The sequence below is a fragment of the Numida meleagris genome, chromosome 4 (assembly GCF_002078875.1).
Source record: "Numida meleagris isolate 19003 breed g44 Domestic line chromosome 4, NumMel1.0, whole genome shotgun sequence".
Taxonomy (NCBI): Eukaryota; Metazoa; Chordata; class Aves; order Galliformes; family Numididae; genus Numida; species Numida meleagris.
The window spans coordinates 95,674,503-95,796,482 of record NC_034412.1 but is presented as its reverse complement, the minus strand read 5'-3'; the positions used below and the strand labels follow the sequence as shown (position 1 = coordinate 95,796,482).

The 121,980-nt window shown below is 44.4% G+C and overlaps 1 protein-coding gene, 1 long non-coding RNA gene and 1 other non-coding gene across 3 annotated transcripts; 2 read left to right on the top strand and 1 right to left on the bottom strand.

Annotated features, from left to right (window-relative positions):
- C4H20orf194 (chromosome 4 C20orf194 homolog) lies at positions 909-67,431 on the top strand. Its single transcript, XM_021394094.1, has 37 exons — positions 909-1,065; positions 7,639-7,718; positions 11,578-11,697; positions 12,497-12,621; positions 16,311-16,407; positions 18,586-18,692; positions 20,172-20,249; positions 21,363-21,461; positions 22,047-22,102; positions 23,124-23,259; positions 24,871-24,952; positions 25,712-25,748; positions 28,571-28,658; positions 29,055-29,131; positions 29,379-29,423; positions 29,902-29,947; positions 30,297-30,408; positions 31,397-31,467; positions 32,223-32,273; positions 33,119-33,206; positions 36,074-36,177; positions 39,997-40,143; positions 43,999-44,087; positions 44,313-44,411; positions 44,677-44,794; positions 46,575-46,663; positions 47,940-48,098; positions 49,669-49,794; positions 51,479-51,516; positions 56,821-56,956; positions 57,304-57,390; positions 58,621-58,727; positions 59,407-59,481; positions 59,621-59,823; positions 61,190-61,255; positions 61,871-61,964; positions 63,332-67,431. Exons 1-37 carry the CDS (start codon positions 980-982, stop codon positions 63,442-63,444), a joined length of 3,531 nt encoding a protein of 1,176 aa, XP_021249769.1. The 5' UTR covers positions 909-979; the 3' UTR covers positions 63,445-67,431.
- Positions 35,456-35,538, bottom strand: TRNAL-CAG. The gene has a single exon. It is a non-coding gene; the product is annotated as a tRNA-Leu (tRNA).
- LOC110397263 lies at positions 85,560-101,144 on the top strand. Its single transcript, XR_002437656.1, has 3 exons — positions 85,560-88,526; positions 89,676-89,901; positions 98,499-101,144. It is a non-coding gene; the product is annotated as an uncharacterized LOC110397263 (long non-coding RNA).

Sequence of the window (121,980 nt, the reverse complement as noted above, 5' to 3'; positions counted from 1 at the left end):
GGGCTGTGCCCACTGCCCTGGGCAACCCGTTCCATGCCCACCGCCCTCTGGGGCAGAGCCTTTTCCTCACAACCAGCCTGATCTTCCCCTGACATGGCTGAGGGCATCTCAGTGACACAGCCATGGACATCTCTGTGCTACAGCCGAGGACATCGCAGTGACACGGCTGAAGATATCTAACTGAGATGGCCGAGGACATCTCACTGACGTGGTTGAAGACATCTCACTGACGGGGCTGAGGACATCCCCCTGACACGGCTGAGGAGATGCTGAGGACATCTCACCCGCCCCATGTCTGCCCCGCACCCATTGGCAGCAGATTTAGGGATTTACGCTGCTAATAAGCTAATAAAATCAAAGAGAAGAATCAAAACACAGCGGAAAGAGGCGGACTCGTCTCGCTCTCTGCTCAGGACGAACAACTCCGCTGCTGGAGGAAGGGGAGGACGCGCTCCCCGCGGTCCAGGGACGCACGGCGAAGGGTTCCAAGCACGCCACTGTTTGTTTTTTTTCAAAAAAACCCGTGCTCAAGGGGACGGAAAAACCGCAACCGCAGCCAATCGGGGCCGAGACAACCCGGCAGCCCGCAGGGGGCTCGAGAGGCGGGGGTACGTGTGGCGGGGGCCGAACGCGCCCCTGAGAGGCGGAACGGGCGCTGCGCCGAGGGCAGGCGTTGGATGAGTCCATTCTCCTCGTAGGGAGGGGGGGGGGAGGAAGAAGTCATATTTCCCGCAGTGTTTGTGCCTAGCCGGAGAAATCTTCCGGAGCTGAAGCTGTGCTGAGCACTACAAAGGGAGCGAGGCTGGTGCTGCGCGGCGAGGCGCGGATTACCTGCTTCCCCGCTCTCGCTGTGATTCCCCCCCCTCCTCCCCCCCCCCACACGGCCTGAGGTGGTACGTGCTGGCCGGGGCGGGGCGCAGTGGCCGCAGTGGCCGCAGTGCTGCCGGCTGAGCCGCCCGAGCGCTGCATCGCCGTCGCCATGGCGCTGTGCGGCCGCTCGGCGCTCCTCAGACCGTCCCCGCGTCCCGCAGCGCGCCGTCCCGGGGCCGCCGGGGCCTTCGTCAGGTAGCGGGGCACCCCGCGGGGCTGACACGGGCTGTGACGGGGCGATGGGGAGGGGTTGGGCGGTTGGAGGACTGTGGGAGATGGGGACGGTGGTGTAGAGACCAGAAGCAGAACCAGAACCAGGTGGGACGTGGCGGCAGGAAGGCAGGAATATTCGCTCTTTTAGCTTTATCCTCCCTTTTCTGAACGGGAGAAGGGATGCAGGGCTGTGTTAGGCGCTGGTGTTGGGTTGCCTGGAGTTCAGGTGTCAGCTATCAGTAGGTTACTGGAGCGATGTTTCTTTTTAAAGACTCAAGGTGTGTGTGTGTGTGTGTGTGTTAAGCTATAGTGCATTACCTGACGTGTTTCAGTATCACAAAGAGCAACCTAGGGCAATGACGACTGCAAGCAGCAAGGATTTGTAGTACGCTCTGTGGAAGCGCCCACCGGTGTAAAATCAGATGATAAACTGGGGTGTTGCTTGTAAATTGCACATTGCCACCAAGCAAACAGTTGGCCTTGCTACCTGGCGTTAAAATGGCTGTGTAGTAGCTCTAGGCTTTGAGTTTTGCTCAGGAAGGGAATAAAAGCTCTTTTGCTTTTCAGACAGCGTGCTCGTGAAGTGAGAAATTCGGTGCTAAGAGAAATGGAGGTCATTCTGTTTGCCTGAAATACGTGAATATGGCTGCTGGGTGATGGCTGTGTTCCTTCTCAGCCTGTAGTTAGAAGGTGAATTGATCACGGGAGGGAAGGAAAAACGGGGAGAACCGACCATTTTCAAATAGATATATTGTAATGAATAAGTTCATTGTGTGCTTGTTTAGAAAGAGCGTGGAATTTGTTTCTAGCCGGAGAGCGTCTCACAATTCACGATCAGTAGCAGAACACCCCAACAGGCAGACAAAAAAAAGAAACCAACCTGGAAGAGAAAATGGTTTCCACTCATGCCCCTTCCTTTTCTGAGCGATTTCTGTAATTTGAGATCCTGTTTCAGAGTTGTCATGAGAACGTTCCGTGAACATCTGCAAGCTTTCGAGCTCCGCTGGGAGATCCAGACAGCATCTGCAATTTGGCGTGTTTGGAGGAGGCATGTCATCTGTTCTGTTTTTTTTTTTTTATTTTTTTTCCTTCCTCCCCTCTCCAGCGTTGCTTCATGTGCAGTCTTTTTGCAGCCCAGATGGAGGCAGGGAGGTCGGCGTTTGCAATAAATTTCCCGAGCACTCAGCAGATACCAGGCAGTTAATAAAAATAACTTAAAACAAAACAATCCGTTACCCTCCCTTCCTCCCCACCCCCCCCAAGTCCCAAACTGGAATGGAAAAATTCTTAAGACTATATAAAGAATAGAGAAACGGACGGAGATAATTCTTGGAGTTCTTCCATGTGCTTCAGAGTTTTGGTGTGCTTTATGATACGTTGGGAGCTGGTGTTGAGCACGGGGACCCTAAGCATTGTAACAACAAAAGGAAGAACGAAAGTTTTGCAAAAAAAAAAGAAAAAAAAAAAAGAGGAAAAAAACCCTTAACTAAAAGATGAGTAATGCCCAAAGAAGGATATGCCTTTTTAGAAGATGATGTCATGCTTCGTGTGTCTGTGTTTTGCAGAGGATGGGAGTTTTAATTGAGAATACATGCGTTTCTGAACTAAACTTCCATTCAATGCGCTGGTTAAATATCGCCATCGAAAATCGATGCGAGCTTGTTAAATTGGTGTTACTTTTGTGTAAAACAGAGTGGGCAGATCCCCATCGTTAGTTACCCACGTTTGTAACAGATGCACAGCAAGAGCTGATCTGCATTATGTGTGGGGAAGTGCAAAATGAGTACTTGGGTTCATTTTACATTGTCTCTGCCTATACACCTAATGGTATTGTCCTCCAAGCATTCTGGTTTTAATCACCGAGTGGTGAAGTGTGTGGGTTTTTTCCTGCAGCTTTAGAGGAGCAGTCAGTGGAGTGTTTGGGAGCCTGGTGCTGCAGGAGTGGAAGAGCTGTTGTGGTTTCCCAACCAATTTTAGCTGAGGACATCTCCGTGTTGAAAGATTAACAGTTTGTATCCATGTGTTCCTCGCGTGATTATGCCGGGGTTCAGGATTTGTAATAGCTTGTTTCACCCAATTATTTTTAATCATAGAATGGCTTGGGTTGGAAGGGACCCCAAGGATCATCAAGTTCCAATCCCTCACCACAGGCAGGGCCTCCAAGAGAGGGTTTTTGTTTTTAAGGAGCTCTCTGTGTTTTAGCTATGCAAAGAAGGACCTCAAGTTTGAGGGATGAAGGAGAGGATGAAGAGAAGTTCCCAAATTTCACAGAATTTACGTAGCTTCCTACCATACTGGAGAAGTAAGGCGTCTTAGGGTCTGACTGCCAGGCTGGGACCAAAGTTGGAAGGGATGTGGAGCTATATGGTTGATAGAAGTGGAAGGATAGGGTAAGAAGAAAGAGTTGCCAAGGAGAGGGGCAAAGCTATGATGTGAACTCAGCTGTATGTGGTGCTCCAGCCCTTGGAGGTCATTGAGCTCGAGCTGACGGACCATTGTGGTTTGCTGTTGTGTGGCCACATGGCTCCAGTGATGGGCTCTGGAAGTGAATTCAGTCTTAGGGAAGTAAATTTAGTTTTGTGGCACTTGTGCTTTCTGCTGAAGGGCATGCGGCTCGCCCCGTCTACCTGAGCAAAGGTTGGCTAAGGGCAGAGCAACCAGACTTGAGCTGCTTCGCTTCCTCAGATATTGTCACTTTCTTAGGCGATACATTTCTGGGAGGGAATAGCTGGCATTCCCAGGGGCACGCTGCAATTTAAGAATGTGGAAATACAGAGTTGGCCTTCACAAATGAGGCTGCGAAGCGAGGCATCGTGGCCGCAGGTCTAGCTGGCACCTACACAGGAGTAGATGATGGGCAGCTATTTGATTGTGCCCATGGAAGAAGTTCACTTGGCTTCCAGCCCGTTAGCTGCTGCTGGGGCTTCCAGTTGCATTGTGGCCACGCTGGCATGTTTCTGCTTGGCACTTGCATTGAGTTGAAGTCTCTTCCTCCACATCCAATTTAAATACTAATTAATTTACATTGTTGAGCGTACTAAGTGTTTCCAAAGGTGCCGGGTCTCCTATTTGCAATGAAATTGCCTGTGTTCCTTGTAGAGAAGCTCTGGGAATAGATGGGAAGTCATCACGTGTTTAAGGTGAGCGGACTCCATTGTCTTTTGTGCAGTAAAACAGAATTAATTGAGCGAATTAAGAAGAGAGGGGGGGGAAAAAAAGGTCATATTGAAGCAGGCTATTAAATTTCAAATAAACTGCTTGTGAAAATGATGAATTTCTGAGAGCCTTTAGCTCGGCCTCGCTTCTGATTTCTCTTTTCGTTACATATCTTAAGGTGATGATTGTGTCAGACTGTGGGAAATCCAGTGCCCCGCTCGGAAAATAACAGTGTTTCTGGTTGACATCAGGAGGTCAGCAAAAAGCCTTGCGAAGAACAAACTTGATTTATTTTATTTCTGGCGAGTAGAGTGGAAACAGATGGTGGTAGCAGCCAGCTCACTATAGGAGTGAGAGCCGGGAGAAAGGAGGAGCCATTCTTTCTTTCCTTTGTATTTCCATTGAGTTAAAACCGTATCTTTCTTAGGTAGCCAGCCTGCATCTATTCAAGTCATCCTCTGGAGGTGAACCTTGCTAACGTGAAGGTTTGCACGGTCTCCCCAGGGGTGTCTCAGTGTCCCCCCCGTGTTGCCTGCTCTCTGTGGAGGCTTTATCACGTGTGGGTTTTTAGCCTTTGTGGGGGAGGAGTGTAACATCTGCCAATCTGGAGCAAAACACGCTCAGCTCGACGCTGCCCTGAAATCACATCCATCACCCCAACGGCGCAGCAACCACAGCTGTGCCATCCCAGACACTGACAGGGATCAACCCGGAATCAATAGGGGATCGATGCTGATAGAGCTGCATTCGTGCCACTGGGTTACAAGAAGAGAAGAAGCTTGTGCACAGAACGAATTCAGCTGGCAGCAAGGAGTGCGGAAAAGCGCCGTGGAGGCGTTAATTAAACGGATGTTGAATACTGCGTGGTGTCATTTTGAAAACCTATTTGCTTTTTTTTCTGATTGAGGAAGGCACAGTTATTAATTCTGTTCATTTGCCGGCGTGCACAGCTTGTGTCTGTTACCAGGTTGTGAGAGGCTGTGCTGTTACAAAGCGAGGGATTTTGCATAATCGGTACGAAGACGTGTGAACAGATGAGCATTTCTAATTCTTAGAAGTTAATGATTGTCAGTTTTCTTCCCTTTTATTTATTTATTTATTTATTTATTTATTGGCATCTACTCCAAGATCAGTGGAAGATCAAGCCAGCACAGTAACAAACCATTTCTTAATTGGCCTAAGCACACGGTATCGCCAGATGCTGCCCCACACTGTGGCTTGCCTTCTGACCCCCCTTCATCAGCAGTCAGGTCAGCTTGCTGATGGCTGAAAGCATTATATATATATTTTTTTTTAAATCCTGGTCTAACGTTTGTTTGGATCCATAAGCTCATCTGACTTGACACGTGGCTTCAAGATACAAAGGCAACGAGAAGGGCGAGACAGAACGAGGGCTCTCATTCTGGTGTAAAGCAAGGTAGAAATTGCATTTTCTGTTTAAAAACTGTGTAGTGGAAAAATTCTCTCTTCACCTACATCAGCTCCTTACCCATTTTGGAAGCCCGGCTGTCTGTGCTTGCCTTCTGGGCATGTTTGCAGTAGGCATAGTTAAATAACTTGCAGCTCAGGTCTTGTCCGAAGCTTGCTGAAGCCCAAGAATGAGGGATTGCCTTAGAAGGGCTCGGTAAGTTGTGCTTTCAAATGTGTCTAATGCTCATCTTCAGCATCGAGCTGCTGTAACATGAAGCTGTGGTTGCTTATCAATAAAAGTCTTTTACAGTGAGGGTGGTGAGGCACTGGAACAGGCTGCCCAGAGATGTGGTTGATGCCCCGTCCCTGGAGACTTTCAAGGCTAGGTTGGATCAGGCCCTGGGCATCCTGACCTGGCTGTGGTGTCCCTGTTCACTGAAGGGGAGTCGGTCTAGATGGCTTTCAGAGGTCCAATCCAACCCTAAGGATTCTATATGGAGATCAGAGCCCTGTGTTCCAAGATTGCATCCCAAAACCCAAAGGCTCGTGCTGCTCAACAAAGGTCCTTCTTCATTGCTTCTGTTTGAAATCATGTTTCTGGGGCAAAATGGAAGACTCAGTACTCAATATACAGCACCCACTTTGGAGGTGGGAAAAGTCAGGGCTTTTTGTTCCCAGGACCGCTGCTTTGTTTTTGTCAGATGACTGCTTAATGTGCAATGCAAGAAACTGCCATTTTTTTCTCTGACTTCATGCACGGTCCAGCCCGTATTGTTTAAAAGTGTGCAGTGAGAGTTCTAACGATTCCCTTCAGTATTTCTGAATAACGTCTTTCTTCGGACACAGAAGTTGCCTGTTTTTAATGTCAGCCTCTCAATGTAATGATTGATACACACTTGAAATGATGCTGAAAATATCTCTGAAGGAGCTTTTTCAAAGATTCCTTTCATGGAAACCACCTCTTTAACCGAGGCAAGGGAAAGTGTCCTGCTGAAGGCTGTTGAATATTAGAGGTTGAAATAAATGTCTACGGTCTTCCATTTTGTTATGAAATAACATATAATCTGAGCTGTATGTTTCCCTTTCGTGCTCTTTGCTGCTCGTTGCATGGGCTCGTAATGCTCCTTTTTCTCGACAGATGAGAAACCTGTTTTATCAGGTCTTCCTTTTGTCAGGCTTGAGTGTGTCAATCAATCAAGGCAAATCTGTCTTTGGCTGAAGGTCTGATGACCCTTGCCTTGAGAGCTGAACTCAGGTAGCACAGGGGCTTTTGAGTTTGCCCTCTGAGAGGAGTTTGTTGAACATCTACTGCTTGTGCCTTCAGTTCCAAAGCACTCACTTTTTATTTTTTGGAAGTATCTGAGGGTGGTCTGTCCTTTGCTGTTAGTGTGGGTGTTGGAAATGGCAACTTAGATGAGGTATAACGTACATCTTTCAGCTCTTTTCTGTCTTTCAGAGAAAGCAGAGTGTGGTAATTGTAGTCTCACTGAAAGGATCTGTTTGCTTTTTACTGAAGTAACTATGAAAATAAGAATACTTGATGGTGCTTGATGCTTATTTGGGCGTATCATAAATTTAGCTCAATTTAAGAGCTGAAGGGAACCTGGGAAAGGTTATGGAAACGTTCCAGATATCTCATTGGGTATAGAGGGGAAGAAGTTCTTGCTAATTTGCATTATGCACTCTGTAGTGTGGTTTATATCGACTGGAAACCCGGTAATGTAAATGAAGTTTGTTACTATGTCTTGCAGAAACAAATCTGTGGTAAAAAAAGTTTGGTTCTTTTTGAGATGAGCTTTTGTTGTGGGAGCATTGGCTTCCAGTTTTCCCAGCGTGGACTAAGTAAATCTTAGTGACAGTTACTACACTTAGTAGATAAACAGGGTGGGAGTGGTCTGATGGTGCTGGGGGTGTTGGAGTTCTCCTCCAGCTTCTGCAAACTACAGGTTCTAGTTTTCTCTTTAAGGACCAATTCTCTTTCTTTTGCAGCTGCAGCCGCCTGCGAAACATCCAGAGCATCCTGACGCAAAGCAGCAAGTCTCAACCTGATGGAATCCTTTGCATTTTAGGTTTGTGTTACTTCCCCTCCCACCCCCCTTCTCCTCATTGTATTGATAAAGATGCCGTGAGTTTCAGAAACAGTAACATAATCTCCTTTTCCTGCCCTTTGTTCTTCAGCAAAAGGGCATCTATCTGATAATTAAACTCCCTCCTCCCTAAAACAGTTCTTAGGCCTAGTAACTAATTTCAGGCGTGCTCGCTGCAGTAATAATAATAATAATATCAATGCTCTTTTCCAAGCCTTGAGAAAATTCAGTGGCTGAAGGGAAGAGAGAATCTTTCTCCATGTCCAGACTGAAAGGAAGATGGGAGAACTTAAACCTTTTGGGGACAGAAAGTCAGCTATCCAGGCGGTGTTTTGGTTCCATCTGGTGCTTGGTGTAAAAGGTGAAGGCTGCTGTGTTGCAGCTGGTTCCTTCATGAATGCAGGGAAGTGGAAGGGACTGGAGAGGACCCTGTGAGTGCCAGAGTTAGTAATGATGATGTGCAGGGTTATGGAGAATGGTGGTTGAGGACAAGCTTGGCACTTCTCCCTGCTTGGCTTACAGGGGGGAAAGAAAAATTGCGAAGTCGACAGTTGTTAAAAGCTGATTTTAGGAGGAGTAGTGGTTCAGAATGCATCTAAAGAGTTGCTTGAGAAACCTGGGAAGGAGTTACAAGGTAAGTGGTGACGTATCAACAGCGTGTGGTTCTGGGGGCAGGGGAGATGGGCCATACAGAACAAAGCTGCAAGAAAAGTAACGTTTTTAGACCTATAAAGGTGGCTGTGTCAATGAAAATTATACGAGATAAAGAGCTTGGTTTTGCTTTTGATGCCAGCCTAATTTCCTAAGTACTTCAAGTTGTGCCATCTCTTCCATTGGCTCCGCATTACTCTCTGACTATGGGTAATGCTGAAGCTGCAATAAGTCCCAAACAAAAGCTTGACCTGTTCTAGGAAAAACATCACAGTTAAAAGGAATCTCTGTGTAAGCCACAGAGCAATGTGGAATGTTTAAGACCATGCATAAGGCCATACCCCTTAATAAGCATTTCTGTTATAGAAGTATAGGAAGTGTTTTGTTGTTAGACTTGTGCTCTGCATTAATCTCTTTCTGCACCCACAATGAGACCGTTGTCTGATCTGACCTGTCTAATGCAGTCTGCAGAATTTCTCACATAACTTCTGGTTAAGCAAGAATGTCTCTCTTACAAATGCTTTAAATCAGCCTTCAAATTCACACTTGGCCTGACAAAAATGTCTTGATTCCTCTTGACGTGCGTGCAAAGCGGATAATCTTACACTTTTTCTTTTTAAACAGTCAGCACACGTTATATTTCACCTGGCTATATTTAATGACCTGGGCTTAATGGACTCTCCCCTCCCCCCCCAGCTTTAGTTTGGCTAATTGCAAATAATCCTGGGGCTGATATTCTGAAGTACTGAATGGTGGCATTCCTGCACTCTTTGCTGGGGACAGAAGACATTGCAAGTGACGGGGAAAAAGGAATGTGGAGGTCAGGAGAGAAGAGATCTGTGTCAGATGTGTCTTTAAAAAGCTCAGTGGGGCTGTGTTGCTGTTCAAGTCGTTAAGAAAACAGCGTATAGGGCTGCCTAAATTGCGCTGTCATCTTCTTTTTAGTGCTGGTGTTTCTCACAATTTACCTTTCAGCAGATTTGCAGCTCTCCATGAAGTTGATCTGGTTCCCAAGGATGCGTGTTTGATTCCAGTAGGTTGTGTCTGTAAATCTGCCTGTCGGTCGTAGCTCTTCCGATGGATCTGTAGTTTGACCTACAGTGTAGAGAAGTCCAATTTTCTGGGCCTCAACGTCTACTTTTCATGTCCTCTTCAGGGACAGTAAATTCTTGCGTGGCAGTTCCACAGCTGGGTGATGGTTTTGAGTGGCTGGCAGGAGGTGACCTGTCCGTTCTTTCCAGCCTCATCTTCCTGTACCCCTGCGGGTGTTCAGCGTGTTGCAGAACAACTCTTGGTTGTGTTGCAGAAGGGCATGCCACAAATGCTTGGCAGGGACGCACTTCTTCTCCCTCTGGGTTGTTTTTGTCAGCTTAGCAACTGGGAAATGGCATAGATGGGAGATGGCAGAGCTGAATAACCTTTTGTTGCAGAAAAGGGAGACTCAATCTGTCCCTAGTCTGCTCCCCTTATTTATTGATGGATTGATTGATTTTTGGCGTCAGTTCTGGTGCTTTTCTCATGTCTTGCACCCAGTACATCTTGCCGAGCCGACATGCTTTCCGTACCTGCCTGGGCATCAGACTTTGGTGAACTGAATCAGCTCGGAGAGGCCAGATAAGGACTGGCTGCAGCACTGGCTCCTGGGGCAGCAGCGGGCTGCTGGCCTGAGTCACTGTCTAGCAACGCCCTTGTGATGAGTTGGGAGCAGGGATTGCTAAATTTGCAGCTCAGCTGGAGCCAGGCGTGGGGGTTTCCTAGTTACTGGCCTTCCCCATTGTTCTCTTGAGGGCTCCTGATAGACTTTTTGGATGCATCTTATCTTTGTCATTGTTTCGTTTCCTGTTTGTTTCCCACCGGCTGTATCTGTTCCTTTAACTCCATCTGCCTCTGCAGAATTGTGCTAAAGCCACAGAATGAAAAATCCTGGCTCAGTAAGAGCTGGTGCATGCGGATGCTTCTCTCAAACTCTTCTAGTGATGACTCCATCTTTTTAATAAGGACATTTCTCGTTTTTCTTCTGATATTTTGTTTTTTCAGACTTCTTATTCCTCCTTTTTCCCTACTAACTCTGCTGCTCTCTTCGCCTGATGCTCAGCACCTTGGCTCCTCAGGCCTTGGAGACTGTAGTTGTGAGCCTGGCTGGCTGGAAGTGGCCGTGACGTTTGCCCCTTTTCCTTTGTTCAGCCCATAGTTGGGGATATCTTGTCAGATTAACGTTGGGTATGGTAAGGGATGTTTGCTTGTGAAACATTAGTAATGCCCCTTGCAGAACAACTGATCTCCCAGCTTGCTGCCTCTGAAGGGGACCATCCCAACTCCCACTTTGTTCCCAGTTGATGGCTCATCCGATGGCCTTCAAAAGATGCTTCAGTTAGGCAAGTCAGCAGTAAACCAGATTATCTTCAGGGCATTGTGCGTGCTAGCTTTCAAATGCTATCGCAGATTTCAAGGTGACTGATTACATTTAAATAGTTCTCAAGAGCAATGGGCCGGTTGCTTCCTGGGAGGAAGCACAGAGGACTGGCTCTGAGGATTGTTCAGCTGGGTCGTATTTGTGCCGTGACCTGAGTTCCAGATGGGCTGCCAGGGCTCCCTTTTGTCAGGGGACACCTCCTAAGGTGCAGAATTGCAGCAGCATGGAATGGTTTCAGTTGGGTCATGTAATTCCACTTTGTGTACCGTATATTTTGTCAGGATACCTTTTCGTTATTTGTTAGGAGTTTGCAGTGGCTTTCTGGTGACTCAGGGATTATACTGTAATACTTGCAAGATAATGTTTAATCATGTATTCCAAAGCAGGAGATTTAGGTCACAGGATTAGTTTGTTAGGAAGCTTCAATCAAGAACATATTTGTTAGAAGGAGCACTGCACACAGACAGATGTCAAGTTTGTGTCACTAAAGTTGAAATCCTGTTGCTTCAGAGCACTGCAGACAGACAGACTTTTTTTAAAGCAAGGCCTGTAGATTTAGGTCAAGGGAGGAGTGTGGATATGTAGCAACAAACTTGCAAAAAATCCTTTTTCCTTCCCCTGCTTTTTCCACTATGTTAAACCAGAATGCCCCCTGACTGTGAGAAGGTGTTGGGATAAAACTCCTGTTTAAACAGTTTTCTTCTTTGGGAAGAACACAACCTTCTCAGGTGTGCTGTGTTAAGACAGAGCATCTCACGTGTGCTTTTCCTCTTGCAGGAATAGATAGTCGATACAACGAAGGATGCAGGGAGCTGGCCAACTATCTGCTTTTTGGCTTGTACAATCAGAGTAACAATGACTTTGAAAGAACTGGTTTTCCTGAAGAAGTTCTTGATGGTAAGTAGTGTGTTTGGCATTTTCACCACTTCTTTCCTCTTTCTGGAGACAGGGTGGGTTGGGAAAAGGGACGTAACCTCACTCTAATAGTATGGAAACTTGTTCAGAAACGCTGCCAAAGAGCTCTTGTTTTCAAACGTGCCCCACTCAGATGTTACAAACGTGGAGAAATGCACCCATTATGAGAAGTCCTAGTTCAGTCGTGCTGTGTTTGTACGTTTGTTATCAATTAGTGTGTGATAAACCAGTGGAGCTTTAAAATGCTCTTGTTTTTTTTCTTTTTTTTTTTTTTTACTTGAACATATTTACTCATTTTTGTAATAGTTGAAAGGCGGCCAGTCACTGTGACCCTGGATTATTCCCTTATTTCCACCAAACTTTAAACATCCATCCTGTGTGCTGCGAGGCTAGTTTTCAGTTGGAGAGATCTCCTGATGTAATATCAGGCAAGAGCAGCTGTAGTTTACAATTCTGAGAGCTCTGGGAGTGCTCATCTCTGACACTTTTGGCTTGTCAAAGGACTGGCTGATGCAAGTTCTTTGCAAGAGTTTCAGAAAGAAACCACAATTGTTCTAAACAGTAAAAAAGTACTGTTGTAGTTGGAGCAGTGTATGGCTGCCAACTGTTCCTTTTCAAAAATGAAAAGTGGGGAATGATGGTTTATTTCAATAGTTAAACAGCTTCTTTTAATGAGGTGCAGTATAGGGAAAGTGCTTTCTGTTCAGTTCTTCTGTTCTTTTTGTGGTCGTGCAATGTCGGAGTCCTGATGCTGGAATAATACTTGTTCTGGTTGTTGCAGATATAATCATATTAATAAAACCTGATAGCGTCCATCTGTACTGTAACCCTGTGAACTATAATCATCTTTTGCCATATGTGGCTTACTGGAGGAACTTGCATTTTCACTGCCTAACTGAAAATGAGGTAAGTGGGAAAGGAGTGCAGATAAGAATTGCATTTCAGTAATGCCTTTCTAATGAACTCATTCAGAATGGAACTTTTATTTACATTCCTTCTGGAATTCTTTTTTTCTAGTTCATATTCAATAGGGAATGATCTACACTTATGTATGGATCTTAATTTTTTTTTTTGCCAGTGTTTGCAGGAAAAATATGTTTCAAATACTCTGCATTTGCTGGCACATGAGAAGAAATTGCTCCCCCCACTAATTTACTCTTGTTTTGATATGACTCAATGATCTTTCAATGAGGAAAAACGTGGGCTGTAAGAAATGCAGGATCTGAATCACATACAACAGTCAGCACCATGGTTTCCAGTGATAGCTGTGTTTGCTATCAAAGCAGTGTTTTAATGCATTGTATGCCAGTAGTTTTGGAATATTAGGAAAGGCTGGCTTAGTTAGGCATTTAAAATGAGTAAACTCTATTATCTGTCTTGGTTTTAACTTTCAGCTATTCCTTTCAAGTGGCATTAGTCTCAGCAATGAGAAAGGCTGGGTTATGTCACTGCCTTCAATCAGAATCTGGCTACTGGGTAAAAGTTTGATCTTACACTTAAAAGCCAAGGTATTCTCAGAAAAGCTATGTGTATTGTAGTTCTTGTAGTAATGACAGAGGAGTAAAAAATGGAAATAGTTGCCCTTTCTTATTTTCTGTGGTGAATGACACGAGTGAAGGTGCTTGTAGACAATGAGTTGCTTAGCTGCCAAGGGCTGTGTCACTTCTGTATGGCTGCAGTATTACAAAGCAGCATGCTATTGCCACTGTGTGCTGCTCTGCAGGTAGTTCTGGTGCAGGGTATGAACCTTTTTATTCCAACTGAGACTGGAAGTAGTGTCTATTTAGTCCTACTAAGGCGAGCTTCTTTTTCCCCATTAAATTCTGTTTAGTTGCTTTCCTAAATTAGAGTGATGCTGAAATCTGAGGAGAGCATCTTAGAAGCCTTGATGTAAATGGGTGAAGCTAGTGGAAGAATAAATGGGGAGGTCAGGAGGACAATCATTTTGTTCCTTTGAGCTTCCAGCTTGAAAGTGATGGGGATTGCTATTAATAGTGTTTTTGTGGGGCTGCTTTATAGTGAGATTATATCCCAGATTCGTGGAATAATTTAGGTTAGAAAGGACCTTCAGAAATGATCTTGTCTAACCTCTTGCTTAAGGCAGGGTCAACAATGAGATCAGATCAAGTTTTTATAGCTGAGTGTTGAAAACCTCCAAGGATGACGACAGCAGAACTTCTCTTGGCTGCCTAACTTAGTTGGCTGTCCTAATGGTGGAAAATGGTTCCTTTAGGCCAACCTGAATGTCTTTTGTTTCAAATCTTGCTCTTTGTCATACAGCCTGCAGTGAGAGGAAGCTGTGAGGTGCAACCACAGCCTCGTCTAGATTGAGCAGTAGCAGAATCTCAGCCTCTTCCCCTAGGATGAGTTCTCCATCCCCTTGTTGTGCCTGGTGGCCCTCCACTGAACTTGTTCCGCTTTGTCAGTGTCTTATATACCAGTCCCAAATGGGATTCTGAATAGGGTCCCATGAGTGCTGCGTGGATAATTCCTTGCTGTGAAGATGGAAGCAGCTGAACTGCAGGTTAAAACACGCCACAGCAAAATCTGAAGCCTTGACCTCATAAGGTTTTCCTGTTGTGAAAAACACTGCTGAAAGGATGGAACTTGCAGCACGCCTGAAGGCGGTCAACCATATGTTTTGGAATGAAGAATGGAGGCATTCTTAACACACTGCTGCTAGCATAACTGCAGTCTAAGCTATTTAAAAATAAGCTGCATCTGCTTATGGGCTTTTGTATGATTTGTCGTGGTAAGTAGTCACCTTAGTCACACAGTGCTAGCTTGAAATAATGATACAACTGGAAAGGGAAACTGTACAGAAACAAATGGAGGACTTTGAGATTTCTGACGCTGAAAATACTGGGTTTATTTCACTGCATCACACAGCTCATTCATGCAGCAGCACTTCCTGTCATTTCTTATGTGTAAGAATTGCCAGTTTCCTAGATTACTTCTGAATTACAAAGAACACCCACACAATTAAAAGAACGTTGCTGTGTCGATCTTTAGATACATCCTGTTTACACAAAGATTGCTTGGAGTGGCTTTTAAGCAGCCTTCTTTTTCTTTTTTTTGTCAGTGATAGAAATAACTTTTGCTTGCTTTTCTAAAAGTGGAACATTGCTCTGGAAATAAAGCAAGCAATGCCATACCTGGCTCCGTAGCTCTTGATACATCTAGCAAAACCTTTGCTTCTCCTTCCTTTCTTCTTTCCTGTTTGCCTGTAACTGGGCCATGGGAATTTCAAGCAGTTCAGTAAATCCAAGTCTTGCACCTGGGTCGTGACAATCCCTGCTATCAGCACAAGCTGGGGGATGTAAGGACAGAGCACAGCCCTGCTGAAAAGGACCTGGGGGTACGATGGATGGGAAGCTGGACATAAGCTAGCAATGTACCTTCGCAGCCCGGGAAGCCAACTGTATTCTGGGCTGCATCCAAAGAAGTGTGGCCAGGGTTCTGAGCTGTGGGTGTCCCTGTTCATTGCAGGGGAGTTGGACTAGATGGCCTTTAAGAGTCCCCTCCAGCTCAAACCATCCAACGATTCTAATTAAAGTGGATGTCCTGTCTTAGTGAAAGGAAAAACGTACAGTTGAGGAATGCTCATTTTCAAAATGGCCAAGTAAGGTAGGAGTTGTATAAGCTTTCTGAGTGTCAGGACTGTACTGGTTATAGAACCAGTGCAGTATATATATCTGCAATAATAGATAGCAAGCCTTTAGCATCCTGCCAAAAAAAACAGTTCCTGTTCTGATGGCATTTTATGTTTGGAGAAACTGGCAATTGTTTAGTGCTTGGCTTTGACCTGAAACTTTGATCTGGTTTTTTGAGACTGAGTAAAGAACACATCGTGGAGGAGCTTGGGCTGCATCTTAAGTTCAGGCTTGTCTGAAATGAGCTTATTCTTAAAATAAATGACTTGGGCGTACCCTGAAGCTCTCAAGAGCTGCATACAGAAAGTTCTTAATCACGTAATTTACCTTGGGCAATGTGAAATAAAATAAGATAAAAGGTAAGCAAAGCACCTCTGCCTTCTGATTGTGCTCTGAAAAGCAAGTGTCTAATGAGATGAGGCTGGCTGTGTCTTCTTTCCTCCTGCTTTTCCTCCATCTGCTTCACTTTCAGTCAGGATTTAGTTCTCATTGCGTGCTTGTGACCTGAGGCATAACTAGTCAGTCTGCTGTCCTGGTTTAATGCTGTTAGTCTACTAGGACTTTTCTTCCCCTCAGTTTTCTTTGTGGCACACCAAGTGCTGTTCTCAACATATTTTTCATTGTTGAAAAATTGTCTGGCATCAAACAGTTGATGTTTGAAAGATTTCACCAAAAACTGGAAAAATGCATTTATGCCTTCGTATAACCTTATTAAAATCCTTGATTTTTTTTTTAAAAAAAAGTCTCCATTGGCTTGAATATACCCATGCCATGATGTTGTTTCCAAAATAGGTTAAAGAGATTCTTTCAGGTTTTGGAAGCTGTGGGTAATATTTGGGTGGATTACATGAAGTGACGCTTGCCATGAGGTTGAAACTGTACAATATATGTCCTCTTTACAGTAAAACTAACAGTCCAACTGTTTTGAATGTCTTCTTTCAGTATGAAGACGAAGAAGCTGCAGAGGAATTCAAGATTTCCAGCTTCGTAGACATGGTCCGAGATTGCAGTCGCATTGGTATTCCATACAGCTGCCAAGGTAGGTTAGCTCCCTTTATGCTTAGCATAAATATTCTTCAGCATACAAGTCATGCAGTTCAGGGATTGAAGATTTCCTTGCCTTTGGTAAGAAATAAGGATTAATCTGGCCTTTTTTTTTTTTTTTCCTATTTAAGAGTTGGGTTTCTTTCTGAAAAATGTTAGCCCTTAGACTTCGTCTGAAGAGTGAATGCTCTCAGTGTGAGACAGAGAAGTGATTTGCATTCAGAGGAGTGTGTTCTGCTACTACAGAAGTTCTCTGTTCAGATGGGAGCTTGATAAATGCTCCTTTATGTAAAGAAAGAATAAACATTTCGTTATGCGAGTTTCCTTTTTTAGCACTGAAAAAACTGGGCTGTGTGGCTTCCTGTTATGATCTGTAGCCAGCCTTGCACTCTGAACAATTTAATCTTATATTGTTTAGTAAAGTGTATTTTTCTGTATCCCCAACAGTGAATAATGCTGAAGCAAAGCAATACATGTGCTTACTGACTGTGGGGTTTTTCATCTGTAGTACAGTAGGTGAAAGGCAAGTGGTTTTCTTGGTTTGGGTTTTTTTTCTCTTGAGAAGGAATTGGTTGGTTTTTTCTTTTTTTTTTTTTTTTTTTTTTCAGCTGTTCAGATTCAAACCAGACTACTTTTGTTAGCTTTGTTTCCTCAGTAGCAGTAGTACATTCGCCCTCTGCATGTGTTCTCAAAGTTTAAACAGTAGCTTCTGGAAACCTTGTAGGTGTTCAAGACAAGGTTGGATGGGGCCCTGGGCAGCCTGGTCTAGAGCCAGATCTGGAGGTTGGTGGCCCTGCCTGTGGCTGGGGGGTTGGAACTTGATGATCCTTGATGTCCCTTCCAACCCAAGCCATTCTGTGATTCTATGATTCTTTGCTTCCCCTAAGGAAAAGGTGATCTCACTGCCTGTGAAATCCTTAATGAGTTGGGACAGGGGGAAGGATGGAGGCCCATTGTTAGGAAATCCCTATGGAAGTTGTGTGTCTTAAAGATAGTGATTATGCTTCAATTTAGATGACTTACAGCTGCACTGATGAGTTTTGTTGTGCCTGACTGAAGAGTTTCCCATTCCCCAACCTAAAATTCTGGCTAAAATGGGGGCAAAGATGATTGTATTTAACTTGTGGACAAGTAATAGAAGATTTTGGAGTAAGCACTGCTTCTTGCTCGTTATCTGGAATTTGAATGGGTACAGTTTTGCTAATGCTCCTGGAAACAAATTTTCAGGGAGAAGTAATAGAATCATAGAATCATAGAATTAGCTAGGTTGGAAAAGGACCTACAAGATCATCCATTCCAACCATCCATCTACCACCAATAACCCCACTAAACCATGTCTCTCAACACTATATCTAAATGTTTCTTGAACACCTCCAGGGACGGTGACTCCACCACCTCCCTGGGCAGCCCATTCCAGCTCCTGACCACTCTTTCAGAAAAGTAGTGTTTCCTAATGTCCAGCCTGAATCTCCCCTGGTGCAACTTGAGGCCATTCCCCCCTCGTCCTGTCACTAGTTACAAGAGAGAAGAGGCTGACCCTCAGCTCACTACAACCTCCCTTCAGGTAGTTATAGAGAGCAATGAGGTCTCCCCTGAGCCTCCTCTTCTCCAGACTGAACAATCCCAGCTCCCTCAGCCGCTCCTCATAAGCCCTGTGCTCCAGACCCCTCACCAGCTTCGTCGCCCTCCTCTGAACACGCTCCAGGGCCTCAATGTCTTTGTTGCAGTGAGGTGCCCAAAACTGGACACAGTACTCAAGGTGGGGCCTCACCAGGGCTGAGTACAGAGGGACAATGACTTCCCTACTCCTACTGGCAACACTGTTCCTGATACAAGCCAGGATGCCATTGACCTTCTTGGCCACCTGGGCACACTGCTGGCTCATGCTCAGCCGAGCATCGACCAATACCCCCAGGTCCGTTTCCTCCACACAACCTTCCAGCCATCTTTAGTTGGGCTGATAACTGGAAAAAGGGGACAACATTTGAGGTGTAGAGAAAGAAGAGTCTTCAAGAGCTGCTTTCCTCACCAGAGCACACTTCTAATCACGTATTTGAAGTTGTACAAACAAGATAATCAAGAGCCTTTATTAGAATCTCAGAACACTCTAACGTCACACAATGAACTGACAATATTTGTGGGAGAATGTTTATGTGAGTCTTCTTTTTTGCAGGTCATCTGCAGATCTTTGATATGTTCATTGTTGAGAAGTGGCCAATAGTGCAGGCTTTTGCACTGGAGGGAATTGGTGGTGATGGCTTCTTTACCATGAAGTATGAAGTGAGTGCTTAAGTTTTTCATTTTTCTACGTCATCACTGAAACAGAAATAGGTTCATGGAATCATTTTAAGCCAAAAAGTACTTGATGAAGTCATCTACTTGCTGCTCGCAGTAGGCTCAACTGTTCAGTTGGGTGAAGTTTTTCAGGATCTTACCAAGCTTTGTCCAGGGGTGGATACTCAAGTCTCACCAAAAGACTGTCATGAGCTGCCCAATGCTCTGTCCTGGCTGAATGGTTGTTATTCCACCTGGAGCCTTCTGCTGTTACTTAAAATTTTATTCTTTATGTTCTTGTGTGTCCTAATAGCAGACACACAACTCCTTTAGCTCTGCCACTTGGGAGCAGATCTTCGTGAGTGCTATATGAGAAGCTGCTAGTAATGAATGCTGTAAAATGAGCTGAGAAAATGACTGTTGCTGAGAAAATCAGAGGGGCGAGCATGTTACCTCGCCTTTGAGCCATGTTCCAGCATGAGTTCTTGCTTCCTTCCTCCTTCAAGTCATAAGGGGATTTCAAGTGGGAAGTGGCATTCTTAACCTTTTACATAACTGTTTTTGCGTGGTTGTCTGTTAAGCAGCTGCTGTGTGTCACAGGCAGGGAGAGGAGAAATCATCTAAAGAGGGAAGTGTGTTTGGGATTGCTGTAAATGATCTATAATTTAATACTTCTTTCCATTATTAAAAACTGTTTTTCTCGATCCATTTGTAGCTCCTCAAACTTACCTTCCCTCTGCTGTGCATTCAGTACTGCTAAATTTGAAAGTCAGCAAGTTCTCACTGGATTTCCAATCTTTTCTCAGTGTTTTTAGGGTACTTGCTCTCGTACGCAACAACACTGTAGTCACTAAGAAATATTTCAGGTGTTTTGTGGTAAAATAAACGTCATACAATTTGTTTGAGATACTTTAATCCCGTTATGGTCAGGAAATGGTGAGCGAAGCAGAGAAACAGTGAGGCTGGCAGGGGAAACAGAGTACATGCAGAAATAATTCAGATGCAATTGTCCTTCAGGAGTATGTTTTTGAAGAGTGTCTTTGTGCACGTTCCAACGCTTGGAAGAAGGTAGTGCTAACTGCCGGGCTAAATTACCTTTGTCTAAATTTCAATTTTGCATGTAATACGAATCGACTATTGTATAGCGCTTGGGATCTGCAGAAAACTGACCTTTCCCTTCTGGTTGCACCAGCTGTCATTATTCTTAACTGTTTAATTGAGTTTTCAGAAGAGTTTTATGAAATTTGTTTGAAAGACGCAAGCAAAACTTTGCTCATACTCCAAGCTGATGAGCGTCCAGAGTATTTGCATCCTTTCCAGTCCATTCATTTGTAACTAATAGTGGAAAAATACTTGTAAATGCAGAGTTAAGGAGGCCTGTGGCTGGGCACTGTGCTGCAGGTCTGTTTTCAATGCAGCTCAGATGTGTATCTGGGACATTCCTCATGGCCTTTTTCACAAAAGTGTGTTTCAAATATTTTTCAGTTAATGGATGTCAGTGTTGATTTGTGGAAAACGTACAGCAAGATGGATCCTATCTCCTTGGAGGACTTGCTCTATGAGGTAATACAGGTGTGATGTTCTGAACCTGCATGCTTCACACGCTGCTGGCAGGGTCTGCTTCCTTTCCTCACACAGCTGCAGAGTCTACAGAACTTGAAAACAGCGAGACACGGATTCCTTATGACTCTTAAAATGCCTGAAAGTCCCATAAAAGAGTCCCTAAATGGTGTTATTCAGGACATATTCAGTGTACAAAGGGCAGGAGGTTGTCGTACATACAGCCCTTCTTCCAGAAAAGAACACTTCCACGATGGCTTTGTAATGGATTTAAGAGGACAACAGTGACACACAGTGGCTGCCCTGGAGCTCTGTGAAATACGAACACACACTGTAAAGTGATTTCTCCGTGTAAAGACGTGGGCAGATCTCAGTGCTAGGAAACGGAGCCATGAATGTTGTTTGCCTTTACATGAGTTCTCACAGTGGAATTTCTGCATTCTCTGACTTATCTCCTGTACGTGTTCAGGTGTTCAAAATAGGATGTTATTTCAGTCAGGACTGGTTGCACACCAACTTCTGCATCGATGGCAATCCCATCTCTAAATGTAGTTCAGGTTTTCAGTAGTTAAGGCTGCTAATTTATTCTTCAGTTTCTGGCTTGGCTGCAAAGTAAGCTTTTAATATGTGGCAACTAAGGCAGAAAGTATCTTTTAATAAGTATCAGTAATTTTCACCTATTTGGAAGTGAGATAAACGTCTGGGACCATGTTCTTAGACATAAGTCTATGCTGAAGCAGAGTTTCCCTCTTGTTTTCTTTTAAGTCTAGAGCCTGAAAATTGTTAAATTGACTTGAAACTTTCTCTAAAGCATTGAAATTAATGAACGAACTTTTCATACAATTCTGATTTCATAGAACATGTTGATTTTAAAAAAGCCTGGCTTTCTTAGTAAGGTTGAAGTTGAGTGAACCTAGAGCATTTCATAAATATTTTTCCTTTTTTAGTTAACAGCTAGAAAATATTTACTTTTTTTTGTTCTTACTGTGTCACTGAACAGACTGTATTCTGTACTGCATAGAGAAATGTAATTTGAGTTCATTGAGTAACTTCAGTGACTCTTACTCTGGTGTAGCACTCACCTTAACAATGAACACTGAATATTTTTTCTTCCAGGACTTAATGACTTTTGAACACCAGTGGACCAACTTTTTTGCTAATTTTGACACTGAAATTCCCTTCATTCTGGAACTATCAGAATCTCAGGCAGGGGAGGTATGGCTACTTCAATTATTCTTTGAGATACTGGTGTCATCTATGGAGAAGTAATAATAAGCATTCCAAGTTGTTGCTATATTTTTCCTGCCTACCCCATCTCACATTTATGTTTGAGGAATCAAAACCTATAGTTTAAGTTCACCACCCTTCTTATCTATCCATGGCACAGGACTGTTTAATGTAATTGAGAGTTGAGTGCTCACTGATAATTCAACTTAATTGCCTTAGGTCTGCTCAGCACATCTCTGTTTGTAGGTGGATCAAATATGATTTCAGTGGTGGCTCCTGTATGTGCACTGACATTCTTCACATCTTGAATCTCAGACATAACTGGCTGTAACATACAGGATGGATAAAAACAGTGCAGTGCACTTGCTTCTTGCTTTTTGGTAGTGGCTGCTTTCTTTTTAAGCTTATATCAAACTTAATGGTGTCTAGGTTTGTTGATGGAGAAGGGAAGTAGTTTTGAAGTTTTTGAATCCTTTCTGAGAAGAAAATTCAGGTTTGCTCTTAATGATAATGAGGATGAATCACATTCCATTCATTGCCTTGTTAATCAGAGTGTTTTTTTCTTTTTCACAGCCTTTCAGAAGTTATTTCAGTCATGGAATGATCTCAAGCCATATAACAGATAACAGGTATTAGTCATTGTTCTTTGTGAAATTGTGGCGTCGTGAGTTTCTTGATGGGTTATTTCCATATCTCTGATGCCATAGGAATGCTTTTAATTCCTTTTAGGACTGTTCTGATATTACATCTTGTCTTTGCATACATGCAGAGGCACTTTTACAAGGGATGCCCCGAATTTTCATGGGTTTTAATTCTAAACATATTACATGGAGAATGTCACTATAAGATCAATTCTTCTTTCTAATACAATTGATTTCTTTGTGGTCAGATATCAAAATAAACTCAAGAACTTACTGCTCAGGGTAGTTGTGTTTGAAAATGTGGATCTTCCACTTAGGACATAAACAGCTAAAATACGAAGGTTGAAGAACTCAGCATACTATTGTTATGTCACAACATGCAAAACCAATGTTTAAAACGAGGCAGTTAAAAAACCCCAATCTTGGCCTACATAAATTGTGGAATTTAGGTCAACTTGTCTTTGTTTCAGCCCAGAATCCTCACAAGAGAGGGGAGGGCTGTTTGTCATGGGTTGCAAAACCAAGCCTTCTGCTGTTTTGAGCTAAATAAAGGTTGCTTAGCTCCTCAGCGTCTGTACGGATTCTTCTTTATTTGAAATTCCATGACATTGCACTAACTCCACTGTTGATTGCTTTCAGAATTGTATGTTATTTTGCATTTAAATAATGAAAAGCCTTCATCTCACCAACTGAGCTGTGGGCCCCAAGCCAGAACTAAAACCAAACTGAGTTTGTTGAATCCTACTGTACTTATTTCAGGGTTTTGAGGTATGCTATTGTGTATGAAATAAATGAGTCTTGTTAATTCAAGTCCTTTTTTCTTTGGAATTGGTCTTTTCAGTGGGAAGACTTGTGACTTTCAACTGTGTAGCTGTATTAATTTTTTTTTATCCTGCTCTAAGCATGAGAAACCGAACAGTTTGTCCATCGTGCTTGAAAGCTTCGATTTCATTTGTTGCTTCTAATTTTCTTGCAGTGTCTGGGTAGTAATAGCTTCCTTTTTCCTCAGCCCCAGCCGGCAGCCTTTCGTTCTGTTTGGTAGCCACTCAACGAAAGAGAACTTGAACTCTGGTAACTTCAATTTCCCATCAGAAGGACACCTGGTTCGAAACACTGGCCTTGGTGGGAGCACCGCTAAACACATGGTGAGGTTTTTCACTAATTAGCCAGCCCTTCAAAGCGGTGTGTATTTTTGCTTCCTTTGCGTGTTTTCGTGCCCTTAAAACACTTCTTTTTCCATTAGTGAAAGACCCAGTGATTAATGTATAAGAACATACGTTACCTTAATGATCAGACACTTTTTTTTTTTCTCTCTTTCCACGTCAAAATATACTGGCTGTTTAATTATGGACTCTTGAAAGCAGTCCTTTAAAGTCTACTTTTTTTGTTGTTTTAAACGTAGGGTGGTCTAAATGTGTGGGTGAGAGAGAGGAAATTATAGTTGTGACACTCATCCTAGATGTAAAATCTTTGTAATGGTAGCATACGCTGTAGTTAACTCTGACACACAGATTTTAATTCAATCACAATTATTTAGCTGTTTCTTAAAAGAATCAGCGAGATGTTTTGGGGTTTTCTTTCCTAATGGCTTTGTAAGTACGCAAGAATACACCTGTATATCCAAATTTCAGCGTACGCTTCAGGAGCCAAACAATTCATAACCTTGAAAATCTTTCTGGTGTTCAACGACTGTTAAGATGAAGCTGTAAGATTAACTTGTTTCCGTTTTCAAGTAAAAGCTTAGTTGTAAAACATATCGTGAGGTCGATGGCTTGTTGCACTACTGCGCAGGGGACGTAACTGGGGAAGCGACCCCAGGGAATTCACATCCTCTGCCTGGCTGGGCTGGGTGCATCAAGAAGGGAACTCACAGCGAAGGAGGAGAGGTAGCGTGCAGCTTGCGTTGTGTAGTTCTCCCTGCTGGCTCTTCTCCGTGCCTCTGGGAGTGTCCGTCAGTCGTGCGAGTCCAGAGTTTGTGCTGTTGAGGAGATGGATGTGGTTGAGTACAGGTCACGTGGAGTGAACGTATGATTGAGGGATTGATTTTTATTTTTTTTTAATGATCTTGTCATGACATTTCACACATAGCTGCCTGATGGATGGGTGAATACGGGTGCTCCTGACACTGTGTGTGTCAGAGGCCTGAGAAAGAGTTGTGTTAGCGTCCCAGTGAAATCTCATTCACCATTTGCTGCCGTGACTTTATTTCTTTGAAGACACCTCCAATTTTGTTTTTTCTCCCCATGTTAACGTTCCAGTTGAGTCCATGTGTTATCTCTCATAAAGCAAGTACGGTTTTTTTTTATGATGCAGTACCTGCTCCATCTCTTGTCTTGCAATTCTGACGTTGTTCTTAAAAAGATGGTTTATTTACAGGTACAGGTGATACTGTTTTAATAGGGTATCATGAAAATAGTAAATAAGGCCAAGTAGAAGCATAGTTATCGGAACCTGACACGCTTCCCTTTTCATGAGAAGAGCAGTTGGCATAGGAAGTTGAAAACGCATTCTTAACACTTACGGAAGTCAGAGCTCATCTCCTTTCCAAAGCCTTTGAATCGTTCAGGTCAAGTCAAAAATGAAATATACCTTTGAAAACGTAAGTAGTCCTTTTTAAACCAGCGAAGTCTGTGTTGTACACTTCCTGTAGTATATCAGTTGTTAGAATACTTAAGGGGAGCTTAGTTTACTGTTAAGTATTGCACCAATTTCTTTTCACTAAGGTCTTTCTATGTCTCATTAATACTGACCACTAGGTAGTGCAGTGCGTATCTCCAAAGGGACCTCTGGCTTGTTCAAGGACCTATTTTTTTGGAACCACTCACATTCCTTTCCTGGGTAAGTATGTTAAGCATACCAACCAGTATTCTAAGGTAGTGCTTCTCTTTGATTATTTAAGATTTACAGTTATTAAAAGTTGGTTTTGATTCCTTTATGAGTGTTAGGCCATGTGGTCTTTGTTCAGTTGTTGGTTCTCATTGGGTTTTTCATGGAGGGCGAAAGTGGATGGACAAACCAAGGATTTTTGAAAGAACAGAGAAAATTCTTTGAGTCATTTTCAGTCATCTTTCTGGGGTTGAATACAGTGTCATGATATTAATCTTTCCTAATAAAATCAAGCCAAATGAAAAATTTTAAATTGGCTTAGAGTCTGTGGAGGGATCTGTAGATAAATTCAGTCTCCTTAGGTTTTGTGTACATCTTCAAATTGTATCCAGCTCAGAAAGTGTTGGAAGAGAAGGTGGTCAGAGACACTAAAGACCAAAAGAATTGTAGCAGGTGCCTGAGCTAGTCATGCTTTATTCTGGGTGTCCAGAAATAGCACCTTTGAGAGACAGGACACAGCATGAGAGTCATCTTTCTTTCGACCCAGTGGAGCTGTGCTTAGGGGGTCTTAATTTTGGCCATTGTATGTACTGGCTGTACTGACATGAGTTCATCTGTGCTTTGGTCTGTCTTTAAATCTACAAACAAGTTGAAATTGTATAAAGTATTGGATAATTACACAAAATATAAAGCAGAACTGTGATATCCAAGATGTTCTGTGTAAACACCTTCCAAAAGTGCTCAAAATAAACCTTTTTTTTTTCTTTACAGGAAACGACAGCGAGGTACACAAGAAACCTGAACATGTGTAAGCTGCCAACTTTATTCCTTAACTCTTCTTCACTCTTTCAACATAGTTGCTATAGGTCCAACCCCTTTTAGCTAGCAGGGGCTATTGGCATTCTCAGAGCTTCATTTTTATTTAGAATAACATGAATGTGAGAAGATTGCACATTGTTACGTGGTGTGGAGTCAGCTCTACGGTGAAGCGTGAAAGACAGTATTAACAAACCTCACTTAACTCAAATTACTTCAAAATGCACCTTAAACTGAGGGTGAAAGTATCTATAACAGGGAGTAGGTTTCATAGAAGTAAAAGCAATTCTTAAACTAGTTTCAAGCTAAGGTTTGTATTTCTGAGTGAAAATTCCGGTATGAAGTACCTCTAGATGGCAACTGTCCCCTCACCAGAGCTGTGTAAATGGGAAGGATTCCCTCCCTTGACTTTGCCTAATGCTGTGGGATGCTGTTAGCATTTTTAGTAGCAAGGGCACACTGCTGGCTCGTCTTCAACTTGGTGCCCCCCAGAGCCCCCAGGTCCTTTTCTGCTGGGCTGCTTCCCAGCTGGGTGCCTCCAGCACATCCTGGTGCCTGGAGCTGTTCCTCCCCAGGGGCAGGGCTCTGCATTTCTCCCTCTTGAACTTCCTTGAGGTTCCTGTCAGCCCGTTCCTACAGCCTGTCGAGGTCCCTCTGGATGGCAGCATCACCCCTTGGTGTATCGGCCTCTCCTTCCTGTTCTGTGTCATTTACAAACATGTTGAGTGGAAAGTGAAGTAAACATCTGTTTTTATGCTTTGTTTTTTTTAGTAAGCTACAAAGCTTTCAGAGACTTTGACCTCTAGAAAATAACGTGTGATTTATCCACATTGCTTCCTGCTTTTTTTTCCGTGGAAGACAGTCGATAATCTGCTTTGGGACTGCTGTCAATCCTAACAAACCAAGCCTTTCTATAGAAACTTTCTTCTCCTTACTAGTTAGGATGTTTTCAGGAACCTGGTTTTAGCAAGAAAGTAAAGATGTGTCAGAGGGAGCCAGCAGTGGTGACCTTTCATGCTAAGTACATTTAAATTCTGATAACTGTGATATGGTTTTCAAGTGAGGTTACTAGTCTGAGGAGCAGCATTTTCTTTTTTTAATGGTAAAGCTCACTTGAGTATGTAATCTTGCTCATATAGATATAAAGGTTCTAGTTGAGTCCAAACACTTGCTATATTTCTTTTTTTTTTGTCTGTGACTTCTAATTTAAAAAAAAGTGAACAGATATTTCGGAAGCACTGCCCAGTCCAAATCTGGTTATATTTAGGAACTGGAATTACAGCCTAGGGTACAGACTGGCTAGAGTGCATAAACTGACTGTGTTTTTAAGTATCCCCAGGGTAAACTTCATTTATTTAAAAACAAATACCCTTTTTTGCCTTCAGTGTTACAATTTTAAAATGGGCAGAAGGTGAGATCTACAGCATGTTAGTTTAAATTGCAGCCCCTTGTGAGGTGTTTTCTTGGAAGTATATATATCACTAACTGTTCTGAGGGATGGAGTTAATGGAACAGTACCTCCATAGGGATTGTTTGAATTGGTTGGTGTCTGTCTGGGCAAGCTTTGTTGCATTTTGACATTTCTTCATATTGGGCTATGCTTGGGAGCTTCAGATGCTTTCTTCCCATCCTTCAGAAATGCTTTGCATAGGCTTAAATGCTGTATTGTTTCCTTTCTTTCCCTCTCCAACCCTCCCTCACCATCTAGCAGTTGCAGAAGAGTACAAGCTTGGGGAAGTAGGGATGTGCTGTTGACCTCTTCATCTTTCTTCTCCAACTTGGTTACAAGACAAAAGGCTGATGCTTTTCCAGCTTAGTGGCAAGACAAGAGGCTGATGCTTCTTAGTTGGGCACAGATTTTTGTTTTCATGGGCTCTGTAGCTACGAACATGTCAGGAGCTGTAAATCACTTCTGGCTTCACATAATCTTTGTTTACTTCAGTACTATTCTTTCAGTTCCCTGTCCGAAGAGAATTGGCCTAAGCCTGATGTAGATGTTCTCTAAAAGTGGTGACTGGCTCATTGTGGATTTATCCTTTGCTTGACATTCTACAGAAGGAGACAGTCTCCAAAGTTGGTTCCATGTGCTTAGCACTCTGTTTTTTGCAGAACGTGGGGCTTCCGCTCTATTTTGTTTGAATATTTATGGTGTGATCTTCAACACAATTCCAGTGGAAGTCAACAATAAGACGTCTTTTTGCCTTGACTGATGAGAGCAGGGCTACTTTTCTGCCAAGAGCTTTTTGTCAAGATAGTCTATAGTTTGAGCAATACCAGTTTATTTGTTCGATTTATTTCTTTCTAACTGAGATAACTAAGCACAAAGCTACATCTGTGGTCGTTTGGACAAGAGCTGTTTCTCTGTGAGGGATTTCTGCGTTAGGAGGAATCAGAGAAGCGTGGAATTGTGTGAGTTGGAAGGGATCTCTAAAAGTCAGCTGGGCCCATTCCCTGCAGTGAACAGGGACACCCACAGCTCCATCAGGTTCTCACAGCCCTGTCCTACCTGACCTTGGGTGTCTGTAGGGATGGGACATCTACCACCTTTCTAGACAAGCCGTGCCAGTGCCTCACTGCCCTTTTTGGAAGGAACTTTTTCTTTATATCCACTCTAAATCTCCCCTTTTGTGCTTGAAACCATTTTCCCTTTTCCTATCACAACAGGTGCTGCTAAAGAGTCTGCCCCCTTCTTTCTTACAGCCCCCCCTGTAGATACTGAAAGGCCTTTATAATATATAAAAATGTTCCTTTTGAACAGTGGAAGAAACCAAATTCTATCCATCCAGTAAACGTTGTGTTTGTATTTCTCTTCAGTATGCTGCTGTCGCAAATATATACTGCTGTTGTAGAGGCTGTGCTTGCTGGCATTGAGTGCTATGCTAAAACTTCCACTGAATCCAAGGTAAATGAAGCACTGATTCTGTACGTTGTCACTGTTGATTTGGGTTACTTGCAATGTAAGATTACGTGCAAACGCTCCCCATGTCACCACCCAGAACCCAGAATATTTCACAAAACATTTCAGTCAACTGTGTGACATAAATAAGGTTCATACTGTGGCTTCCAACCAGGCTTTCTGAATTCTGTTTGAGAAATCTCAGAGTATCTTACTATTTTAAGGTTGTTTTTCATCTCTCATGAGTTTTTCTTTATAGTAAGAAAGATTAGAGATGTGAACAGATTTTCCCATGTGCCTTGGTGTGTTGTTGCTTGGTCTCTGTGTATATTATAGGTGCTCTTGCAATTGTTGGAATGTTGAGGTACAAGAGAAGTTTTATTCCTAATTTCCTTTTTTCAGGCCAAGGAGGCAGCAGAACAGATGCTGATGTCTGTGTTAGACACCCTGAATTTAACCCAAATGAAAACTGTGCTACGGTGAGTAGTTTCAAATACCTGCTGGTCTATGTATCCTGTCAGTGCGTTAGCTTCTTTTTGGGGAAAAAAAAATAAATAGGCAACATGTTAATTGAAATTTAATTTGTGTGATTGGTAAATTTCAGGGCTTCATGAGTTCAAAACCTTTTGCAGTCATAAGTACTTCTTTTTTTCCTGTTCATTTAATAACAGCAATGATTACTTTGCTTTAAATCTGTTACTGCTTTGTTTTTGTTTTGTTCTACAGCTCCAAAGTTGCTTTTCAAATTCAAGCTGTGAATAATCATGGCAGGTTTGTATCGCTCCTTGTTATTAATTAGTTCTGTAATAGATTAAGTTCATTCTTTTGGTTTAATCCAGTGAGTTTGTTTTTCTTTTCTGGAGGCTGAAAACCCACTGCAGTTGATTATTTTGTACCAGATGCCCTAAGTGCTTTTGTGTTGGAATCAGTTTAATGCGTTTATATCTGCAATCCTGCTGAATCTTAGAAACATTAAAAAAAAAAAATAGAGCAAGTGAGCAGAATCTTTTTATTAACTCTGTTAATCAGTTGAAGCAGCATGAGCCATCATGAGTTCCCATTTAAAACAGTGCTTTTAACTTGTTTAACACTACAGGGTGGTGCTTCTTTGCTCCCCTGTGCTGTCTAATTGACTGAACTGGCCCACACAAATAAGAACATATTTTAAGGTGAAACAGCTTTGCTGACTGCTCTAAAGTCACTTAAATATTTAAAGACTGGATCATTTTAATTATCCTTTTTGTTCTAGGGTTACTCCGTTAAATAACGAGGATAGCCTGAGTTTGATTAAAACAGTAAGTAAGCTGTTCAGTATTTTCCTTAGACATTTCTATTAGAAAATAGAGCTCGGGTGGCTCTACCTGGGGCACGCTGAGCATTTGTATCTGGGTGGAAATTAAGGGGAGAGGTTATTTCAGGTGCTGAACCTGAGATAAGATGGAGTTTGAGCATGAAATTGGGCAGTGGAACTGGGAGTAAAACCTTAACGTACAGTTAAGATCTCAGGTTTTCCACTTGAAAATAGAAGCATTCTGTTGAAGGAAGTAAAAAAAAAAAAAAAATACACAGGACTTGCTGCTTCCCTTGAAATATTTCACATTCTGCTTTCTCTTCCTTTCCTGTCCAACTGTTTGATTGCTGCAGGCGTCTATGATGGTATTTGACATTCCAGACTTGCTCACAGGAAGAGGGTGCTTGGGATCTGTTGTCTTTTCAGAGTCATTCCTAACATCACAGATCCATGTCAAAGAAAAAGGTAACTCGTTTGAATTCTAACGCTGGCCTTGTCATACTCTGAACTTGTTATGGGATGGCAAAAGGGCTTCTGGAGGATGTTGATACCATTATGTTTTTAAGCCTTTTGGTTAATTCAAAGATCTAGGTGTTTTAGCTTGTAGCAGTGATTCTCTTTTGTCAAGACAGCTTCTCTGAGCTCACTGAAAGGGCTGTATAGCTGCCTTGTCATATGATGGGGCTGGGGTGTCAAAATCCAGGTGTAGTGGTAGCCTTCCCAAATTTCCTTCAGTCTTAGTGAACGTTTTCTATTGTAGCTCACTTTCATCTCTCTTTTCATACAATGTGCTTTAATTTCAGTTGCTTTTTGCTTGAAAGCTAAAATGAAACGGTACCCTATTTAGAAAGCTTGGTTTTGGAATAGTCTTAGACTTAAAATACAGAGTACTGAGTAATAGCTTTGAACAAGTGCATGTTTTTCAGATTGTTTGCGTGTGACGGAGAAGCGTAGTTATTAAGATTGTCTGGATAATATCTATGAATTCTTGTATCCAGACATGCTGTGAGGTTTTTAACTGTGTGAGCTGGGATGCTTTTGGTAGAGGAGAGAGCAGAGGAGGAAGCATATTGTATTCAGAAACTGCTATTATGTATATATTGGTTAAAACTTTTGTAGTCCATCTCCAAATAGGATTCTTTGACTGCAGTTTGGGCTAGGTCACAGGCAGGAATTGGGAAGGGAAGCCTGTAGCTTAGGCCATACTGTGAGGCAGAAAGGGGTAGCAAATAGCCAAAAAGCCAGTTATGGTGAGAGGTGCACCATCATACAGTGGTTCTGCTTGCATTACAACACAGGAAGACTGGGAGCTACCCCTCTGGGAGCGCTTCACTTACCAAATGAGTCATTAAAATAATGAGGAAACTTGTATTTTACAGAGAAATTTCCACTAAACAGTCTGAAGTATATGGATGGTATTCTACTACTTTGCTTTCCATTTACTTCCCTGCAGATGGCAGTATTAATTCAGAAACCAGCCACATAATACTGACTGCAGCTATCCCAAGATACGCATCTTGGCTGGTTAGTACACAAAACCTTGTTCCAATTTTTTTCTTTTTCTTCCTGTAAAGACAAATTGACAACTGAACACTTGTTATAAATGTATGGAGAAAAAGTATAGAACCCAGGCACGGGAACAGAATTCTGTAATGCTATGATTTTTAAGTTTGGACAAGGAGTGTGTAAGTTCTAAGTGGAACCAGGCTGCTGTTTCCATTCATTACGAGTTGTAAATCCTTTCCTTTTCACCACTGCTTCAGTTTTGAGCTGTGTGAAGGCAAGAAGGTGTAACTTCTGAAAACTCTGTTTATTGGGAGGGCACTTCAGATCAGTTCAGTGTCTGCCTCGACAGAAAGCAAGGTCTGCTTCTCGACCTCTAATGTAGTAACTGTTAGAGGTATATTTCCTCTGACATAAATGAACATTCAGAAGATGGGTAACACGATACCAGTTGGCAACCCATACTTCTGAACCACTTCAATAATAGTGTGTTTTAAAAAAGACTGAGTAGAATGCACTCCTTTGTGCCTGTACAACACAATTTTAGCCTACGAACGAGAACTGAATGGGGAATATCCCCTTGAATATATTTCAAACAACTATTTCAGTCCTATGGTAACACAGTGTTGAAAAGCACAAGGCTGTCTTTGAAGCAGTCTGGTCTCTGCACTTCAACTGTGATTCCTGTTTTCCCTGAACCTTCTTTAATGCTCTTCCCTTCAATTAGCCTTGCTTTATCTACTAACTGTGCAAATGGAAACTTTTTCTGGCTGCAGGTTGAAGATAGCGATGTGAAACTGTCTGAAAAGGCGCAGCTAATATTGAAGGTAAAATTAAACATTTTTGTTAAATTAATGAGATTATTTTTCCTCAAGATCTCATGTTCTAGACATTTTGCCTGCTAGTAAAATTGACATTGAGCACTTTTTCCTCCTCTTCTGTGGAAGAGTTGTCTGTTCTATCTTGTCTCTTTCAAACCTTGACCTATAACAAATATAAATGCGTTGTATGTAGAAGTTGAAGGTTTTATTTCATTCAAGGATTGACAAAACCCAAGAGCAAAACGTGTGAATAAGGCTAAGATTGCATGGAAGTCTCACTAAGTATTACCCATGGGCTTCATGTGTTCCAAAAAAAAACTGACAACAAAACCAAACCTCAGTGCCACTCTACATGCAACTTTCTTGTAACTTAATTAGGATGCTAAAATGTCTAAAGGAAAACACTTCAAGCAGTATGAAAAATAAAAGAGTTTGGGATCTGGGAACATCTTAAACCACATGAGTTTCACATTTTAATTTGTGGTTACTAGGAATCTTCATTACAAATAGATTTATTTTCCTGCAGTGTATACTTTTAGTTCAGTTGATTGACAATCTAAAAACAAAAAGCTATGCCTTGTGGTTGTGGCAATAACTTGCAGCTTAATAGCTGTTGGCAAAACCAAATGCCCCCCGGGGAAGTGCTTTTAGAAATTATGCTCTTGACATGCTGCATCTTTCACTACTTCTTCTGGATGAATGCAGTTTCAAACTCTTGAAAAGTTCTGACAGATGCTGTGTGAATTTTTTTTTTTTTTTATTCCTTGAAGTAAAACCATAAGAAAATATTTCTATCTGAATTACACTCCACGATGCAGTCTGTGATCCTGCTGTTTGTTTCTCCTGTTTAGGAAGACAAATCTTTTCTGGGCACTTTCCTTACTGGAGATGATGGAGCTTATATTTATTCCAGCAACCCACAGGCCATGCCTGCAGAAGGTGAGTGTGTTTTTAGTTGCCTGCAGCATCAGCCCACTTTTCGGTGTGTTTTTAAGTATGAGAGATGCGCAGGTGTTGGGATGCACAAATCTGGTGTCTGTTTGTACCATAGAATCATAGAATGGCTTGGGTTGGAAGGGACCCCAAGGATCATCAAGTTCCAACCCCCTTGCCACAGGCAGGGCCACCAACCTCCAGATCTGGCACTAGACCAGGCTGCCCAGGGCCCCATCCAACCCGGGCTTGAACACGATGTGCCTTTTCCTTTAAGAACTCAGCACAAATACCCCAATAATTCAACCAAAGGCAACTCTGAAGAACTGTTAGCTGGATGTGCCCTTACTTCACATGCATTGCATTAACATCCCTCGCTTTGCTCTCAGAAAACTCAGAGGAGAATAAATGTTTTGATTTGCTGCTTACTTATTAGGGCATAGTACTTCTATGTTCCTCTGTCCAGAGAAAGTACTGCTGTCACGGTGTGGTTGTACAGCATTGTACAATGACTACAACTTGACGTCTGAGTGCTTAGTATAAGCTGAGAATCCTCGGGAGAAAACCCTCAGATTTCCTTAATTTCATTTTTGTAGGTATACAAAGAGAGTACTGAGGATAAATGACACGCCAAGCAATGCAGCAGCAGCTTTCACGTGGTGGAATGTATTTTCCCCCTAAAGATTGGAAGGGAAAGGTTAATGCAGGATAACACAACTTAGCTGCTTTGCTGTGCGCTGCAGGCTGTGCAGGCTCACTCAGCACACCCAGCAGCCAGAATGGTGAATTATTCCTTCTAGCTTTGTGAAAACTGCCCGTCTGCACCACTCTTTATCAACGCTGTATACTTTTTTTTTTTCCCTTTTTTGGTAGATTTAACTTAAGATGTTTCCATAACCCTTGGGGGTGGAGGGTTCTAAGTAGGTGATGTAAGGACCGTCGGGTAACACTTCAACGAGCCAGATATTTCCTTAGGTGTCAAGTGAAAATGAACCTGATGCTGTTCCCTTTCGTGTGCACTGCAGCACACTTTGCTGTGCTCCACTTGGAGCCCCGCTGGGGTGGCAGCCATGGAGATAGGCAAGGTTAGGTGGAAAAAAGGCGCTGGCACACGGGTACCCATCCCTATCATTTGTGCCTTGCTATAATAAGCTTTCCATCGTGACAAAATGCAGGCTGTTAACCCTTTTCTTTGATATGTTAATACAGCCGTGCTGCGTTTTTGTAGGGCGCACTTAGCTGAGTCAATCACTCTCACCAATTAAGCTGTCGCTTCTATGATTAATGACTCATGAAAAAAAATACATAAATAGCGTATCGAGTCGTTCTTTTGACCGCCTTGGGTGTTAGGAGAGGCCACTTTCTTTTGCCATTAATTACTGTTCTTTTGGGGCTTCGTTTTTTTAGAAAGGAAAATTCCTTTGTAAAAGAACCAAATCTGATTTCTCTGCCTTTCTTCCTCACCGACGCGTTCTGTGATGCTCTGAGATCTGACAGAAACCCATTCCAAGTGCTGGATTTCGCCATTTTTCCTCCTCTTCCCCATCTGTTTAATTAGGTGTAGCCTTCTGGTGCCTTGAGCCACACGGTGGATTTGTTGACACCGAAGCTTTTTCTCTGTTTTACTTGCTCTGAATTTGGATCTTGACTTTGTGTTGATAGTAGTGCCCTGCTTAGAATAGTGGTGCGTGATGTAATAGCCATCTTTCCAGTGCAGCTTTAGTGTTAACTGGAAGCTTCACTCTGAAAGTGTGTTCACTCTTAGCAGCATTACTCAGAGCTACATTCTATATCAAGTAAGATAACCTTTCTTTTTGACTGTATCTTGTGCTTCCCTTTGTGGGATGTGATCCTGCTTGCCGTGCATAGTATAGCACTGGTAGCAGAGGTCCAACAATCAGCCCCAGCTTCCTCTTCCCTCACAGCTTTCCTATGCCAGCCAGAAATTAGCTTTTTGCTGGTGTCCGTTTCTAGGGCTTTGATGGAGCTGATTTTTTTTTATCCGTGACACTGCTGAGCCTTGCTGCCCCTTGCCTTTCCAGCTGCTTCCCCCTGCTAACGTCAAGAAAAAAGGAGATAAATGAATTCTGTGTGTGCTCGGGGCTATAGCTCCATCAGTTGCACGCAGGGAAATTGCTGGTGCAGGAAGCTGTCTGGTAGAACCCCAGAAAAAATGGTGCTGGGAAGGAGTCCTCTGCTCCAACAGAGCCACCCAGGGCGGGGTGTGCCGGGGCCCATTGAGGAAAATGACAACTTGTCAGAAGTGGGATTCGAACCCACGCCTCCAGGGGAGACTGCGACCTGAACGCAGCGCCTTAGACCGCTCGGCCATCCTGACAGTGCTGTGGTGCATTTGTGGCCATGGGAAAGCGTTTATGGCCGTGTGTGCACAGCACGGGGTGGGTGTGCAATGGGTATTTTGGTGTCTGCAAAAAAAAAAAAGGCAAATCTGCAGATAGAGGACTTCTCTCAGTGAGAAAGTGAAGGGAAGCTGCCACCTCAAACTTGTATTTCTTTTAATGTCGGCGTGATGGTTACTATTGTTTTGTCACTTTGCTGAGTGCCTGCAAACCTTTCTGATTCTGTGGTGTTTGTGATCAGTGAGCTTCAAGGGGTAAAACTAAAGCAAGTGCAGACACAGACGTAGCCAGGATTGCTTCTCTCATTAGTGTGAGCCAGTAAGCAAAAGATGACTGTGCTCTGAGTGCTGCCTAAAAGCTGCTGCAAACTTCTACTGAATTGTATTCCTCATTAAGCATGATAAAATCCTGTGAGAGCAGAGAGTGTTCCTCAGAAAGAAGAGGCATTCTTCACACAGTGCTGAGATATTGATATATCTCGAAATCCTTCTTTTTTTTCCTTTCAAACTGCAGGCAAATTGTACTTCTTCTCAGATGGTGTTCTCTTTTGTGATCCCCACCATGGCAGCATTTCCATTTCAAAGGACCATATCAATTCCATTTCTCTGTACGATGGGGTGAGTGGTTTTGTTTGTTCCTTCTATCATTTTAAATCAAATGTTAGTATTACTTCTAGGGTACTGATGCCAAGTGTTCAATGTCAGTTGTGTTTGTATAAGTGTGTATAAAACTAGTAACTGATGCAAATATATATAGTTTTAGCATGGGTTAGCTAAACCAATTATTGGTCCGCGAAACATAGAATCATAGAATTGCTCAGGTTCGAAAAGACCTTCAAGATCATCCAGTCCTACTGCAACCTAACCATGCTATCTAACAACCCACTGCTAAATCATGTCCCTGAGCATCACATCCAGTCGGTTTTTAAACACATTCAGGGATGGTGACTCAACCACCTCCCTGGGGAGCCTGTTCCAGTGCTTAACAGCCCTTTCTGTTTTTCCTGATCTCCAACCTAAACCTCCCCTGGCGCAACTTGAGGCCATGTCCCCTTGTCCTGTCACCTGTCACCAGTGAGAAGAGACCAGCCCCGCTCTCACTGCAATCACCTTTCAGGTATTTGAAGAGAGCAGTGATGTCTCCCCTCAGCCTCCTCTTCCCCAGACTAAACAGCCCCAGTTCCTTCAGTCTCTCCTCATAGGGCATATTCTCCAAGCCCTTCATGAGCCTTGTTGCCCTTCTTTGGACCTGCTCCAGCACCTCCATGTCCTTTCTGTACTGAGGCGGCCAAAACTGAACACAGTACTCGAGGTGAGGCCTCACCAATGCTGAGTGCAGGGGCAGGATGACTTCCCTAGTCCTGCTCACCACCCCATTCCTGATCCAAGACAGGATGCCATTGGCCTTCTTGGCCACCTGGGCACACTGCTGGCTCATGTTCAGCCGACTGTCCATCAGCACACCAAGGTCCCTTTCCGTCAGGCAGCTTTCCAGGCACTCCTCCCCAGGCCTGTAGGGTTGCCTGGGGTTGCTGTGACCAAAGTGCAGGACCTGACATAGATATTTAACCTTCAGCCAAACGTTTGTGGCAGTGTACTCCTTATCTCTGGGGGTCACGAGCAGCGTCTGTCTCATGTCGTAGGGCGTTGTGTAACTGACAGGGTGCAGGGAGGGACTGCTCTGTGTTTTCCAGGCTGGGAGATGAGGCAGAAAGGGCACACTGCTTTGTAATTGTGCACGTGCCAAAGAACAGTGCTAAAAGGCACGCCGTGAGGCACATACTTCTGCCATTCCTATGATCAAGTTCTATCTCTTCGCTTAGTTTGCTCGCTTGCAGCGCTCACAGTTTGCCTTTCTGGCTTAGTGGGAATTAAGAGTTGGGTTAATGGCTGCAACTCAGCATTTTCCACATTCCTAACTATGTCTTAACTATCGCTTTTTGAGGACGGAAAAGAGATGATTTGGGTTGGTTATTGTTTCCTTAGCACTCCAAAAAACTGTCTTCGTTTCCTTTAAATTCTGTTTTCTTCAGGTGCAGCATTACACTTGTGTTTAGTGATCCCCAGGAAGCGTTGTGCAGCCATTATTTTATCATAGAACGGAGGAAAGCAGTAAAATACAATAAAAGTGTGTTATTCAAAACGGTGAAGAGACTCTTACCTCAGCTGCCTTGTCTTGTACATCGTATTGCTTACCCCGTGGTAGTTTGAGAAGCTATTTTAACACTGACCTTCCTTCTATTGTTTGACTCAAGACACTCACTTTCATAAAACGTGCTATTTATGGGACCTGGCTATCATTCTTGAGCTGGTGCCAGATTTTTGTGTAAAGCTGAACCTTGACAGGGAGCATTTTATTGTTCAACTGACTTGGCGTAATGCAAGGGTGGAGAGCTTAAATGTTCAGAAGTGACAGGAGAAGAAGGGTAATTGTTAGCATGCTTTTTCTTAAAGTTATTGTGACAACAATATTGATGCAAAGTAGAGGGTAATTAAATGCTGGGATTAAAATAAAAGATACAAAGAATTTAAATGATGCAAAGTACAGTTTCTTCACAGCTGTCTCACGATGCCTGCTAGATGCCTCTCTCCCTGACTTGGAAAAGTTTGCATTTCTGCCTCCAACATGTTGTAAGCTTCTTTATTCTGGGTGTCTGAGCACCTAGCTGCCAGCTATGCTCCTGAAGTATGTGGGGTTCATAGGCATCCAGCACTGGAGGACAGGGCAGGTTGCTCACAAAACTCTACTGTGAAGGTTGAAAGTAGAAACCCTCTTGTTCCAATCTTGCGAGAGCCAAACACAATCTCTATAGTTTCCTGGGATGTAAAGCAGCACTCTGGTCTGTTCTAGCATAATACCAGCCATCCTAGGGGGTAAAAGAATAAAATAAAAAATCCAACAGGCTGCTCTGCCCCCTGGTCTCCAAACTTCCAGGTTTAGTTCTTTTTCTTCTGTAGATGGTCAGTGTCTCAATAAATTTTAGCAAGTCATCTTAATGGTATAAAGCTTAGAGACTAAATGCTTAGTTCATTCAACACCAAGTATTGACACTTGTGAGTACTTGAATCCAGTGTTCATTTTGGTCATTAACCAGCAAGTGAATAAATACTATGGTGTAACACTTAGATTTCACAATGGTATTAGCATCTTGTGGTGTGAATTCTTTTAACCATACGTCTGTGGGGTTTATTGCTGTTCAGCCCTTTTCAGTTAGTGAACCCCAAATGTTTTCCAAGGGGTTGGGTGCATCCTGCTGGGCATTTCACGTGCAGATTGCAGCGTGTGAGTTTGCCTTTTAGTTGTTGTTCATGAAATCTTCATTGCCCTGTAGAATCCAGATCTAAGTCTGTGGGCCCAAAAGCTAAAAGCATTTTCTCTTAAGAGAAATTTTTTTCTTAGAATGCTTTTTTATTGTTGTTCAATAACCTCAATGACTTCAGGAGATGACTTTTGTAATTAATCCCTGAGTCAGCAAAGGGTGTAACTAATCCCTGAGTCAGCAAAGGGTAGAGGTCCTGTTTGCAAATGTCACTGAACTGATACCAATTCTTCTGTAAATGTTCCCCAATTTGAGCCTTCCTCTGACATCAGTAAGTTCTTTACCCGCTTCTCCTGAAACGGAGGTGGATGTTACTCAGATTCGGAACATGATGAAGACGATTGAGTTGAAATAGCAACAAGCTTAGAGGAGTTTGTGGAGTTTCCCAGTGTGCCAATGGGTCACGTTTCCAGTTGCTGGCCCAACAGATGTATCTCATGGCAGCATGGCTTCTTTCAGCTCAGAGCCTGAAGAGCGACGTCAAAGTTTGCAATAGCACCATGCCATCCTCTTGCTGTCAGATTTACTTCGCTCTTGCAGTGTCAGTGTCAAAGGAGATGGGTGGGTATAGATACAGAGATAGATGTATAGATACAGAGGTGTTCAAGAAACGTTTAGGTGTTGAACTGAGGGACGTGGTTTAGTGGGAAATACTGCTGATAGATGGACAGTTGGACTGGTTGATCTTAGAGGTCTTTTCCAACCTTGGTGATTCTACAAGGTAAGGGTGGCTCTGCTGTGATGCTTCAGCAGTTAGCGCAGGGAAGGCCTAAAATTCTAGTTTTTAGGGGAAGGAATAGATATTAAAGTGTGGGTTGTTTTTTTTTTTGTCGATATTTTTAAGGATTCAAGGCTTATCGGAACAATCTCAGATGCTTTCTTTTAAAGTATTTGATATTGCTAATAGCTGCAAAGTAGAAACGGAGAAGTAGTGAAAGTGACTGCAGGTAATTCGTGTGCTCCACACCACTCCTCTGGAAGCTAAGACATTCACATCTTTATGTGTGCCAGCTATGACTTTAACTTTTCTTTCCTGATATGTACTGTTCCAAGTTTTAAGCTTTTCTCTCACTTAGTTAATGTTATTTACAAATTGTCTTGTTTCTTCCTTTTCTAGGATTCGACTGGCGTTGTTGCTGCTCTCTTTGTAGACTTCAAAAGCTCCTTGCTTGCTCATCTACCAATTGAATTCCATACCCGAGACAACTTTTTGATGATTGCACTTTTTCCCAAAACCAAGATTTATAAAGCTTTTTATTCACAGGTAAGGTAAATAAAGGTTGGAAATATGTGGTTTTCCCCCCCACTCTAAGCCATTATCCTTCATGTTTGAGAGGCAAGGGCTGAATCTCTTAACATCTGTCTTAAGTAATTATGTTTGCTAAGAAAAAGGGATTTGTTTGTCATGTTAGAAGAGCTGCTAAAGCTTCTCATCTGGTAAATAGATGCAGGAAAGTTTAAGGTATGTGATCATTCTTGAACTGGTTTTCACAAGCAAAACCTTTTCTTGCATCTCCACGCTCGTTCACAGTTTGGAAAGGAGAAGAGGTGGTTAATACTGAGGGAGCAGCGGGTTAGAAAACAGATTGAAAACTTCTGTGAAGGTGGATGGGATTGGTGGAGGGTATTGAAAGGGGGATGGGATTTTGGAGGCTGCTTGTCTTTCATATAAAACCAAGGTATAGCAGCCTACAACTCTAGGAAGGGCTTTTGCAGAGATCTTGTTCATTAATGGCAGGTAGCAAGGGTAGGTAACCACAGATTGCAGCTTTAAAGCTGCAAACTGAATATTAGGAGGGTGGTCTTCAGCAGAGATAGCTGCAGCAATGGAATAGGCCACCCACAAAGCAAATCTCCACTTTTGAAGGTTTTGAAAATTTGGCTGGGCAAGTCAGTGGCTAAGCTGGTCTGTCCTGCTTTCATCGGAAGGTTGGTCTGGAGGCTTCCAGAGGCTCGCTTCCAACCAGAAACTTGGGTTTTCTGCAAGAGCTGTGGCAACTCCTTTGCAGACTTGAGGTGGTTTCAGGTTGCCCTGCCCTGTAGCCCTTCCCAAGAGCTGATTGCTCCTGGTCTTAGGAACTTGCACCTGCAAGAAACTTCAACATATGTATGCATTTCTAGTGATTTCGTCACTGGAGGTGTTCAAGAAACGTTTAGATATAGCGTTGGGAGACATAGTTTAGTGGGGTTGTTGGTGGTAGGTGGATGGTTGGACTAGAAGATCTTGTAGGTCTTTTCCAACCTAGCTAATTCTATGATTCTATGATTGTGCTGCTTGTTAGGTTTAATGGTCACCATTCTGAAGTCAGTGATTGCTCTAAAGCTTGTTTTCTAGGAGTTGCATTGTAAATGTAGCACTGGTGTATAATTGGCTACAACAATTGCATGTAGTGGCTGAGGTTCTATTGTGTTTTTTGTGGTTAGACGCCTTTGGATCATGATCCTTAGGGAAGTTTTGTTAAAGTCTTTAAGTATCCCATATGGCATTGTACTATTTTCTGAGTAAATTGGCTTCATGCATTCTAATGCAGAGGCTTTTAATAAACAGAACTTTATAACAATAGCACTTTTGAGGAAGTGAGTCTGGAGATTTTAGGACTTCACAAGGGTTTTAGTATGGAAAAGACCACCTAGCTCAATATGTACAGTCCCCACTGGTAGCATTAATGACTCCATAAAATTTCTCCTCCTTTTATCTTAAGTGCTTAGATTTCTCCCACTGTTCCACTCTGAGTGGTTGGGAATGTTTTGTTCGGTTTTGAATTTCTAACTGATTTTATTAGGTCTACTTTTAAACCTGTTTTTGTTTAGTTTTCCCAGTGGGAATGCTTGAGCTATTCAGAGATGTCAGACCTATTCTTTCTGGCTTTTTTGGCCTGATAAAATAAAACCAGATCCTTTTTTAGTCTGCCATTATAAAAATGTTCTCTTTTCCTCTAGTCATTGTGGTAGTTCTCTTTTGATTTGTTTGCTTGGCTGTAGACATCCAAACCATGTGCAGTATTGTAGAGAAGGGTATTTCTTGTACAGACACAATAACGGTGCTCTTCAGTAGTTCAGAGTTGCCTATAGTTTGACTTTCCACTACTACCTGGAGTTAACAGATAGCAGTCCTTTTTTTTTCTGAGGAACAACTTGAGGTCCCCCTCTACTGGAACATGGTTAGTGGGCATGATGGTCGTGGGTTGATGGTTGGACTTGATGATGTCAGTGGTCTTTTCCAACCGTAATGATTCCATTATTCTGCTGATAACCACTGATACTCCAGCTGATTCTAGAAGTGCTTGTGTGTTCATTCTTGCCTTCTTACTTACCCACCTTGTATTTTTTGTCTTGTTTCTTCCATTGTTATTTGTTAGATACTTTTTGTTCTATAAAGCATTGCACCATCCATGGTGGTCTCCCAACTTAGTTTCCCCACAGTCCTATCGATTCACTTTAGTTCATGTCCAGTTCATTGAGGATGGTCATCATGGAACATTCCCTAAGCAACTGAGTCACAGTTTTTGGGATTTAACTGTTTCTCATCTGGCATCAAACTTTGCTCAAGTTCAAGTGGATGGCACATGTCTTATGTCTATGAGGTGGTATCTCATGAATGAAGATTATTCGTGAGACCAAGTGTTCCTCAGTATGTAAGCCACGTGAATCAGGTGTTATATTTTGTTAGTGTCTGCCTTCAACTGTTCATGGTTTTTCTCCAAGATCTATTCTAAAACCACGTAAAACTGCCACATTTGCTGGCTCTACAGACCAGTAGCTGCAAGGATTCACTGAACTGCAGTTCGTGGTTTTACTCTTCTCCAGTCATATGACATGATGCCTTGTTTAACAGACTTACTGTAAATATGATCTAATTACTTCAAGCCTCCCTTGAAATAGGAAACAGCAGTTACCCATCCCTCCAGATCTCAGTGCTTTAAATTCCTTGTAACTGCACTGTTGGTTGCAAGACTATAAGCATGCAGCGATGGAATCTGGCTGGAGCATCCTTCAAAGACAGAGCAGCTCCTTTCAAATCTCCACTGTAACTGATAGTTGAGGTGGCTTTGCTTAGGCTTTGGGACTCGTGGATTTCTCTGGTTTTCCTTGCATTTTTCTAATACCGTAGCAACTTTTTCCCCCTTTTTTTAAGTTACGCAAAAGGGATGCTTTTTGCAAACCAGTTTTCTCGGTTTCTTTTTACAAGTTCTCACCCAGTCTGGCCTGCATTTTCACTTTATCCCCTGCCCTTTGACTTCTGAAAAGACTTTCTTCTGTTTACCAGCCCTTCTTCCCATCCCTTGTAGGCATTTTCCTTGGTCTATTACACAGGTTTTTTGAAGCGATTGTTGGTTTGGCTGCATGGCTCGTTCTACAGGAGCAATACTGTCATTAGTTAGTATCAAAACTTGATTTTATTTTGATGCTTCTTGTCTCAGTGTTCAGCGTGCTTAGGATAACGATTTGTTAATGGAAAGCAGTCTTCCCCCTCACGCTCCGCCCAAATTGTTTTGTCTTGCCGAAAATTGCTGTGAAAAATGACAATGGCTGTTGCCTTTACTTAGGAAAAGAAGGGAAATACTGAACGCTTAAATGACTGCATGATTCATCTGAATCTGATTTCTGGTTTCAGAATGCCATTCATATTAATGTGACTTGGCTAGTGCAATAGGATGTCAGCCAAAATCGCGTTCCCTAGAGAAACGACGACTTAGTAGGTTGTGAAGAAACAGTTTTTCTTAAATTTCTAGAAATAAGATTGCTGCAGTCTTACCTAATGACAATTACAACAGTGATTAAAGGAGATGTATATGAGTTCAGTTCGTGGTGTGCTGCAGTTGGACTATAAATGCTTCACATTTCTAGTAGTTAGGCATGCCAAGACTGGGAGATGCATGTGAAACTGGACTGCTTCAATAAAGTTATTTCTTAAAGTAGTTCCAGTCTAGCTGAAGCTTTCAGATCTGATCGGTGGAGACTTATTCCATGTTTTGATTACTTTCAGCAAAACTGGTATTGTGAAAGACTATCTTAATGGCTAGATAAGATGGAATGTGTCTTACAGGTGAATGAAAGCAGTTCTTAAATCAAGTTTTGCAAACTAATGATCCTTACAAGTTGGCCTCGTCTCTTGCAGGTTTTCTCTTCGTGGCAAAACCAGACAAACTCGGGATTATCTCTAAGGGCTGTCCAGGAAGAATCCCTGTCTGTGGAACAAAAGAGACTGTAAGTTCATGCTACTTACTCAGCAGTAATTATAGGTTAACTACATGCTGCAATCAGAAAAATGCTGACACTCACAGATTTTGATAACGATTCAAAAAGAAATTGCTGCATTCTTAATGCAACACCTGTTGTGGGTTTTTTTTGTACTTGTTATTAGCCATCTGGTTTAAAGAAGAAGAACTTCTAAGCTTTCCTTTCAATTAATTACGTGCTTTTTTTTTTTAGGCATTCCAGTGTTCAGAAGCTATTCAATTCTTTGTCTTCTCCTGCTGGGGAAAGATGCAACGAGCTGAAACTATCCGCTGCCTTCCCAGAATTAGAGAGGTGAGAAATGATTTTTATTTTTAAGGGATTAGGTTCAAAAGGAATAGTGCAAAAATATTTTGGTACACGTAACGCTCGTCTAAAAATTGCTTATGGAGTAAGTCTGTCTCTCCACTAGATATTTTTACCCTGGGATGAATTATTTCCTCTCTGGGAAGCCTCTGTTTGACCTTTTCACAGTTTTACTTGAGTAATTTCCCAGCTAGTTATACGAATGAAGTATTTTGCCCTTAATTGGAAGAAAATTTCTTTTCTTTCCCGACAGGTTCATGCAGCACTTCACTGTCAGCAGTGTCAGTCGCGAGCCAGTCATGTCTGCACATCTTCCTATTTTATTGCAACAGTCAGAAACCATTCCTGACAGCAAAGCAGAAAGCGATAAGGTGAGCAAGCAGTCCAGCAATGCTTCCCATCCCTTGTGCTCTTTACCATATACACATATACACACACACATATACATATATAAGATATACATATATATGTCATTGGTTGCAAAACTGATGTAAACCTTCCCTCCCTCCTTTCCAGTACCACCAGTTCATCCTGAACTTGCTTCAAGCCTATTTCTTAGAATCAATTGCCCTGTCCTGTTTCCCTGTTTGTATTACTTGCTTTTCTTTTTCGTTTAAACAATCTTTTGGAAGTGCTGGTTCCACTTCAGTCTGATAAAATAGAGGAGGAAAATGAGGAGCAGATCTTCAGCTGAACATTTTTCTCTAATGTCCAGGGAGTTAGCCCTGAAGCAGTGGTTTGTTTTTATGAATTGCTGAATAATTTAACGGAATTATTCTCTGGAACATAAGTCCTTTAAATAGCATGGAGGTAGCACATGATATTTAACATTTGCTGATATTATCTGTGGAACATTCTGTCCTCTATAGGGGCAACAACAATTGTCAAACTTACAGGGTGCTTTAAATAGCGTTTTAGTAGAAATTTTTTTCTTTGTAACTTTCCAGCGTTTGAAATCTGCTGTAAGCAAGAAAACCAAGGCAGCAGAAATATGCTTTCTCTCTGAATATTGCAATATGGTGGCAGCCTTATTTCCTAGGATCTAGCTCAGGCACCATACTGACACTTAATTTAAGTATTAAATAATAAGCCCTTCCTATTGTTTGCGGATCTGATTTAGAGGTTGGTTTAAATGTCCTGGTGAATGTTTAAAGATTCTTTTTTTAAACGTTCATCCCAATTTCTATAAAACACTCAAACTCTTCTCTGTGTCTATTATATATACACAATGCCTGTGAGCATCCAAAATGGGACAGGATGCAAATAACCTACGGGTGACTATCTTCAGCTATAATGTGGCTGGAATATGGAAGAGGTAATTAATCTGTTAGTAAGAGGAGCAGTTACCAGGGTAATTTAGTGAGTCAAGTTCTGCACAGCACAGAGTTGTTTTTAACCATGTTTCCAGAGCTCATTTGCTTGCCTCTGTACCACATGGTGTAGAGCTATATACGCTTTGGAGATACGCTCTGGCTCTTTCTCTGTGTTTCTCTGCTCTGATCCCTCTCTGAACACCTCAGAAAATGCACAGAATGTCAGCAGGCCTATTTTATGCAGGAAAAACTCTTGATGTGTTGGAGCTGTTACTGTGCAGCGTCTTCCCAATCCTGCTTGAAGCTGCACAGAGCTTTGCTTAAAGCTGTCATCAATTTTCCTTATGACACGCTCTGCTCAGAATCAGAAACCTGGAGTTTCTCTTTGTGTTTGACAATAACAGTGTTCAAAATACACCATCACTTCCTTGGAGCTGTTTTCTCAGATACTGTTGTATGTATTTAAATTTACCCTTTTCATCGTAGGAAACGTAACCTGTTTGGTGTCTGCAGTGTTAGTCTCACATTTGCTTTAATAATTATACTCCATTTTAATGTAAAGGTATTGATAACCCTCTCTGTTATATCTGATTATTCTTTCATTGTATTTAAGGCATAAAAGCAATGATGAAACGTCTTCCTAAAATGATGCATTATCTGAGTGACTGTCTAAATGTTTCACAGTCATATTGCTCACTATCTTGCTCTTTCTGTGAGTTAATGCCACTTAATACTTCAAATCAAAATACAAAAATTACGGAGATAGAGCGTTACGTGTCTGTGTTGCTGGCTTATTTCTAGTCTTTCAAGCTGTTCCCTCTTCTCTCCTGTGTTTTAGGTGGTTATCACCATCATCACAGGTCTTCCAGGATGTCGCTCCAGTGATCTGTGTGCTTTTCTCGTTACTTTTAACAAGGAGCACGGGAGGTTCGTATGGTTCTGGTTTTCCTGTCCAAAGCACTGGTGTTGCTTATCATCAAAGAACTGCTCCATGTGAAGGAAATAGAATGATGAATGCTTCACTTTTTTAAAAGAATATCTCTGTTTCTGATTTGTGATTAGATGTACTATAAGAATAAATTCAATAATTATTACCAAGGACCTGCACAGCACAGTGTAGGGTATATTTTCAATCAGGAGGCACTAAATGAGTACAACTCTATTATTTCAGGTATCTCAGTTAACTGCATTGCAAGGTAGATTTTTTTTTTCTGGGCATTTAGAGAAGAAAAATATCAAGAAGATTTGTAGTTCTTTGTTTTCCTTATTACAAATGTCAGAGGTATCATTATAGATATGGGCTATCTGGAACTACCACTGATGCCATGGACAGATGAATCTTAGAAGGGCTGAATGAATCCTGTCTTAAGCATGGAAGTGGTCTTGTCCCAATGTGAAGAGCTTCCATTTATTGACTTGTGTGGTAGCGCGTCATTTCTGCTTGGAGAAAACACTGTATTAATGATCCTTTCAACAGCATTTTAATCTGCCCTACTTTTTCATTCTGCATGTGCATCAGGGAGGTGTATTCAGGACATCTATTGTGTTGCAAAAAGATAAATCCGCTGTAGGGATTTACCATTCTGTGTGTTGATATAGATCTTTATTCTGGGAAATAAGAAATTCTTGGCCTTTTAAATCTTACGGCCAAGCACTGTAGAGAGTTGAATCCCAGTAAGGTTCTGGACTGTTCTATTGTGTCACTTTTAACTCAGTGTCTTCATCGTAGCGAGTTGATATGGAATATCTTGGTGGCCCTTTATTTTAGGGTGAACGCGTAAGGTGAGTTTTGAATGTTCCGTAATAATAAAATCCAATCCGTTTTCCACACAAATGTCATCATTACATTTTGCTGTGAAATATTTTCATGCCCAGGGTTCTTAAATGAGATTAGCGTAAGTTTTGTTTACTGCATTATCAACGAAGATCAGAATGGCTCATATGATGTACGTCGCTTGTGTAAAAAAATAGAAGCAAAACCACAGCAACGAGAAACCACAAACCCTTTTGGCAGTGATTCAAGGAATGTGTTCATGCTGAAATGATAGAAAATTAAGTAAATTCCTCTTTCCCCTGTGTTCAAGAGATGTGGAGACTCAAGGGTCGTCACGTTTATTTTTGGTCGGTCAAAACAAAAAGTAAACGGAAATATGATGTCATGGAACACTAACTTTTGGGGGGGGGTTGTTTTCTGTTGTTTTAGGTGGTTGGTTTATCGGCAAACTATGGATAGCCCTGAGTGTTTCAGTGCAGCCCATTTCCAGCGTTATCTCTCCAGTGTCTTGGAGGCTCAGCAAAAGCACGGCGTCCGTCAGTCCACCTATGCCAGGAAGAGCAAGCGACTCTTAGTGGTCTTGCAAGGGTAAATGCTTGAACTTTGTTTGGACTGTAGAAAAGAACAGGGGATTTTCTGTTCCCTTCCTATTTCCAAGGCATTTTTAGACTTCTTCCATCACATTTCTGTTCTAACGTGTGGTTCTCTGTTAATTCTGTTTAACGTATGCACTAAACTGAACTTTCCTGCTACTTGTTAATTTTATTGCTTGCTGCTCCATTGCAGAAAAAATACCCACAAATATACGAAGTCTTCCTTCCTTTACATGAAAGGACGGACTGAGTTTGGTCTGTATCCCCTGTTTAGGAGGTTGACTTTTGGCCTCTTACCCTTTCCAGCTGTACCTTAGCCTGTTGCTAAATAGCACCCCGTTGGAACAAATGTCCCGCCGTCCCTCACCAAGAGCTCCCCAGACATCCTAGATAGAAAGATGATGGTCCTTCCAAGGCTGGTTCATGCTTGCATTCATCAGTTTTGTCTTCGTGCTTGTATGCTCACATCTCCTTCAGACTTGTAAGAGTCCTGGTTGCCCATATTTAAAGCCATAGACTTAGGCAGGGGCAATAGAGCAGAGTCAAGGTGAGATTATGTTGCTTGTTACACTCTAAAGCTGCAGGTGAATATTCTTGAATATGTCCCGCTATGGCATTATTGGAATGCATAGGGGGAGGGTTACATACTGTAGTTCCTGTTGGTGCACAAATGAATTATTGGCAAAATTATTGGCAACAGACCTATACTTTGCAACTAACAAAACAGTAAAATATACAATAAATGTAGAACTTGTTAAAGAATGCAGAAAAGCATGTTAGCTTGCTTCATGTTGTACCTTTCACGTACAGTTGTCTTTGTAAGGTGGCAAAAATATTGAAACTGTTGATGAAAAATGAGGGTGGAGCACCTCCCTGTTTCTTTCAGAGGAAGATCTATTGTGTTTAAGGCATTAGATGACTGAGAACATGTTGGTAACTTCCAATTTGCGCGGCTTCAGAACAGACTTCAATTTTAAGAAGTGTGATGTGGTATGAAATAAAGACTATACTTATCTCTCTCGATTTCTATCAGTGCCATCAACTTTTGAAAGATCAGTGAATGGTAGACAGTCATTAATGAACAAATTTATAGTTTTCAGAAGTTAAGTGGCCCATTCGGTTTGCAATGTTTTTTTTCTCAAAATAGAAACGTAAAAGCCTGAGCTGCTGTGTGTTGCTTGTTTTTTTTAACAGTGAATGAGTGTGCTGCAATACGCGTAAGAACCAATCTTTATTTTTTTCCCCCCCAATATTTACCATCTTTTTGTGGTTTTTTTGTTCTTTGCATTTCTTAGGGTTATAGAATAGCTTGGGTTAGAAGAGGTGTTAAATGCAGTATATCGTTCCAGACCCCTGCCTTGGGCAGGTGGCCACCCAGTATATCAAGTTGCCCAGGGCCCCATCCAACTTGGCAGTCCTTACTTTAATCCTTTAAAAGTTTTAGGTTCAAAAAAAATGCGACGTGAGTTTTCAACATTCTGGATGATGAGAGATAGGAAGAAGGAGAGGTGAGGTTGGAAGATGTCTGTTTCTCTGAAACCTTGCTTGGTTTTGTTTTCTTACAGATACACTGATGTTATTGATGTTGTACAGGCCCTACAAACTCATCCTGACCCAGATGTGAAGTCTTCTTTCGTCATTGGGGCAGTCAATACTTGCGTAGAGCCACTGAGCTGCTATATAGAGCACAGGTATACTACAAAATATTTCCAGTAGATTGAAAAGAGATTATTTATGAGTTTGAGATTGCTGTTATAATAACAGGCTCTACAATGGCTAAATGCCACTGAACTGTCTTAAATCTCACAAAACTGTCAGGTAGTTTGCCTTGGATGAACTTTCAGTGTTTGATTTATAATGATGAAATTTGATTTGGGCTAGGTACATAATTATGTATAATATTAATAAAGTTTATTTTGTGGAAGACTAAACGAGGTATTAGCATACTCCCCCAATAATGTTTAATATACATAATATTTTGTAAAATCTGGGTAGTCAGTTGTCCTGTTTTATGTTTAATCAATCTTTTTGTTATGAGCGTTGTGTAAGTGGGACACACATCTCATTTGAGGTTGTTGTTTAGATCACTATTTTGGAATGTTAAATGAAGATTTCCTATATTTAAAGCATGAAACGTAAGGACAGCAGTCACACGCATAGTGAAAAAGAATGACAAAGCACAGAGGCAAAAGCATTGCAAGTATTGAAAATCTGATATTACTGCAGAGGCAGGTTGGGAATTAATTGATTACAAAGCCAAGTAGCTAACACTTTAAAATAGTGTGGTTCTTGAAACGTGAACTGGTAACTCCCGTGCTTTGCACTAGCCAATAATAGTTACGACCTTGCTGCTTTTCTGGGTCTTCGTAGCCAAGATTGGAAATCATACAAACAACGTGAAGTATTGGCAAATTGATGCTGGAGTGCTCTTGTTCTTTCCCGAATTATAGTAGAGACCAATTCCTTCCCAGGTGTTTTGTGACCATGGCGCTGAGTGGTATTTATAGCAGCAGTAGCCTGCAACCCTTTGACTAACATTGTTTGTCTACTGAAGTGCAGTAGCAATGGAAGGAAGAGGCTTAGCCTATGCCGTAGACTATTTATGTCTCACTTTGAAGTTTCTGCTGATAAGAGCTTACAAATGAGCCACGTACTGCCAATGACAAATCTTCCAGTTGGAAAACTTAAGCAGTTTCACCATGAGTGTCAAGAAGAGTGATTTTTGATGTTTGACTTACAACTTTCACAGTCAAGAGAAGCAAAACCCTTTCCTGCCCCAGAAAGCTTATGACTGTGGGGATCTAGCTCTTTTATGTGCTAGGGTAAAGCTCTTTGCAGTGTTGAACAGCAAGCCAGGACAGGGGATAGGTAGCTGAATGCAAATAGATAAGGTACTGTCTTCTATTCACAGCTTTTCTGTGTGATCAAGTTAATAAAAATAATTGCCACTTGTCTGATACAATAGCAGATGCAGTATAAAATGGTCAGAAAGCATTATGTAATATCAGAAAGAATTCTTGCTGTGTTCAGAAGGCACAATTCTTTAGGGCAGGCTTAACAATTCCTGTTGTTTTTTTTTGTTTTTTTTTTTAAATAGGCTTCAATAGTACTTGAATTCCTTTCTGACTTCCTAGAATACAGGATAGATCATGTGGTGGCAGCTTGCTCTTAAGCAAGTTTTGGGGAAGAGCTCTTCAAAATGCTAACCTTATAGGGACGTTCCAGTTATACAGATTTAGAAAAGAAAACATGGAATTGGGTTGAGTAGCAAGACTCTGGCTGTCAATGTCCAAACAAATAGAAACATTTGAATTGAAGGGACGTATATAAATAATACCAATTGTGTATGTGTAAATTTTTGTTCTTATATTGTAGACTTCTTTTTCCCAAGTTCTTGGACCAGTGCTCACAAGGTATGTGTCATCGCTCTTGGCTGTAAGCTATACAGAACAAGTAGCTGAGCTGTGTGGCCAGATAAATACAGTGTAAATGCATAGAGTCAGAGGTCATGATAAGCTCTTGGAGGTAAGAACCATCTGTGCAGAAGTGATGATTTCTCTCTGCCTATATAGGTGCATGGGGAAGATACAGTAACCTGTAGCTTGATGCATTCTGACTGTTCTCTCCTGGAGAATGGGTTTCTGAAGACCATTAAGTCAAACTGTTTCCTTGAAGTTGCTATAACTCGTGGTGTGTTGCTAATCTAGCTGCCAAATGGATGGGGTTTGAAAGAAGAGCTCTGCTTCCTCATACGTACCCATCTTTTCTATGGATAAATATGAGGAAATGGAGCTCTCCTTCCATTCCTCCTGTTTCAAAAAGCTAAAAATGAGCTAGTTAGCTTGTTTCCCATATCCAATTCTCCATACTATATGGAGGATCCTTGTAGGTTCATTTGACATTACAGCAAATAAGCACACTTATAAAAGAACTGTTTCTTACCTCTGTGTTCTTTTATGTCCTAACTTCAAAATGAAATGTTTACTGCATCATTTTCCTTGTCAGACTTGGAACCTAGGGCAGCTACTAGTGTCAGTGGGTTTCCTGACCTGCCATCAAGTAGTTTAGTTTGCAATAGCAAAAGCAAATTCAGCAGTAGCACCTTCACAGATTTCTCTCCAGTCAAGTTATCTTTATTTTAAGCAGCCTGAAATCAGATAGACTAGTAACAGTGGGGATTTCAAGACCCTTTCAGACCACAGTTACCACATGAATGACTTTCTGATCTTGTCTCAAGCGCAGAACTGTACGTTTTTGTTAAATACAGTTGTCAAAGCAAGATGCTGCACTCCCTTCTTGTGGCTGTTCAGACTCTGTACTGCTCTGATTTGCTGCCAGGATTATGCCACTTTTTATTGGTACGTGTGAAGGGAGCCCCCCCAAAAATGAAACCCAATAGGATGAAGTCGCGAGCAGACTGGAAAGTATGTAGGTGCTACTACATAAATCAGTGCTTTGTTCTCATTTGTTAGTTTAGCAATTTAAAAATTGGAAGAAAAAAAAAATGGTCAGAACGAGAATAGCTAATTTCCCTATGAACCCAGTGCTTAAAAAAAAAAAAAAATTATTGAGACTTAGAAAAATGTTCTTTTGGCAGCAAATTATTTCTGCACGTTGCAAGGTTTTGTCATCCAGTTGGCAGATACAAAACGTGACATCAGATAGCCTAGAAGTCAGTTCATGCAATGCAAATCTAAGTCTAGAAAGTTTTGGGGGGGAAGCTGCTTTGAGCTGAGATGTGGTACACTCTCAGACTTTCCAGACAAATACAGAATTGTATCACATGTATTGTAGAACCAAACGTAAGCTGGCTTGGAAGGGACAAAGCTTTGGTTTCCACCATGGGTTTTGTAGGTTGTAGAAGTCCAAACTCTATGGACGCGTCACTGCGGAGCTGTAAGGAGGAGCAGGAGGGAATGCAAGATCCAACTTTATGCACAGCTCAGAGACTTGGCTTCTGGCTCAGTAGGAGCAGTACTCAATGAGACCTTCACTGAGGGACACTTGTCCTATTCTTTTTGTCTTCTGCACCCCAGTAGTGTTAGTGTTACTGCAGCATCTGTGGGCCGAGGCAACATTGCGCGGGTTTATTGTAGGAGTATAAAGAAAAGACACACGTGGGTATAGGCAAGTATATAATATATACTTACTTACCTACTAATATAGGCAAGAATAATGAGAGTTTTGGTGGCCACCTTCTCATAGTTATCTTGTGAATTCTGGGAGTGAGTAGGGTTAGCCTTTTGTTGCAATTTTCGGTGTTTTTTCTGTTGCGTGGCTTTCTTGGTAATGATAGTACTTTAGTCTATTACCAACGTGGCATCGTTTTACAAGTGATAATTGCTGCTTGGAAAGCCATGAGACTAATGGAAATGGAGGAGGATCAGGGAGAACTGATACAGCCCTGAGCTGAGTCTTTTGAGACCAACATCAGCAGTTTTGCTTTCTTTCCCTTGCGTTCTTGTTCAAACTTCTCCAAAAGATCCTGCATGCTGCGATTTCCTTTTGTCTCACTTGCAAATATTTCAGAGGAGATTCAGGTTGGATATTAGGAGCAATTTCTTTTCTGAAAGAGTGGTCAGCCACTGGAAAGGGCTACCCAGAGAGGTTCGGGAGTCACTGTCCATGGAAGTGCTTGAGAAACATTTAGATGTTGTACTGAGGGATGGTTTAGTGGGGAAATACTGGTGGTAGGTGGACGGTCGGACTGGATGATCTTGGAGGTCTTTTCCAACCTTGGTGATTCTATGATTCTGTGCCTCATTTTCTTGCACAGAAGCTGCAAGATGATACCTTGCTGGCCTAAGGACGCATTGGCATCTTTTGTGTTATATGTGAAGCTGTCCTACAGATCACGACATCACTATTGTTGAATATACCCATTGTACATACAGGGCAAAGAGGATCTGTTGGTTTTTTTTGTGTGTGTATTTTCAATCTCTCCCTGCTTCTTTATTATTTCTCTGTGACGTGCTGTTCCCCTGGCTGCAAATCTTGTCCTTTAGGTGGGTGTACAGACATGAAATTAAACAAAACCAGGTGGTCTTCAGAAAGCAACACATACAGAGATGACGGTGACAATTCAAAGAGAAAAGGTCAAAATTATCAGTTCCTAAAGCTGTGTAAGCTTCTTCAAACAGCTATTTTTTGCCCGGATTGTACCACCTGTCTGTCAATGCGATGTTGTTGACTGTTCCCAGCTAACACAGAGCACCTCCAGGATGTCTCCATAGGTGTGTGTGGAGCTGGAGCCTCCAAGTTCCACAGATTTCCTTCCCTACAAGGATGCGTGGGAGCTTACAGCAGGAATGACAGCTAGCACCTTAGAGCTGTCCCCTTCAGAGACATCAAAGGAAGGAGGGAGTGGTGGAGAAAAGCACGAGTGAGAAGGATGGGACAAGATTTCTCCAGTTTCTGGATTTGCTGGATATTTTATTCCTTGAATCTTCAACTTTAGGCTTTGCCAGCTTAGATGCTAACTATTACCTATTCTCTCCAAGGCACAGCTATTCTAATTGTAAAATATTCTCCATAGCATTTATATGACACAGCCTATTTATTGTTCCAGCCTCACGGAAAGTATAACTAGCATTTTAATTAAGCTTCACTTCTAAATCAGTATCAATTTTGAGGATATTAAGAGGGAAAAAAACACACTGCATTTAGCACACCCACAATGTGGTGGTTGTTGATTAGCTGATTCATAATTTTCATCTTAATTGCACGATCTACGTAGTAATTTCAAGCATTTATGTGACTTAAATTCCCAAGTGTGCTCGCTGTTCTTTTCCCTAGTCTCTCTCGAGAGAACTGTGTAGTGCAGAAAATTATAGATCTTTCTGAAATTGGAGTGGAAAATTCAAGGGGGGATTAAGAAACAGAAATACTAATGATGGCAATTGGCATATGTTATTAAAATCTTAGCTTGGAAAGGTCAGGGATGCACGTAACAGTTAATGGGAGCATATGGCATAGTGCAGGTAACCCCGAATGGTTGGCATAGAAATCCATAGAGTCACAGAGACGTGGAAGATCTTGAGCTGGAAGGGGCCCACAAGGATCGTTGAGTCCAACTCAAGGAAACCTCTGCCAGCATTAGTGTACTCTAAAGACTTCTGTAAAGATCAGGAATAACTTGAGGTAGCAGATAATGATGTGAACTTCATTACGTGTTCTGCTTTAATAGCGATGGGGTGGAACGTGTCCTGGTTCAAACATTCATGGAGAGCTGAAGACTTTACTGTGCTGTTTCATGCTGTACCTGCACTTACAGGGAAGTGTTTGAATCGAGCTGCACATATACATTTTTGAGCAAAGAAATAGCATTTCTTCTGCCTTATGGACAATATTGGCATCCTAGGGATTCCTAAAAAGCTGGTGCTCCTCTTTGCGGAAGAAATTTGCTGGCCTGAAATTCATTCTGATGTAACACCTCCTCAATATAATTGGAAAGTAGGGATCCTAGAACACTGAAATCAGTTGAATGATAAATCCTGCGACCCAGTGCCCAAGGCTTGACAGCTGTGACAGCTGCTGCATTACTTCTGGCTGCCTTCAGAGGCATCTGCAGTGGCACCAGTTGGTTCTCATTTAACATGAAACTTGTCTTACACTGCCAGATAACAGGTAGAGCATAAAGGCTGGGTTGGCATCTTCAAATCTTGTTTGAGAAGTGTGCTTCCTCAGTGAAATTGGTGGCATTATTATTTTTCTAAAGAAGCTGTTTAACCTTTGTTTCCACACATTGAATTTACCAGGAGGCTTTAAATGCTAATTTTTATTAAACTAGCCCTTCTCAAGCTGCATCTAGCACAAGTTGATTCCTTTGGTTAGTTGGTTCTTTGGATTAATTCATTCTAAATTGCTTCTGTTACACAGCCTATCTAGTAATAAGAAAGGAACATCTTGACTTGATGTAGCTGTGTTTTGGCAAAGGACTTCCTCATTAGTGCAGTCGTCTTTGATGGTTGGTGTTTGTAGAATCATTAAGGTTGGAAAAGAGCTCTAAGATCATTAAGCCCAACCTACCCCACCATGCCCTCTGACCGTGTCCCTCTGTGATCTATCTCCACGGTTCTGGAACACCTCCAGGGATGGTGACTCCACCACTCCCTGGGCAGCCTGTGCCAGACCCTGACCACTCTTACAGAGAAGAAATGTTTCCTAACATCCAACCTGAACTACCCATGGTGCAACCTGAGGCCATTACCTCTTATCCTGTAGCTAGTTAACTGGGAGAAGTAGCTAACCCTTGGTGTTCTGGTAGGCTCATTTTTTTTCTTTTAAAGTTTTTTTTGCCTTGTGGGATTATCTTCAGTGAAACTCGAGAACCCAGGATTATAACAGCTCCCCTTTGAGTCATTGCAGTGACTGAAAAGGATCCTCTCCTTCAGGAGGTGCCATCCCATCATGGCTATGGGTTAAAATGGGCTTCCAAGCTGGCTGCCCTCAATGTGCTGCTGTAAAATAGTTAATAATCCAGTGTGTGGTGGTTGTTTGCTGTTCCAATGTGAAGTTAGATGGGCTTCTGGGTTTCTCTGGGCAGGCAAGAGATAGAAGTTTCTGTGCTCGTGGGTTTGTTTGCTTTCCTTATTAACTTTAATGCGGTAAGGTAGAGGGAAAATAAGCAGACTAATGGCTGCTAAATCACTTAATCATTTGCTAGTCACTGCTACGCACCTGACTTTCGTATGCTGTCTTTTGGTTTCCTTACACAGGACTGGTGAGTAATGTGATTTTCACAAGTCATGCTACAGAGCAGAGGCATCCGCTCCTTATGCAACTGCAGAGCCTCATCCGGGCAGCAAATCCTGCTGCTTCATTCATCCTGGCAGAAAACGGAATTGTAACGAGGTAATGTTAATCACCATCCGCCATTTGTCACTCTTGGCAGACGGGACACACGCCTTTACAAGCTTGTGTTCTCTTGTTTTACTCTGGTAACTTACACAGATGCCTATTTTTCTTAATTGCTTCTAATGTAAGAGGCATCTTCCCCTTACATTTATGGTTGTGTAAATATAGAGATAAGGAAGTGTATGTTTTCGCTTCTAGAGCGTGATTTATGTCACTGTCATACTGGTGGGAAGATGGTCTAATTTACTGTGGCTAACACATTGTGTTGTATTTAAGCAGCATACAGATAGTGTCCGTTTTATTGAGGTCATAAATTAAAAGTGTTCATCTTTATCCCTCCATAGGAATGAAGATATTGAATTAATTCTCTCAGAAAGCAGTTTCTCAAATCCTCAGAAGATTAGAGCTCGATATTTAATGTATCCTGGCTGGCAAGTATCTTGACTGAGAAATATTAAAACTATTTTTCTAATTAACTTGAAGATTAAAAAGTCTCTGTAACTTAATTTATACTCTTTTTAAGACTACTCATTTGGAACAGCAAATAGCTTTGTAAATCATTTTTCAAAGAGAGCTGATGAGTATTCATAGCAGATACACAACTGCTGTCCTTGTAAGGGGAACGGGATCCTTTCTGGACACCATTTAAATCAATGGCAGGATTACTGTTGCTTTTAAGAAGAATAGAGAAGAACCCTGTGGGAATAAGCTGGGAAGGCTTGGGATGGGTGAGGTCAACAATGATGAGAGTAATTTCGCTCTGACAGCTATTCAGCCTTACTGGAATGAACTTGCTATTAGCAGAACAATTATTCATTAAAAAAAAAAAAAGCTGCAACTTTATTGGCAGTCTTGGCAAAGGCTTGAGGGCACGGTAATAAGTGGTACCAAGCTTTCCTTTTAATACCGGGTGATATTTCTCATTCTTTGGGGTGCCTTGCACATCTTGTTGTAGTTACGTGCTACACCTATTTGGCAGAAAATGTAAACTTGTCAGCTATTGTAACTCCTGGCTGATGGTTTTCTAGTTACGTTGATAGTGTTGGAAGTATGATTTATGTACTGTGCCTTGCCAGTCCTCTCTACATGTGTATCTTTGTGTTCATAAGTCTCACTCAAAATCTGGAATGAGCAAGGTTCCTAAAGTGAGTTGGCACAAGGCTGGGAGTGTGCAAATTGCGTGGTGCCTAAAGAAGACAGGCAACAGTTACTGTATTTGACAGTGTGCAAGAACAGCAAGTAGATAATACGGAAGGAAAAAATAAAACTAGCAGCAGGAAGAACGTCTAAATGATTCCCAAGCTCCTTGAGCAACCTGAGGCTCAATACTGCACTTTCATAGAACCATAGAATCCTTAGAGTTGGAAGGGACCTCTGAAGGCCATCAGTCCAAGTCCTCTGCAATGAACAGGGACAGCACAGCTAGATCAGGTTGCCCAGGGCCTGATTCAGCCTGGCCTTGAAAGTCTCCAGGGATGGGGCATCAACCACAGCACTAGGTATCCTGCCCCAGTGCCTAGTGTTTTTCTTCCTGTGAGGAAAAGTCACCTGTAGTGAAATAATGGAAGTTCTTTTTAAGTGATCTGCTAGGTGAAAGGCACAGATGTTTGTGTTTTCTCTGTTGAAGGTGTATCTGTTTTTTTTTTTTCTTTTGTCTCAAGGTATGAAGGTAAATACGGAGCTGGGTCTGTCTTTCCTCCAATGGTGCAGATCTGTGTGTGGTTTAACCGTCCTCTAGAAAAAACACGATTTGTGACCAAATGTAAAGGTACAAACGAACTTTGAGCCACTTGATTTAAATCCAAGTTGAAAAGGCTGAGGAATAGAAGGAAAGGAAGACACTGACGTAGCACTGTTCTTCAATTACTGCTGAAGCCAACTTTTAATGGAAAATTCAGCTTCCCTTCCTTGAAGTACAGTAAATGACCTTTACTATCTGCCCTGGAAAACCGACCCATGATAAAGATCTAATTTCCAGAGGCTGACACAGTTATCTTCATGCGTTTTGCTTTTTTTAATTTATGTTCACTTTCATTTATGAGTACTGAAATGCAGTTTGTAAGCGAGCATCAATTTCTACGGTTTGTGCCAAGCAATTATTTGTAGTTACTAGAAAATAGGCTCAGCTGCGTGTTAGGCTCCTAGACGAGATGTATAATCATGCCCTTCCTTCTTTCCATAGCAAATCAGTGTTAAGGAGCACCACTTTACTTTCCACACGCACTGTAAGCGTTCCCTGTGCTGAACACGTTATTTCCCACCTACCCCCTAGAGCAGAGTTGAACGTGTAGAAGTGTTCTGTAGTGGGAGCTCTGGGGGTCACTGCAGCTTTCCCCCCTGAAACATTAGGATGTGGATTAGAGACCTGTAGCGTAGGATTGATAAGAAGCTGCACCAAGGAGAAGAACAGTAAGTGAGATAACGTGTTTGTCTTCCATTTCTAACAGCAATTAAGTCACTGCTCAAGCCAAGTCCCTTTTCTGGAAACATATATCACATCATGGGCAAAGTTAAGTTTTCAGGTAAGAGCAAGCTCTTACTTCTGCAGCGTCTTAGGGCTGTATTGCATGCGGTTGTATTTGGAAACGCACCAATGTGTTGGTGTTGAATTAGATGAGCAAGCTATCAAGACGCTTCTTCCTTCTGTCTCCCCCTCGGTAGATTCTGACAAAGTGATTGAAGTTTGTCACAACACATCATCCAACTCGCTAAGCCTTGTGCCTGTTCAGGAGGGGCCGACTCCTCCTGATTCAAGAAGTGATAGCAGAGATTGCAGCGGTCAGCAGGAGTATTTCCTTGTGTTCATTGGCTGCTCTCTTAAGGAAGAGGATATAAAAGACTGGCTCAGAGAAACTGCAAAACAGGTTCGTGGGCACGTTTACTTTTGTTCAGCGCGATCTGTTTGGTATTTCTAAACAATGAAAGGTGAAATCCGAGTGTCTTGGTGAAACGTTTTTGTTAATCTCCTTTCCCTTCTGCCAAGGAATTAGCATTCCAGAGCCTAAATGTATTTCAAACAGAGGACTAACAGTTTGCAAATGTGTGTTGTTTTAATGTCTGCTGTAGCATATTCACGGGTTGATCTGCTTTTGAACACTTGTGCGAATGGAGTACATCCAGAATAAACATGAGATGATTAAGCTGAGACGTGATTGCCCAAAGCTAAAAATGTAGTATGAAATAAATCTTCTTGGAGTAGCTGAACTATGCTGAAAACTTGTTTTGATTGCCTAAATTAAACCTCCTTGGAAGCAACACACTGAAACAGAGGGTCTAGCTTTTTCATCTTGCTATGTTTGTCAAGTATACAGCTATGCAAGTGTTCCTGCATGGTTAGTGTACGTACACAACACAGGAAGGGAACAGAGTATGCACATAAGAACCCTTGGAGGCACATTTTGCAGCAGTGGTGTCTGTCTAACTCCTCAGACACTGGCACAGCCTGACCAGGAGTGTGGGGTGAGGAGTTTTTCTCATACACAGCCAAGTAATACCAGCAGTTTAGTCAGACTGAAGGTGAGGGTCTTGGGAAATGAGTCTGAAAGTCTTGGTTCGGAAATAGACTTGAGCAGAAACTGCTGAACCATACACATTGTGTATTTTAGTACTTCAGCTGAATCTATAGTTCCAACTCTTCCCTTTTCATAAAATCATAGAATGGCCTGAAAAGGACCTCAAAGATGATCTAGCTTCAATCCCCCTGCTGAGTGCAGGGTTGCCAACCAGGCTGCTCAGAGCCACATCCAGCCTGGCCTTGTATGCCTCCATGGATGGGGCATCCACAACCTCCTTGGGCAACCTGTTCCAGTGCAAAGGCTTTTATGATGCCATTTTGGAACATCTTAATTAAAGATGCTCATACTTACTTTTTTGAATGGGTTAAGATTTGCATAGTATCTCTAGAACATTGTGTAGGAAGGGAATTAACTTTCCTGCGGGTTACTTCAAGGAAATACACATTTTCTGTGATGATATCTCATGCTCCACACGTATCACACAGGTAATACATGGAGACACATACTTTTTTTTCCATGTAAGAAAGCACTCTCTGAAATACTCTTTCAATCTTATGAAAGCTTGGAACTTAAAATGAACTGCATGTCTCAAGTGTGAATTGTTTACCTGCGTTTTCAAGGAAGTACTTTGCTGTTAGTTTTTCTAATGTCACTGAACTGTTACGTCATGTTGTTGCACTGAAGGTATATAAGTGGGGTCTAATTCTTTGTACAGAAACCTCAGAGGAAAGCCCTGAAAACCAGAGGAATGCTAACCCTTCAGGAAATAAAGAACATTCACGTAAGTAGGAGCAGTTAATAGCAAGTCCTTTTGGATGGTTTTCTCAAGTATCCATTTGTACAGCAGAGCACCTCCCGTGTCTGCCGTAACAAGTGTGCTGAACGCTAAATTATAGCATTTACTGTCTCTTTATGTCCTCAAAACATAGCTGAGGCTGTCCAGGAGGGATTTGAGATATAAATCTTGGTGTGTGTAGGCATTGAGTGAGCCCTGAAAAGTGGGGGAGAGCGTAGGATGTAATGGTTTGCTTTCCCCATTATTTCTTCCTGCGCTGTATTGTGCCGGTTATCACTTCCAAATTAGGACCCCACGTGGCCTATCCTGCCCTTATCAACTGACTTTGGGATGTAGGTGCTCTCTCTGGAGTTGGAGTGCTAAAAGTTTGGCATGGCTGTGATGAGCGTTGCTGTTCCGAACTCCCTTAGTCTATTAGCCTGTGTCAATATCATTCGTCATTCTGTCTTCTCAGAGTGCTCTTTTGTAGCCAGGTGCCATAACATCTTGCTTGGCTGCTAATGAAGGAATTTTTCCTCTCTATTCAAGCTCGTTAGGTCTGTATCTAAGCAATTTTCAGATTTTAATGCTTTATGTGCATTATATTCTTTCTCAATTTAGGTGAAACGCCACTTGGATCCGCTTCCAGCTGGTTATTTTTACAATGGGACTCAATTTGTGAATTTTTTTGGTGACAAAATGGATTACCATCCACGTATCCTTTCAAATGCATTTTTTTGGTGAAGGATTAGGTAGGTAGGCGTCAGGCTGTGCAGCTCTGAAATGCAGGCTGTCAAAGCAGATGGTGCACTGGAGAGCCAGTTTATTGACAGGTCATCCTTTGCAGTGGGTAATTTATGGACCCCAGCTTGTCTAAGGAATATTCCTCAAAATGAATGGTCGTGTGATGTTGCTGAATTCTTGGTTACCACTGATAACACTTCTGAATGGATATGGTTGCACTGCAGTAACAGTGGTTGGGTTGGGTTGGTTTACTGTGGTATCTTTCTTTCTGTTGCTCGTCTTTGTGGCGAAGCTGAAGTCCAAATGGTTGTTCTCATTTTGTAACTGGGTATGATAAAAAAACCTTACTGGATGCAAGGCAGAAATATGACCAGTGTGCGGAGGTGCATTTTTTGTCATCACTCCTTAAATGAGTTTAAGCAAGTGAAATCTTATTTTAAAACTAATTCAGCTTAGCCAGCAGTATGAAGTACTTATCTAATTGTGATATATGTTTGTTTGCAAATGCTCTGTCCTTCCTGGTATGGCTTGATATCAGTTACAGAAGGGAGCTAGAGCCAAAGCAGAGCCCTCTGGTTTTCTTTCCAGAACCAAACTGATATTTTTTATTTTTTTTTTTGTTTAAACCTGACTGTATTCTTGTCTCTTCTGGCAAGAAACTCCATGGTAATACTAATGTTCCAGTGTATTTCTGTTCTTGTTTCTATGTCTCTCTATTGTTTTTTATCTTTGTTTTATGACTGAAACTTCAGTCTTACATAGGTCTTACACTCCCAGTTGACTTCTTGCTTCACCTTAGATAAATGTCACAAAAAAGCGAGCAGCTTCTGTTTGGGAATAAGAACAAACAGATACGATCGTGTTCCCATGGGTCAAGGTTACATTTCTATACCAGCAGACTTCTGGCTGCTGGGTAAGCTCCTGGCTATGTAACACAGGCAGAAAATGAAGTAACAGCAAACTTCAGCTCTACTCTTCACTCAGCCTTTACACCACCAGGATCCTGGTGTTGGGAAGGAGATATTTGTGCAGGCACTTCTGGCAGGTCTGTGTTGGTCAGATTTTGACTTTCACTTACTGAAGTAGTTACCAACATTTGCAAACCTGCTGTCAGTTTTGTTGTCGTACTTTCTTTCTCACGGGAAGCTCCTTTATTCCCTAGTAATGAAGAGTAGCTGTGGTTGGATCCGACTGCGGGACTCCTGGAAAGTATTGCCCTGAATTCCTGTTTTCAGTCAGTGTCCCTAAACTGGCAGATCCTCCCAACCTGTTTGCTCTTTTGTTAACGAACGCCATTTGCACAAATGTCCTTCTTTTTCCTTAGCTTTTCCAAATCAGTAATGGACCAGTTCATGAATGATTACTTGGAAGAAGCCAACAGGGAGATCGAGAAGTACAACAGAGAACTAGAAGAGCAAGAGTATCACGATCTCTTTGAGCAGAAGACATAAGCACGTGCATTCTGTGGACTTCTAAACCGCTTATTGTCAGTAACCAAAAATGCTGTTGTCCTTGCTGGTTAACTAGAAAATTAAGTGAAATATCAGTTTTCTGCACTCCTTTTGAAACTAAGATCATTCCTGTAAGGTTGGCATTTTTACTATGGTAACTGCTTAGCTGTTTGTACTGTCAGGTTTGCTTCCACTTCACCTTAATTCCAGACTGTAAAAAGCATCACCTGGAATCTCTGGCTAGTAGTGGAAATCTCTTGAAAAGAAGAAAAGAAGGAAAGCTGTATTTCCTAGCAGGTCAGAATGTAAGCATGGAATTGGTCCAAGGTGCAGAGAATCGAACCGCTTCAATCTCTGGGTGTCCCATGAACCTTGTTGCCCGAGGGCATTGAAGAGCAGGGGTATACCTCAGTACGTGGGATTAGGGGATGTTCCCAAAGCGAGAAATGGGGGAACGTTTCAAAAACTCCCAGGAGTACCTAATCCTGCTGCTGTAAGGGTGTTCCTAAAGCGAGAAATGGGGGAGCACGCAAACCCCTGCTCTGCTACCAAGGGGACAGTGTGTCTTACGGAACCCACTGCACGGTTTGAATCTGCAGTCGAAATTTTGACTTCCTAAAGAGAAGATGTTTATACATTTCAAGGTGAGAGGAGAGAGGGGTGGAGAGACCTCTTCCTTTCCAGTGGTGTTCTAGAATGTACGACTTGCTGTTGCTTAAACGATGCCTACTTCAGTAGTCAAAACTAAGCAGAGCAAGCAAAGGAGGAGAGCATGAAAAGCCAGGATTCTTTAGCTAAAGAATTGCTCCTCTGATTTCCAAAGGTAAAAAATATCAAAGGACGTACTTGAAATAGGAAAGAATTTGGGAAGGTTTGCATGCTATAACACTGAACTGATACATTAAGTTTGAATTACGTGCACCCAGACCTTTACAGTTACCAAAGAGCACTGTAATGGGAACCTGGGCAACGTGTCCTTCAACTGAATTTGGTACAACTTGAAGCAAGGCTTCGTAGCTCACTGACTGAAGGAATGTCAATGTGTGGTACCCTAGCAGCTACATGAGCATCGTTATTGAAGCTTATTGAATCAGCAGATTATCGTAGCGTGCTGTGCATTCAGAATTGAGTCAAGTGAAAGCAGTCCAAGAAGGATTTTTGATTTTTTTTGGTATTTCACAGCCTCAGAAATAGTTCTGTCTTTGGTCAGATGTCTATAATGCGGTGAGAAATTGAATAATTTCTTACAGGACACCTAAAATACCTATACATAACCCAGCTTCTTTCCATGGGAGAAAAATGAGGTTTATCTCTCTCCATTAAAACCTGTGGCTGCATACGGCCCGTGCTCAAGAAACGTATTTTTTACCTTTGGAATCTGACGTGGCCAAAACTTCAAGAAGCCTATCAGAAACCGAAACACTTGGTAGGTAAGGTTTCAGTGCGAGTTGCTACTAGCTGGCTCCGTGGTGGTCCCATGGTGCAGATGTGGAATTCCAGGTGCTGCGGGCTGGGATATAGATGTTGATAAGGTTTCGTTATAGCTTTCCTCCTAGAGTTAAGAAGTCGTCTTGAACGTAAGAATTATTTTTTTTTTTTGCACACCACGAGGCTTTATAAGCGACTTGTATCCTGTTAAGGCCGGTAAAAGCCAGCGATAGTTGTGTGTCTAGGCTTCCTGGTTACAGGTAGAGAGCATCGTGATAAGGCTCGTGAGTCTATCTATGCATGGCTATGATTTAGTCTTAATATACTGTAGTGCCTGGTAGAGAAATGTAGCTAGCGGTGGATGTAGGGAGGCAGCAGGTGTTTACAGACTTAAGTGCAGCTGGCAGCACAAGGCTAGGTATCAGACCAGGGTGATGAGAGGACAGAATGCTGGAGCTAATCCTGCAATGAAAGGGGAATTAGGAAAATCAGTAAGTTAGGATTCTTTGCCGGCGAACTTAGCGTCAACCCCGCGCGCTCCTTCTCGGTGCGAGTTATCTCATCTGCAAAGCCATATATCTAGGATAGCGGAATGACGGCGCGGCTGCGAGTCAGTAACCGTGTAGGTGAAGTGCAATTGATCCAACCATAGATGAAGAAGCTGTAGCTTGCTTTGCTCTGCTGAACTCCTTTTGAAGAAGCCCCGGTTTGCACGGTGCTCAGCGTGTGGGGCTGATTGGCCTGGAGCTCCCGAGCACAAACGCAGAGCCCCGTGGAAACCAAGTGGAACGAGCGTGCAAAGCGTGCACATCCAGGTGTTCTTCAAAACCCAGATCAGAAGAGCTCAGAACAAAGCCCCTAGTATACAGATATACCGTATACTGCATGCGACGTGAGGGTAGCTGTGTATTAGGAAGACCTTTCACCATACTGGTACTATTTCAGTGGTTATGTTTTGGTATGGAAACGATTCGATTACCTCAATTCTTTCATTTTTGTTTTTCCTCTTAGTTTTTAACTGTGACTTCAAAACTGAAAAATTACCGAAGCAGTGAAACTGTGACAGAGAGGTATCCTTGAAGCATTGTAGTGCCTTGCAGACGATGCCATTTATGCCCAAAGCGTAAAATAAATGGACATCACGGGGTTGTATGGCTTGCAACCTCTTTTTTTTTTTTTTTAAAGGAAAAACAGTTTTGGTGAAAGGACTTAAAATTAACCTAGTGAAGAATATTAGCACACATGGTTAAACTGTTTATAAGCAAACTCTTTGAGGACTAAAAGGTGTACATGCCTGATGCTGCTGCTAGCAGTTGCTGATGATTTGGGGGTTATTTGTAAGTCAGCAGCACTTTTCTTTCTTGTTTTGTTCTTTTTTTTTTTAGAAGAGCATAACTTTTGTACTCTGATCAGAGATGTTTATAAGCTGGAAATCTGGTTTCCTCGCTCTTTGGGAGTCGGGGTAAGGATGGAGTTGCTCCTAAGGATCTAGTTTTGAAAACTTTTTAGCTACTGTAAACTTAAAAAAAAAAAGAAAATAAATTAAAAAAAAAAAAAAGCACCATTTCTAAACCACAAATGTTTGGATACAGAAGAAGTGCCATTACACTGTTCCGTTACCTTTTACTGTATTTTGGGGGGAAAAAAAGGAAAAAAAAAAATAAGTATGGTAACAGTAACTTTGTGTCCAGGCATTTCTGCGGTGGGGAAAGAAATGCTGAGAGTCCTCAAGGGGTTTACACGCTTTGCTGACCTTCATGTTAGCAGCTCGTGGTGGTGATGTGTTATTTTATGTTCTTCCCCCTCACGGAGAATGAGTGTGATCAGAAGTTACTGAAGTTATAGGGAGGAAAAAATGTGACCAACTTAGGAGAGGAACGTTTGCAACTTGGGCGGAGGGTTTTATACGAAGCCGTGCAATTTGGTGTTAGCCCCATCTTACTCCTTGCAATTCACGAGACTGATGGCAACGAGGGCTTAAGTTGCATGCAAAAGTTCCCTACTAAGTTGTTTGTTTGTTTGTTTGTTTTAATTATTATTATTGTTTTTAATTGAAAAATTTCTGAATTTGCACAGATTTAAGCTCTGGAATACGTCGGTATTCCTAAAAGGGAAAAATTGTGACTAGTATAGTGAATTGTGAACTGTGAGTTGTTAGAACTGCAATGTTGATCTAATTTTAGATTGTTTAAAGATGTACCTCAGAAAGCTAGTGAGAAATCGCTTCATTTTTACACGAGTCCGACGCTAATGTAACACTTCTCACTTTACAACGTGCCAAAATTCACTTTTATACTAGTTCTCAATGCTTTAATATTTGCAACTTTAAGTTAAAAAAAAACTTGTATTTTCAAACACTACTGTAACTTCAGTGAAACTGAATGGCGTGAGTGAAGCTTTTTGCCTATCGTATTTATTACACAACTTGATTCAGTAAATATGAAATTACCTTTCCATTTATTTTTGTATTGTTTTACATGTTTATACCTGCAGTTTGTGTGACTTTTACACCTGTAACTCAGATGTGATGGAAAGAACCAATAAACAGTATCCATCGGCTGTCTGGTTGGCTCCTTCAATTATGCTCGTTATTTCCTTAGCTTGAATTTCTGGTTGTTGAAGTCTCCTTTAAAAAAATGTATTACTTTTCCAAGCTGGTAAAGGGAAGAGAAATACATTAGATCAGAAAGGTGACTAGTTCATACTCAAGGAAAATCTGTATCTTTAACAAAATTGTTGTGTGTGTTTGTTTGTTTTTAAGCTGCTCTTTTGCTTTTAGACCACCTTACATGGACTTCTGATGGGGTAAAAAAGGAAGATGTGTTGGTGGAGGGATGTTAATTGGCTTCACGCTTGTTGTCTCGGTCCTTCAACCAACTCTACTTAACCGTAAGTTGATAGTTGCACATATACAAATGTAAGAGCTAAATCCTGCTCGTTGTATTCATCACTGATCTTGAAACTGCATCCTTGGCTTCTGTTGACCTGAAATCAGGCTGCCATGGAGAAAGCAGTCATAGAATCATAGAAACATTTGAGTTGGATGGGATCCTTAAAGGTCATCTGGTCCAGCTCCCCTGCAATGAACAGGGACAAATGAATGGTTCCACCTTACCTGCCTTGTTCTGCCTCCATCTGAATGGGAGGCCGTGTATCAGTCAGATCACTTTGATTAAACTGAATCTGCAATGATTTCTGTCTCAGATTAATAATATTTATGCTTTTTTTTAAAATAGAATGGTTTTGTGGCTGGTTTATATGAACAGATGTTGTAAAGGCTATGTTAAATTCAGCCTGTTTTGAATACTGCAGGTATGCACACAAGCATTGGGTCATCCCATGTGATGGCATCTGCAGACAGAACTAAGCCCAGACTTGTGTTGCCTTATTTACAGTATGGGTACCAGAAGCTGAGCTCTAGGCTCTGGGCTTCAGCTCCTTCCAGATCCGGCCAGCTAAGCTGTTTGTTCATGCTGTGTCTCTCATACTCATGTTTCAGTGCTGATGTGAGGAACACCCGGGTAAAATCTGCTCATGGGAAACGTGCCCAATGAGTGTTTGACTATTTATCACAACTGTCCAACCAGTTCTTTACCCACCACATCATCCACATATTGAATCCGTATCTCTCCAACTCAGAGATAAGAAGGGTGTTGTGTGGGTTGATGTCAAAGGCCTTGCAGGAGATATTGATGAAGGACTCGATCTCTTATCAGTTCTCAGTTCTCTTGCATTTTGGTGAGACTGGCAGTATCTGCAGAGGGTTTCCAGTTCCATCTAGCTTTTCATGATCTACCTTCTAGCATGTATTGATGTGGAATTTCTTAGCCTACGTGTCTGCAGACAAATGGTGCCGTGTTGGCTTCGTAATTTGCCAGCCTAATTAAAGTAATGAATTCACAACAGGAATTGCATGAAAATGGAGCACTTGTTAATTGAATAGCCCTGGGTTCGGCTCCCATTGTACGCTTCCAACAAGGTGCTTGTGTGATCCCTTCTATTGAATTTGCTTAAAATAAACCTTCATGCTAGTTTGATGTCTTGGTAGGAAAGAAAACACCCAATGGGCAAGGCCCAGAGGATTTCAATAGCTTTATTGCTTCAGGACAGACAGAAAAAAAAAAAAAAAAGCATGGAAAGTAAAATCTGAGTGACCCATTCATGGCTAGGAAATCATTAGGCACACAATGTATTGTATAGATCACTGTAAAACCACCCGACACGAGTAAAACAGGAAATTTATACTAGTTAAAATTGAGCCTTCAGTTAACCCCACCAAAACTCTTCTATTTTTCTGTGTTATCAAAGTTAGTTCAATATTTGCTTTATATACATCCTGTTCCGGACTTTGATTCCTCTATATAGCACACCTTCCTGCCTTCTAATATCTGATTTATTACATAACCGGTTTTCTTCCGAAGCTTTTGCTTTGCTTTAACTCTTTATCTTGTCAGCCTGGGAAGCTGGTTCTGCCCTAACCCATCGTAGGGCCTGGATGCTTCGTGCATGCTGCCTGCCATAGCCCAGGGCTGGGCATTGCTGCCTTCCTGATGCTCCAAGACATGGAAACAGAGAGGAAGCGCCGAGCTCGAGGTCAGAGGGGATGTCAGCAGCAGACAGGGAAGGTCCCAGAGACAGGTTTGATGCCGAAAGCTATTGAAAGATGTGCTTCCTGCGTAACAATAGAGGGTTTTGTTGTATTTCCCCATGGAACCTCTTGAGATAAGGGCTGAGGTTCATCCTGTACCAGCAGACACATCCCTTCTCTCTTTGTTGGCACGAAGAACACAAAGTATTGTGCCTCCCGTATGCCTTGTGCTGTCAGAGGTGACCTGCCCCTATTCAGTGTATTCTATCCTGAGTGTACCACCAGGATGACATGCATCCTCCTAATGTGCCTCTGTATCGGTGATTACAGATGCTATGAGAAGCTGCCTTGGAGAGAATGGAAGACTTCTGCTTTGTATTTTGGGAAGAAGATGAAGGCTGAAAGGCGAGTCAGCAGCCCTTTTGTCAGCACAAAATCATAGAATGGCTTAGGTTGGAAGGGACCTTAAAGATCATCTAGTTAAAGCATCTTCATGTCCTGCTGTGCCTCCAGCTGTTGGTCCAGCCCAGGGCAGGGATGCAAGAGAGCTGGTTCCAGCCTCCTCATGTTTAGTGATGTGTCTTTCCACCCTCTAACCAAATTGTTTTGCCCAAAAGCCGCATTGTCCCCCTGCTTGAGGACTTGTCCTTTGCAATACGATGTGGTTATGATGGAGCAGGGTTGTTAGGAGAGATGTCTTCTCTCTCTGGCTGCAAGAACAGAGAAATAACTTCAGGGGGAAATTTCCCTACAGTAGGCAGGGGGAACTGGGAAGGGACCTCTGCCCTCTCTGGGTCTGCGCTGCAGATTAAAATCACTGCTGCAAAGTGAATAGAACACAGCTGTTACGAAATTGACTTGGTTTGGGAAGGGTGTCCCTTCTGCTAGCAGCTGTTTGTTTGGTTAAGGTAGGTGGGTGCAGATTCTAACAATAAGCTTTCCTGGGAACGTGATGGCTCTTGGAGAGGTCGAAGAGAAGGATCAAGCCAGCACCAGTCCTGGGATGGGATGCTGTGGGAGAACTGTGGGCACAGAAGGAAGCGTGGTGTCCTCCATCCTATCACCCCGTGTGCTGTCTGTCATCTTCACCCTCCTGCACCCTCTTTGCAGGCAGTGGCAGGTGTTGCTTTGACTCTCAAGTCCTCCCAGCTGCTGCTTCTCCCAAGTTAAGTGGACTTAAAGCAGTAGAAAGAGAAGGAATGAGCGGGAGAACAGAAGGAATGCACAGAAGGATGGGATGACCTGTGAAAAGTTGTCATTCACTCCCTGGAAATTAGATCAGCCATGCAGGCTGGGGAAGGGCAGAGTGATCCCTCTGAGCCCCTGGCGATGGGGCTGTGTGTCAAATTTTGCTGTCATTGCAGGGAACCTTGAGGAGCACTGTGGTCCTGCTTCCCTCCAACTTCAGCATGAATTGAGCACGCTATTGTTTGATTTATTGACCAAAGTGGAAATGTGCTCCAGATGTGAGAACGTGGTTGGTACAGATCTGCCAGAAGGGGACAAAAGAGGGAGCAACGTCCCTGGAGTGAAAAGGGGCAGATTGGTCATGGGGGGATGGGGAATGAGGCATGACTGATTGCTAGGAGTCAATAGAGTAATGTGAAGTATGGGGGACTATTGTTTGCATGCGACAGTGTAACTACATCTACCCAGTGCCTTGAAGTGACATTAGATTGAAGCTGAGCCCAGATTAATGCACCCAGGCTGTGGTGGAAGGTGAGAAAACCCACCTTGCCTTGCAGGTACCAGCACCCACTGCCCAGAAGAGTGTGGGTGCCACATCCCTGGAGGTGCCCAAGCTCATGGATGGCCTGATCTGGTGAGGGTCGAACAGCCCCATGGTTGGGGGGTTGGGACTGAATGGTCCCTTCCAACCTAAGCCATTCTATGAAGTAGAGCCCGGCAAACCCAATGGAACTGCTCAGCTGCATTTGAGGAAAGGTGGTGGGATTCCCTGCTGGCAGCACTGTGGTGTGCAGCATCAGCCTGGTGGGAGCATCCCTTGGCTGTGCTTGAGGGGATGGATGGGATGTCCCAAAGCAGCGCTGAAGAGCAGGACTCATTTCCAGTAGGAGGAAGGGGCACCAGAAATGTTGCACGACCAGGTGGCTGATGTCTAGAAAGAACTGAGGGCACTGGGAAACAGAGTGAACTCCTTTTTCACGTGGTTAGAACTACGGATTTTCCTTATTCCCTTTTCAACGAGAAAGAAACTTCAGATTTCCTCCCTCGTGGATCTAGATGGCACTACCCAGCACCGTGGGATGCGGTGGCGGAGGAGGACCACATCAGCACCATCCAGGATATGTTGAACTCCGTCCCAAGCTCGCCGGTCCCTCTGGGATGCACAGGGGAGTTCACATCTCACAGAGCTCCTGATGCAGCTGGCTCGTAGGCAGCGCTGAGTTCACCCCTCTGCCTCTTTCTTGGCAGCCGGTGAGGAGAGAAAAGTAACGATCATTTCCAATCAAAGTTGAGTGCCTGCAAGAGGCAGCCTGGAGGATTCCTCTGGCAAAGCCTGCTGTAGGGAACACAGCCACTGGAATGGGCCAGGGAGGCATTTTCCCCCTGTCCTGGACCAACCTCTTTGCTGTGAGGGAGCATTCATGATTAGGTGCAGCAAATCTTGCTCAACGCCAGGAACTCTCATCCCTTTTTTGAGCTCAGTAGCCTTGCTCGAGCTCCTAGTTGACGTTTCAAGCGCAAGTGATGCACGCTGCATGCAGCTTGCAAGGGTCTGCCCAGTCTGGGTCGTGAACCTGCTGGTTGTGGAGCTCATGGTCCTCTGTGTGGGCTTTCCCTGCAGCTTCCCATTGCCATCTCAGCCAGCAATCCACCCTGCTACCCCATGGGGAGGAGCGAACCAGTATTTTCTTTGTGGTCTGGATATTTGAGAGATTTTATCGCTATTTACTTCCCTGCTTTTCTGCTCTAGATGTGCATTTCTCCATGCAGTGCTCTCTGTACCCACGTTATCCATCTAATCCTTGCTCCCAAAGTCCCCTGCTATGATTTCATAGAATGGCTTTGGTTGGAAGGGACCTTAAAGATCCTCTAGTTCCAACCCCCCTGCCACGGGCAGCTTTGCCAAGCATTAGATTTCTGGAAGTCACCACGTGGAGGGGAAATAAAAGCTCAGTAAATCTGAAGGATGCTCTTAGCTTTACCTGGGGAAAGCACTCTAATGGTTTTGTCTTGTGGCTGTCAGGCAGCCCTTAAAGTGTTAACTAATAGCTGAGAAAGATTTTAGCTTGCAGAAAGCTGGTCTCAACTTGTCAGCTGCAGATTAACTTTTTAACTTAACTGAACTGACTTTTTTTCCTTTTGTCTCTATAAGTTGGAGCCCTTCAATTAATTACATATCGTATGCAGCCAAATTTCCTCTTTCATTTCTAAGGGAGGAAAAGGGAGATGGTGAACCTTGCTTGGAAGTAAATGCCAAGGGGCTGTGGGAAATGATGGTCACGGATCCGTGCAGCGGGCAGAGGGAAATGTGGCCAGACAGAAGAGAGCTGAACCCAGTGTCACTGTGGATGGTGCAACTACAGAGTGTCATGGGGCAGCTTCAACCCTTCCCTCGAGCAGGATATTGTGCATGCCAAATGGGGCTGCAGTGAGGTTGCTGAGGGTGTGTTTGCATATATTGGCACAGACTGCCCTGGTAAGTGGGGGAGTCCCCGTCCCTGGAGGTGTTCAAGGACCTTGGAGATGTGGCACCGTGGGACGTGGTTATGGCCATGGTGAGGGTGGGTTGGGCTTGGGCTTGGGGATCTCGGAGGTCTTTTCCAACCTTAATGAAACCTTCCATGAAGAGCTCAGCTCTGCTCCATGTCTGGTGTGGGACACCGGAGCATTTACGTGGCAGGAGTCTGGGAGGATGCTTTGCAGCTCTTTGAACATCAGTCACCTTCAGCCTTCTGTGCATGGTCAGGTGAGAGAGCCTGCTCGGAGCATGGTCTCTGCTCAGAGTGGAGGAATCCCATATTGCTGTCTGTTATTTCGGGCTGCTGGCTGTGCTCGAGCTGTATGCTGCCTGTCACAGCAAAAAAAAAGTCATAGATTGTCTGGGAGGACCTGGATCTTCTCTCCAGCTGATTTCTACCAACTAAAGGAAGGAACGTGACAGGGTGCAGCCATTCCCCAAACCCAACAGAGCAGGACGAGATCCCATCTTAGCATGTCCTTCCAGGAAAGCCAAAACTGTCAGCCACCCCCAAGCTGTGTCTCCTTTCGTGGAGAGCTGTATCAGCAGGGGTACCCTCCACCCCCCAGCAAACCTTCAGATCCTCCTGAGGATGCACCAGCTTTTCCAAGGACAAAACCCCTTCTGCTGCCAGGAGCAGGACTCAATGATCCATGTGGATGCCTTCTAATTTGGGATACTCTGTGGTTCTACTGGATCCCGCTCTCAATCTGACTCTACTGAGGATATAAGGAAGGGAAAGCCACTGTGATAAGTCCATGTGAAAGCACTTGAGAGACCTCAGTGTGTGTCTGAAGTCACTTGGGGCTGCAGGTCCCTGCATGGAGCCCTTCCCCAATTGAGCAGAGCACAGCCAGGCCAGCAGCAGAGGTTACCCTCTGTTCTCCTCCCAAGGGAAGGTAAAAAGAAGGTAGGAGAAAGAAAACAAAGTGCAAAAGCACAGCATTTTACTTGCTTTGGTTTTGCTTCTTTGATGGCAGCTATTCTGGGGATCTGAGCTGTGCTTTATTCCCATTGTGTGACACCTGAAATGTTCAATTCAGATTCTCCTTGGAGAAAGCTTAGGGGAGAGCAAAGTACTGCTTAAGCATGTCTCTACGATAAAGAGACAAATTAAAGCTGAATGTATGTATTGTACAAGAGCTGGGTCAGTGACACTAACAGGACCCGAAAGCGGACACCCAAGCCTGGCTGTTCCACCTCGTGGCACTGCAGCAAACTGAGCTCACCAAGGAAAGAACTTTGCTGGGGAAGAGAAGTCTAACAGGGGCAAGGCAAAATATCCTTTCTGCTGTGTTTATCCAATGTAGGTAAGCAAAGGGTCTGTGTGCAGAGGCTGAATGCTCCCTCATGTCTTCCCTCGCCTCCTGGTAAGGGAGAATTTAAGGAGGGCTCTGTTGGGATGATGCAAGCTAATGGAGTGTGTTAGCTCCTGGTGGCTCCCTTGTTGCTGCTTGAGGTCTGCCATGAGGTCCATGGGTGCCCGCTGAGCAGAGCCAGGAGCTGTTGCTGTGTCCTCACACCAAACACCAGGAAACCAACGTGTCTCCTTTGTGCAATCACGGAATGGTCTGGTTTGGAAGGGACCTTTAAGATCATCCAGTTCCAACCCCCCTGCTATAGGCAGGAACCTCCCTCTAGACCAGGTTGCTCACAGCCCCGTCCAACCTGGGATGCAGTTCAGCTCAGGAACTCCTCCAATGGAACTTCTTGGGTTCCAGTTGGTGCCCATTGCCCCTTGTCCTGTCGCTGGGCAGCACCAAAAAGAGCCTGAACCCATCCTCCATGGGAAGGCTGCCGTCAGTGCACCACCAAAAGCAGGAGGGGGACTATTGCTTTCTCTGGGAACAAAAATGACAAAAGCAAAACTCGAGTAACCTTGGTTACCATGCTTTTATTTACAGTAAGCAGAACTGCTGATAGCCAAGGTCTCTTTCTTGTGTTTATACTGAGTACGCAGTGTACCCAAGGCTATAAAGAAGCAGAGACACAACAATGAAGACTTAGGTACGGCAAGTAAAAGTGTTGGAAATATGATGTCATGGTTTTATCATCACTCCAGTGCTCTCGGCGTGTCTGCTAAGGGGTTTGGCTCTTTGGTACAATGAGAAGCTGTTTCTTCTCTCTTTTGTTCTTGTCCTGCTCATGTCCCGTGGCCGTTTGTTTTTGCAGCCCTAGAGGTGGAACATCTTTGGCTGCAGTCATGAAAGTGCCAACAGGGTGCCCGTGGTTGGATAGCTTTGTAAAATGGGTCAGTAGCTTAAATCCTTAATAATGTGGGATTTGGGAGACACGTTTGCCTGGTGCTCAGCCTGCCCGGGAGCTAATCTCTGCCACTATAGAAATGCCCTTTGCGGCTTTCCCACCAACCTCCATCTCTGTAAGTCCTCTCTCCTGATGCCTGCAAAAGGCCCTGCTCATCACCTCCTCCTCCCTTTTCTTAGGGGAAGGAGTCTTCGCAGTCACCTGTGCTATTTCCTGGAAGATTTCCCAGATATCTGGGAGTTTTTTTTAACTTTAACTTTTCCAGTTATCAATGGTGCCAGCCCAGAGGGGCCTGCACCTCTAGCCAGGTCTATGTCCAGCCCCGCTCACGTGCCAGCCTGCAGAGAGCAGGACGCAGCCTATCTTTCTCTCAAGCATATTTTTAACCCTTCCTTCCTCTCCCTCATCCTCCCAGCTGGATCCCTGGGGACTTGCTGAGCAGGATCGCTCTCGCTTAAACGTCTCAGGTGACTGCATGAAAAAGTTTGGCTCAGCCTTGAGGAACACCCTTCCTACGTACATTCTTCTTGTCTATACCCATTCTTTTCTTTCGTCTTTGCCATGAAATCCCAGTTGTCAGACCAAAGAGGAAACATTTGAAATTACCCTTGAAAGGTGGTGATGTACTGTTACCGTACTTGTTGTGGGATTCCTCTGATCACATGCAGCCATTTCATCAGGTCTGGTCCTTCAGAAATCAGCCAGAAATCAGGTAACAGCGATAGGATGAGAGGTGATGGCCTTAGTTGTGCTAGGGGAGGGTCATGTTGGATACTGGGAAACCTTTCGTCTCCTAAGGAGTGGTCAGGCACTGGCACAGGCTGCCCAAGGGAGTGGTGGAGTCACCGTCTCTGAAGGTGTTCCTGAACCATGGAGATGTGTCATAGAGGGACATGGTCAGTGGGCATGGTGGGATGAGTTGGGTTTGGGCTTGATGGTCTTAGTGGTCTTTTCCAACCCCTAGGATCGTACGATTCTAAAATCAGCAATTCCTCCCCCAGTGTGGATATCCCACTGCAGATTGGTCCTACTCTTGCTATTGAAGCTGTGAGAGCAGCAGAAGAAGCTGAAGAAAACACACAATGTATAGACACCTCAATTGTTACAGCCTCATAGGGTAAACTAAACGAGTCGTAGTGTGGTTCTCCCTAAACGACCAGCTAAACACAGGGAAGTGTGTAAAGGCAAAGAGTTTGGACACCACATTTGGTTGATATCTCATGATTCCATGGAAACTAGCATTTTTAGTACGGAGGTTTCAGGTTCAGCCCATCCTGGTGTTATTTTCTTTTGACTTCAGCTGTGAAGGAGCCTCTTGGTGTGCTGGTAGAGCTGAGTGCAGCCTCCTGTTCATCTTCGTGCTGCCCACAGCTCCATGCACACCTGGAGGCCTCCCAGTGACTTTCTGAACCAAGTTAGCTCAGAGCTAGGCGTGTTTTGTAGCTGCAGGCATGTGTTGTAATCCACCCTTACCTAATTTAATCCTGATGGGCAGAGGGAGTGAGAGGAGGAGAGACACGCAGGAGCGTTCTTTCTCTTCCCATTGTTTTTCCATGAGTGACACTTGCTCCAGGGCTGTTATTGTTGGAGAGGTGCTGCTGGTGTTTATTGCAAAGGCACTCAGAGCTGGGGGTGTGAGCTTTGAGGTACGTACACCTAAATCAGAATGACATTTAAGATGGGTCGCATGCTATACCCAAGCGTGCATAGAGAGGAAATATGAGAGGATTGACTTCAGATCCTTGAAGTCAAAAAGTCCCCCGTGGGAGTATCGTTCAAGTTCTCAGCACCTCCGGTAATTATATGCTGACATAAATTGTTTGGACCTCAAATCGAGGTAATTCTAACCTGGCCCTCATTATGATGGATAAAGAGGAATTAATTGAAGCTGAGTTTTCCCTGGAGGGGAAGATGGCAATGGGGACTGGGAGTCATTTCTCTTGTCGACCATTTTGGCTTGCCATGCCAAAATTCTTCCACAAAAGAAAGAAAAAGAAAAAAAACCAACAGTCTTAAGGAGTCTGCTGGTTCTGGAAATATAATTTCACAAGCAGTGCTATCCACAGCATGGACAATACACAGGTTGGGAGCTCTGAGGATCTCTGGACAGTCGCTCAGGGAGCTCCATGTGGTCGGAAGACCATTGCTCATGGGATGTCCTTGCAGAGGCGCTCAGCTGGTGGGGGAAGGCTGGAGGAAAACACCGAGTGCCCTCTGGGGCTCAGGTTCTTGGGGTTGGGCTCTGGGCAGTTGGCTTGGTCTCACAGGGGGCAGAATTTTTGACTGTGTTAATTCTGAAGGACACAGGAGGGAACTGAGTCACCTTACACGGCTCTTTCCCTTATCCATCCCAGTGGTGACCCTACAGGGGGTTGTGATGCTACAGGTGAGGAGAGGGTGATCCATACGTCTTACATTGCCCTTCAGTGTGGCAGGCAAGCATTTCGCCTGCGCCTGCCATTGCAGGTGCTTCCCTTCATTCAGAGCAGCCCTTGGACTTTGCTCTTCCCAGGAATCTCCCAACACATCAGCGTGGTTCCAGCAAGTTTGCTGTGAAATGCAGATCCTGGCACATCAGCTGCTTTGCCTGACTTCCAGGTCCAGAGAATGTTCAAATCTATTTCAGCTTTTGCTACAGGTCAAATTTCAATTGCTGGAGCTGAAGAAAGCAGTCTCCCTTCCCAATCTATTGTGCAGCATCCAAAATTAACCGGCAGTTCTTTGCTATTGCAGCCAGAAACCCCACTGCAGGCATGGAGAAATATTTCTGCTGCGTATTTTCCAGCCCATGGTCTCTAAATTTATCCTGACAGTAGCACCATTTCTAAGTGTCAGGTGATGTAATTGCTTTTCCTGCCTTTTGCTTTAGATTCTTAGAGCATGTTTTCTTCAAACAGTGAATATGTGTTCTCCTGGATGCCTTGAGGACCCTGTCTGTCTCCTGTTCATGGTGCCTTGCAGCACGTGCCAGAATCTAAGAGCAGTTGTCTGTGCTTTCCACTCAGTGACTAGAAGCTTTGGCTGCAGAGCCACTTCCTCGCCTCTTCCCTCTCTTAATTTCAAGCCCTTGGTGCTCTTAAGTGTGTATCTACATGCCAGCCTTGATAATGAAGACCTGGAAGACGTTTTGAAGACGTGGTTGATAAAATGCAGTGTGTTCTTCCTCCCTTTCCCCTCCCCTCTGCCCAAGCACAGATTTCCTCTGCAAGGAGGTCCTCTTTTCTTTACTATATATTTACATTTTTTTAATTAATCTTGGTACCATCTGATGCTGTTGGCTCTGGCGTGGGCTTTTTTTCTTTCTTTTTTTCTTTTTTAATCATTGTTGTTGTTGTTGTTATCCTCTCCAGAGAGAGAAACCGTGTGGGTTTCCAAGTTCTTAAATAAATGTCAAACGAAACATTCCACACGATTATTCAAGCTGGTAATAAGCAGCGAGACATCCTTCCTGTAGAGCAGCTGAACAATGGTTTCCTCTGACAGAAGCAAAATATGAGGAGCCTTCCATATGTTGGTCCTGATTTACACGGCAGCAAGGTCTCCAAGCGGGAGAGGAGGCCCCAGCAAGTATCTGGATATCCTGCAGGAAGAGAAGCTCTGCGTGCGGCACCCAGACTCCCCCCGACGTGCCGTAAGTTCTGGGAGTTCTGTCCGTGTCTCAACATCCTTCAGTTTTAAGAGCTTCTGCTTCCTCCCGTGGCTTTCTCCACCCTTTGCGGAGCACCCGGCTGCGTGGCTTACCCCGTAGAGGCAGGCGGGCCGCGTCCCACCTCGAATTCCAGGAGCACCTCCATGGAGGAGCAGCATGGACTGAAGCTGGCTGCCAGCCGGACCCGCATCCCCGCCGCCCCGCTGAACACCTCCCCTTCCCAAACAGAGCTGGGGTTCAGCTGCAGCACCGTCTTCTCCTGCCCAAGGACGACCGCTCTATGGGCTTTTGGCACTTTCACCCTGAAGCGGACCCAGCTCTGCTCCTGGAGGAGGCCCGCGCGTGGCTCTAGCAGCACGCATCCCCTCCTCCACAGGCTGTAGACCTTGGGGAAAGGAGGCCAGCGCGGCTCTGAGAAGCAGCGCACCACGTAGTCGCAAATGTGGACAAACTCCTTGCGGTCTTTGTTTCTCCCAAAAAGCCCCACTTTATACACGCCCGGCTCCGGGAGCACGATGCACACGCTGACTTTAGACTTGAGGTGGGTGACCAGCACGTACCTCTCCAGGGGGTACTCGGTGCTGGTGACTTTGTCTTTGCTCAAGCTGGCGGTCACCTCGACGTCAGGACGTGCGTGGAAGGTGATGTTGCACTTGCCCAGCTTGGTGGTGATGATGGGGTCGGGGTGGCTGGGGTTGGAGAGCCCGCACCCACTGGAGCTGATCCCGCTCCCACAGTGCATGCTCAGCCCCAAGGGGAAGAGCTCGTTCTGGTTGACGGGTCCCAAGCAGCGAATGAGGAAATTGGCTGTGTTCCTGAAGGAGGTACCTCCTAAATCTTTCACAAACACGGAGAGGCGGTAGTAACCCTGGAAAGGACAGAGGACGTGGCAACTCAGTTTCTTGTCCTCAGCTTGAGCGGCCAGGCACTTCTTGCTCAGGGTGGAATCTAAATCTTTATTCACCAGCTCGTAGGTGGCAAGCAAGGGTCGGGATGTCCGGAGAGTCAAGAGCAAAGTTCCCTGTGAAGCAACAAGCAGCTCCCCTTTGTGGTTGCTTTCCTCAATGCCAAAATCTCTCGCCTTTTGGTGGAGGCCCCAGAAATGAAAAGGGTTTTCAGGCAGTGCCTCCCCATTGCGCGGCTCCGGGCATAGGATCTGATAGGAGCACACCCAGTTGTAAGGGTCCGGAGAGTCGGCATGACGTGCAAAGATCATGAGGTCATACAGACCCTTGGTCGGGGGAGTCACCTTAATAGTAATGCTGTTCTCAGACACTGTCATCATCCCATGAGCAGCGCCTATATCCTCTCTGGTCTCAGTGCCCTGGAGTTTGGAGAGCTGGTAGGTGAACTCTGTTGGATGAGTGCTTCCCAGCATCACTGATGCCTCTCCATGGGCTGTAGGAGGATGAACAAAACACCTTTTACAATTCTTCATCAGCAGTGTAATACATTCACATCTCAAAGGTCTTCAGTGGTATGGACCCAAGTTATCTGTGCAGGAGACTGAGACCTGTTTCTCCCTCTCATTTTAACCCTATGTACTGAAGGACCCTAGTGAGATCCTTCCTCACCTCCTACCATTTTCCTATTGTTGTTGAAAGAGAGATGTTGATACTATTAGGTCTGGAGAGAATAACAAAGAGTTATACTTTGGGTCCTGAGAAACTCAGAATGTCCCATATGGAGGTACCCATTGCATGGCATCTTGACCTGGTGTCATTCCTCTAAGCTGCAGGTCTTCTGCTATGGTGTCAATCCAACAAAGCAGCTGGGAAGATCAGAATTTCCCAGCCTGGTTGGTAGGAGATCCCACAGTGCTGCCACGTTTTAGGAATTAGGTTGTTTTGTTTTGTTTTTTTTCACCCATAACAGTTATAACATTTTTCTAAAGTTTGGCCTCACCGTAAATCACAGTCATCTACAAGCTTCTGGTATGGAGTGTGCCCTAACCAGGCGGGAGAGGAGAACAGAAGGTCCAGGAGGCGTGCATTGGTATTGCCATCTGGTGATGGGACCTTGGTTGGTGGGTGAGTTCTGGGACTTTCCCAGTTCTTTTGCTCTCTGAGGCGACACAAGAAAGCTTCTGCTCAGGGCCACCATGCACCACCCAGCAGCAAACCTGCAGCCCCAGGCAGGGTGCAGGAGGAGGCTTTCAGCCTGTCTGAGCCCGCGCTCGTACCCAGAACTGAAGCATCTCCAAGGGAGGTCCCTTATGGAAGAGCAGAGTCCCTGTGGCCCTGCTGTCACCACTCCCTGTGTGCCGTGTCTTTGAATCACAGACAATCCCAAGTTGGAAGAAACCCATGAGGATCACTGCATCCAACCACGCAGGACCACACAAAATTCAAACCCTGTGTCTAATAGCATTGTCCAAATGCTTCTCAAGCTCCAGCAGCTTGGTTCACTGACCACTGCCCTGGGGAGCCTGTTCCATGCCCACTGCCCTCTACTGCTTGGTGCAGGAAACTCTCCCCAGGGCTCACTATGTGCTCCTGGGCAGAAGGGGTGGGTGGGTGGTTGGTTGTGCAATAGGGACAGGGCAAGGTTTCAAAAGCCCCAAAGAAGATGGAGCCATCTAACCAGCAGGCTGCTTTCAGCACGTGGTAAGCTGCATCATCCCATGTACTGGGATGTACTGGGCGGCTGCCTGGCCATTAAACCCTGCTTTCATGGTATTTTGTGCCCTTTTGCTCTAGGTATAGGGGAGAGGATGAGGGAAAACCACCACAGAGGACAAGACATTGAGTTCTTTTGCCCCTGGAGGATCTCAGAGTGCTTCCCAGACACTGGCATACTGCGATGCGTGCTCCAACCCGCCATGCTCAACGTCTGTAGAAACCAAGCCTGCTCCTCATTACCCAGTGCCCCCGAGCGCCCAAGGGGGACTCATCTCATGTGGCTGCTCTGCATCGTCCCATCCTCACCACAATATTTTTGCTGGAGAGAGGCAAGTGGTACGGAGCAATGGCACCGCAGGAGCCCGGGGCTGGTATCGGCACCCGCGCTGTGCGCTATGTTCATTTGTTTGGGGTGCTAACACAAAATGACAAAAGTCTCCTTTTTCACGCTGAAAAAAATCGTCCCTCGCTAATTATTGGATTGCGAAACACGTTTCATAATCTAATGAATAATGGGGTGACTTTTTCTTTTTTCTTTTTTCGTTTTTTTTTTTTTCTTTTTTTCCCTGTTTGTATCTGGATTTTTTCATTGTTTGCCCCACAGATCTTTCTTGGTAGGTTGAAACTGAGACGTGAAAAGAATGGAGAGGCTGGGTTTTATTTGTGCCTTGCCTGCTGAAGCTGTGACTTGGCTCACACAGTAAGTGCAAACAATTCTCTCCTGGCAAGTGTTCAGTGGAGACATTACTGATGACAGACTTTATTAACTGCAGGTTTTCTTGTTATTAAATTCCCTCTATGCTAGTTTCCGAAGCTGCTGGCCTGGCCGGCTGCATCATATTAGGATCTTTAGGAAGAATGAAAAGAACAGAACATTGTATGCAGCGGAGCCAGCGATGATGAGATAGGGAAGCCAGCAACGCGCTTTGCTTTGGGAAGGGGACCCAAGGAGATAATTAATGGCTGCTTTTAAAACAAACATTAGTTTGTTTTATTGAGTTAATTCAAACCGTCAGCTAAAGATTCCTGGTTTTCAGGGAGGCCAGGTGAAGCTGGGGGCGGGTTCCCATGTCAGCACCCCCGGCGCTGCAGGAGGTCAATGTATGTTGCATTAATTGTTTGGGGGGAAAGAAAACCATTGAAGTACAGGCATGTTTCTAATTTCTCAAAGCTCTGTCTAAAAGTCTTTCCTGCCCCTCTCTCACTCTAGCTATCTGTATCTACAGCATGCTACCGATGACTACCTTTCTGTATACAAAAGTCTTGCAAAGCTCTAATTCCATAGGACCAAATGCCCTCCTTGTCTGCAGTTTAGGATGAGATGTGATGGCTTTACGTTGTGCCAGGGGAGGTTCGGGTTGGATATTAGGAAACATTTCTTCTCCTAAAGAGTCATCAGGCACTGACACGGGCTGCCCAGGGAGAGGTGGAGGTGTTCAAGAACCATGGAGAAGTGGCTCTTAGGGGCATGGTCAGTGGGCATGGTGATGGTGGGTTGGGGTTCAGGTTGGTGATCTTAGTGGTCTTTTCCAACCTTAATGTTTCTACGATTCTACCAACTCTAATGGCTCAGGACACATTACCAATTAAAGTGGCTGAGTTTTCAGAGGATGGATGCCAGGTATTTCCTGAAAATCAAGTCCCGTTGCAAGGTGTTCCCCCTCCAGCTCCCATCAGATAGTGGTTTGTGGGAGGAATCTTGGCTGAAAGCTTTTCAGCATTTTACGGAAATGGGAGCTGCTCGAATGTAATAGAGCAGGAATTGATCCACAGTAGCTAAAAAGGGAAAATAGATAGATTTTACACCAAAGATTTTGAGCATTTTTGTACTCAGATTGTCTTGGATGTTTAAAATGCTGGCTTCTTTCCATTGACCTAGATCAATATAATTGTAATTTTACATCAACGAAAGCAGACCTCCTCCTCGGTTTGCAATCTGGGTTTGTAATAAGCAGGTTTCTGATATGGTCCTGGATGTTGAGATTAATGGGTTAAAAGCGGTTAAAGCGGTTCAAAAAAAAGCGGATTAAAGCGGTTAAACTGTTCAAGTTAGGCCCGGGAAAACTGTTCCCTCCCCAAGATGAAAAAAATCACTGGGGGAAATAAAAAGAGTTGGCAGTTCTTTAACGTTCTAATGGGAAAATCTCCTTTTGTCTCAGTTTTGGAGAAAAAAGGAAAACTCTGCCTGTAGCTTAGGTCAGCCAGTGAGTTCTGTGGTTGTGGGGTGGGATTTCCAAGGGGGTGTAGAGCAGGGATGTGCTGGAATGTGCTTTGCTTTGCACCCCTAAGTTCTCTTCCCAGGAAATTTTAGTTCATGGCATCTAGAGGGTCAGCAAGGGCCAAAGCCCTCAGCTGCTGCTAGGCTCCATTCCTACGTCTTTTGGCTTTCAAAAACTGAGGAAAGGGAGGAGAGAGAATAACAAAATACTTACTTTTCCTCGTTCTTCCCTTTGGGGTTTTCTACCACAGTTAATGATATTTGGTGGGAGTCCATGTTCTGCAATTTATCACTTTGGCACGCAGATAAAGGGACTGGTTGGGCTGTTGATCTCCTGTTTTTCCTCTGAGGCTACAACCTTTGTGTTACTTGGTTGTATGCCTTGGAGCTCCCTCATGGCCTGGTCCTGAAACAGGTTTTTCAACCTCCCCATGCCTCCATTTAGAATCATAGAGTCACCAAGGTTGGAAAAGACCTCCAAGATCATCCAGTTCAACCATCCACTTACCGCCAATATTTCCCACTAAACCATGTCCTGTAGTACGTCATCCATATGTTTCTTGAACACCTTCAGGGTCAGTGACTCCACCACCTCGCTGAGCAGCCCATTCCAGTGCCTGACCACTCTTTCAGAGAAGAAGTATTTCCTAACATCCAACCTGAATCTCCCCTGACTCAACTTGAGGCCATTGCTTCCAGTTCTATTGCTAGTTCCATGGGAGAAGAGGCTGACCCCCTCCTTGCCACAGCCTCCCTTCAGTTAGTTATAGAGAGCAATGAGGTCTCCCCTGAGCCTCCTCTTCTTCATAAGGCCTGTGCTCCAGACCCCTCACAGCTTCATTGCCCTCCTCTGAACACGCTCCAGGGCCTTGATATCTTTCTTGCAGTGAGGTGCCCAACACTGAACATAGTACTTGAGGTGTGGCCTCACCAGTGCTGAGTAAAGAGGGATGATCATCTCCCTGCTCCTGCTGGCTGCACTATTTCTGATACAAGCCAGGATGCCATTGGCCTTCTTGGCCACCTGGGCACACTGCTGGCTCATGCTCAGCCGAGCATCGACCAATATCCCCAGGTCCATTTCCTCTACACAGTCTTCCAGCCGCTCTGCCCCAAGCCTGTAGCGTTGCCTGGGGTTGTTGTGGCCAAAGTGGAGGACTCGGCACTTGGTCTTGTTGAACCTCATCCCGTTGGCCTCAGCCCAGCAATCCAGCCTGTCCAGATCTCTCTGTAGGGCCTTGCTACCCCCAGGCAGATCAACACTTCCTGCCAGCTTGGTGTTGTCTGCAAACTTACTGAGGGTGCTCTCAATGCCCTCATCCAGGTCATCAATAAAGATATTGAAGAGGACAGGCCCCAGCAACGACCCCTGGGGAACACCACTCGTGACCGGTCGCCAGCTGGATTTAACTCCATTCACCACCACGCTCTGGGCCCGGCCCTCCAGCCAGCTCCTTACCCAGCACAGAGTGTACCTGTCCAAGCCACAGGCTGCCAGCTTGTCCAGGACAATACTGTGGGAGACAGTGTCGAAGGTTTTGCTGAAGTCTAGGTAGACCACATCAACAGCCTTTCCCTCATCCACCAGACGGGTCACTCGATCATAGAAGGAGATCAGGTTGGTCAAGCAGGACCTGCCTTTCATGAACCCATGCTGGCTGGGCCTGATCCCCCAGCTGTCCTGCACATGCCTTGTGATCTCCTTCAAGGTGATCTGCTCTATAACCTTTCTGGGCACCGAGGTCAGGCTGACAGGCCTGTAGTTCCCTGGATCCTCCTTACGACCCTTCTTGTAGATGAGAGTCGCATTAGCAAGCCTGCAATCCTCTGGGACCTCCCCAGTTGACCAGGAATGCTGATAGATGATAGAAAGTGGTTTGCCACATAGGGGCTGTATGGCCCTTGGTAGAAGACGACCAAGTCCCTTCCCTGGTGTGCTCTGAGCTTCTACAGTGGAGATGCACCATAAGTCCTCTGCATAAAGGCATCACCAACCTCTCAACTATTCCCAGTTTCACTGGATTTGCGCAGGCTTCTTGCTGCTCCAAAGGTAGCAACAGCCCATTTCAGCAATGCCCAGCGTCCTGGAAATACTGGAGGATTTTCTCTCCTGGGTAAGTAATAAATTCTCCCAGTCAAAAGCCTCCTGGTGGGCCTTGTTGTACATTCATTTTCTGTAAGCCTGACAACCGTCTGAGATAGCTTTATCTTCTGCCTGGCTCTGCTGATAAAATAAACTGCAGGAGAAATTTATATGCACGTGAAACCATCCAGGGCAACGGATATACAAAACGTGTCCAAAAAATACAGATATCTATCACGATGCATCTGACCTGAAAGAATTGTCAGAAAACTGTAATTAAGGAAAAACAACTCCACTCCCACTTCACTTTCAGAACGTGGGACGTGACCGTTTCAGGCTGTGTTTGGTCTGGGAGCGTCCCTCCCCATCTGGTGAACACAATGAGGATTGTGTCTCAGGTATCTTGAAACTATTTTGCTACTGTTGGTGAATTTAGAGGGGAAAAGCCATGCACAAAGGGGCCTAAGTGATTTGGCTCCGTTCGCTATAATTTATGAGTCCTAATTCCCAGTTTACTAATCACAGTATCACACAATGGCCATGACTCCAGAAATTGCTTAAATACGTTCCTCTGCTCTACTGGATGTTAAACATGTGCTTAAAAATAGACAGATCATAGAATAGCTTGGATTGGAAGGGACCTCAAAGATCATCAGATGGTCCGTTTTTGAATGAGAAACGCTCTCAATTTGGACTTCTAAATGCAATCTAGGTTTTATATTACTGGGATTTACCCCTTGCCTTGTATTTACCTGTTCTGAGGAGGGAAGTGTTCGGAGAAAGGAGGCAGAGCTGAAGTCTGAAAAATTCTGAAGTTTTAAATGCTCTCTGCTCGAAGTCCTCCCAGGAGATGGGGGGCTGCAGGAGCTGCCACGTGGGGTCTTCCGGCCAGTGGGTCTCAATGAAGTGCTCAGGGTCAGTGAGGAAGAAGAAATCGTCATGCCTGCAGGTGAGAGAAGAGGATGCCATGGAGAAAGCAAGAAAACCCTTAGCATCTGGGGCAGCTTCCCCCACACCAGCAGAGCAGAACCAACATCAGTAAGGAAGGGCCAAACTCTCACTGTAGTAAATAATATTCTTGCTTTCTGCATACCCAGTCCTGTGACCTCTTCCAAGAGATTGCCCATGTTTTGTTTTGTTTTGTTTTGAAGAAGAAATGCATCGCAGTTTGAATGTGCTCAACCTGACCTTCTGGATATCACCACTGCTTAGGCATTTGTGCCTGAGTAGGTCAACCTTTCCCCTCCTTGTATTGGGTTCATGGTGGGAAGCCTTGTTGCCTCTGACCTGACAGTTCTGAGAACACTGACATTCAACCTGCCCAACCAGAAACAGATCCCCTAGATTCCCCAGGGGATGGACCCACAAGAAGCTGTTATCTCTGCCTGTTGCCATAGGTGATGTTTTAGTCTGCTTCTGCTCTTTTCTCCATGCTCAGTTAAAAGAAACCCGTACTCACTGGTGTTATAAACTGTTCTCAGCAAGATAATTACCTATTTGAAATTCCACAATTATTTCATTATGCGTTATTAGGGAGAAAAAAAATGTAAAATGTCAATCCCATAATATAGTTAATGGAAATTATTAAATTATACAAATAACCTCCATGAGAGTCATTATTTGCTTAGCATGGGCTAAGAAATCTCAAGCAATTATGTGCAGAGCCACATAAGAGCAAAGTTGCCGTAAAAACAAGGATTTGTTATGTCAAAAATGACACTCAGCACAAATGAAAATAAGTTGGTGGGGAGTGGAGGTGGTTGTCACCTGAGAAGTTGCCACCACAGATCAAGGAGTAAGGCATTGGATGTAGGTGTTAATGTGTAGATGGTCTATTTTTGCATGAGGTTCCTGAGCAACCACTGGTGGTTAAAAGTGGTTAAAGGTGGACTATCTCCAAGTGATTTCTGGGGATGCACCCGAAATGAGAGCTCAAGGCCTGGCAAACCCGTTATGTAAGGGTCTACTAGAAGGTTTGGGATGGCTATCTCCAAGATGGAATGGGCTGCCCAGGGAGGTGGTTGAGTCACCGTCCCTGGAGGTGTTCAAGAAACATTTAGATACAGCGTTGAGAGACATGGTCTAGTGGGGTTAATGGTGGTAGGTGGATGGTTGGACTGGATGATCTTGTAAGTCTTTTCCAACCTAGCTAATTCTATGACTCTATGAGTCTAAGATCAGGTGGAGCCTTGTCCATTTGTGTTGAGGATCAAGTCTCCAGAGGTGGTGGGGAAGGGGTTGTCTCACCTGGGCATGAACAACCTGCTCTCTGTGTCCACAGTGCCTGCACCCCAGCAGGCATCCAGGAGCCACCACTGTCCTTCCAGCTGCACCGCGTTCCACATGTGGCTGCTCTTCTGCTGCTGGCACCTCCGGCCTCCATGGGCACATGGGCCTCGGCTGAACCCTGGGACCTGCACACTGCTCAGACCTGCCTCCCTGCCACGGAGAGACAGGAGGGGAGGTAACTGCACACCAAACACTGCTTGGTGCTTGCTTTTTGGAAACCAACCCAACTTCCATGGTAAATCCAACATCCTTAAAGCCAAGGCCATGCTCCGCTTGTGCCAGAGGTTGGCCAAATTCACACTTCAGCAGCCCCCCTGCTCACTCCAAACTCTCATTCCTTGTATCTCTGATTCTGGTTGATCTGTCAAACCCGTATCTGCTCCTCCATCCAAGCAGAAAAGAAGGGAGGTAGCTGCTGTGCCAGGGGACATGGTGGGGAAATGGTGTTGGACTTTGCTGGAGTTCAAGAAGCATCTGAACAATGCTCTCAGATATATAGTCTGATTTTTGGGTGGTCCTATGTGGAGCCAAGGGTTGGACTCAGTGATCCTTATTGGTTCCTTCCAACTTGGGATATTCTCTGATTCTATGCCAGCTGTGGGGCACTGCCAGTGCCATCTTTCTGTTCCCCTCTGAAGCCCAAGGTGAGTTTTACCTGCACATTTCCCAGCATAAATGAGCATAGCCAGAACACACAGCTCTTCCCGTCTGCAGGACCTGCTCTGGCACGTGGATCTTCTGAGATAGCCCCAGGAATCCATCCACATCATATTCTAGGAAAGGGAGAACACCATCCAGTTTCAGGCCAATGTAAGGACTTCTTATTTCCAAAATGATCCCATTCCTTCTCCTGCCCAACCCTGTTTCTCTGTCTACCCTCCCTGGAAGCCATGACAGCTCTTCTCTCAATCATTATTCAAGAGTTTGACAATTCCCCATATGAGCAAAGAATTGCTAAAGCCTTGGGGGAACTGGGTTCTCAGCGCATGTAAACAGTGCTTGTGCCATTCAAATGAGGTACAGTGACAATCATATTGTCTTGCACACATGGATGTAGTAGGGTAAAGTAGCACAAAGTGGCTGCATTGTGCTGAGATTCCAGTGTCCCCAGATGACTGCTACAGGCATAGCTCAGTTTCCTTGAATTTGCACCACGCATTCATTACTGGGGAAATGCCCTCTAATGCATTGAAGCTGAGAGCATTACTGGTGTCTCTTTGGGTCTGGTACCCACAGGGTGGGTTATGCCTGAAAGCAGGTGTCATTTTCAGGATGGAGGCTCTCAGTTTAAAAGCAGTTCCCATCCCAGGCACCTTCCCAAAGTTGAGAGGGGAATATTTCAATTTGCTGTCACAACAAGAATATTGTAGAATCTATTCTGCAGGACATGAAGAGCCGAAATCCAGGAGGTTGCATCCAAGGAAAGGGCTCTCAGCTCCACCACATGACTGCAAAACAGTGGGACCAGACTTACCGATGTTATGGCAAAGCCAGAACCATATGGCCCGCACCATCTCCAGTTTGCTCTGGGATTTGGCTGTGATCAGGGGAACAATGGCCTGGACGGACATCCTAGTGTGGCCTGATTTCAGCTGCAATGGAGAGGACAGGTGAGTTAAAGGCACTCTTGGTGTCATAATCTCATGGGTAGGTGGCTGCTGACATGATGGGCTTGCTAGAAACAAAAGGTACATCACAAAAACCCCAAAGCTTCATTTATCCCCCTCTGGAAATGGGAATCCAAAAATATGGTTTATGGTAGAACATTTCTCCATTTTCCTATGCTTGATCTTAAGGACTGGAGTTGCTACTTAGAGGAAATGAAGGTGGTATTTTCCATTTCTTTGAAGCAGCTGGTGGGGATGTGCAATGTCAACACTCCAATGCCCTCTCTGTCTAGGTCAAGGTGTCCCTTTGCCCAGAGAGTCTTGTTGTAGAGGTCCCTCCAGCGGTGCAAAACTGCAACATGTAACTGGGGAAAGTGGGTTTCCAGCCGCACACCAAATAATGTCTCAGTATATTGTCCCTGGAGATGTTTAAGAACCATAGAGATGTAGCACTGAGAGACATGGTCAGTGGGCATGGTGGGGGTGGGCTGGGGTTGGGCTTGGTGATCTTAGAGGTCTTTTCCAACCTGTATGATTCTATGAGTCTGTTTATGCAGAAAGAGAAGCCTCCTTGTGGCTCAGATCCTCTTCTTGACCCTGTCAAAGCAGTCAAACCCACACCCCAAAATGGGTGGAAGGAATTGCCCCTACCACTAAAATTTCACCTATTTCTTAATCCCAAGAAAGCCTTTCTGCCCCTTTCCTCCCATTCACTCATTCACATTCCTGGGCTCTTCCCTCTTTTGTGCTAGCACAAACATTTTTAGCAGCAGATTTTTCTTCCACTGGGTTATATTTAGTCCAGCTCATTTCTCCCGCCTCCTGCCCCTGCTATTTCATTCCTCAATGACTTTCCTGCCCCAACCATAGCTGGAAATCTCTTTCTTTTTGCGTATGGGAAATGTCACTTTTGTAACAGCTAAATTTTTTCCTTGTGACGCTGGGTTTAAAAATGAAGACATGGCTAGAGAGCAATTATTTTAAAATGACGGTGCTCTTGCTGTTCCCTTGCATTTCCATTATGAGGTTGTCATGATTGTGCAGCTTCTGGGCAAGCAAGTAATGATAATTATTCCCAAGGAATAAAAAAATATACTCATCCATTAGATACCCAGCTACCTACCTTCTTCCCCATTGTCACATCTTGGTGCAAAATTCAGTCTATGATACTCTCTTTCAATCAGAGATAGCAAAATTAGGTCCTAGATTGAGAGCTGCAACATCCCCAGGTGATCCTGGTCTTGAATACTCCTAAGACTCCTGAAGAGTGGGTCAGAGCATCTCAGTTCACAAGAACTGCTGGCTCTACAGAGATATTTGGAGCAGACAGATAGGGGTGCTTTCTCTAAAACCACCCAGGCACTGTTGTGGGTACATGCAAACAGTCCCCAGGCTATTCCTAGGTGTCCAGAAAAAGAGTCCAGCTCTGTCCCTGTATTGCCTGGAGTCTTCCATCAAATTCCCCATGAACAGATGCATGGGGAGAGGGGAAAATCCTACATTCCCAGGGCACCACCAGCAAAGCAGCATCCGCCACTGGAGGTGCAATACTCAGTGAACTGCTCTGTTGCTGGTCTTGGCACTTGTAAATCCCACATAAAGGGAAAATGCCAAGTGCATCGGATTTTAATGCAGCAAGAACCTTGGATAAACAGGGAAACAAGTTGTTCCCGTGGCTTCCCATTGCCTTGGAGGTATTTTCAGTTGTTTACTATCCTCTCTCTCCTCTCTTCCAGCTCCCTCCCCCTCTCTTCTCCTTTTAATAGACTAGGTAGACTCTGACACACTGCAGCATCCTTCTTCCCAAGGGATATTAGCCTCGGGCTAGGTAGAAATTGCAGGTTTCAACTATAACGAAGAGCACAATTATTCCTTGTACCTCTTCACTCTCACTAATGAGTTGACGTGTAATCTGTGAGTTCACTGCCCAGACAAATTGTCCTTCCCCCCAGGGAAAAATTACAGCAGCAGTGTGTGGTTTGAGTAAAAGGAATTAAGAATTTGGTGCTCTCCTTATGGGCTCCCAGCACCCAGAAGGGGGGAGCATCATATAACAGTGTGCAGACTGATAAGAGGACACAACTGAAGCCTTCTGCTTGAGAAAAATAAGACTCAGGCTGCCACAGATATGGAGATATTGCTGGATACGGCCTGACTGTGGCTGTTGCTGGCTGTGTGTGTTTTTTTTTATGCACTCTGGTCACCAGCTCCCATCTAGACAAAGACAACCTGTCCTGCCTTGGGGTATCCTGTGACCCCTTTCTCTCACCATTGAACCCTTCCAGAAGGATCTCCAGGTAGAACCCTAATACAATCCTGCTCGGTATCCTGGCACAGAGACCTTTGGCCATGGTTAGGACAACTTCACCCCCCAGGTCCTTGAGGTCACCTGTTTTTGTCACAAGGCACCATCTTGCCATCCGAACACATGGTGAGAAGTTCAGTGTTAGGATGTGGTTCTGCTGAGGGACCGCAGGACCTACCTGCTGGCTCACGTGGAGGACGTGAGCATCTACATGGCTGAAAACTTTTGTGTCAGAGAAGAGGTCTCTTCTGGTCTTTCTTCGGGATTTCTCAGTCTGGTTCTCTTCTAAGTTAAGCCTTTCCTGGGGAAGGAGGGCTGGAGAGGAGTTTCCTGCAGCCACAGATGACTTCTGCAGTAGCTTTTGGAAGGTGGTCCCTTTGCTGCTGTTGTTAGCTTTGTTGGCCCAAAACAGGAATACATCCTTGGAGGGGCAATCCTTGGGCTTATCTCTCACTTTTTGCACAGCTGAGACTTTCTTTAGCACTCCGTCCTTGTTCCTGTTTGCGTTGCTGTCTTGGTGGGGGAGTTTCTCTGAGCTATTGAGGTTGATCTCTTCAGAAACATGTCCCAGGGTAAAGTTGCCATTACAGTCATCTGATGTCTGAGCTCCCCTCTGACCAGGCAAGATGTCATCTGCCTGGGATGACATCATGTTTTCTTCATGGTTCTTGGGATGGGCCCATCTCGATATACTTTGGGTGGGTTGTTTTTCATGGTCATCCCCATTCCTGGAGAGAGGGGAGAGAATCAGCTCTCTGGCTTTGATGGTGTGGGATTTGGATGGCTTGGCTCCATCATGGCTGGTCTTCATTCATGAAGTGGGTAAGGGGGGAAGAAATCACAAGGTCTGTGGATGGAAAAGCAGACGAGTTGTTTACGAAAGAAGCCCACCAGTCTGTATGGTTGGTTGGTTAGTTACAGTGAATGGGGATTGGTCAGTGGGGGTTAGCCAAAAGCAGAATCATAGAATCATTGATTGAGTTGGAAGGGACATTTAAAGCCCAGCTCAGACTGGTCACAGAGCATTTCTCCTTGCCCCCAGAAGGAGGAATCAAGGAGAGCAAGGAGTTAATGTAATTAGTGTTTAGGTGCTCCAAACAGATTCATCTTTCAGCAAACCTTTCCTTTTTCTCAACCTCCCACCCCGAATATTTTTGATTTGCTCAGATTTGCTTCTGCCAATCAGGGTCTGCAGAAATACTATCACTCTTCGCTTTATCACTTTGCACTTGAAATGCAGGTGAGCCCAGTGAGAAGCCTGCAGGAGAAAACAGGCAAAAAAGTGGAAGGTGCAATCCAGGACTGATGGGGTTACTGGGTTAAAGCTGTGGGTAGAGCCAGCTCTCACGTGCCCTCAGTGTTTGCACAGCGCTCTCTGGTTTTATCTTGGTTTAGCTCCCATTTGCTGTTGTGGTTTTTAATCATGAAATGACTGTTTGTGCCATGCAAATAGCAGAGCCTGCTGTGAGCCACTTAGTGTCGCCCAGAACTGTCACTCTCCGCATCCAGCCTCTCCCACACTGGCTTTTCAACATCTGCACCAGGCGCTGGCCTCGGTCTTCCAGGAAAGCGAGATGTCACTCATCCCTGGTTTTCCTCTCTCTGCTTGGGATGAGGCTTGTGGAGGTAGGACAGCCTCGTCCAGATGGGATAACGCCCCATGCTCACCAATTACAGGCTGCTCAGGGAGTGCTGGAGTCACCATCCCTGGAGGTGTTCAAGAACCGTGGAGGTGTGGCACCGAGGGACATGGTCAGTGGGCATGGTGGGATGGGTTGGGGTTGGATGTGGTGATCTTGGAGGTCTTCTCCAACCTTAATGATTCTATGAGTCTATCCATTTTTTTTCCATTAACACATGCATGTATTGAGACCATGTAAACAACAGCAATGGGTTAATCTAGTTCTGGATGCTCAAAATCAGAGGATGCCTGAATGGGATGCTGTACCCTAGGTGGGTCCTCCATGCCTTGTGCATGGGATATTTGTCTTTGCAGGGATGCTGTGGGATTTCTGTACTGCCCATTGAGGTTGTACATTCCCTATTTACTCCCAGCCCAAAGAGACGAATTGTTGGTGCCCAGCTGTTGACATATTCAAGTTGTCCTTGTGCATGCACAGACGCCCGCTGTCACAGGCACAGAGGCATTTCACCTGCCACTGTCTAAGAGAGCAACAAGAGACCACTTCTGAGCCCTTCACGGCCGTTACCTGACGTGAACTGGCATTGACCAACTCAAAAAATAAGTCCCATCATGCCCCGGGAACCACAGCCTTTCTCTGCTTGCTTCAGCATGGCTTGGAGACTGGTTGGTTTGCTAAGCCCAGTTTTGCCCCATCCCTTCTTTCTCACCCTGAGCACACCTCCCTGTGCTGCCCTTGTGTTCAGGATGGGAGCCAAGTGGGATTTCCACTTACAAACAGGGGAATAACCCATAGGACTGAAAAGATGCCCATCCTCGCGTGCTCAATCTTATTTTAAAATTGGAGCACTTTTGCTGGGGTTGAAACCAAACGTTTTACTTCAATTCTGTTCAATTCTCTTGTATTTAGGGCTTTAAAATAAATTTAAGCAAAAGCATCACTTTGACATGTCTGAACGGTTTTCTCTCCCCTTGCCTTAAATGGGATCCTTCAGATGCAGCCCATCTCAGAAGTCCCTAAATCATTGCTTACCAGAGGCTGGAGAAGAGGAGAGTAGAGGACTGCTGCTTTCTTACTTTCCTCCCCAAATTTCATCCAGCGTTACTCCAGTGATGCCACCACGTTAACCCATGAAACGCTGACTTCAGAGGTGCTCTTTCATCCCAGAGTTGCTGCTGCGGAGAGCAATGAGAGAACTCTGCTCTGATTTGAATGGGAGAAGAACTCCGGGGACGGTTGTGCTATCAGCAGGCTCTCAACTCGTGTTTCTGTTCCTGAGCATGAGTGTGACTCTAAAGCATCATGTTATCACTGGCTGCTCTGTGCAGTTTCGATGTCAGGAGGATGGGAATTTGCAACGGTGGCGGCTAAGAGATATCATGGGTCAAATAGAAAATCCCCACAGTAGGAGCAGAGAGCCTGCCTGACATCCCTGCAGCACCCTCCTATGGGAACCAGCCTGGCAAGGCATGCAGAGGGGATGGGGAATGCCATGGGTTGGGGGGAGGAGGTGAATGGTGGTCAGTGGATGGGGAGAACCGGAGGGACCAGCAGAGCAGAGCCATGCTGGACCCCATCCCCATCAGGTGGGGACATGGCACGTGAGGAAATGGATGGAGCCAAGAGAGCTCGTGCAGAAGAGTGGCAAAAAAGATGGGAAATAGCCCCAAATGGGGCTGTTTCTACTCACCCTGCTCACGACCCGACCCGCAGCTCCACACTGCTGGCAGAAGGCAGGCAGCTCCCAGCAGCCCCATCCCTTATATACATGTGCCAGCAGGGCATGGCTCTGTTTTTTGCACCTTGCTCATATCAGGAAGGCTAAAAATACTATAAAGCGCCGGCAAGCGTGCTAAGGTTGCTGCCTTCAAGCAAAGCCTGGCACTTCTGCAATGTATGGGCTGGAGAGTATTTGCAGGGAGATAGAGAGAATAGACTTTCTCTTATCAGCATCCAAGCTTTGGCAGGGCAGCGGGGTCTGACTGCCTGCCAGCTCTTGCAGCTGCCCATAAATCCTATTCTGGGCACCTTTCACTGCTTTGTAGGTTTTTTTTCCATAACTTGGTACACTGGGAAATCTCCGGTGCACATCAGAAATAAGAATAACGTCTCACGGAGGTGAGCAATGATTTGCAGAGTGGATGCTGGAATATTGTTCTTGGTTATTATCTAGCTATGTTCCACTAAGTGGCATCATATCCCTTTTTTCTGTCTCGCTCATCTCAATTCTGTCTCCCAATATTGAAAATTTTCTTGATCAAACGGGAAACAATAAGGGGGGAAGTAGGGTTGCCAGCTGAATGGGAGCCTATTCTTGGAACAAAAATTCCCAGTATTTGGCTGAAAGTGGGGGGGGGGGGGGGGGGGGCAGGGAAGAGAAAAAGATTTCTTTTGGAAAAGAGGAAATATTTTGTGTAAACTGTGCCCAGATCTCAGTTCCCATGCTCATCTCCTTTACCTGGGGTGCAGAACCCACAGCCTGCTCATGCAGCTGTCCCCCCCTGCTCCCCCTCTCAGTGAGGGGTTGGTGTCATTTAGGAGGTGGTCGACCCCACACTCAGTGGCTGGAGAACACACAGTGTTTCATTTGGGTGCCAGCATTGAGACCACCCTAATTTGTGGAAAACGGTTTCAAAATGGAATTTTCACAGGGAGCAGGACTTGGCACTGCGAGGCTGCTGGGGATGGTGGTGGATCTTTGGGGCAAGAGTCTGAAATGCCACAGCATAAAGATGCTTCCAGTTGCCTGTGGTCATTAATGGTTCAACTTTGCAGTGTGACCCTCCACCCATCTCTACCCAATCCAGAGGTTACTGAGATGCTTCAAGAGTATCTAGAAGGCAAAAGGTGACAGTAAATGTGATTGTGGGACTCTTGCTGGGTGAGACAGGGGAGGGCACTTAGTGTCATCTTGGATAGCGGTGGCCAGTCATTTATTGCCTGTTTCCAGAAGTGGAAAGAGAGCTAAGACAATCAAGATTTAGAAAGAAGTGACCTGACCAAGACAAGGACCTAAAAATACTCTTGCAGAGAGTTGTTTTGCGTGTGCTGTGAAGGCAAATTTGCATCAGCCAAGCCCACATGAGAGGCAGTAGCTGTAAACCTGTGCAGAGATGAGGGCCTTGATGGGGCTGTGTGGGTGGACAGGGGAAGGCACGGATTGCAAATGCCATGTGGAAAGTGCACAGGCACCAGATGTTCAAGAAAAGCTGTCCACTCCAAATAGGGCAGATATCTTTGTTGAGGTGTAGCTGCAGATGTGTGTTCACGGGTTGGGCCAAGGCCAATTTACCTGTGCTGTCCCCACCGTGGTTGTGCTGCATGGTAGAGAGATGATAAATAGTCCTGCTGGGTCGGGTGTAGCCCTTGGGCTATATGCATCCCTAGATGATGGCATTACTATTGGAGAATGAGGAGAAATTTCAGGTAGACAAGTACCTACCTATCTCTAAATGGTGCTGACCTCACCATGGGCAACTTGAGATCAGCAGGATGGGAGCCCAGCACTGTGCATTCACAAGAACTGGCCAAGGCATGGGATCGTGGCAGCCCTTGTGCAGCCTTCTCCTGCAGAGCGTGGCTGAGAAGTCATTTTCGTTGTAATTTTTTATTTTACTCGTGAAGGCTTCCAGACTCAGGGAGTCTCTTGGCTGGAAAGCCAGGAGCTGGCTTGGGGGTTATTTTTTTTAATTTCTTATTTTATAAAGCACTCAGCAGGAATCCAGAATTTAAGAGACGCAGAAGAATTGCTCACTCTTCAGATGTTGGCAGTGAGCCCCTTTTCCAGTTTATTTCCCTGGAAAGAGAGGATGAATACATGGAAATAAAGCAGAGGCCGTATTTTAAAATCCTCCAGGCCAGCACCTTCAACTGATGTGGGTCTGGGCTGTGCTGAGCAGCCTTCCTCATCTGGCAAACCCAGAGCAGGCAGGAAAATCCACAACTGCTTTGGAAACCAGCATGGCGAGGTGTGTTTGAAGGACAACACAGAATCATAGAATCATTACAGTTGGAAAAGAGCTCTAAGATCCCCAGCCCATCCCACTGTGCCCCCTGACCATGTCCCTCAGTGCCACATCCCCATGGTTCCAGAGTACCTCCAGGGATGGTGACTTCACCTCTGGGATGGCCTTCAAGAACATGGGATTTAAGCAAGAACACGTGATGTTCAGCATGTTTTCTGACTTTGGGGTCTTTCTACTTCTAAGATTTGTGCAGACTGACAAGAAGACAAGGGATTAGGGTGAATAAAGAAATAGAAAGCTAGGGTTCCTGCTTTCCTGGCTGAGTTAAACCACAGAGACCTGGCGTCTCCCTATCCCACAGGGATCAGGAGGAGAATTCCCATGTTTCTTGCCTGCTCTCACTGCAAATAAACATGAGATCCTGTGTGGTTGAGCTTGCCCATGTGCAGCACAAAGAGCTGGAGCTGCTGTGGTGCAAAGGTACTTTTTAAGGAACAATAGAGGAAATAATCAGGCAGGTCTGTCACCAAATTGTTTCATCTTATGCATCACTGTCTTTGATGAGCTTTCTCAAGTGTTTTCTTTTTAATGAATAGTGATTTTTCACAGGCTGAGGAGGAACACAAGGCTTTTGACAGTCTCCTTACATCATAAACTCCTTCTCTTTTGTGTTGCTATTCCTTTCAGGTCATCACTTGAACCAGAAATGAGTCAAAAGCACAAAATCTCCTGCAGAGACTGAGCACGTTCTGCTTCGTGAGCTCCTAGCGCTGGCACCTCGCAACAGTAAAGATGTGTTTGAGGTGACCCTAATACATCCCCTCCTGAAGGCTGCCTCCTGGCACCAATCTGCCACTAAATCCTTTGAAGCTCGGATAAGTATTTAACTGACATCACTGGGTTGGGCCTGTTATTGTCGTGCTGGAAATGTGTGTTTTCTGCAAAGTGAAGGAACAATGTAAGAGATCTTTTTGTATTGGGGAGGAGTAGGGAAACACAGCCAAGGATTAGAGCATACACTTGCCTGGTTGCCTTTCCGTGCTTGGCTACCCTGTTGCATATCTTCCCAAGGGAGGTGGTGGAATCACAGTCCCTAGAGGTATTCAAGAGCCATGGAGATGTGGCATTGAGGGACATGGTCAGTGGGCATGGTGGGATGGGTTGGGGTTGGACTTGGCGATCTTAGAGCTTTTTTCCAACCTCAATGATTCCATGATCTTACCATACTGAGCTCATCACGGTCCCTCGTAGTATTTCCTGAAGAGCTGGGAATACCCACAGTAGTAAGGTCATTTTGGATGTGGGTTGTTTGTCTTGGGATGTAGAAAGTCACCACAGAACTATAGAATATCCTGAGTATGAAGGGACCCATAGGCATTGTGGAGTCCAACTCCTGCCCAACCATGGGTCAGCTGATGCACAGGGAGATGCTAAGGTTACCTGCAGGTCTACCAGGAACAAACTTGCAGAGTTGTGGGAAGACTTCCCAACAAACATGAACTCTTGTGTGGAAGAGTTCACCCACCTGCAGCACAGAGCTGGAGCTGCTGTGGTATGAGGGTACATTTTAAGGAGCAACAGAGGAGATAATACATCTGTTGGATTGTTTTCCATCTGATGAATCTGATGGATTGTTTTCCATCTCCAGATGCAGATCCCAGTTGGAAACTGGTGCAATATGGAAGGCTTTGCAGTGACTGTGCAGCATCTCAAAGCATGTGAGATATTCTGGGTATCTAGTAAGATTCTCAGTGTTGGAAAAATTTCCAAAAGTGAGTCTTGGGGAGAAGGTGGGGAAAGTTATGGACAAAACCTCTGAGTCCTTGATGTCTGTTTCCCTGAGAAAGGTATAGAGTCCGTGGAGTCCATGTGGACACCAACCAGGTTTTCAGACACAGCGCTGGGCTGTGAGATTCTGCAAAACAGAATTGCTTGTACTTCTGCATGCAGATCTGTCAGAAGAGGCCACACAATTCCCCCAGGTGTATAATGACAAATAAGCATCCCAGCTGCACAGGCAATGCTCACCATGTCACATCTTCCAGTCCTCTGCTGCTTCTTGTCTAGTTTTCACCTGTTGTAGGTCATGTCTGAGACAGAGTGGGCAGAGCAGGCTGTTATAAGAAGTGTTCTTCCAGAAATATGCTGCTTTTGTTTATTTTTACCTATCCCTGCTTTGCAAGGATGAAGCGTGTGGGAAGAACAAATGATCTGTCCTTGCAGATTTAAATAGAGGGAGAAAATAAATAGAAAATAAATGGTATTTGAATGTATGATCTTGCTTGAAAATGAGAACACCTGGATTTTGGGCTCAGAGATGGCTTTGCAAGGAAAAAGCTGGGCTGCCAGGCCCTGGCACAACCGCCAGGCCCTGGCACAACCGCCAGGCAGGAGAAAGCTCTGAGATGAGTTCCCACCCCACTTCCAGGAGTTTCAAGGTGCACAGGAGTTTGCACATCAGTATGGCAGGCCTTAGCTGTAATTGGTTTGACTTTGTTTAATTTGTGGCCTGGTGGTCCCAAAATAACAGAGAAGGGACCACGGATGCCATCTATTGGAGACGTGTAGGAAGGGAGAAGCCAGGCTTGGCTTCGTTTGCATGGGTGATATGCTACTGCAAACAGACTGGCTGTTTCAGCTCAAAAATGTACTTCCATGTCGAGTGGGTAGGTGATAAAATGCCTTGTTTCTATCGCACAGCAATAAGGCAAAGGTACAGCCTGCAGTATGGGATGTTCAGTGTAAACATTGTCTAGTCAAACCCTCTTGGAAAATGGAGCAACAAAACAGGACAATTTCCTGGAAGTGAGTGGTTTGCTGATGCTGTGTCTGGGCAAAGAGTGAAGGCCCTGCTGGCTGCATCCACACATCAGTTTTGGGGGTGTGAAACCAGAGATTTGCTTCTCCTCCTGGTTTGGGGACCAAGGCAGCACATATGAATCAAAGAATCATGGAATCATAGAATGGCTTGGGTTGGAAGGGACCTCAAAGATCATGGGCAGGGGTGCCAATCACTAAATCGGGCACCAGCTCAGGCTGCCCATGTCCCCATCCATGGCCTTGAGCACCTCCAGGAATGGGGCACCCACAACACCTCTGGGCAGCAGTGCCAGGGCCTCACTACTCCCTTTTCTGTTGCAGGAATGAGAAGTGTCCACAACAACGTTCACTTGGTGGCAACGCTGTGATCATAGCTCTTATTCTTCATCAATCTCCACAGACGCACTAAACACCATTGTAAACTGCAGGATCCCTGGAGAACATGAAAATTAATAGCAGTGCCCATGCACTGCAGTTACCACTGAGCAAAACCCAGAAATTCCTTTTTGCTAAAAAGTCCGATTCTTTGGAAAACAGTGATTCAGAATTACCAACTCTAAGAAAAATAGGAATCCTGGAAAAAAAAAAAAAAGATAAATCAGAAATTATCTTTCTTGGCTCTTTTGAAAGCTGTCTGGGTGCTGAGCTTCTCTCAGAGAGATCAGCTTCTCTCTTTCTTTTAATTTACACTCAGTGCTTCTCTAATTGGAATTGAGTGAAACAGCTTCTTTTACCATCTAATCCAATGTGTCAAACAATTCCCTTCCAGCAGTAAGACGCATCTCAGATGAGCAGATAAGGTGTTTCATTAGAGCAGGAGCTGCTCTCAATACTGTAGAAAACTGATCACAGGCCTAAATAAAAAAAAAACAGAAAAAATACGGTGCCGGACAGTCAGGCAGGCAGGAGAAACCCTATCACCCAGCCATTTCCCCAGAGAGACCATTTGGTTCGTTTTTATTCTTTTCCTAGCAAATTAATCGATTTATTTTTTTTTTTCAAGAGAAATTTCGGTTTTGCTGAAATGTTTCATTTCTGAGCAGCTGTAATGGTAATGCCCAAGTGGGAAGCTCTTTGCAGTGGAGCACAGTGCAGCCCCAGTGGATGGAGAGCACAGTCGGTTTTCTGCCCATTTTGCAGATCAGAAGACTGAGGTGTGATTGACCCTAAATTTGTCTCCGTGGTTAATCCCTGACTCATAGGAACTGCGATTCCTTCTATGGAGCATGAGCTCCCTGACAAATTCAACACAGCAATCCCTACTCTAAGAGAAAAAAACAATCCCATTTTAAGTTTAAACATAACCAAAGATGAAAGCAAGAGCCATTTATGTACAAAACAGCATTCTTCCCCCCTGAGCAAGCAAATGAATGGAGACTCCAAGGATATTCCTGACTGAGGTAAACCACAGATCTCCAAGCCTTGCATGCTGTCCCTAATGGCACAACGGGGACACCATCCTTGGAGGGACACAGCTGTGGAACATGGCTAACATAGGACGAAACGGTGTTGAAGCACTGATTGAGGTGGTGTGTTTGCTGCAGTGGACCTGGACATTTGCTCAGCTTTGGGGGTAAGGACTTGAAGCTTGGTGTCCAGAGAGCGCTCCAGCAGCAGAGGTGGTGAAGGGCTGAGCTGGGAGAGGGAGGGTGGCCTTCACTTCTGAGCTTCTGCCTTGGATCAGAAGCGCTCCCATAGCATTTTAGTTTTATTTTGGACAAGTTGCAATTTTCTAAGAAAAGAACAAAAGGCGGATTCCTGATCCACTCCAGCCTGCGGCAGTTTCTACCCGCTCGTACAAAGGATGTGGGCAGCAAGGGTCAGAGGACATGTGGGACCAGACAGAGCGAAAAACAGGTAGGAGGAACAGCACAGACATTTTACATGGCTGGAAATACAACCTCTGCTGCCATCTTCATAGACTCATAGAATGGTTTGAGTTGGAAGAGACCCTTAAAGGCCATCTGGTCCCACACACTGCAATGAACAGGGACACCCACAGCTCCATCAGGTGCTCAGTGCTTCATCCAGCCTGACCTTGGGTGTCTCCAGGGATGGGGCACCCACCACCTCTCTGGGTGGGTGCCAGTGCCTCACCACCCTTATCAAAAAGAACTTTCTCCTTATCTCCAATCTAAATCTTCCCTCTTTTATTTTAAAATCATTTCCCCACATCCTATCACAGTGGACTCTGCTACAGACTCCGTCCCCTTCCTTCTTACAGACCCTTTAGATACTGAATGGCCCCTTCAGGTCTCCCTGGAGCCTTTTCCTCTCCAGGCTGCACAGCCCCAGCTCTCAGCCTGTCCTCACAGGGGAAGTGTTCCATCCCACAGGTCCTTGTCTCTCCTGTCCTTTATCCCTGCTCAGCGCTGTCCCCATGGGGCAGCTGGGGACTGAGGACAGCGGGGTGCTCGCTGTGCATGAATAGAGGGCAGCTCTGCACTGCTGCTAGGAGAGAAGCAAAGTCTCTATATTGTTTGAGTAACAAACAGAGGAAATATCTGTAATCTCTCTTCCCTGCCACTCCTAAGGAGCTATCTTGCTGCCTTTCCTGTGGAGTCCTCTGCAGCCTTTCTGCCTGTGGGAACTGCTGCCCAAAAGTATTACTTAAGCTTTGAGCAGCTCTCCTCAGGGATTTTGTAGATTCCTCTTTGGGGCATCTGTCTCTTATAGCAGGAGGAAAAAATTATAGTGGTCACCAGGTGGTGTCTGCTTTGGGAGGTGAGGTTGATGTGGCAGCTCCTCTCCTGCAAGAGCTCAGCTCGTAGAACCATAGAATGGCTTAGGCTGGAAGAGACCTCAAAGATCATCTAGTTCCACCCCCCCCCCCCCCCCCCCCCACCGTGATAAAAATGAACAAACAAAAAAGCACTCCCTCCATAAAAACTGAAAGAACCAACAAAATAAAAATCCACAACCCTTGCCTAGACCCTGAACTGCGGAGTTCATTACTGCTCAACCTTTGTTACCGGCACCTTGAGCAGATTCCTTCCCTGCTAGCACTCTGCTCCGCTACCTACCCCCAGCTAAAGGAGCCTTTACACAGATTTTGCTTTTCCTGCTCACTCTAGTACTACTGTAGCACGTCTTTCCTCTAAGCATGACAGCTGGTGTTCACCCTTTAAAAAGAAGTATGATCAGAGCTATTCAGAATGCTCCTGCTGTGTTTTCACAAGTGCCTGATACAGCAGCATTAAGGTTTCCATGCCAGCATAGAAACTCCTTACTCAGTGGAATGACATTTTTCCACAGATACTCAGTTGCTTGCATTGTAGACATCCCGTGCACCGACTTTGTTCCATTGCTTCCAAACCATAATTTCTACTCTTTTAGAGAAGCATTTTGTTTCATCCCCTCGGTACACATCCTTGCACAATGCATCATTGTATTCAACCCTTTTTAGCTCTTAAATTCAGGCATTTTTTTTGTTTGTTTATGATAACACCCTCTGCAGTGCCATTATCTCTTGTATCTACAGCAATCATCAACTCCCTGCTCTTCCTTTAGTCAAAACTATCACGTGTATTTTGTAGAAGGGTCACAATGGCTCCACTTTGAACTACATTAGAAACTTTATTCCCATCCCTCAGTTCCTCTCCAGGAAAACCCTGTTGTAGTCTCCATCCCGTTCTCAGCTTGGTGCTTGCTCATCTTCACAGTTTAAAAAAAAAAAAAAAAACCTCTTTTTCAGGACTGCATAAATAAGGTGGCAGGCATGATGCCAGCAAATAGATTGTGGAGGTTTTGAGACAAAGGATCTCTTGTATTTTGCTTTTCCAGGAAAACTCTGTTTTCTGGCAGTGAGTGAGGGGAGGAGGTATGGGAGGAGAACAGCTACAGCTGCTGCCAGGTAACCTGTGATAGTTTCTGAGCAACAGCCATCACAATGGAGCCCATCCTACTTGATTTTAAAGGCCTTGGTGCAGATTAAAGACCCAACAGAACTGCCTTGAAATTCTCATGCTCAGGAGGGAGAACTGATTTGGTGCAACACATGCAAGAATGAAATATCATCATAGAATCATAAAGGCTGGAAAAGACCTCTCAGGTCACCAAGTCCAACCCCATCCCACCCCCACCATGCCCACTGACCACATCCCTCAGAGCCACATCTCCACATTTCTTGAACACCCCCAGGGCTGGTGACTCCACTACTTCACTGGGCAGCCTGTTCCAGTGCCTGACCACTTGAGAATGAACCACAATTATCCATCTTCTCAGAGATCTTCCAAGAGCAGTCTTCATGGGACTGGGTCTAGAACCAGTGTGCCAAGTGCTTGTTTTATTGACGTGACCACAGAGATTATTCTATTCCCTGCATCATAAGCACTAAAGCTGCAGCTGCTGAGAAGAACTGATCCAGGCTAAGTCTTAACAAATATCTTGGCCGGTGAACATAGAAACACAGAATCAAAGAATGGTTTGAGTTGGAAGGGATCTTTAAGATCATCTAGTTCCAACCCCCTGCTATAGGCAGGGACACCTCCCTCTAGACCAGGTTGCTCTAAGCCCCATCCAGCCTGGCCTTGAGCGGTTCCAAACTGGGAGCATCCACAACCACTCTGGGCAACCTGTCCCAGTATCTCACCATCCTTACATTAAAGAATTTCTTCCTAATATCTAGACTAAATCTACCCTCTTCAAGTTTAAACATCTTGAAACTAACTTAATATCTCCAAGAAAACAGAAACCAAAACCTCCAACAACCAGCCAGTCATTACTTATTTGCAGGACATGGGGTGGGAGATGGCCCACACAACGCATCTGCTGCTGATTAGATGTTCACAAGCCCATAGGGTTGGCTGTGTGGAGAGCTGGCCCTACCGAGGATTCAACAAATAAAATACAGAACTGAAACAGCCCAAAATCAGAATATTGTGAGGTCACAGATGGAGAAAATCATAGGCTACTCCATTCCATTGGTAGTGCCAGAAACCCCTTGTTAAAGGAGAGGTGAAAAGGAAGATTTAATGAACTTCTCAGAGCCCCAGATTTTCTTTAACTGACATTTTCTCCATGCTGACAAGTTTCTGAGGGCTCCTGCGACAGAAGAGCTTGTCTTTTGTATTAAAAAGTCTTTCAGACAGAGGCAGAGTTGTATGTCCTCACCCCAGGTAGAAAAGATGCAGACATCAGGGTAAGAATTCCTATTTTCTGTTTCCTTGGATGCTTTTCTTCCGGGGCTGGCTCCTTAGCATTGCATTAATGAAGCCCACTCCCAGGCAGCATTGCCTCACCAGCTTCATTTGTGTGCTGTGAGATAAGGGAATGAATTTGGCTGGTTGTCAGTTAATTAACCCACCACTGATGAATTCGTGCTGCTGGCAGCGAGGTGTTGGCACTCTCCTGGGCACCTGCTGTCAACAGGAGGTGGAGGACAGAGAGTTTCTGCAACATCCGTGCTACAGAGCAGCTCCTGGGGGCTGTACCCACCTGCTGAGGGGGCTGCACCCAGATACCACTAAGAAATGGATATTTCTTTAAAAAAAAAGAAAAAAAAAGGGGGGGGGGGATGGGAAGGAATAAGGAAAAAGGAAAGGAGAAATGGGAAAGGCAAAAGCAAAGGAGAAAGGGAGGGGAAGGAAAAAGGAGAGGAAAGCAAAAAGAACAAAAGTAAAAAGAAAAAAAAAAAAGAAAAAAAGAGTAGGAAAAAGAAAGGGAAAGGGAAGGGAAAAAGGGGAAGGGAAGGAAAGGAAAAAGTCCAGGGCAGGATGTCCTCATGGCTTCCTACCAGGACAAACCAGCCTGCATGTACACCAGAGCTGTAATTACTCATGTTGAACACTTGCAAGAGAACAACATTTTTTTATTTTCCCTTCCCCTTCCCCTTCCCTTCCCCTATAAACAAATGATAAAAAATCCTGCAAGTGGAATTTGTAGTGCTCCCTTTCCTGCATCCCCAGCTGCCACAGGCGTTTGAAGATTTTGGATGGGGAAACAAATGAATGGATTTCTCCAAACCTCATTCCTTGCACAATCCTTTCACTCTTCTGGGGTACCGAAATGAGCTCAGCCCAAGGGTGAGTTTCATTGAAAATGGGCAGCATCTCCTGGGGTTTGGCAATCAAAGCCCATTGGCTGTGGGAGACACAGGACCTCACTCTGAACAGATGTGGTTTTCTACACATTTAACAATTCTCAGTTAATTTCTCCTCCATTAATTTGCCCAGTCTCCCTGTGAGCTGGCATAAACTGTCAGCATCCACATGATCTGGTGGCAAGGAGATGTGCGACACAGATGTGAAGAGCCATGTCTGTAGGCCATGCTCACATGTTGGTCTTCACTGTCATCCTTCCTTCCATCTTCCCCAGCAGTCTCAGGAGCTTCCTGGGAATGGTGTAGTTGTTCCAAGCCAGCTCTGGCACACAGCCCTTTGGTCTCACATAGAGCCTTCTCCTTCCTCTGCCTTCCAACAGCAGGCTCAGCTGGGGCACACTGACCATGCAGAGCACTGCCGAGTCCAACAGTTGTGTTTGCTTGAATGGTGTTAAAAACTCCAAGAAAATGCCAGGCCCATGGCTTCAGAGTCGGTGTAGTGTTAATGCTGCGTTGATAAACAGGACTTTAAAGAAGCTACAAGAGAACTGAGGCAACAAAACGCTGGGATTATAGCAAGTGGTGTCTTACTCTTGTGGGAAGCAAGTGCCTTTTCTCTCTGGTCCCTTTCACCCCTAAGCTAAGTGAGTACATTTCATCTCAGAGTGCAGGGAAATATTTCTGCAGGTCTCCCTCCACTCAGAAGATAATCCTCTGTCATTTCTGGTTTGTTGTTTAATTGTATTTCCTATTTAATCAAAGTCCATTTGTAAAGAATTAAAAGAAATAGAATTAAAAGAGGGTTGTTTTTTTTTTTTTTTGAAAAAGGGCTCTGTTTTGTCATAACAAGCCTTATCCAACAATTTCAGGGCTGCGCAGAGCTCTGAGATTTAATGCTGTGTCTCTTTCTGTTCTGAATTGTTTCATTAACAATTTGCTCTCTGCTCTTTTGTTTCCTAAGTGCATCTGCAGCCCTCGCTTTTGTGAGCTGTCTGCCAGGCTTGGAACTACCCCAGCTCTGATGGAGAACCTGCAGAAGAGAGAGCAGGAGGTGGACAGAAGGCTCCCTTGGGGTGCAATGTGTGGGTGAGCTCTCCTCAGCTGAGCACTGCATGTCCAAAGAAGGGCAGTGAAGCTGTGAAGTCTTACGAGGAGTGGCGGAGAGAACTGGGATTGTTCAGTCTGGAGAAGAGGAGGCTCAGGGGAGACCTCATCGCTTTCTGAAAGCAGATTGTGGAAAGGTGGGGGTTGGTCTCTTCTCCCAGGTAACAGGGATACGACGAAGGGTGATGACCTCAAGTTGTGCCAGAGGAGGTTTAGCTTGGTGTTAGGAAACATTTCTTCTCAGAAGGAGTGGTGATGCACTGGCACAGGCTGCCCAGGGAGGTGATGGAGCCACTATCTCTAAAGGTGTTCCGGAACCATGGAGACGTGACACTGAGGGACAAGGTCAGTGGGCATGGTGTGGGTGGGTTGGGGTTGGGCTTGGGGATCTTAGAGGTCTTTTCCAACCTTTACAATAGCATGATTCCATGATTCTGGGATCTAAGGAGAGCCAACAAAAGGAGAGCTCTTGGGGATCAGAGCTAATCAGCAGCTTCCCTTACCCCTACGTCATCTGCAGCTCTAGCACATGGACTCGGTGTGGAGGCAAACATCTGATTGTGAAATCATCTCCTGTGCTGTCACCTCCACTGACAGACCAATGACTTTTGGGATGGCAACCTGCCCTTCACAGCCAAACACAAGAATAAATGAGGTTGCGGTGTGAGGAGTCAGCCCTGAGTGATACGGGAAAGCCAGGAGGCATCAGGCCTTACTTTCAAGGAAATCTTCAAAAGCCACCTGGATGTGGTCCTGGGCAATTGGTTCTAGAACACTCTGGTTAAGATGACCTCCAGAGGTCCCTTCCAACCTCAGAAATTCTGTGATTTTGTAAAATCTGCTGCCCTGTGGAAGAATTCAGCCCCCACCACTTAAGTCCGGGACAGATCTTCCACTGAGAAGGATTGGTTGCCTCTGTCAGGTTCAGTTTCAGGTTATATTTAATAAGGCCTCTTGCCAAGTTTTTAAATGCAATAGAGAAGCCAGCCCTAGTCACCACAGAAAGCTGAAAGGCAATTTCTGCCTATGTCACGGAGGAGAGGAGTGGCCTATGTAAGGAGAGGATGTGCAAGAACTGCCATAGAGCAGAGCAATTTGGCAGTTGTTTCTCCCAGTTCACATTACCAAGGTATCGATAGCAAGGCTAATGGCCCTACGGTTGTGGATTCGATGTGCAAGAGACTGTTTAAAGCATCTGCTGAGAGGCAGTTACTTTTACTCTCATTGGCAAATCATTGTTTACGTCTTGTGTTTTGAAATGCAGCTGGGTTCCAGCCTTTCCTCACCAACTGGCGGAATCTGTGCCCATGTGCTGCTCTTTAGCAACACAAACAGCACAGCCAGATTCCACTTAGCAGGGTTTGCTAACCCTCCAAACACGCAAGGCTTGGCTGCAAGCACACCAGCTTGTTTCTGACGGCTCCTCAAGCAGAGAGCTCAGTGGGAGAGTCACAATTGGGTTACGGGGTGGCTGAGCACCTGCAGAGTATCGCAAAACACAAAGAGGCTTGATTCTTGCATCAAGGTCAAGTGTGTCATTTATCTTCTCAGTGTGATCAGCTTCTTTTTCTGCATTCCTTTTGTGATTCTGGAGACATCTGTTGACTCTTGTAAACCCTATTTCTCTCATTCTGCCTTTTCTGGGTCTGTCAGCAACATCAGGTTGCATCTGTCTAGCTCAAGGATGTTATGTTGCAGGAAAGACCCTGAGAACTCAAATGGGATCTCAAGTTATGAAGGTAGAGATGAAAGGCTATGAGAAGATGTACAGAGATAACTATGGTGAGCTTGGAGGGATCACATTCATCCATTTTGAGCTGCACTCAATCATAGAATCATCGTATAATCATAGAATGTCCCAAGTTGGCAGCAACCCCAACGATCCTTGAGTCCAACTCCTGGCTCCACACAGGACCACCCAAGAACCAAACCATCTGTCTGAGAGTGTTGTCTAAATTCTTCTTGAACTCCAGGAGGCCTGGTGTCATGATCACTGCCCTGGGGAGCCTACAGAGTAGAGTGCGTACTAAAGCCTCTCCCGCTGCACTGCTTGTTCCAGCCTGGAAGGTGGAAACTCAGTCTTCCTTAGGGATCTGTCCTCAGATATGGGAAAAAGGGACAAAACACAGCATCTAGAGCAACCAGTAGCTGTTATTGCTGGACTTCACGTACTGAAGTTCTGCACTACCTTACTAAGTCCCAAGGGCCTTTTTGGGTTGGGAGATTTTCTGTGCAGAACTCCAATGGTGGCATCTCAGTATGCGCACTGGGCCTTGTGTTCCAACCAGCGTTGCAGACGTTATCTCTGAAGTCTCTTACGCAGTTAAACACCAAGGCGTAGACACATCTTAAAGGTGAAGACCAAGCTGAAGGCAATGCCCTGTTTGTTGGTGTGAGCAGCAAATGAGATGCGAGTGTACAGAAACTAGAATCATAGAATCACCAAGGTTGGAAAAGACCTCCAAGCTCATCCAGTCCAACCGTCCACCTGCCACCAGTATTTCCCCACTAAGCCATGTCCCTTAGTACAACATCTAAACGTTTCTTGGGCACTTCCAGGGACGGTGACTCAGCCTCCTCCCTGGGCAGCCCATTCCAGCTGAACTTTAGCAGAGGTGTCACGGTGATAGGTAAATGCTAAACTTCAGCCAAATAGGCAAAGAGACATAATTCAAGGGAGAGAACTGAGGAACAAAGGCCAAAGTTTTTAACTAGAGAGTGAAAGAAGAAATTTAAGCAGCCCAAAGCTTGTTGGTTCACCTTATACAGGTGGGAAAGTCTGATGGCATTGCTTAGATCCAGCTTCCTAGAAACTGCAGTTTGAGATCTGGAGCTGCCTAGTGAAGAGTTTCTCCTTGCTAGGAAGGGAACAGAGCTCCGAGGAGAGGACCTGGGAGAAGCCACTCCTTTTTGTTTTCCAGCCTGGTCCCAGGGTCAGGCGGCTGACGGAGTGATGAGGGATGGCTGACTCATCAGCCTTTGTGCTGTTTCGCAGAAGCTGTGCAAAGCTCCTGACGCCCTCTGACTTCACATTACATAAAGCAATACACCCCAGTGCCACATGTGCTACATCACATTCCTCTTCAGCAGAATCCTTCGGCTCTCCAAACCATGTCATGTTTATGTAGACTCCCAAGCACCAGTTATGCAATCTTTCCCATTCTCTCTAGCCAACAAACATCCAATTAGAATGTGCAGTTACCATGGTTTCTTCCTCACCAGCCTAGGTAGCATAAATGTGAAGTTTGGGATTGTGAAAAAAAGAAAAAAAAAAAGTATTTTCTGGTTAAGCAATGTTCTCATTCAGTTGATGGCCTGAAAACATTCTGTTCAGCCCACTTTGTGTTTGGGTGTTTTAATGGTGTTCTTTTCTATGTTGGGGTTTTATTTTTGTTTGGTTGGTTTTGTGCTGTTGTTTTTTTTTTTTTTAAGTGCTCAAATACATGGAAGAGGAAGAGCTTGGGAATGGTTTGCCATGACAAATACATTGTTTTCAGAGTAAATTTAAGCAGCCAGAGAAGGGAACTGGAGCTGGGGAATGTTTGCTGGAGTATATGAACGTGCTGTTGGAAATAACTCGTTGCTGGTAAAAGCTGGGTTTAATTGTAGTCTCTTAAAATCCCTGAAAGTCATATAAAGAAAAGAGCTTTACAACAAAGCGTGTTCTTTAGGATGGAGTTGAAAATTAATGTGGAGCTTAGAAACAAACTGGAGTCGCCTGAACTGAGTTACAAAACCATTCTCCAGTGCGTGACTCTGGTCATGCAGCATGTCCAACCATCCTGCTTTTCAAGATCCCTTCATCACAACAAGAAATAGGACCCAAAACACTGCTCCATGCAGTACCATAGGGATCAGGCAATGTCATGTAACTGATTTCTCCAGTTATTCCCCCAGGGAGAGCAAGAGGCCTTTGCAAGCAGGTTACAGCAACTGCAGAATGTGTCAGTAATGCAGCGAAGCTCAGCTGAATCCCATGCTGTGTTCAGACAGTGCAAAACTTCTTGGGCTGTGTTGGGGACCAATAGCACAGTTCACAGCTCTCCAAGCCATTGCCTCAGACCTTCTTCCTTTGCCAGCATAAAGGAAGGCAACAGGAAAAACAGGGGAACGGGGTAGAAAGGTAAAGACACACTGAAAGACTGGAGGCTGCAGAGTGTTGCAATTCATCACAAATAATTGCCAGAAAATATATGAAAATAATGGCTGACCTTGCCAGGCAAGGTAATTGGATGGCCCTGGAGATTTCAGCTAGGGAGATTCATCAGATTTGGCTTCCTCCTTTTCCTTCTCCCCTCCATATTTAAGGAATAGTGAACCAAAAATGAGTAGAGGCACGGTGAGGAAGTAATAAGATGGCATTAAAAGGAATCCATTCTTGAAGAAAAAAAAAGAAGAAAGAAAGAAAGAGAAAATAGGAAAAGAAAAAAAAAGAAAAAAGAAAATTAAAAGAAAAAGACAAAAAAAAAAAAAAAAAAAAAAAAAAAAAAAAAAAAAAAAAAAAAAAAAAAAAAAAAAAAAAAAAAAAAAAAAAAAAAAAAAAAAAAAAAAAGACAAGGGTCCGTCTTGGCCAGCCAGAATCCATAGGAGTCTCCTGGAGAAGCTGACTGACATGATGTGCTGCACCACTAATAGAGGTGGTGGCAACTTCTACACCAGTAAATGAAATAGGATGGAGAATAGGTTCAAACACACTTAAGTGACCATTGGAATAGCTACCTCTCTCCAGAAGGTTTTGGTCCGGTCTATGATAACTTATGGTCTCCCTAACCAGGGCTGGGAACGCTGCAAGAGCCAGGGACAGTCACTTGTAGGAAATATGGGAAAAAGGTAAGAGTATGAACACAGCCCATACTGTCCCACTTGTCCACAGGTCCAGACAACATGTCTTGGCCCCATTTGGTTTGCTGAGCAACATTTTGCCTCTGTCTGTGGTATTTCCATAGAGCTTAGCTGAACGGGTTTGTTTGGGGTGAGAAACAGGGGAGGGAACGTGTTGCAGAAGAAAGCAGATTAGCTGCAAGTACTGGTGGTATGAGCTGCAGAGAAATATGCTTTGGAGGTGGTTTAGGAGGTGGTGTCTTTTTAGCACCATGTAACGGTGCGTCCTGGCTGTATTTCTTCCCTTCTGTGCTGGATTTTGTAGAAGGGAATCGTGAGCACAGAAACTATAATGGAGTTGTACTGGTCTTTGGCAGACAATGCTTAGCCCAATGTGAGCATGGAGCTGCTGCTCGATGGAGATCAGTCTGATGGGAGCACAGTGCTGTTGTGCTCTGGGGGATTACAGCTATGGGAATGTGCACAGGATCGAAGCCATTCCTGCAGTGATGATGGCTTTCCTGACTTCCCAGGGTAGGGGAAAATAAAAAACAATGAGTAGAATTGTGCGCCTTAGCAAATAAAGGGCCAAGGACGCTCCTCTGGAGGGCAAAGCATGTCATGGGCTTGCTCCTTCCAGCCCACTGGAAAGGGACTGGAGCTATCGACTCTCCCATTTCGATAGGCTCTCTGGTAAGCTCAGCCTGTGCAGTTTCAGCTCATGAGATCATCTGCTTCCCGAAGGTTAGGATGGAACAACATTTCACCACTGATGGCAACCTCAAAGCGAAGCAAACCCACTGAAGCCTTAATTATGTCTTTATTGTCCAGGGCCAAGCTGTGTGCGGCCTGGCAACATGCCTTTCATTCTGCAGAGACGATTACATTTATACTACATTACACATTGTGGGTTGGGGTTGGTAGTGCCGTTGTAATTCAGCAAGGGACATCGCCATTCAGATCACTCACTTGGCAGTGCTCGCCACAGCGCTGTGAGGGCCATGTGTATGCAGATCCCATAAAGAAGGACTTTGTTGCCTTTCTCCCAAGCAAGTCCCTCCTGGCCACCACATGGCATGATGTAAAAGGGCTTTGTGTTGCTTGTCAGCAAGAATGCTCCAGCTGAGACTGAAAAGGGCATGGGTGAGGTGGGTGCCTGGTCACAAAGACTGGGCAGCACAGAGGGAGCAGCACAAAGGTGACTGCTGTTTGGTCTGGTGAAGGAGCATAGGGTTGGGGCGTGATTTGTGAAAAAAGAAGATTCAGAAGCAGTGTGGTCTAGGTGGAAGAGATGGAGGAAGGGAGGTGGATTTCATAACAAGAAAGCTTGATGTAAGGATTAAGATGTGAGTGGCGTGATAGCAACAGTAGTGGAAATGAATATGGGGTGTAAGCCAGGGCCAGCTGAGTAATTGGGATCACTGAGGACATCAGGAGAGCCCAGGGCCCTGGTTTGTGGTGGACTAGGATGTGGAGGGGGGAAAGCTGATGGCAGGTGTGAACAAGAAGGACTTCGATGGAGATGGCTGGAGAGGGAAAGGAGTCTGGAGTGAAAAGTGAAAGGCAGAGTAGAAGGAGGGCTGTAGGAGAGCAAAAAGTCCTCTGCCTCCTGCAAAACTGAAAAGATCAGTCTTGACCTTGGGACAGAAGTTGCCCTTTCTGATTTACTCTAGAGTAGTTCCTCTGGCACATGGAATTATGGAAGCATAGAATCATTAAGGTTGGAAAAACCTCTAGGGTCAAGGATCAAAACCAGAACAAGCAAACCCCAGGTTCTTTTTGTGGAAATCCATTCAACAGCTCCTAGTACACTGATATTTATCTTGACAAAGTGGTGATGATTTTCACAAGGGTATGTAAAGAGCCCAGGGTATTCATAACCGCAAGGAACTCCATCAACATTGTAGGAGTGTCAAAGGACCACCTTTCAGTGAGGGGTCTGTGCTTGCCCTGGCTGGAGGGAAAGTCCAAGGTGTGATGGATTTGATGTGATTTGTCAGCTTCTGTGTGTGTTGTTTCTGGTCGGAAGGTTGTAAGATGGTGGTGGTGAGTAGATCATGTAACAGCAAAAGACACTGGGCTGAACTAATGAGGGAGGGCTGAGAAATTGGAACAAGCTTGGTTAGAGGAATATGTGAGGTTCAGTGCCATGAACTGTTGGGCTGTGGATGCGTGTCTGTCTCTATGCATTGAGTAAATACTGGAATTCCAAAATAAATGTAGACCTAAGCTAAGAATAACATTCTAGCCTAATCCTCAGATACCAATGATGAAGGGAACACCACGCAAACCACACCAAATAATTAGAGTGGGCAAGATCTCTGCTAATAATCACATATTAGTGTTCCATTTCTGCAAAATATGTTTTTTTCCCACATCACAGGCTGTCCCAGCCTCCTGCCTTGGGAGGGGCGGACAGAAGCTGAATAAACTCTATGGGGCAGCAGTAGTTCATGAAAGTCCCCAGGCTCCTCAGTGCTTCTTGACCATGTTTTGACTTCATGTTAGGAGACAACATCATGTCCACCTGAGTTTCTAAGGAAGGTGTGAGTATGCAGGTGTGGGAGGAGACAAAGTACACTGTAGTTCATTCTCCAGTGGGGTGTAGTAAGGGAAAAACCTAAGGTGTACTTTAAAGGACACTTTGGACATGGTTTGGACTTGCTTCTGTCTTGTAACATAGACGCTGCCAAGAGTGATAAGAGTAGGATAAAGGCTCTTTCATGGGAAGATGCTGGAGATAGGAAGACTGCTTAGGATGAAGAAGTAAGAGGAAGATTTGGGGGTCCAAGAAAGCACACAGTCAATGGTAAATTATGTTTAGACAACACAAGGTTGGTTCACTCACCAGGATGGGACTCAGAGGCTCTGCCGAAGTTCCCTCATGCATCTGTGGAGAGACCATTTCACTGTGTCAGATCAGTGGAATAGGGGCTGCTTCCTTCAGCAACAAAGTCCTGACAGCAGTCACGGAAAGCAATGGCTTCACTTGATGTAATTGAAAGATGGTAGAACTAAATCAAATGAAAAGAAGTTTAGACATTGGTGTTTCAGGATACATCTGAGCTGAGGAGGAAACACCCACTGCAAAATACTCAGAATGACCCAATTTGAAGCAAAAGCCAGGGAGAGGTTCTTGCAGAAGTGTCCCATGTTATTCTGCTGAAGATATTCAGGTCCTCCTGGAGGCCTCTCCTCCCTGTCCTGGATAATGAGCGAAATGAGTTGACTCCTCCAGGCCATTCTACTTCATGTAATCAGTGGGCAAACACCCTTCCCAGCTCTGTCTGGGCATGGCAGGGAAGGCTTCTCTGTGCACATAAAAAACTTTACACAACAGAACTGCATGTTATCACATTAAGAGCACAGTATTTCTGAGTATCTCGGCTCTTCCGTATTTAGGGAAAAGATAAATTAGCATCCTGAGTTGCCATGGTAAGTAATATAGCAGCACCTCTGCGTAATGCCTCTCTGCAAATACTTTAATATTGAATGACTGTAATTTTGCTTTGGAGTCTGGAAAATAGATTCTGAGACCAGCTGAATAGCAGCTGATGAAAGTCATTTTGCAGTGGTCTCTCAAGCATCTCGGCCAGTGAGGTACAAACCAGAAAAGTAAGAAATGTTATAGCTTGATCCAGGATATGCTATCAATGCATTTACTGGGGATGTGGGTTTGCTGGTGATTAATGGCAGGAATGACTTCAGTATAAATCTCTGTTATTTATTAAGTATTGACAGTGGGATAAGAGCGGCACATGGCAGAGAAGTTTCAGCTCTCAGTGCAGGCATTTCAGTAGCTCTTAGGAGCAGTGCTGCTTCAGGGGAAGTGTTGAATGTGGTGAATAGCTTTGGAAAAGTAACTCCTCCAGGACCCCTCTTCCTTTCTCTGATGCCATCTCCCTGACTTCTCCTCCATCTCCTTCTCCCAGTAGCCTGAACAGAAGCTCTGTGTTGACACGAGAGCATAAAATGTCCTCTTAGTGGCAATTTCAAAGCTCCAGAAATTAGCCCTTGCTTAGTGTGCTTTCCTTCAGATAGAATCAGTTGATACCATCACAGCTGAAAGACACGAAGAGGGGACCACCTCCCCAAGGCTATAGGATAGTAGGATTCATCTTGGTTTGCAGGCATTACCTCTGTCCCAAACTGGAAGTGTAAAAGGATGAGAGAGGCAGAGAGAAAAGGAGCATCTCTCCTCTTAGAGCCAAGATTCACAGAATTATTAAGGTGTGGAAAAGACCACTGAGATCATGCCCACTAAACCATGTCCCTCAAGAAGAATCAGTGCACATCCCTGGAGTCATGACAGAGCTGGGCTGAAGTTTAGTCTTAGAACCTTCTACACTGAATGAGATCAGCCTCGACCAGATCCTCAGCTTATATTCTGGACCAATTCCTTCCATAAACGCACTGGAAGAAATGTTCCTAGTCTTTACCAAAGACACAGATCAGCCAACCAGCGGCCTGGAGTGGTGGACTCTAGATTATACTCATATTCATTGAAGAGCATTAATAAAGGGAAACATAGGAAATCTTAATCGTATCTTTCAGCTCCCCAGTAGATTAGACTACTCTGAATGTTTATGTTGGGAATCTGAAGATCCTGGTCCCAAAGCCCAATGCATTTAGCACCTTATCCTGTTGCTGAAATCAGCATCTCACAGTAGGATAAAGGAGAGGCAGGTGCTCTCCTCTGTCTGGGCTTTTTGTCTCCCACCTTTTTACAGGTAGTCCTTCAGTATTTCAGCACGGAGCACCCATCCATTTTCACTGTGCTCAGGCACAAGCTGGGAGGTTGTGAAAGGCGGGAGACTGATGAGCAAGGACTGCCACGTAGGCATATCTTATTTATTTTTCCTTTGTTTAAACAGCGTGATTCAGTAAAAATAAGATAATAATAAGGTAATAATGAAAGGAAAAGCTGTACACAAGATCTTCAAAAAAAGGCACTCCTGAAACAAGTAGTTCCTCTCCTGTATCTTGCTGCCGATAAAAGATGATGGATTTTTTCCCCTGACAAAATACCAGTGGTAGGTCTCAGAATAACATGTCGAGACACAGGTTTCTCCGGGAGATTTCTCATTCGTTCCCAGGCACAGAATACATGGTGTGCTTCAACCAGCAGGCAGGCTTGTACTGTCAATCCTCCCTGTGGTTTTGGTGGCTGAGGGAGCTGGAAATCAGGATTACTAGATATTCTCTTGCCCAGCTCCAAATTTTCTTACTCTTTTTCTACATCAATCACTTCCTTTGCACAAACTTCATTAACAACCTGAGACATGAACCCTTTTGAGGACCTCAGAGCTGGCCACAGACAGATCAGGGACAAGGACTTAGGTGTTGCCCGGAGTGCTTGTGCAAAGGAGATGTCATCTGTACACCATGGGTGTAGACTTCAACATCAATAAGAGAATGATTTTATTTCTTCTAGGGCATCTTGCTGAACAGAACATAGAGCAAACCTTTGAAGGAGCTGGCCTTTCACGGCATGTCATCAAATGGTGCTTTTAATGAGTCAAGCCTCACTCTCTGGAGATGGTTGGGATGGGCTCTCCGTGTTCCTAGGGCCGTCTTCTGTGATCGCAGAATCAAAGAGAAAGATTTTTCATGGACGCATCTTTCATGTCCTATGAAGAGAGGTTTCTCTTCTCTCAGAGCAGCAGACTGCTCTGGATTGCGCACAAAATCTGAGACAATTTCTCAAGTTGGCAAGACCTTCTTTCTTCCTGGAGCCCTCATTCCGCTTACTTCAAAGGCAGCCCTGCAGTGTTAGATGCATGAAGAAGAGAACGTCACCGGGGCTGCTGTTAGCAACATGGCAGTCCCCAGATGCAGGGCATGTTTGCTGTGGAGATGGCATTTAAGGCAGGTTTTCATTATGTGGAAAGTGTGTATCCAAGCCATCCTGCAGGGTGGCGTGGTGCCTGTATTTACAGTGCTGGCAGCTTTCAATAGCAATCTATTTTTAATGAAACCAAGCTGGAATGTGGTGCCTAAACCCTTGATTTAAGGCAGATTTCTAAAGGGAAGATTTACGCAAATTTGCTTGATTGGAACTTAATTATTGCAACAGTCAAGTTCAGCTCAAATGATCTTGCAGAGACAGCCACAGGAGTCAGATAATTCATGTCAGAGAGAAGACATCAATTTGCATTCCTTGCATTTCCATTTGGAAGATTTCCTAATTCTGGAACAAGCAGGAGGCATCGCAAAGAAAGCGAAGGGCCAGCGGGACTGGTAGTGGGTTGATTTGTTCCCCAAAGTCCTCCTGTGAAAGGCATTGTGTGTGAGTTATGGCAAACCCAGTGTCACCAGGGAGGCAAAATACTGTAGGCTCATGCAGCATCCCAACACTGCTGAATGCTGCTGTGAAGCCAAAGGGATGTTTGGGGGTCCAGGTGTGAAAGGTGAGACAGGTCTTGGTCCTGGTGAATGAGAGATCATTTGCAAGGTTTTATTGATTTGTTCATTTTTAAAATAGACTTATTCTGTTTTAGTTAGGGAATGGAAGAGGAACAGAGGCAGCTTGAGGAGTCAAAAAATGATGGGGATATGCAGTGTTTAAGTTGCCTTGTGTAACTGGGTTGTCTTTAGCAACTCAAGTTCATTATTTCCCATTTAGTTGCACTTCAGTGCTTAAAGTATAATAGGAAACCAGCTGTCTGGTATGTCGTTAAAGACATGAATCCCTCACCCTCCTAGGTAGGGCATGCCAACCTGGTACTGCATTTATTTATGTCAGGATGAAGAAGCAGGTCTCTTTCTCCTCCATCTGCATGTCTCATGATAGGTACAGTCCTCTCACCCCTGCACCATGACCAATGGCCCCCAGTTCTCGTTGGGTTGTGTACCCATAACATCACCTTTGGACAGGTTTAATTGCCAGAGAGCATCTACAGAAAGCCAGAAGGATACATTAGTCCTGACAGGGGAAGTTTCTGGTTTGGATTTTTGTGAGGGGCAAAATTTGCCCCTGTTTGCATGTCCTGAATCCGGACTCTATTCCTTTTGGATCTGATGCAGAAGGGAGTTGTCGGGGTGCAAAGAGTAGGGAGAATGGCATCAGGTTGGGAAACCCAGTGACGCCTTGGCGGGATGCCTGCTCCCAGCCTGTCTCGCACAGTTGGGAGTGATTAATGAGCCGAAGTTCTCCTCCTTCCCCCGCCACAACCCGCTGGGCTGTCCGGGTTGGCGGAGACTGTGGTTTGGGTTTCTCTTGTTCACTAGGCTAAAATGCAGCTCTGGTGATGAAGAGGGAGGTTCTTGCTAGATTACTTCTGCTGTTCTCAGCAGTGCCTTCACCTCCTCAGCTTCTCCACTGCCTCATGGGCTCCAAGTCTGGTTTCCCTGCCTTCAGCACCATGCTGCACTTCAGAAAACAGACCAAAAATAGGAAGGATGCTCAGAATACCTGGAACTCTGAAAGCTACCTTTCTCTTTGAAGCTGGTTTGTTTTTCCAGCCTTTTCCAATTTGCAAATTGGTCAGCATGACAGGAATTTCTCTGATCCTTTCCTTAGCCAAAGGGGGAAGCAGGACATGTCATCACTTCTTGCAGAACTCAAAAATGAAGAGACTACTACTCACCGAGCTCTTGCACCCTGGAGGCAGAAATGAGACCTCACATCTGGGTGTTGAGGTTCCACTTGCTTGCCCACAGCTGTCAAGATGGAGGTTCATGATCTTCGTGGCTGCAGATCACAGGCTGGGACCTGCTGAAACCCCTGCCACCTCCATGAGGGATTTCTCTGAGGAGGAGCTGCAGGCTTTGATCTCAGACACGTCTTACTGTAGTGGTTGTCATCTCACTGAAGTCCAGCTCCAGTTCGGTGCAATAAATATGTTAATCATGAAAAAGGAACAGTCTGAAAAGAAGGACGTAAGAAATAGGCATTTTGGCTGGACTTCACCTTGCCTAGTCTCTTCCAGTGGACAGTATTGAAAATACAAGAAGAATTTGCATCTATGGTGATAATTACCCAGATACTCTCCTAGATTTTAACAATTTATCTAAGATCATCCCAAACCGTAGAGATTTTCACATTTAATATCCTGTGATGTATTCTTCTTCCCTAGACTTCTTCTGTCATGTTTTGAACACATGTGAAACAGTGGCTGCATCCAGCTTTAGGAAGCTTCACATCTCAACTGCTTGTTTGAACCTACCACGAGGTAGTTTCAAAGGATAGTCCCTCAGTCTTGTACCATTATTCCTAGTTCCCCTTCTCTGAGCCCCTCCTGATTCTACAGAGCTTTTCTTCTCTTTTTGAGGTTGAATGTTGGGAAGAATTTCTTCTCATAAAGAGTGGTCAAGCACTGGCACAGGCTGCCCAGGGAAGTGATGGGGTCACCGTCCCTGGAGATGTTCAAGAACCATGGAGATGTGACACTTGGGGAATGGTCAGTGGGCATGTTGATGTTGTGTTGGGGTTGGGCTTGGTGATCTTTTCCAACCTCAATGATTCTATGACCACCATTTGGTTCAAAAGTTGAATTCTCAAAACTGAGACTTAACGTAGCCCATAGATTGAGCTCTGGAAGGGACCGGCTCACTTAATCTAAGTGTAGGAATCCTTCCCTGGAGACTGAAATTCTGCCATAGACTTCCTTGGTGATGCTGGGCAAGTCAACCCAAACTTTACCAAGGGAGCCACAGATTCTTGCTTTCAGTGAATGTGGCTTGAGATGCTGACATCCAATCCAGCACAGTTCTGAGCCGTTAACAACATCTGGGCTTTTCTGGGAGATAATGTGGAATTTAATCAAACTCTTTTCTAGTTTCTTAGAATTGACAAGTGGGTTGGAAACATGTTGGGAGACAAATGTGTGAATGGATGAACAAAATACATTCTACAATTCCTAAGGAGATCTGGATAAGAATAAATAATGGTAATATTAACAACAAGTAGACGAGCGTTTTGTTCTCTTACTATGGGATACCATGTGTACAGTGAATAACATAAAGCATTAAACCCACTGTGAGAAAGTGGCTGACAGCATCCTTTTAAGCTAATTAAAGTAATTCTGGGTAGCTTTTTCTTGCTTGAAATTAGACAGGGTACTTTTATAGATATTTAGGTCACTCTGGGTGCACACACAGCATTTAGCAATGCAGGCTTTCTGACTAATGCATCTGTCTTTGCCTGCATTCACGAGAACCTAGCGATTTTTCTTTGTAGTTAAATTTATCCCTGAACGAAAGATGAAAGATGAAATCTTGAAGATTTCTGCTGCTTGTTCTTATCAATGAGTATATACCCTCCTTTGAGCTCAAGGAAGGAAAGGGGGATCTATGTATTTATAGGAAATCATAAATAGTTCTACACAGAGGCAAAGATTTTGTTTTCTTCTTTGATTGTTGTTTACTATGCTCTAATTAGCT

Coding starts and splice junctions, on each gene's coding strand:
- C4H20orf194 (XM_021394094.1), top strand. CDS start 980: ATGGCGCTGTGCGGCCGCTCGGCGCTCCTCAGACCGTCCCCGCGTCCC. Junction 32,274..33,118: donor AGGCGCAGCTAATATTGAAG/GTAAAATTAAAC, acceptor TCTCCTGTTTAG/GAAGACAAATCTTTTCTGGG. Junction 48,099..49,668: donor CTCTTAGTGGTCTTGCAAGG/GTAAATGCTTGA, acceptor GTTTTCTTACAG/ATACACTGATGTTATTGATG.